Source organism: Drosophila biarmipes, chromosome X (genome assembly GCF_025231255.1).
Source record: "Drosophila biarmipes strain raj3 chromosome X, RU_DBia_V1.1, whole genome shotgun sequence".
Lineage (NCBI taxonomy): Eukaryota > Metazoa > Arthropoda > Insecta > Diptera > Drosophilidae > Drosophila > Drosophila biarmipes.
The window spans coordinates 1107100-1236594 of record NC_066611.1 but is presented as its reverse complement, the minus strand read 5'-3'; the positions used below and the strand labels follow the sequence as shown (position 1 = coordinate 1236594).

The window sequence follows — 129495 nt, the reverse complement described above, 5'->3', positions numbered from 1 at the left end:
TTAATTTACTAAAATCGGACTAGTCTAACATGAAAAGAATGAAATAATTTTTTTTAATATCACTGAATCCCCATAAATTGCCTATAAAAGTTGATTATTTCTTATTACTGCAAGGGTATACAAACTTCGGCTTGCCGAAGTTAACTTCTTTTCTTGTTTTTTATATTTTTAAGAATTTCGAATTCAATTTAATAAAAATCGGACGACTCTTTAATATGGCTGTCAAAGAAACTGGCAGATAAATAATGAAATAATTTTTTAATATCTCTAAAGCTAGCAACAATCCTTAAAAATGTCACATGATGTTACTTACGTTGATTATTTCATAAAGCTGCAAGGGTAAACAAACTGAAGCTAACTTCTTTTGTTGTTTCTAGTTATAATATAAATTATTAAAAACAAATTTGTTTTTGGTTGGAGCACAAATTTTTTAAGCTACAAAGGGAATGCCAAAAGCGGTTAATGACCTTGCTGCACATATGTACATATGTTATATGCCTAATCCTTGTGATTTTTCTTGAGACTTCGTTATTTTTGTGCTTTGTTAGGGTCAATATTAAGGATATTAGGTAAAAAGTAAAAAAAAACATCAGGTTAAACAAAGTACAAATCGACTAAAGTGTGCTGAACTCGTGTTCAAACTAAATTGGGGGTATTGTACATTAAAATTAAAATTTTAGGCATTAAAGAATCAAGCACATAAATTGGAAACAAATATGAGAGATGATTAGGACTATCGATATATGTGCTACAGTAGATACTCAGATACGGACGGACTGACCGATGGACAGACAGATGGCATAGCTATTTTGATAAAAATTATATATGGGACGTTCTATACTAACTCGGCCACTCCATTTGATTTAGGTTTACAGTACCACCTTGAACTCAAAACATTTTGCAACATTTATCCTCACACCTATTTCGACAATATTACCACTCTTTCGCCAAATATCCTCTTAAGAATCTAAATATCTTTTTATCAATAATTCGAATCCTAAAGTATAGGTTTTTTGGGTTTTACGCCCTTAAAAATTTGGTCAACATTTTACGTCTCGCATGACCTGTATTGATAAGTATATCAAATTTACTTTTTAGAAAAGAAAAAAAATGGATTGTGTTTTGGGCAGGATTCGAACCCCGAGAACAAAATAGGTTCGGTATTGTATTGTAACACAGAGACAAGTCCATATAGTCCATAGCTCCAGATTAGATTTTACCTAAGTTCTTGGCAATTTTTTGACAGTTTATGTTTTTTTCTTCTGGGATTAGACCGGTTAAAAGGAATTCATAGGGCACCACACAAAAAAAATAAAAAAAAGCTAATTCAGCTTTGATATTGCCCACTTTTGCACCAAAAAAAGAAAACTTTAAGTAAATTTGTGAATATGTGATTTATATCCTTTTGTTACACGTTTGAATTAAATACAAAATCAGTAAAAATCATACTAAGCTAATTGTCAATTTAAAATTTAATTTAAAATAATAGAATGAAGTCCGAAAACATTATATATGACAGGCCTCAAAAGGGACCTCTCAGATGCTGATTTGCCCTTCTGCGCTTTCTCCCCTTCCTTCTGGTGCTTCGCCGAAATTTTATCAAATTACTGCTGCGTACTTAGAGGCGCCAGCTTGGAATTTGCATTAAAATAAGGCTGCGCAATACCGGCGTCCTCTTTGCTAATAAGCTTGCCTCTGTTTCTTCTTTACCGCTGTTTCCTTATCTTTTTTGGCTGTCTTTTTATATCCTTGCAAAGTGTACAATGATTTCAGTCAGAAGTTTGTAACGCAGTGAAGGCCCCATTAAATTAAGTATTCTTGATCAGCATCACTAGACGAGTCAATCTAGCCATGTCCGTCTGCCTCTCTGTCCGTCTGTCCGTCCGTCCGTCCGTTCGTCCGTCCGTTTCTACGCAAACTAGTCTCTCAGTTTTAAAGCTATCGGTCTGAAACTTTCCCAAAAGTCCTTTTTCTATTGCAGGTAGTATATACATAAGTCGGAACCAGCCGGATCGGAGAACTATATCTTATAGCTGTTGTTTTTTAATATATAACCTCCTACGCTTGGAAATAACATTTTAAATTGTTCTGAATATTTAATTTAATTTAATTTAGTCATACAGTGCCATACGAACGATTGGAAAATTGGTGGGTAAATAATATAAAGCAAATTATAGCTTCGGTGTTCTTTGATATATCATCTTATAATATTGGGAATATAATTTTTCATATTTTTAATATTAAAAAAAATATTTTTTTTATGATTCCGAATTAAATTTCATAAGAATCGGACGACTCTAATATATAGCTGTCAAAGAAACGGCAAGAGAAATAATGCAATAATTGCTTTTTAATATCACTGAAGCTAGCAACAATCCTTAAAAATGAAGCATGGTGTTACTAACGTCGATTATTTCTTATAACTGCAAGGGTATCCAAACTTCGGCTTGCCGAAGCTAACGTCCCTTCTTGTTTTTTTGTTAATTTTTTTATCATTTTTGTTGTTTTTCCCGGGACTTCCTTTGGGCAAAACAATTGATTTGACTTGACACTTTTCCCGCTATACCTCTGGTTTTCGTCTAATTAACATAATGTTGCTCGTTTTTAATAAGTTGAGAATTTTGGGAACTTGAGGGCTTTCGGTTTTCGGGAGATTACTTGGGAGGCTTACTAGTGGAAGCAGGTGCTGAAAATTTATTTGACTGGTCGATGTTATGCTTGCTTCGTAGGCAAGCCTCCAGTTCGACGCCTGGTTTTTTCCAACCCCCTTTACCTTCTCTGCTTTGTACCGATTTCCCAAAAAAAACTCTGCTGTGACTTAATCTCGCGGCTCACATCTCGCAGTGACAATCTATTTAAAACAAGGCGTTTTTGGGCCGCTGGTGAATAAGTTTCAGTGTCTTGTCTCAGTAAATATGCACTACGGCGGTCCAAAAAATATGTAATCCTGTTACACTGGTTTCAAACCGGTTGAGAAAAGTGTGGAAGGCATGTATTTAAAACCTTCTTTTTTGGTGATAATTAGAGCCTACTTTTGAGTGATTTTTTGCGAAACGTAAAATCTATACGTTTTATGGTCTCCAAAAAATTTATTTTTATCCTACACCATTTATAAAAGAATTTTAAAAATTAAAAAAAAGCCATTTGGCAGAAGCAAAGATTTGGCGGTGCTTTATTTCAGTTAAATTTATTTACACCTAAAAAATATTAAAAATGTATCGGAAAACGTTATGGTTTGTCTTACGCTGGACAGTAATAATAATGGCTTTATGAAAAAATTAGTCGGGAGAGCGCTTAGCAACAGCGGAGAAGGCTCTTGATCTCGAAAACTATAAAAGCTAGAACAGTCAAACTTGCGGATTAAACGCTCAAATATGTCTGCCGCCCACATAAAATCTACTGAAATATCCGGTAGTTTGTGCCATGAAATAGCGCTTTGCTGTTTATCCCAATTCTCCTTTTGCTCCCTTAAGTTGAGTACCGGGTATCTGATAGTCGAGGCACTCGAATGTTTTCACGTCCTTGTGTTTTATTCAATTTTTAGATGTCGAGATTCCAATCTGAGATCTCCCTCATCAATTCCGTTTTGGCAGCTAGGTACAAAGTTTCGTCGAAATCTAGTAGGGCCACTCTTCACTTTTTTTTGGTCTTTAACAGGAGCCTCCAAGATTTTATCGAGTTTTAAACGCTTCGTCCTGGAATTGGTATTTTTGGCACATAGTTTCCCAGCAGGATTTTCTTTGCCACTGCGAGGAATGAAAAAGAAATCCTGGAAATACATTTGGAATGGTGAAAAATTATTATTGAAATATTCTAGAAGTAACAAATATGTTGCAATTAGTCTTTGTCAATAAACATAATGACATAAATACATTACATAATACATACAAATTATCTTAATAACAATATTAACAATAAGATAAAAATATTATCATACCAAATCCGCCAAAGCAGACTGGATACTTGACCCTATTGACGTCTGTTCTTTTAACCAACTACTTACTTTCGAATCCACAAAAATGATTTTGTGATAAATATTAAACTTGAAATTGAATTTGGTCTTCTAATATGTATTTTTTGTTCACTTCTGACTTACGCCGAAAGAAACATTTGAAATAGCATCGCGTATGACGTCATTATTTATGTATTTCAGAGAACGATAGGTAATCCCCCATGCCATAATAAGATTATAATATTTAAATAACAAAAACCTTATAAAACTCACATTTTGAATTTTTGGTTATTGCCTCCAACTTAAAGGTTTTAAGTACAGTTTCTAAGTGTGCTGTGTCTTTCATTTCTTTAATTCCTTTCTCAGTTTCCATTTTTAATACAGCGAAAACTAAAAAGGAATGGTAATATTAATATCTAATATGGGACCGAACGCCTTTTTTTTCCTGTTAATTAATTCAGCCAAAACACTGGCTGAGCCTGTACGTTGTGAACATACTTGGAAAGACTTCGGAACTAAGAATTTCCGGTTTTAACCAAGTTTCCGTGAACACAATAACATGGGAAGACAAGGAAAAACGATCAGTATACAATTTGGTCAATTCACTTTGTAAGCCCCTTGTATTCTGATAGGAAAGCAGAAGGAAAGAATCTAGTCTTTTGAGACAGACGAAGACGTGGATAGCTCTTTAAAGGGATTTCCTACTTCCTTTGAACGAATTTTCTTTTTTCTAGCTTCGTACTCCTTAACGAAAATGCCTGCAGGCCAAAAATTGGCTGAGCCCATCGTTGCAAAATGAGCACGGAGAACACCGATCTTAAATGATGATACTTCCCTAGCATATGTAAAATTAAATTGTTCAACCTTTAGATCATCAATCTGAACTTTGTTACGGATATAGGCCGTAATGGCTTGGGATAAAAGGTCAGGATACAGCCGAGAAATACAAATTGGTTTCCACTGCGGTACACATTTGACTGTTTTATGAACCACGCATGTGAGCGGATTTGGTATTACAGCACTTGTGGCTGCACTAACAGTTCCAGTCGGTACTCCAGACGTTAAGTCAACATGCGGCGTTGGAATCATTTTTTTGTATTTTTTTTCAACAGAAAAATCTCACGTATATTACTTTCGGAAACCGAATCTTTTTTAGCTTTCGACCTCAGTACCATTTGTGCGGCAGCTGAGATCGACTGCTATGCTGCAGAGCCCGGATCGCCAGAGGGAGTTTCTTCCGTGGGTGGTCTATCGACCGCGATCTTTTTACGCTTAGGAGAATCGGGCTCAGACAGCATACGGCTAGTGAGCTGCGACTTATTACCTACAATACAAAGTCTAAGAAGAAACGAAAGAGTGATTTGTTAATTTTGGTAAAGTACACAGAGAGAGAATTGTAACTTTCACAGTTGAAAATATTCTAAAATAGAGTGATATTAAGGACGTTAAAAACACTTTCATTGTGCTTGAATCAAGTTGAAGTGGCGGCATTTACGTTGCTTATCTCAATAAATAAACTATTAGTCCAGTCATTAGTATATAAATTTAAAAGAATTTGTTTTTAAAAAAACCTGACCTTTATTCGTTCTTATGTTGAGAGCATTTATATATATTTAATGACCATTGACAACCATCAAACCGCAATAGTCGAGTGCCTCGACCACCACATACTCATCACTCAGCTAAAGGGAGCAAAGGAAAACGGAAGGCACTTGTTTCTTTTAAAATCCTGAAATATGTTAATTAAATAAGTACCAGAACTTCTAGGTTTTTCGCGGATGCGTAGGCTTGTAGCCCCCAACCACGTGCCAATTGAAGTGCCAATATCGCAATTCAAAGAAAAATTTGCAAATACTGTAGCCTTGCCGAAAAAATGGCACAGTTTTCCTTGTTTGTAGTTGCTTTTAGCTGGTGTTATCTGGTCGTAGTTGCGACAAAAAACACTGCAGCAAAATGAAGGGGGGAGAGATGGAAGCGTAGGAAATTCGCTGCGTGCATATGCAGAGATTACGATTATGTATTCAGGAATGCATGGAGTTTTAAAAGTTCCAAGCCCATAAGCCACAGTGCCACGTCTCATCCAGCTTGACATTTATTATCTGGCGCTGCGTCTTGTCCCCTTCCACAGCGTTTACCCCTTTCTCATTGGGTATATTTTTGAAAATGTTTATTTAATATTTCTCAAAACTATTTTTTATATAACAAAAGCGGAACGTAAAGTACAATTGGAGTGTGCGCATGTTCTTCTGATGGTCAAAATTAAACAATATGTGGAACAACAAAAAGGTTGCACTTGACTCCAGTAAAGATTAAAAAACGTTTCTATTTATATATTTCCGTCCCTGTGTGTATTTGTAAAGTCCTTCTTGCAGGTCATTTAGGGCACACCATTGCGAACTGCGAACTGAGAACCAACTCCTATGCACATTTCCTCTTTGGGTGAGGAAGAGATGTGTGAGTCCGGGCAGGAAGAAGAACGAGACCCTCAGCTCGTTTGTGGTCTATGGCCGTCGACGGTCGCAAGACGGAGACATTTACATGGGCGGTTGGTCAACCAACCTACGTGTCGTTGGCGGGAAAGATATGCGGTACCAGCAGCCGACATAGTCTTTAAAATCGGGCCATGCTCGCACATTACCCAGTCCGCACACGTTTCTGGGAAATATATATGCTTAGCTAAATGTTTTGTAAATGCTTCCGTTCACAACTTTATAATTAGCTGACGCTGCGACAACGCTGGCGGAAGCGGAAGCCCAGAAAGCCCAGCGGAAATTACGCAAGTTGAGCGGATTGCCCGGGGCGATTCGGCAGTGTAACTCCGATTGGGCGCCAGAAACAGGGACTCACGCAGATCACCCAATCCAGAGAGGCAGCCAGCTGGCTTAATCCAAGCACAGTCTAGCTGATTTGGCTTTTAGAGGGTTGTTTTCTAGAGAAGAATTATAAATTATTCAGTCAAGCTCGAACAGATTTTAATGTTCTCAACAGTCATCGCTATTCTATGTATCTACATCGATGTAAAAGGGAATTTTCAAACGATCCGAAACAGGCCAACAAACCGTCATCGGCTTTCGGTACGTCTAAACTCAATGGGGGCATCGGCGGATTTTGAAATTGCTGCTTTATTTGCTGAGTTTTTCCAAACTACTTATAGTTCGACAGCTTGGTCAAATTCTAACTACCCTAATCCCTTAAATAGGGCAAATTGTATTTTTTCCCCCGTAATCACCGAAAGCAACATGTTCTCCCGGTCCAGACGGACTTCCTGGATGTGTGCTTAAGTTTTGTGCGTCAACCATTTGTAAACCGATTCTTAAACTTTTTAATTTGTCTATTTCATCATCAGTTTTTCCTTCTATCTGGAAGGACTCTTTTATTATTCCACTATTCCATAAAAAAGGTGCGAAGGCAGATGCCCAAAATTATAGAGGTATTCTAAATTGTCGGCAATTCCTAAAGCATTTGAACGTATTATCACTTCTCATTTGAAACATTTATGTTCCTCGCTTATATCACCGTGTCAGCATGGTTTTGTTAAGCGAAGATCGACAACCACCAACCTTCTTAAATTGTCATCTATTGTAATAAATGGGTTTATGAAAAAAATGCAGACTGACATACAGATTTTAGTAAGGCCTTTGACTCAGTTAACCACTTACTTCTTTTATTGAAATTATATCAGCTTGGGTTTCCTGGTAATCTATTATCTTGGATTTCATGGTAGGACTCAGAGGGTTATATTCAAGAATGCTGTTTCAAAATTGATCTACGTGACATCTGGAGTGCCTCAGGGTAGTCACTTGGGCCCTTTGCTGTTTACTTTACTTTATTCAGTTAACGATTTAGGTGTTCTTCTTGACCCTAAACTTAAATTTGACTGCCACATTATGTCCACTGTTAACAAAGCCATGAGTGTTCTTGGGTTTATAAAGCGTTGGTCAAAAGAATTTGATGACCCTTATACGAACAAATTACTTGTCCGTCCTTTTTGGAATACTGTTCGTCGGTTTGGAGTCCACAATATCAAGTGCACATCGACCGTATTGAGTCGGTACAAAAACAATTTCTCTTATTTGCCCTGCGTAGTTTGAACTGGGATCAAAACGTAGGGCTTCCTTCCTGCGAGAGTAGATTACAATTGCTTAATTTACCTACACTTGTAAATCGTAGAACAATGCTTGGTACTATTTTTATACAAAATCCTATAAGAGGTGGCATTGATTCTGCAGATCTTTTAAACCGCCTAACATTCAACGTTCCGGTTAGACTAACACGAAATTATTATCCTCTAAATTTGCCACGATGTAGTTATGCCTTTTATTTTCATTTGTGTTCCGTCTCTTTTTGTTTTATTTTCATTTTCATTTTTTGCCCAAATTGATAAAAGGGCACCGCGCGTAACAAGCACGTGCTTGGTGTCGTTGGGCCACTTGTTTGTACTGTTCGAAGTATTAAGAAGAATTATATCAAATTATATTATATTATATTATATCATATTACATTATATTATATTATATTACATTATATTACATTATATTATATTATATTACAATATATTATATTATATTATATTATATTATATTATATTATATTATATTATATTACATTATATTATATTATATCATATCATATTATATTATATTATTTTATATTATATTATAATATAATTTATTATATAATATCATATTATATTATAGTATATTATAATATATTATATATATTTGAATGTGCAAATTTCAAAAATCTTTAATCAACATTTAACGTATGACATCCAACTAACAATGTATGAATGTTGAATGTTTGATATTGTAAGAAATAATAATTATGTCATATTTATGTAATTTATACTTGGCCACGTCATTGGTAACGTTAATTACAAATAAAATTCTTCTGTGGGCGCTTATAATTCCCAATTAGTTCTAGCTCAAAATGCATGACCTTTGGACTATGGTCACTCCAAAAAGCAGTTGACCGGAAGTTCCGGCGAGTGATTGTGTGTGTGTTGGTGCCTCTGGACAGATCACTGGATGTATATGGAGGTGGACCTGGACTCCAGGGTGCAGTGCATCACCAGGTATGAACCTTATTTAGATGTTAATTAAATACGTATAGTCACTACTTAAGGTGTATTTAAGCGACTTTCAATGTGCAGAACCTATAATTTTATAATCAACATTAACATGTAACATAAAACATCCAACTATTAGGTTAAGACATGTTTAATGTTTTGTGTTGTATAAATAATCTTATGCATGAAATTCTTATGTAATATTTATGATATTACAATTGTCCACGTCCATAGTAATACTAATAACAAATTTATCTCTTCTTCGTCTAGTTCTACCTAAAAGTGGATACTATGGTCACTCGAGAAATCAGTTGACCGGAAGTTCCACCAAATGACAGAAAATGGACAGAACACTGGATATGTACGGATAGATATGGAGATTTTGAAATGAGTACTGGATTTATATTAATGGAAATGTCATCGTTCAAGGCTCCAGAGCATTGAAATCTTCTTCAGGTATGTACCTTAGTGATTTAAATATTTTTAGTTAACCCTTAAGCTAAGCCAAGTATTTTAAACAGCCTTAAGTCAGAACAGAATTAGTTGAAAATCATTATATATTTTCTCTTTTTTTTGTGAAATAGACGTTTTCTTTACAGCTGAAAAAAAACTGATCATATTTTTTTGAAATTGCGATTCCAAAACTGATCATTTTTATGTGGTTTTTTTTTCTTAACTTAGCCAAATCAAGTCGTACATTAAAAAGATCGACTGTTTTGAGCAGCTGGCTACGCCTTCAATCAATCCCAATCACTTTTAGGAAAACTTATTTTTTGAAACATTTTTTTATTTTTTTTAAGGGGGTACATTAAATTTTTGGAAATTCCGATTTCGGATAAAAGTGATCATTTTGGTGTGGTTTTTTGTTCGTATCTTAGCCAAATCAAGGCGTACAGTGAAAAGACCGACAGCTGGCGACCCCTTCTTACGATCCCCATCACTTAAAGAATAATTTAATTTTTGATATTGTTTTTTATTTTTTGTTAGGGGGTGCATCAGAATTTTTTTGGATTTAGATTTTGGCGAAAACTTCTCCTTTATTATATTATATTATTTTATATTGTATTATATTGTTTTTTTTTATTTTTTTAAGGGGGTTCTTTATATTTTTTTAAATTCCGATTTCGGCCAAAAGTGATCATTTTTGTGTGGTTTTTTTTTCTTAGCTTAGCCAAATCAAGTCGTACATTAAAAAGACCGACTGTTTTGAGCAGCTGGCTACGCCTTCAATCAATCCCAATCACTTTTAGGAAAACTTATTTTTTGAAACATTTTTTTATTTTTTTTTTAAGGGGGTACATTTTATTTTTTTAAATTCCGATTTCGGCCAAAAGTGATCATTTTGGTGTGGTTTTTTGTTCGTATCTTAGCCGAATCAAGGCGTACAGTGAAAAGACCGACAGCTGGCGACCCCTTCTTACGATCCCCATCACTTAAAGAATAATTTAATTTTTGATATTGTTTTTTATTTTTTGTTAGGGGGTGCATCAGAATTTTTTTGGATTTAGATTTTGGCGAAAACTTCTCCTTTTTTATATTATATTATTTTATATTGTATTATATTGCTTTTTTTTGTTTTTTTAAGGGGGTACTTTATATTTTTTTAAATTCCGATTTCGGCCAAAAGTGATCATTTTTGTATGGTTTTTTTTTCTTAGCTTAGCCAAATCAAGTCGTACATTAAAAAGACCGACTGTTTTGAGCAGCTGGCTACGCCTTCAATCAATCCCAATCACTTTTAGGAAAACTTATTTTTTGAAACATTTTTTTATTTTTTTTTTAAGGGGGTACATTTTATTTTTTTAAATTCCGATTTCGGCCAAAAGTGATCATTTTGGTGTGGTTTTTTGTTCGTATCTTAGCCAAATCAAGACGTACAGTGAAAAGACCGACAGCTGGCGACCCCTTCTTACGATCCCCATCACTTAAAGAAAAATTAATTTTTGATATTGTTTTTTATTTTTTGTTAGGGGGTGCATCAGAATTTTTTTGGATTTAGATTTTGGCGAAATCTCTCCTTTTTTATATTATATTATATTATATTATTTTATATTATATTATATTGCATTTTTTTTATTTTTTTAAGGGGGTACATTATTCGGATTTCGTCCAAAAGTGATCATTTTTGTATGTTTTTTTTTTTCTTAGCTTAGCCAAATCAAGTCGTACATTAAAAAGACCGACTGTTTTGAGCAGCTGGCTACGCCTTCAATCAATCCCAATCACTTTTAGGAAAACTTATTTTTTGAAACATTTTTTTATTTTTTTTTAGAGGGGTACATTATATTTTTTTAAATTCCGATTTCGGATAAAAGTGATCATTTTGGTGTGGTTTTTTGTTCGTATCTTAGCCAAATCAAGGCATACAGTGAAAAGACCGATAGCTGGCGACCCCTTCTTACGATCCCCATTACTTAAAGAAAAATTAATTTTTGATATTTTTTTATTTTTTGTTCGGGGGTGCATCAGAATTTTTTTGGATTTAGATTTTGGCGAAATCTCTCCTTTTTTTATATTATATTATTTTATATTATATTATATTGCATTTTTTTTATTTTTTTAAGGGGGTACATTATTCCGATTTCATCCAAAAGTGATCATTTTTGTATGTTTTTTTTTTCTTAGCTTAGCCAAATCAAGTCGTACATTAAAAAGACCGACTGTTTTGAGCAGCTGGCTACGCCTTCAATCAATCCCAATCACTTTTAGGAAAACTTATTTTTTGAAACATTTTTTTATTTTTTTTTAGGGGGGTACATTATATTTTTTTAAATTCCGATTTCGGATAAAAGTGATCATTTTGGTGTGGTTTTTTGTTCGTATCTTAGCCGAATCAAGGCGTACAGTGAAAAGACCGACAGCTGGCGACCCCTTCTTACGATCCCCATCACTTAAAGAATAATTTAATTTTTGATATTGTTTTTTATTTTTTGTTAGGGGGTGCATCAGAATTTTTTTGGATTTAGATTTTGGCGAAAACTTCTCCTTTTTTATATTATATTATTTTATATTGTATTATATTGCTTTTTTTTGTTTTTTTAAGGGGGTACTTTATATTTTTTTAAATTCCGATTTCGGCCAAAAGTGATCATTTTTGTATGGTTTTTTTTTCTTAGCTTAGCCAAATCAAGTCGTACATTAAAAAGACCGACTGTTTTGAGCAGCTGGCTACGCCTTCAATCAATCCCAATCACTTTTAGGAAAACTTATTTTTTGAAACATTTTTTTATTTTTTTTTTAAGGGGGTACATTTTATTTTTTTAAATTCCGATTTCGGCCAAAAGTGATCATTTTGGTGTGGTTTTTTGTTCGTATCTTAGCCAAATCAAGGCGTACAGTGAAAAGACCGACAGCTGGCGACCCCTTCTTACGATCCCCATCACTTAAAGAAAAATTAATTTTTGATATTGTTTTTTATTTTTTGTTAGGGGGTGCATCAGAATTTTTTTGGATTTAGATTTTGGCGAAATCTCTCCTTTTTTATATTATATTATATTATATTATTTTATATTATATTATATTGCATTTTTTTTATTTTTTTAAGGGGGTACATTATTCGGATTTCGTCCAAAAGTGATCATTTTTGTATGTTTTTTTTTTCTTAGCTTAGCCAAATCAAGTCGTACATTAAAAAGACCGACTGTTTTGAGCAGCTGGCTACGCCTTCAATCAATCCCAATCACTTTTAGGAAAACTTATTTTTTGAAACATTTTTTTATTTTTTTTTAGGGGGGTACATTATATTTTTTTAAATTCCGATTTCGGATAAAAGTGATCATTTTGGTGTGGTTTTTTGTTCGTATCTTAGCCAAATCAAGGCATACAGTGAAAAGACCGATAGCTGGCGACCCCTTCTTACGATCCCCATTACTTAAAGAAAAATTAATTTTTGATATTTTTTTATTTTTTGTTCGGGGGTGCATCAGAATTTTTTTGGATTTAGATTTTGGCGAAATCTCTCCTTTTTTATATTATATTATATTATATTATTTTATATTATATTATATTGCTTTTTTTTATTTTTTTAAGGGGGTACATTATATTTTTTTTTAAATTCCGATTTCGTCCAAAAGTGATCATTTTTGTATGGTTTTTTTTCTTAGTTTAGCCAAATCAAGTCGTACATTAAAAAGACCGACTGTTTTGAGCAGCTGGCTACGCCTTCAATCAATCCCAATCACTTTTAGGAAAACTTATTTTTTGAAACATTTTTTTATTGTTTTTTAGGGGGGTACATTATATTTTTTTAAATTCCGATTTCGGATAAAAGTGATCATTTTGGTGTGGTTTTTTGTTCGTATCTTAGCCAAATCAAGGCGTACAGTGAAAAGACCGACAGCTGGCGACCCCTTCTTACGATCCCCATCACTTAAAGAATAATTTAATTTTTTTTATTTTTTGTTAGGGGGTGCATCAGAATTTTTTTGGATTTAGGTTTTGGCGAAAACTTCTCCTTTTTTATATTATATTATATTATATTATTTTATATTATATTATATTGTATTTTTTTATTTTTTTAAGGGGGTACATTATTCCGATTTCGTCCAAAAGTGATCATTTTTGTATGTTTTTTTTTTTCTTAGCTTAGCCAACTCAAGTCGTACATTAAAAAGACCGACTGTTTTGAGCAGCTGGCTACGCCTTCAATCAATCCCAATCACTTTTAGGAAAACTTATTTTTTGAAACATTTTTTTATTTTTTTTTTAAGGGGGTACATTAAATTTTTTTAAATTCCGATTTCGGCCAAAAGTGATCATTTTGGTGTGGTTTTTTGTTCGTATCTTAGCCAAATCAAGGCGTACAGTGAACAGACCGACAGCTGGCGACCCCTTCTTACGATCCCCATCACTTAACAAAAAATTAATTTTTGATATTGTTTTTTATTTTTTGTTCGGGGGTGCATCAGAATTTTTTTGGATTTAGATTTTGGCGAAATCTCTCCTTTTTTATATTATATTATATTATATTATTTTATATTATATTATATTGCATTTTTTTATTTTTTTAAGGGGGTACATTATATTTTTTTTTAAATTCCGATTTCGGCCAAAAGTGATCATTTTGGTGTGGTTTTTTGTTCGTATCTTAGCCAAATCAAGGCGTACAGTGAACAGACCGACAGCTGGCGACCCCTTCTTACGATCCCCATCACTTAAAGAAAAATTAATTTTTGATATTGTTTTTTATTTTTTGTTCGGGGGTGCATCAGAATTTTTTTGGATTTAGATTTTGGCGAAATCTCTCCTTTTTTATATTATATTATATTATATTATTTTATATTATATTATATTGCATTTTTTTATTTTTTTAAGGGGGTACATTATATTTTTTTTTAAATTCCGATTTCGTCCAAAAGTGATCATTTTTGTATGTTTTTTTTTTTCTTAGCTTAGCCAAATCAAGTCGTACATTAAAAAGACCGACTGTTTTGAGCAGCTGGCTACGCCTTCAATCAATCCCAATCACTTTTAGGAAAACTTATTTTTTGAAACATTTTTTTATTTTTTTTTTAAGGGGGTACATTAAATTTTTTTAAATTCCGATTTCGGCCAAAAGTGATCATTTTGGTGTGGTTTTTTGTTCGTATCTTAGCCAAATCAAGGCGTACAGTGAACAGACCGACAGCTGGCGACCCCTTCTTACGATCCCCATCACTTAAAGAAAAATTAATTTTTGATATTGTTTTTTATTTTTTGTTCGGGGGTGCATAAGAATTTTTTTGGATTTAGATTTTGGCGAAATTTCTCCTTTTTTATATTATATTATATTATATTATTTTATATTATATTATATTGCATTTTTTTATTTTTTTAAGGGGGTACATTATTCCGATTTCGTCCAAAAGTGATCATTTTTGTATGTTTTTTTTTTCTTAGCTTAGCCAAATCAAGTCGTACATTAAAAAGACCGACTGTTTTGAGCAGCTGGCTACGCCTTCAATCAATCCCAATCACTTTTGGGAAAACTTATTTTTTGAAACATTTTTTAATTTTTTTTAGGGGGGTACATTATATTTTTTTAAACTCCGATTTCGGATAAAAGTGATCATTTTGGTGTGGTTTTTTGTTCGTATCTTAGCCAAATCAAGGCGTACAGTGAAAAGACCGACAGCTGGCGACCCCTTCTTACGATCCCCATCACTTAAAGAATAATTTAATTTTTTATATTTTTTTTATTTTTTGTTAGGGGGTGCATCAGAATTTTTTTGGATTTAGATTTTGGCGAAAACTTCTCCTTTTTTATATTATATTATATTATATTATTTTATATTATATTATATTGCATTTTTTTATTTTTTTAAGGGGGTACATTATTCCGATTTCGTCCAAAAGTGATCATTTTTGTATGTTTTTTTTTTTCTTAGCTTAGCCAAATCAAGTCGTACATTAAAAAGACCGACTGTTTTGAGCAGCTGGCTACGCCTTCAATCAATCCCAATCACTTTTAGGAAAACTTATTTTTTGAAACATTTTTTATTTTTTTTTTAAGGGGGTACATTAAATTTTTTTAAATTCCGATTTCGGCCAAAAGTGATCATTTTGGTGTGGTTTTTTGTTCGTATCTTAGCCAAATCAAGGCATGCAGTGAAAAGACCGATAGCTGGCGACCCCTTCTTACGATCCCCATCACTTAAAGAAAAATCAATTTTTGATATTGTTTTTTATTTTTTGTTCGGGGGTGCATCAGAATTTTTTTGGACTTAGATTTTGGCGAAATCTCTCCTTTTTTATATTATATTATATTATATTATTTTATATTATATTATATTGCATTTTTTTATTTTTTTAAGGGGGTACATTATATTTTTTTTTAAATTCCGATTTCGTCCAAAAGTGATCATTTTTGTATGTTTTTTTTTTTTCTTAGCTTAGCCAAATCAAGTCGTACATTAAAAAGACCGACTGTTTTGAGCAGCTGGCTACGCCTTCAATCAATCCCAATCACTTTTAGGAAAACTTATTTTTTGAAACATTTTTTTATTTTTTTTTTTAAGGGGGTACATTAAATTTTTTTAAATTCCGATTTCGGCCAAAAGTGATCATTTTGGTGTGGTTTTTTGTTCGTATCTTAGCCAAATCAAGGCGTACAGTGAAAAGACCGACAGCTGGCGACCCCTTCTTACGATAAAGAATAATTTAATTTTTTATATTTTTTTTATTTTTTGTTAGGGGGTGCATCAGAATTTTTTTGGATTTAGATTTTGGCGAAAACTTCTCCTTTTTTATATTATATTATATTATATTATTTTATATTATATTATATTGCATTTTTTTATTTTTTTAAGGGGGTACATTATTCCGATTTCGTCCAAAAGTGATCATTTTTGTATGTTTTTTTTTTTTCTTAGCTTAGCCAAATCAAGTCGTACATTAAAAAGACCGACTGTTTTGAGCAGCTGGCTACGCCTTCAATCAATCCCAATCACTTTTAGGAAAACTTATTTTTTGAAACATTTTTTTATTTTTTTTTTTAAGGGGTACATTATATTTTTTTAAATTCCGATTTCGGCCAAATGTGATAATTTTGGTGTGGTTTTTTGTTCGTATCTTAGCCAAATCAAGGCATGCAGTGAAAAGACCGATAGCTGGCGACCCCTTCTTACGATCCCCATTACTTAAAGAAAAATTAATTTTTGATTTTTTTTTATTTTTTGTTCGGGGGTGCATCAAAATTTTTTTGGATTTAGATTTTGGCGAAATCTCTCCTTTTTTATATTATATTATATTATTTTATATTATATTATATTATATTATTTTATATTATATTATATTATATTATATTATATTATATTATATTATATTATATTATATTGCATTTTTTTATTTTTTTAAGGGGGTACATTATATTTTTTTTTAAATTCCGATTTCGTCCAAAAGTGATCATTTTTGTATGGTTTTTTTTTTTTCTTAGTTTAGCCAAATCAAGTCGTACATTAAAAAGACCAACTGTTTTGAGCAGCTGGCTACGCCTTCAATCAATCCCAATCACTTTTAGGAAAACTTATTTTTTGAAACATTTTTTTATTTTTTTTTAGGGGGGTACATTATATTTTTTTAAATTCCGATTTCGGATAAAAGTGATCATTTTGGTGTGGTTTTTTGTTCGTATCTTAGCCAAATCAAGGCATACAGTGAAAAGACCGATAGCTGGCGACCCCTTCTTACGATCCCCATTACTTAAAGAAAAATTAATTTTTGATATTTTTTTATTTTTTGTTCGGGGGTGCATCAGAATTTTTTTGGATTTAGATTTTGGCGAAATCTCTCCTTTTTTATATTATATTATATTATATTATTTTATATTATATTATATTGCTTTTTTTTATTTTTTTAAGGGGGTACATTATATTTTTTTTTTAATTCCGATTTCGTCCAAAAGTGATCATTTTTGTATGGTTTTTTTTCTTAGTTTAGCCAAATCAAGTCGTACATTAAAAAGACCGACTGTTTTGAGCAGCTGGCTACGCCTTCAATCAATCCCAATCACTTTTAGGAAAACTTATTTTTTGAAACATTTTTTTATTGTTTTTTAGGGGGGTACATTATATTTTTTTAAACTCCGATTTCAAATAAAAGTGATCATTTTGGTGTGGTTTTTTGTTCGTATCTTAGCCAAATCAAGGCGTACAGTGAAAAGACCGACAGCTGGCGACCCCTTCTTACGATCCCCATCACTTAAAGAAAAATTAATTTTTGATATTGTTTTTTATTTTTTGTTCGGGGGTGCATCAGAATTTTTTTGGATTTAGATTTTGGCGAAATCTCTCCTTTTTTATATTATATTATATTATATTATTTTATATTATATTATATTGCATTTTTTTATTTTTTTAAGGGGGTACATTATTCCGATTTCGTCCAAAAGTGATCATTTTTGTATGTTTTTTTTTTCTTAGCTTAGCCAAATCAAGTCGTACATTAAAAAGACCGACTGTTTTGAGCAGCTGGCTACGCCTTCAATCAATCCCAATCACTTTTGGGAAAACTTATTTTTTGAAACATTTTTTAATTTTTTTTAAGGGGTACATTATATTTTTTTAAATTCCGATTTCGGCCAAATGTGATAATTTTGGTGTGGTTTTTTGTTCGTATCTTAGCCAAATCAAGGCATACAGTGAAAAGACCGATAGCTGGCGACCCCTTCTTACGATCCCCATTACTTAAAGAAAAATTAATTTTTGATATTTTTTTATTTTTTGTTCGGGGGTGCATCAGAATTTTTTTGGATTTAGATTTTGGCGAAATCTCTCCTTTTTTATATTATATTATATTATATTATTTTATATTATATTATATTGCTTTTTTTTATTTTTTTAAGGGGGTACATTATATTTTTTTTTTAATTCCGATTTCGTCCAAAAGTGATCATTTTTGTATGGTTTTTTTTCTTAGTTTAGCCAAATCAAGTCGTACATTAAAAAGACCGACTGTTTTGAGCAGCTGGCTACGCCTTCAATCAATCCCAATCACTTTTAGGAAAACTTATTTTTTGAAACATTTTTTTATTGTTTTTTAGGGGGTACATTATATTTTTTTAAACTCCGATTTCGGATAAAAGTGATCATTTTGGTGTGGTTTTTTGTTCGTATCTTAGCCAAATCAAGGCGTACAGTGAAAAGACCGACAGCTGGCGACCCCTTCTTACGATCCCCATCACTTAAAGAAAAATTAATTTTTGATATTGTTTTTTATTTTTTGTTCGGGGGTGCATCAGAATTTTTTTGGATTTAGATTTTGGCGAAATCTCTCCTTTTTTATATTATATTATATTATATTATTTTATATTATATTATATTGCATTTTTTTATTTTTTTAAGGGGGTACATTATATTTTTTTTTAAATTCCGATTTCGTCCAAAAGTGATCATTTTTGTATGTTTTTTTTTGTTTTTAGCTTAGCCAAATCAAGTCGTACATTAAAAAGACCGACTGTTTTGAGCAGCTGGCTACGCCTTCAATCAATCCCAATCACTTTTAGGAAAACTTATTTTTTGAAACATTTTTTTATTTTTTTTTTTAAGGGGGTACATTAAATTTTTTTAAATTCCGATTTCGGCCAAAAGTGATCATTTTGGTGTGGTTTTTTGTTCGTATCTTAGCCAAATCAAGGCGTACAGTGAACAGACCGACAGCTGGCGACCCCTTCTTACGATCCCCATCACTTAAAGAAAAATTAATTTTTGATATTGTTTTTTATTTTTTGTTCGGGGGTGCATAAGAATTTTTTTGGATTTAGATTTTGGCGAAATTTCTCCTTTTTTATATTATATTATATTATATTATTTTATATTATATTATATTGCATTTTTTTATTTTTTTAAGGGGGTACATTATTCCGATTTCGTCCAAAAGTGATCATTTTTGTATGTTTTTTTTTTCTTAGCTTAGCCAAATCAAGTCGTACATTAAAAAGACCGACTGTTTTGAGCAGCTGGCTACGCCTTCAATCAATCCCAATCACTTTTGGGAAAACTTATTTTTTGAAACATTTTTTAATTTTTTTTAGGGGGGTACATTATATTTTTTTAAACTCCGATTTCGGATAAAAGTGATCATTTTGGTGTGGTTTTTTGTTCGTATCTTAGCCAAATCAAGGCGTACAGTGAAAAGACCGACAGCTGGCGACCCCTTCTTACGATCCCCATCACTTAAAGAATAATTTAATTTTTTATATTTTTTTTATTTTTTGTTAGGGGGTGCATCAGAATTTTTTTGGATTTAGATTTTGGCGAAAACTTCTCCTTTTTTATATTATATTATATTATATTATTTTATATTATATTATATTGCATTTTTTTATTTTTTTAAGGGGGTACATTATTCCGATTTCGTCCAAAAGTGATCATTTTTGTATGTTTTTTTTTTTCTTAGCTTAGCCAAATCAAGTCGTACATTAAAAAGACCGACTGTTTTGAGCAGCTGGCTACGCCTTCAATCAATCCCAATCACTTTTAGGAAAACTTATTTTTTGAAACATTTTTTATTTTTTTTTTAAGGGGGTACATTAAATTTTTTTAAATTCCGATTTCGGCCAAAAGTGATCATTTTGGTGTGGTTTTTTGTTCGTATCTTAGCCAAATCAAGGCATGCAGTGAAAAGACCGATAGCTGGCGACCCCTTCTTACGATCCCCATCACTTAAAGAAAAATCAATTTTTGATATTGTTTTTTATTTTTTGTTCGGGGGTGCATCAGAATTTTTTTGGACTTAGATTTTGGCGAAATCTCTCCTTTTTTATATTATATTATATTATATTATTTTATATTATATTATATTGCATTTTTTTATTTTTTTAAGGGGGTACATTATATTTTTTTTTAAATTCCGATTTCGTCCAAAAGTGATCATTTTTGTATGTTTTTTTTTTTCTTAGCTTAGCCAAATCAAGTCGTACATTAAAAAGACCGACTGTTTTGAGCAGCTGGCTACGCCTTCAATCAATCCCAATCACTTTTAGGAAAACTTATTTTTTGAAACATTTTTTTATTTTTTTTTTTAAGGGGGTACATTAAATTTTTTTAAATTCCGATTTCGGCCAAAAGTGATCATTTTGGTGTGGTTTTTTGTTCGTATCTTAGCCAAATCAAGGCGTACAGTGAAAAGACCGACAGCTGGCGACCCCTTCTTACGATAAAGAATAATTTAATTTTTTATATTTTTTTTATTTTTTGTTAGGGGGTGCATCAGAATTTTTTTGGATTTAGATTTTGGCGAAAACTTCTCCTTTTTTATATTATATTATATTATATTATTTTATATTATATTATATTGCATTTTTTTATTTTTTTAAGGGGGTACATTATTCCGATTTCGTCCAAAAGTGATCATTTTTGTATGTTTTTTTTTTTTCTTAGCTTAGCCAAATCAAGTCGTACATTAAAAAGACCGACTGTTTTGAGCAGCTGGCTACGCCTTCAATCAATCCCAATCACTTTTAGGAAAACTTATTTTTTGAAACATTTTTTTATTTTTTTTTTTAAGGGGTACATTATATTTTTTTAAATTCCGATTTCGGCCAAATGTGATAATTTTGGTGTGGTTTTTTGTTCGTATCTTAGCCAAATCAAGGCATGCAGTGAAAAGACCGATAGCTGGCGACCCCTTCTTACGATCCCCATTACTTAAAGAAAAATTAATTTTTGATTTTTTTTTATTTTTTGTTCGGGGGTGCATCAAAATTTTTTTGGATTTAGATTTTGGCGAAATCTTTCCTTTTTTATATTATATTATATTATTTTATATTATATTATATTATATTATTTTATATTATATTATATTATATTATATTATATTATATTATATTATATTATATTATATTGCATTTTTTTATTTTTTTAAGGGGGTACATTATATTTTTTTTTAAATTCCGATTTCGTCCAAAAGTGATCATTTTTGTATGTTTTTTTTTTTCTTAGCTTAGCCAAATCAAGTCGTACATTAAAAAGACCGACTGTTTTGAGCAGCTGGCTACGCCTTCAATCAATCCCAATCACTTTTAGGAAAACTTATTTTTTGAAACATTTTTTTATTTTTTTTTTAAGGGGGTACATTAAATTTTTTTAAATTCCGATTTCGGCCAAAAGTGATCATTTTGGTGTGGTTTTTTGTTCGTATCTTAGCCAAATCAAGGCGTACAGTGAACAGACCGACAGCTGGCGACCCCTTCTTACGATCCCCATCACTTAAAGAAAAATTAATTTTTGATATTGTTTTTTATTTTTTGTTCGGGGGTGCATAAGAATTTTTTTGGATTTAGATTTTGGCGAAATTTCTCCTTTTTTATATTATATTATATTATATTATTTTATATTATATTATATTGCATTTTTTTATTTTTTTAAGGGGGTACATTATTCCGATTTCGTCCAAAAGTGATCATTTTTGTATGTTTTTTTTTTCTTAGCTTAGCCAAATCAAGTCGTACATTAAAAAGACCGACTGTTTTGAGCAGCTGGCTACGCCTTCAATCAATCCCAATCACTTTTGGGAAAACTTATTTTTTGAAACATTTTTTAATTTTTTTTAGGGGGGTACATTATATTTTTTTAAACTCCGATTTCGGATAAAAGTGATCATTTTGGTGTGGTTTTTTGTTCGTATCTTAGCCAAATCAAGGCGTACAGTGAAAAGACCGACAGCTGGCGACCCCTTCTTACGATCCCCATCACTTAAAGAATAATTTAATTTTTTATATTTTTTTTATTTTTTGTTAGGGGGTGCATCAGAATTTTTTTGGATTTAGATTTTGGCGAAAACTTCTCCTTTTTTATATTATATTATATTATATTATTTTATATTATATTATATTGCATTTTTTTATTTTTTTAAGGGGGTACATTATTCCGATTTCGTCCAAAAGTGATCATTTTTGTATGTTTTTTTTTTCTTAGCTTAGCCAAATCAAGTCGTACATTAAAAAGACCGACTGTTTTGAGCAGCTGGCTACGCCTTCAATCAATCCCAATCACTTTTGGGAAAACTTATTTTTTGAAACATTTTTTAATTTTTTTTAAGGGGTACATTATATTTTTTTAAATTCCGATTTCGGCCAAATGTGATAATTTTGGTGTGGTTTTTTGTTCGTATCTTAGCCAAATCAAGGCATACAGTGAAAAGACCGATAGCTGGCGACCCCTTCTTACGATCCCCATTACTTAAAGAAAAATTAATTTTTGATATTTTTTTATTTTTTGTTCGGGGGTGCATCAGAATTTTTTTGGATTTAGATTTTGGCGAAATCTCTCCTTTTTTATATTATATTATATTATATTATTTTATATTATATTATATTGCTTTTTTTTATTTTTTTAAGGGGGTACATTATATTTTTTTTTTAATTCCGATTTCGTCCAAAAGTGATCATTTTTGTATGGTTTTTTTTCTTAGTTTAGCCAAATCAAGTCGTACATTAAAAAGACCGACTGTTTTGAGCAGCTGGCTACGCCTTCAATCAATCCCAATCACTTTTAGGAAAACTTATTTTTTGAAACATTTTTTTATTGTTTTTTAGGGGGTACATTATATTTTTTTAAACTCCGATTTCGGATAAAAGTGATCATTTTGGTGTGGTTTTTTGTTCGTATCTTAGCCAAATCAAGGCGTACAGTGAAAAGACCGACAGCTGGCGACCCCTTCTTACGATCCCCATCACTTAAAGAAAAATTAATTTTTGATATTGTTTTTTATTTTTTGTTCGGGGGTGCATCAGAATTTTTTTGGATTTAGATTTTGGCGAAATCTCTCCTTTTTTATATTATATTATATTATATTATTTTATATTATATTATATTGCATTTTTTTATTTTTTTAAGGGGGTACATTATATTTTTTTTTAAATTCCGATTTCGTCCAAAAGTGATCATTTTTGTATGTTTTTTTTTGTTTTTAGCTTAGCCAAATCAAGTCGTACATTAAAAAGACCGACTGTTTTGAGCAGCTGGCTACGCCTTCAATCAATCCCAATCACTTTTAGGAAAACTTATTTTTTGAAACATTTTTTTATTTTTTTTTTTAAGGGGGTACATTAAATTTTTTTAAATTCCGATTTCGGCCAAAAGTGATCATTTTGGTGTGGTTTTTTGTTCGTATCTTAGCCAAATCAAGGCGTACAGTGAAAAGACCGACAGCTGGCGACCCCTTCTTACGATCCCCATTACTTAAAGAAAAATTAATTTTTGATATTTTTTTATTTTTTGTTCGGGGGTGCATCAGAATTTTTTTGGATTTAGATTTTGGCGAAATCTCTCCTTTTTTATATTATATTATATTATATTATTTTATATTATATTATATTGCATTTTTTTATTTTTTTAAGGGGGTACATTATTCCGATTTCGTCCAAAAGTGATCATTTTTGTATGTTTTTTTTTTCTTAGCTTAGCCAAATCAAGTCGTACATTAAAAAGACCGACTGTTTTGAGCAGCTGGCTACGCCTTCAATCAATCCCAATCACTTTTGGGAAAACTTATTTTTTGAAACATTTTTTAATTTTTTTTAAGGGGTACATTATATTTTTTTAAATTCCGATTTCGGCCAAATGTGATAATTTTGGTGTGGTTTTTTGTTCGTATCTTAGCCAAATCAAGGCATACAGTGAAAAGACCAATAGCTGGCGACCCCTTCTTACGATCCCCATTACTTAAAGAAGAATTAATTTTTGATATTTTTTTATTTTTTGTTCGGGGGTGCATCAGAATTTTTTTGGATTTAGATTTTGGCGAAATCTCTCCTTTTTTATATTATATTATATTATATTATATTATTTTATATTATATTATATTATTTTATTTTATATTATGTTATATTATATTATATTATATTATATTGCATTTTTTTATTTTTTTAAGGGGGTACATTATATTTTTTTTTATATTCGGATTTCGTCCAAAAGTGATCATTTTTGTATGGTTTTTTTTCTTAGTTTAGCCAAATCAAGTCGTACATTAAAAAGACCGACTGTTTTGAGCAGCTGGCTACGCCTTCAATCAATCCCAATCACTTTTAGGAAAACTTATTTTTTGAAACATTTTTTTATTTTTTTTTTTAAGGGGGTACATTAAATTTTTTTAAATTCCGATTTCGGCCAAAAGTGATCATTTTGGTGTGGTTTTTTGTTCGTATCTTAGCCAAATCAAGGCGTACAGTGAAAAGACCGACAGCTGGCGACCCCTTCTTACGATCCCCATCACTTAAAGAATAATTTAATTTTTTATATTTTTTTTATTTTTTGTTAGGGGGTGCATAAGAATTTTTTTGGATTTAGATTTTGGCGAAAACTTCTCCTTTTTTATATTATATTATATTATATTATTTTATATTATATTATATTGCATTTTTTTATTTTTTTAAGGGGGTACATTATTCCGATTTCGTCCAAAAGTGATCATTTTTGTATGTTTTTTTTTTCTTAGCTTAGCCAAATCAAGTCGTACATTAAAAAGACCGACTGTTTTGAGCAGCTGGCTACGCCTTCAATCAATCCCAATCACTTTTGGGAAAACTTATTTTTTGAAACATTTTTTAATTTTTTTTAAGGGGTACATTATATTTTTTTAAATTCCGATTTCGGCCAAAAGTGATCATTTTGGTGTGGTTTTTTGTTCGTATCTTAGCCAAATCAAGGCATAAAGTGAAAAGACCGATAGCTGGCGACCCCTTCTTACGATCCCCATTACTTAAAGAAAAATTAATTTTTGATATTTTTTTATTTTTTGTTCGGGGGTGCATCAGAATTTTTTTGGATTTAGATTTTGGCGAAATCTCTCCTTTTTTATATTATATTATATTATATTATATTATATTATATTATATTATTTTATATTATATTATATTATATTATTTTATATTATATTATATTATATTATATTATATTATATTATATTGCATTTTTTTATTTTTTTAAGGGGGTACATTATTTTTTTTTTTAAATTCCGATTTCGTCCAAAAGTGATCATTTTTGTATGGTTTTTTTTTTTCTTAGTTTAGCCAAATCAAGTCGTACATTAAAAAGACCGACTGTTTTGAGCAGCTGGCTACGCCTTCAATCAATCCCAATCACTTTTAGGAAAACTTATTTTTTGAAACATTTTTTTATTTTTTTTTAGGGGGGTACATTATATTTTTTTAAATTCCGATTTCGGATAAAAGTGATCATTTTGGTGTGGTTTTTTGTTCGTATCTTAGCCAAATCAAGGCATACAGTGAAAAGACCGATAGCTGGCGACCCCTTCTTACGATCCCCATTACTTAAAGAAAAATTAATTTTTGATATTTTTTTATTTTTTGTTCGGGGGTGCATCAGAATTTTTTTGGATTTAGATTTTGGCGAAATCTCTCCTTTTTTATATTATATTATATTATATTATATTATATTATATTATATTATTTTATATTATATTATATTATATTATTTTATATTATATTATATTATATTATATTATATTATATTATATTATATTATATTGCATTTTTTTATTTTTTTAAGGGGGTACATTATATTTTTTTTTAAATTCCGATTTCGTCCAAAAGTGATCATTTTTGTATGGTTTTTTTTTTTCTTAGTTTAGCCAAATCAAGTCGTACATTAAAAAGACCGACTGTTTTGAGCAGCTGGCTACGCCTTCAATCAATCCCAATCACTTTTAGGAAAACTTATTTTTTGAAACATTTTTTTATTTTTTTTTAGGGGGGTACATTATATTTTTTTAAATTCCGATTTCGGCCAAAAGTGATCATTTTGGTGTGGTTTTTTGTTCGTATCTTAGCCAAATCAAGGCGTACAGTGAAAAGACCGACAGCTGGCGACCCCTTCTTACGATCCCCATCACTTAAAGAATAATTTAATTTTTTATATTTTTTTTATTTTTTGTTAGGGGGTGCATAAGAATTTTTTTGGATTTAGATTTTGGCGAAAACTTCTCCTTTTTTATATTATATTATATTATATTATTTTATATTATATTATATTGCATTTTTTTATTTTTTTAAGGGGGTACATTATTCCGATTTCGTCCAAAAGTGATCATTTTTGTATGTTTTTTTTTTCTTAGCTTAGCCAAATCAAGTCGTACATTAAAAAGACCGACTGTTTTGAGCAGCTGGCTACGCCTTCAATCAATCCCAATCACTTTTGGGAAAACTTATTTTTTGAAACATTTTTTAATTTTTTTTAAGGGGTACATTATATTTTTTTAAATTCCGATTTCGGCCAAATGTGATAATTTTGGTGTGGTTTTTTGTTCGTATCTTAGCCAAATCAAGGCATGCAGTGAAAAGACCGATAGCTGGCGACCCCTTCTTACGATCCCCATTACTTAAAGAAAAATTAATTTTTGATATTTTTTTATTTTTTGTTCGGGGGTGCATCAGAATTTTTTTGGATTTAGATTTTGGCGAAATCTCTCCTTTTTTATATTATATTATATTATATTATTTTATATTATATTATATTGCTTTTTTTTATTTTTTTAAGGGGGTACATTATATTTTTTTTTAAATTCCGATTTCGTCCAAAAGTGATCATTTTTGTATGGTTTTTTTCTTAGTTTAGCCAAATCAAGTCGTACATTAAAAAGACCGACTGTTTTGAGCAGCTGGCTACGCCTTCAATCAATCCCAATCACTTTTAGGAAAACTTATTTTTTGAAACATTTTTTTATTTTTTTTTTTAAGGGAGTACATTAAATTTTTTTAAATTCCGATTTCGGCCAAAAGTGATCATTTTGGTGTGGTTTTTTGTTCGTATCTTAGCCAAATCAAGGCGTACAGTGAAAAGACAGACAGCTGGCGACGGCTTCTTACGATCCCCATCACTTAAAGAATAATTTAATTTTTGATATCTTTTGTTAGGGGGTGCATCAGAATATTTTTGGATTTAGATTTTAGCGAAAACTTCTCCTTTTTTATATTTTATTTTTTTATATTATATTATATTGCATTTTTTTATTTTTTTTAAGGGTGTATATTATATTTTTTTAAATTTCGATTTCAAATTTCAAAAATGTTTAATCAACATGAAACATTTAACGTACGACATTCAACTAACAATGTAAGAATGTTGAATGTTTGATATTGTAAGAAATAATAATTATGTCCTATTCATGTAATTTATACTTGGCCACGTCATTGGTAACGTTAATAACAAATTAAATTCTTCTGTGGGCGCTTATAATTCCCAATTAGTTCTAGCTCAAAATGCATGACCTATGGACTATGGTCACTCCAAAAATCAGTTGACCGGAAGTTCCGGCGAGTGATTGTGTGTGTGTTGGTGCCTCTGGACTGATCACTGGATGTATATGGAGGTGGACCTGGACTCCAGGATGCAGTGCATCACCAGGTATGATCCTTATTTAGATGTTAATTAAATACGTATAGTCACTACTTAAGGTGTATTTAAGCGACTTTTAATGTGCAAAACCTATAATTTTATAATCAACATTCAACATGTAACATAAAACATCCAACTATTAGATTAAGACATGTTTAATGTTTTGTGTTGTATAAATAATCTAATGCATGAAATTCTTATGTAATATTTATGATATTACAATTGTCCACGTCATTAGTAATACTAATAACAAATTTATCTCTTCTTCGTCTAGTTCTACCTAAAAGTGGATACTATGGTCACTCGAGAAATCAGTTGACCGGAAGTTCCACCAAATGACAGAAAATGGACAGAACACTGGATATGTACGGATAGATATGGAGATTTTGAAATGAGTACTGGATTTATATTAATGGAAATGTCATCGTCCAAGACTCCAGAGCATCGAAATCTTCTTCAGGTATGTACCTTAGTGATTTAAATATTTTTAGTTACCCCTTAAGCTAAGCCAAGTATTTTAAACAACCTTAAGTCAGAACAGAATTAGTTGAAAATCATTATATATATTTCCTCTTTTTTTGTGAAATAGACGTTTTCTTTGCAGCTGCAAAATAACTGATCATATTTTTCTGAAATTGCGATTCCAAAACTGATCATTTTTGTGTGGTTTTTTTCTTAGTTTAGCCAAATTAAGTCGTACATTAAAAAGACCGACTGTTTTGAGCAGCTGGCTACGCCTTCAATCAATCCCAATCACTTTTAGGAAAACTTATTTTGTGAAACATTTTTTAATATATATATATATATATATACATATTTTTTATTTTTTGTTAGGGGGTGCATCAGAATTTTTTTGGATTTAGATTTTTGCGAAAACTTCTCCTTTTTTTTATTATATTATATATTATATATTATATATTATATTATATATTATATATTATATATTATATATTATATATTATATATTATATATTATATATTATATATTATATATTATATATTATATATTATATATTATATATTATATACTATATATTATATATTATATATTATATATTATATATTATATATTATATATTATATATTATATATTATATATTATATATTATATATTATATATTATATATTATATATTATATATTATATATTATATATTAAATGGTCACTGTCTCGATATGTTTCACTATTCTGAAGTCTATTTAATGGTTCAATATTCACTATTTTCAATGGTTCACTATCCTTAAATAAATTCAATTCTACAATTTCTTTTACCTTGTCCTTAAAAATCAATTTTATTCCAAATTTCTCAAAAAACTTACGGCCTTACAGAACATTAGTTGAAACATAATTATTGGGTACAACAAAAAATGAAATTTCGTCTTCTATGTTTTGAAAAAAATGTTCCCAAATGTTTTAATTTTAAGTCCATTAACTCCATAGTAATTCGTCGGGACCAATATATCGCTAAAGTTTCTATAAGGAATCGCAGAGTGCTGAATTAAATTAATGGAGCTTCCAGTATCGAACATCGCAGACAGAAGAGTAACGTTAGGCTTATGTTGACAATCAGTGTAAAAATATACTCCTACCTGGTTAAAAATCGTAATAAACATATTATGCTCCTCTTCGTCATCTCGTATCGGCTGGTTGCTGGATGCTCCCACCACTCTCGGATCACTCGCTGGCTTCTGTTGACAATCCTTTAGCATATGTTGGAGGGATCCACAACGGAAACAAGATCCCTTCTCGCGTTTCGGCGCAGTGCACGACGAAGCGTAGTGCCCATAAGCAGAGCATTGTAGCACCGGATTGTTTTCCGATCTCCTCCAGTATTTTCCCAGCGCTGAGGAAAATTTTGTGACTTCTTCCTTAGATTGCCATACTTCCAAGCCAATCCCTTCAATTGTGCGATTGTTGTTGCTGTGTACAACAGAGCGATATTGGCTGAACGATCGCGCAAACCATCAATGACGAACTGCACTGTCAATTTTTCGTCAATGTTTGCACGCATAGCACCTCCATCAGAAGTATGTATCCCATAACGGTGTTCTTCGCGGGGTTGAACATGGTTTCCTTAAGCAGCAATACAATATCAGCAGTTGAGCTGCCACGACCGAATGTTTTTATGAAGTTTTCCTTAAATTCGTCGTAAGTATTCGATCGGTCAACACGCACAAATAAGTCGGCAGCTGTACCCGATTTCATCAGCATTCGTACGCAGCGCAGTTGAAACTTTGTACATGTGTTGATATCTCTGCAGACTCTCTCGAACTTTAAAATCCACTCCAGGGGTTCCTCTTTTTCAGTTGCAGAAAACGGTCTCACGAGGTGCTTCGTCTTCTTCCAATGTATGGATGCCTTCGGTAGCGGCTCCTTGGCTTAATACTTCCATTTTGGAGTTCTCCTCCTCCAATATGCTTTCTGGGATTTCAGCCACCTCTTGGTAACCGGCATCCAAAGCAAGCTTACGCAATTGCCTTAAAGTTGCACTTGCAGGGAACTCGATTTCGCCAATTGTGTCTTGTTCATTTCAGAATGGCGTCGTAATTATAAAGGAGAAAAAAAAGTGTGCTCTCAGGTATGGCTATGTAGGCGAATGTATAAATGGGACGATCCCACTTCTGAAGTTGTTGACGCAGGTTTTATATTTTATTTCTATTCGTAAGTTTTATTTCAATTCAATTTTGTTCTGAGCTCAGCTTTTACACGTGTGTTTCCAATCGTCTATCTTAATCAAGTGTCCCTACTCTGATCTTTACACAGTCCTCAGCTCCTACTTATTTCTAAGCGCGGAATATTATTATCATTAAATAGTCATATCTTATATACAGCTTCTAATATACTGCTAACAATATATATATATATATATAAATATAAATATATATAAATATAAATTTATATAAATATAAATATATATAAATATATATAAATATAAATATATATATGAATATAAATATATATATGAATATAAATATATTAAAATATAAATATATAAAAATATAAATATATATAAATATATATATAAATATAAATATAAATATATATAAATATAATTATATATAAATATAATTATATATAAATATAAATATATATAAATATAAATATATATAAATATAAATATATATAAATATAAATATATATAACGCAGACGCAACAGTGCACAGTGCACAAGAAGACAATCAAAACTATATTTCTATTACCGGGAAACCATTCAATCATTTTTCTCGACAGATTGAATTGATTAAAGGAAACGAAGATTTGACAGAAGTGACACACTATTTTCAAAAATTAAAAATTAAAATTATTTATAAAGAAATGTCAGAAACTTCAGCGAAAGAAATAATTAAAGAGTAAGGTACATAATACCAAAAAGAGTCCATTTTATTTCCATGACGACTCAGATTTGGTTATATTCCAAAAAGCTTATGAAGAAATTATAAGTGCAAATCATTTAACGAAATTAGTGAGATGTACAACAAATCTTGAGGATATTCTGACGTACACAGACTTTAAAGAAAAAATTTTAAAACGACACAAAGATCTTTTACACCCAGGAATTGAGAAAACTTCCAAATGGTTCAGGAAAAATATTATTTCCCTGACTATCAAAAATTAATTCAAAATATAATAAATGAATGTGAAATTTTTAATATTGCCAAAACAACATAGAAATACTAAAATGACATTTGAAATTACCCCAGAAATTTAGAATTCAGGGAAAATTTGTTATGGATTTTTATATGGTAGGCAACCAACAGTTTTTATCATGAATAGATGTATATTCTAAACTTGCTACTTTAGTGGAAGTAACAGGTAGAGATTGGTTAGAAGCCAAAAGAGCAATTATGAAAGTATTCAATGAAATGGGAGAACCCCAAGAAATTAAAGCAGACAAAGATTCAGCATTTATGTGCGTAGCTTAACATAATTGGTTAAACTCAGAAGGAGTTCAAATTCAAATAACAACTAGTAAAAATGGTATTTCAGATATAGAAAGATTCCATAAAACAGTAAATGAAAAGTTAAGAATCATAGGAAGTGAATCAGATATTGAGAATAGATATACCGAATTCGAAGTAATCCTTTATATTTACAATCATAAAACCAAACATAATGCCACAAATCAGACACCAGCTGATATTTTTATGTATGCAGGAACACCAGATTACGACACACAAATGAAGAAACCAACAGGGGAAGAAATATAGTACATTATAAAACAAAATTTAAAAAGAAAAAGAAAATTTATAAAAGCAAATATGATAATAATTCCAGGCCAACGGAAGGAAACGAACGGACCAATGAAACCAATAATTTTTTCTATTATATTAGCAACTGACAATCGGACAAAGTATTGAGATAAAGGCTCAGAATGGATACCTCATATTTAAAACAGGATCAGTAGAAATCCCAACTAATTACGAATACCATTATTTAAGTGTAAATATAACGAAAACCGAACCAACATTTGAAAACCTTTTGAAACAAGCCGAAGAATTCAATGATGTCATTCAAATCCGATATTTAGTAGAAAAACTTAGAAGAAAAATTAATGAAATTAAAATAGCTAAGCGCAGTAAAAGAGGTTTATTTAACAGTGTAGATGAAATGGAACAGAAAATTAATAATTTAATAGACACTAGTGCTCAGAATACTGTTTAAATATGATCATAGATGTTATAAACAATGGAATTGAAATAATTTACAACCTTAAGGAAAAAGGAGAAAGAGATCAACAGGTCAGCGTATTAATATTCAATTTGCAACATTTCACCGAATATGTAGAAGACATAGAACTAGGAATGCAAATGACAAGGTTAGGGTTATTCAATCCAAAATTGCTAAAACATGATTATTTGAAAAATATTAACCCTGAAAAATTGTTAAAATCAAAACTTCTAATTGGCTCAAAACTGACACAAATGAAATTTTGATTATTTCCCATACCCTTCTGAGATAATCAAATCTCCTGTTTTTGAAATTATTCCTTATTCCGACGAAATCAATAATATTCTAACAGAAAATATATTTGAAAAATATTTCCTTTATCAAGATAAAGTATTTAATAAAGAAACAGAGAAATTAGTATCTGACGAATGCATAATTAGACAAGAAAATGCACTAAAACTTATAAAAATTTCCAAATTAATTATGTTGAACCCAATATTTTATTGACATGGAACATCCCTAAAACATTGCTAAATCAAAATTGCATTAATAAGGAAATTTCTATTGTCGGAAGTAATATCGTTAAAATCCTTAATTGTTCACTTAATCTTTCAAACTCAATGTTAGATTACACACAGAGCGTTTATATAAGTAATAATATAACCAAATTGGAACCATTGTCATATGTCCAAACAAAAGAAATAATTGAAGCACATACAAGATATTATAATGCATTTCAAACAATTACTTTAACAACTTTTGTAATCATTATTATAAGCATTTTATTGTATTTATGGTATACATTTAAGAACATACCAAGAAAACTTATTGTAAAATATGTAAAATCAAATGAAGAACCACCACAGAATACAGAAGTTGTAAACGATCTACCTAAAAAGGTAGAGAAAAACATTATGTTATATCCAAGATTATCCGCCTGAGGACAGGCTAAATTCAACGGATGGGGGAGTGACATATCCATAGTTCGACGTACTCCTATGCACATGTCTACACACCCACACATACACACATTCACCCTCGAGACACCCTTTAAGAAATAATAATCAAGTCACCCTCTAAGCAATAAGAATGCAAATTTAATTGTAAACAAGCCAATGGAAATTTACCAAGCTATAAACAAGCCACAGGAAAATTACCATGAATTATTACCAGCTTGTAGACTAAACAATTAGAACGAGCCGCTGTTCAGACTATCGGCACGTTCCCACAATTCAGGATACTCAGATTTCGGGACCCAAGTCTGGAATCTAACGTCCAAAGTTAGGGAGTCACTCAATAGCAACAAAAGCCACTCACAAAAAGCTCTAAATGAAGTAGGAGTTAGGGAGCGATTTCAGTTTGAGATTTGTCAATAGCAAGTCGGTGTTCTCAAATATAAAAATTGTAACCAGCTTAAGAATAAGAAATTAAATATATATAACACATATATATATATATATATATATATTTATTTATATATATATTTATTTATATATATATTTATATTTTAGGATGATTATGTTGGGAGAAAACTATTACCCTTTTCCAGGTGGCCCAGAGACTCAGTCAGGATAGAAAATGATAAGATTTCTAACGGTGGTTGCCGTAGTTCTTTTGCGCAGAACTTGTGTTCCTTATTCGCTGAATGACAAAACTGAACTGGCCTAAGGCTAACAAAAATTGGATATCATAGCGGCCACGCAAATATGCTGTGTTAGCCGGCTATGCACGGGCATAATAAACAAGGAAGAACGTAATAGTCGAGTGCCTCGACTACCAGATACCCGTTAGCCAGCTTAAGGGAGCAAAACAGCTATAAGCAGCAGTATATGTTATGTGGGCGGCAGACAGATTTAAGCGGTTTGGCCGTTTGTGGGCACGCTGAAACAAACTTGCGCTGCGTAGGAAGCCCAGGAATCAGCATGCCAAGTATAAATATTCTAGCTCTTATAGTTTCCGAGATCTCAGCGTTCATACGGACGGACATGGCTAGATCGACTCGGCTAGTGATCCCGATCAAGAATATATATACTTTATGGGGACGGAAACGCTTTCTTTTACCTGATACATACATTCCGACGAATCTAGTATACCCTTTTACTCTACGAGTAACGGGTAGAAAAATTTTGGAAATTTAACCACCTAGGGATTCGAATATTTTCAAAATATAGTACACTTTCTTTGTAAGAATTCCAGTCTTTATTATCTTCCATAGATAACTCCTAATCCCAATCGCTTTTATTTATCCAAAGTTTTTTTAATAAAAAGTTTTCCTATAATAGTCACCAGAGCCATCTAGAGATCATATATTTTGGATAGTGTCGATATTACAAACCTTCAATTTGTTAGTTAACACTTTCACTTTCCATAATATTAATTACCTCATTGTCACCATTGTCTTCCACCGTTTTTTTTACTTCCGAATTGTTGGAAATCCATTTTTTCAAGTTAAATACAAATTTTAGTAGTTCGTTAGATATTCATGTAATTAAACTTTGTGCATACTTCATAGAATGCGCTCCAAACATTAGGTCATCCATATAGAAATCATTCCGTATTACCTCACTAATTTCTCTGTTTTGGCATTTATCTGCTATATTCACCAGGACTCTGGTGTCCAAATATTGTAAGTTTGGTTTATTAGCTAGTTTTGTAGAATTTCTTCATAAAATATAGCTATTTTTATTTTTATTTGGTAATACATTTTTTCGTTATCCGCAGAGACAACATATTCCCAGTTTCACCACATCTTAATGATATTCAAACTATCTCTTTGAACTCGTAAGTCAATCTAATCTATATCGGTCAAGCTTTTCTGATAAGTAGTTTTGGCCGAATAATAAGAACTACTCTGGTAAGGCTGGAATCTCATAGAACTGCCTGATGTGGTTAAAAATATTTGCCTTAATTTTTTCCCGCTTCTTAGACCGCGTTTGATTTGTCAAAAATACCTCTCTATATAAAAATTGTAGTATAAGTAAATGATGGCTAGTGAGCGTGCGGTATAAGTGTTTTCCTTTAATGTTGCCAAGCGCACCAATTTGCTTAAACTGTAATAACGTTAAGCTGTATAAAAAATGTATTTTATTTGTATGTCATTCGCGTAATTCGAAAATAAAATTCCAGGACAAAATAAAAATTAAGACAAAACGCTATAGTCGATGCCATCGACTGGTTGTTCAACACCCCCAACGGCATCCTTTCTTAATAACTTTTGGAATTTTGGACGGTCCGATTTCAACTTTTTGCTTTGAAGATAGATATTGATAGTCAAATCAAAATTATATTTACACTTTTAAAAAATGTTCAATAACACAGGTATGCATTCAAAAAGTCATTTTTAGTGTCCCACGATATTTTGATCCTCCATCCCCTACAGGTTCCGCGGTAAAGCGAAGAATACAAATAGCAATGATTGACCACATATGAAGATATGTTTTAGAAACTTGATGTACACTTTCTCTGTTGAAAGAAGGTCTTTCACTAAATACTCTTATTTCCTTATCTGCTGCCATGTTTTGTCAAATTTAAAAATTTAAATGGCGCTTTCAAATATAACAAATATTACAGACTAATGTCCCCACAAAAAATATTCAAATAAATTTTGTTATGTTGTGGATTTTTAATTTTGTTATCCCGAAGACGATATAAATGAAAATAAAACAACGAAGAATGCTATAGTCGAGTGCCCCGACTATCAGATACCCGTTACTCAGCTTAAGGGAGCAAATGGGAAATGGAGATATATAACCAGCAAAGCGATATTTTAGGGCGCCACCTAACAGCTATTTCTGTAGATGTTATGTGGGCGACAGACAAATTTAGGCGCTTAAGCCGTTTGTGGGCGTTAGAGTGGGCGTGGCACATTCTTTTAGGTCAGTTAAAATCGTAATCCTATCATAATAACTGAAGGCGCTACAGATTTTCGCGGATTGTAGGCGTTAGAGTGGGCGTGGCTCTAACAAACTTGCGCTGCGCATGAAGCCCAAGAATACGCATGACAAGTATGAATATTCTAGCTCCTACAGTTTCCGAGGTCTCAGCGTTCATACGGACAGACGGCCATGGCTAGATCGACTCGGCTAGTGATCCTGATCAAGAATATATATACTTAATGGGGCACCTGTTACATACTTTCCGACGAATCTAGTATTCCCTTTTACTCTACGAGTAACGGGTATAAAAAGGAGGTTCCGTGACGTAGGAGGGAGACCAGTGCGGAGGAGCAAGATCGTGCTCTCTATAATTCGGTGGTCAGTAGAGCTGGGTTCTTCGCCCCTGCAGTTTAGTTCTAGCTCAACCGTATGTTTTTACTTCGACTTGACCTTTTTTCTGTTTGCCCTTGTTGTGTAGAGTGGTGTTGAGGAAAAGATTAAAAATTAAAAAAGAGAAAAGGAAAAAAAGCAAAAAAAGCAAAGCAAAGAATACCGGCATTCAATGCTAACTTATTCGTCTATTTTTTGGACTTTTGGCTCCTGCACGTGACGTATCGCGCTAACCTCCTCATATTTTGAAATAAAAAGAACGCATTTTGAGGGGTCGGTATATTTAAACGATCACCTTATCATCATAATAGTATGCTGAAGGAATTCAGAAGGGCTCTCCCAACGGCTTAATGGTCAGCTCGTGCACTTGGACATGTGGGGGAGTGGCCAGGGCGTACATAATGCCCGCGGCGATGTCGTCCGGCTTCAGCATCGGCAACGTATCGTAGCCAGCGGGCAGAATCTCCGTGTCGGTCACACCTGGAGTGATGCTCTGAAAAACAAAAGAACAATTGAGAGCTCATTGCTTGAATATATTCGTAAAGGCGTTTTTCTGTACAGAATTTGTAAACTTAACTCAAAGACTTAAAAATTAAATTGGTATTTGCTACACGTAGTACTCTTCCTCGTACGCCTTCCAAAATACCTTACTTCCCTTACTATACACTACCACTTTCAGTCTTAGCCACCATATTCACGTCCTAGCTGGGTCTGTATTCAAAGGTAATGCAAATTTCGTTCTTCTATAAATATCGAGAGTGCCACCAAAAGTTCGTTATATGGTAACTTAACCGAAAGATATTAAAAACACGCATCAATTCGATTGTTACAGTGGCATATAGTCGTCCGATTAATATACTCGTACATGTTTCCACCAAAAAAATTATTTTTCTAAATTGGTAAATTGAATTGGAAATTCTTAAATTAAAATACTCGTCCTAAATATTGAATAAATTGTCATAGAAAATATTTTTAGCGTTTAATTTTTCTAAAATGCCAAATTTTTCTGTTATTAAAGTCGAATTATTGCGAAAATACGCTATTAATATTTTCTCATACTTAGGGCAAAAACGTTATTTTATAGAACAAATAGTTATTTAAAGTCTTTAAATTAGAAAATTGGTGACCAAGCTGTCGAGTGCGTTGAACTTTCGAAATCATCCAAATGGCGCGAGTTCAAGCCCACGAAGAGCCGTTTATTTTAAAGTTGTCCGATGTTTATTAAATTGAAGTCGAAATTCATGAAAATTAAAAAAAAAATGTTATTTCCAATTTTAGAAGGTTGTATGTTTAAAATTTCACCAAAGATATAATTTTTTTATATTTTCCACCTAATTTTCCGAACGTTTCTATGGCAGCTATATGATCGGAAAACTATATCGTATAGCTCCGTTCCTATGGGAGCTATCGGGGAAAAAATTTTTAAAAAATTATAATTTCGGTGTTTTTTGACATAAAAATTTCTAGGCTTGGAAAGAACATTTTTTAAATAGTTCTGCCTTTCGAATTAAATTTTATCAAAATTGGACGACTATATCATATATCTGTCATAGGAACGATCGGATAATTGGTGGGAAATAATATGAAACAATTTATAAATTTTTGTATTTTTAAGAATTTCGAATTCAATTTAATAAAATTATCAAATATTTTTAACAACTGCAAGAGTATACAAACTTCGGCTTGCCGAAGTTAAATTCCTTTCTGGTTTTATCTAATGGGTGAATAAAACCATATTTTGTTTTTCAGTGAGAATATATCTTACACCCTTTCAAATTGAGATATGAGCCGTTGCAGCTGTAGTGCTCTCGACTGCGAACACATCGGTCGTGAGTTCGATTGTCGCAGTTACCACGGTAAGTAAGTTTTTTGATTCCTTACATGTGTTTATTTTTCTGATTCTGTTTATTGACTACTTTCAGTTCTTTTAACTCTAATTAGCAGTTTACCAAAATGCGTTGAGCGAACGAGAATAATAACGCTTGCGCTCTACCCACTCAAATTATATTAAGAAAAGGGCACTAAGTTAAGTAATGAAAAAGTAATGGTGCACAAACCGAACAGAACTGTGGCACCCCCGGTTTTGAGTCTAGAACACAAGATTTAACTGAGACGGATAGGTGTTGTCAATACCTATCGATCGGACAAGCCCACTCTAACGCCAACAAGCCGCTGTTCTCCCTTTACCTTACCTAAATTCTGAATACCTTGTGATTTGTACTGACCGTGACCTTGATCTTGGTCTTGAATCCGCGCAGCTCCTGTCGCAGAACCTCTAGCATGGCCGTAATCCCGTGCTTGGTGATCGGATACATGTTGAGCAACTGCAACTCGTCCCCTGGTGGATTGATAATGGTCCGTCCCGTCAGGCTGTTGATGAGAACCACATGACCAGCCACCTCGCGGTGCTTCATCGAGCGGAAGGCGAGCCGGGTGCAGACGATCACGCCCATTAGGTTTACGTTTAGGACCTGCTGCAGTTGTTCCAGCTCTAGGGTGAGCAGCTGTCCAGGGTTCAGACAGCCGGCATTGTTCACAAGAATGTCACAGCCGCCGAGCTGCTCCTCGACCCAGTTGAAGGCGGCCGCAACCGAGTCCAGATCTCCAACATCACAGTGAATGGCATGCAGGCGGGGCTGCAGCTCCGGGGGCAGCTGCTCCTTAATGGCCTCCATGCGGTCCACCCGCCTGGCCAGACCGACTACGATAACCCCTGCACTTACCAGCTGACGGGCCACGGCAGCTCCGATCCCGGAACTAGCACCTGTGACCACCGCAACGCGATCCTGCCAACGTTCCATCGCAGTTCCCGCTACTGGAACTTTGAAAACCAAGATCGCCTTGGGTGCTGTTTTTCTAAGTATATTCTGTTCAACACTTATCCGCCAAGCTGCTCTCCTCCAAACTGATTCGGAACTTGGCCCACACAGGCCCTATATATACCCCAAGTCATCGGCCAAATTTGGCCGTGCAAATAAAATATTTAGAATCGACCGCCCCAGCGCGCATTTCACATGTGATCTGAATAATTGAGTAGAGTGTTGAATCTATGGCGCAAGCCTTGGGGTAATTAAGACGGTAGAAGCCTGGGAAACTTCCGTATAATAAATCAGTTGAACGGGGAAACGTGGTTAAAAGAAAAGGTACGTATCACTTTGTATGTCTCAAAACTATGAATAAGTGCAAACGTGTACACATTTATTCCACAATATCTTTAAGATACGTACTATTTATTACTTTTTACTGAATCATCGTATTTAAGATGTATATTTCTTAAGTGTCAAATAATAAATGATTAAGAGCTTTAAAGAACGAAGAATAAAAATGTTCTTAATTAGAATATAATTATATAATGCAAACTACATTAATCAAAATGTATTTATATTTATGTTGTTTTTTTTTTTCCACTTTTCACCCAAAACATAAACAAATTCAAAGTGCAAATATGGGAACTTCTTTAATTTTCTGATGAGTTGTGGAAATCTAGTTGGTGCATTGCCAAATTATTCATTCTGAAAACTAGTACAAGGTTATTACACAATGCTCTGAAATATTAAGTGGGCGAAGTGGAGCACTGCAGCGTCGTCCTAAAAGGGTTCGCCCATCGGCTTGATGGTCAGCTCGTGCACCTGGACGTGTGGGGGCGTGTCCAGAACATACATGATGGCATTGGCCACATCCTCCGCCCGCAGCATGGGCAGTCTTTTGTAAGCCAGAGGTACCAGCTCTGTGTCCACCAGTCCCGGACTAATGCTCTGTAAAAGAGTGTAGTTTAGTCAGCCTGTTAAGTCAGCTTGGCTCACTCTAAACGTCTTAAGTACCAGAGCCATAAACATACCCACACGGCAAGCCCATAAAATAGGCGGACATTTTAATGTAGTAATAAATCGCTTATTCAATAGTTTACAAGGGAAAGGCTCAAAGCCGCCCGATTATAGTTGCCGATAGAGTTGGATGCCTAGATTACAAGCAGGTGGACTTGAAGCCAAAAAAATTGACTTAATTTGATGGAATATGAACTAGGTGGTGGCCTGAGAAATCACAGACTTATTTTATGTCCATTATGACCAAGGTCATATAGTCTAACATATAGTCCATAATGTGAAACATTTTAACATTTAGATTTTCATCAACGGAAATGTGTCAGCTCGCGGTTATTTGATTCTGGAGAATTACTTACAATTTGACGCCCACAAACCGCCCAAAACTGTTGCTCGCGGATATGTCTTGCTTATCTTCTTGTGTATCCACATCTTTCTTTTGTTCCTTGAGCTACTAACGAGTATCTAATAGTCGAGGCACTCGACTATAGCGTTCTTCCTGTTTAAAATTAAATTGTCCTTGTCTCTCAGTGTTTTTATTTAAGTATCGAGTTGTGGCCAGCCAATACAGCTAATGAGTTTTAATACACAACTATGGTATTACCCTATAGCTACATTGAGATATAAAAATGTATTTAAAAAAATTATAGTTTTTAAAATTTCTATGTGAGCTATACGATATAGTTGTCCGGTCCTCCTTGTTCCGACTGAGAGACGGAAAAACAGACAGATGGACATAGGTAGATCAACTTGTCTAGTGATTCTGATCAAGAATATATTTAATTCTTACCGAAGTCATTATATCCCCTTCAGGGGTGTAATAATAATAAACAAGAAAGGAAGTTAACTTCGGAAAGCCGAAGTTTGTATACCCTTGCAGTTATAAAAAATAATCAATAATTTTATTAAATTGAATTCGAAATTCTTAAAAATATAAAAATTTATATTCCCAATATTATAAGATAACAAGTCAAAAAGCCACAAAGCTATAATTTGTTTTAAATTATTTTCCACCAATTATCCGATCGTTCCTATAACAGCTATATGATATAGTCGTCAGATTTTAACAAAATTTAATTCGAAATTCAGAAATAATGTTATTTTCAAGCTTATAAGGTTATATGTTAGAAAACACCAAAGATATAGATTTGATTTCATGTTATTTCCAAGCGTAGGTTATAAATTAAAAAACACCGAAGATATAATTTTTCAATATTATTTTACCACTAATTTTCCGATTGTTCCTATGGGAGCTATATGATATAGTCGTCCGATTTTGATAAAATTCGAAATTCAGAGCTAATTTAAAAATGTTATATCCTAGCTTATAAAGGTATATGTTAAAAAACACCAAAGATATAATTTCTTTTTAATTTTTTCCCCGATAGTTCCTATGGGAGCTATAAGATATAGTTGTCCGATCCGGCTGGTTTCGACTTATAAGTGAAAGTTTCAGCCCGACAGCTTTAAAACTGAGAGACTAGTTTGCGTAGAAACGGACGGACAGACGGACATCCTTCACTGCGTTGCAAACTATTAAAATAAAAATAATATGCAACGTTAAAACTACATAATAACTACAAAGATTAAGCTTTTCAAATTTGCTATATGTTAGACACTCGCTAGACAGCCCCAGGCGCAAAGAAAACAGTAGTGTATTGTGTAGCTACCCTGCAATCGATACGCCTTTCAACTAGTTTGATATTCTAGCAAAAGAACTGCTGCCTGGCTGGCGTCTATGAAGTGCCTGCTCTTCCCGGGTTGATTTTGCACGAGATCAAGAGGGGTCAGCGATCAACGTACTGACAGACGACCGATCAAGAATAAGGTAAGGTAAGCTATGGTTCGGTCTTTTCAAGCGGCTTGTTAACACCGTTTTTTGTTATCTGACTCACAAAGGCATTACTTTGCCTTATAGTACATCGATGACGTCGATGGTCTGAGGGAGGTTATTGACACCTGTGCAGAATACGGTTTCGAACTGAATGTAAAAAACGCATTTTTATACCGAAAATCGTAATACCTATTGACCACATATGAATACTGACACTGGGTCCAATTCAAAAATGTTCCTTTTAAATTTAAATTAAATTAAATTAAATTTTTAATTTCCTTATTTGGAAGTAGATTCTGTAAAAAAATCGTCACCCATATGCCCTTAATTAGGTGTCCATGTGACCCTAATGAATGTCATTAATCTATGATACGAAATTCATGAAATTGACCCTAATATACCCTTTAGCACTTGGAAAAAATTTCAGATGATTTTACACAAAAGAATTTAAGTCAATCGGATGACTACAACTATACTACTACTACTATACTATACAACTATATATGACTATACATTGCAAACAGAGGGTACTTTTTTAATTCGGACTTGTTATTTCGGGGGTCAGAAGATAACTCTCCCGCTCAGGTAGACCTCTGGTTAGGATAAGACCAGAATAAGATTTTATGTTAGTTCCCAGGGAAAAAGGCAATCTTCTCATCAATACCGCGATTGACTTAAAAAAATGTGTGGGCGTGACACGCCCACAACCTTAAAAAACCGTAGATATTACGGCTTATAACTTTTAAACCATCAGAGCTAGAATTGGGATTTAAGACTTAGATTCCTTAGTTTCACACGCAGCGCAACCACAAACCGGTGGTAGTTTGTCACGCCCAGCCTTACAGCCCGGAACGGTAGCGCCAACAGTTTTCATGATTAAAAAAAATCAACAAAGTAGAGGTATTGCTCTCGCCAATACCTACCGATTGACCTGATAAAAGGGTACCACTGCCTCACTAACGCCCATTTTTCTGCCTTCCACATTGCCGTATATTGAAATCGCGGATAGGTGGCGCTTTACTAACTCGCTCTGCTGCTCGTATATCTCCATCTCTCTTGCTACCTTTGGCAGAGTAACGGGTATCTGATAGTCGGCACTCGACTGAAGCGTTCTTCATTGTTTTTTTTTGTCAAAAGATTAAGCTTTCGAATGCAAGCAAACACGTTCATTTTTTGAGCTAATGACGAAGTGGCAGCGCGGAAATAAATAAAAGATATTTTTTTATGTACCCACCGTGACCTTGACCTGCGTCTTAAAGTCCCGCATCTCCTGGCGCAAGATCTCGGTGAGGGCGGTAACCGCGTGCTTCGTTGCCGGGTACATGTTGAGCTCCTGTTGGCTTCCAGGCAGCGGGTTGAAGATGTAGTGGCCCACGATGCTGTTAACGAGCACCACATGACCGGGGCTGTGCCGCTTCTTTATCGATTCGAAAGCCCGCTGAGTGCAGTGGACCACGCCCATGACATTCGTCTGCAGCACCTGCTGCACAGTGTCCAACGGCATGGTCAACAGCTGTCCGCCGGACAGCTTTCCGGCGTTATTAATCAGAATGTCCACGCCGCCCAGTTCCCGCTGCACTGCGTCGAAAGCGTCATTCACGGATACAGTGTCCGTGACATCGCATTGTCGGATGTGCAGCTGCGATCGCCGGTCCTCAGGCACTTCCTGTTGCAGTTGCCTTAAACGATCCAGGCGCCGGGCCAGGGCCACTACCACCACGCCGGCCGAGATCAGTTTTCGAGCGACCTCCGCACCAATCCCGGAACTGGCGCCGGTCACCACTGCCACTCGATTTTGCCAACGTTCCATGACGACGACTCAAAGCCTAGTGAAATCTTCGACGCCGCCAAGTCCATCGAAAGCTTCGGATGATGGGTGGCCGGGTTTTGTTTCCACACAGGCCGAAAATCTCATTAAAAGCTAATATATTTTTATTTTTCCTATTTTGTCTCAAAAAGTAATTACAAAAACATAGTAATAGCGTATTACAATTAAAAGTTGTAGTTTGATCAAAACATTATATTTCTTCGCAACAATGTGAGAATTCTTACGTCCTCATCTGAGTTCAAATTGTTAAAAAATAAATAATGACAACGTTAAATCAGTTTATCGTAGTTGGAAGGTAAGTAAAAGTTTTTAGCCCCTTCCGTGTCGATCTAGCCACTCCCAGATAAAAATGGGTCTAGACCCAAAAAATAATTTAATTTTGTAAAATTTCTACTACTGATTCCTTAAATGGTATGGTCTTAATAACTTAAAAAGCGAGCTTGCTTCTAGCTCGATTATATAAAATCGTCTCGATACCAAGAAGAACAAGCGAGAAGACTAAGAAGAACCGTCCATTGTACAACTGGAAACAAAAAGTTAAATTGTAATGCTTATCTCAACAATCTAGTTTCAAGAACGATTAAAATAATTGTCATTTACATGTTGTCATTTATGGGTATGCATTTAATTGAACCCAAATTGTAAATTAAGAACAAACCAAAAAAGGAGGCCGTCTGTTACTAATGTGTAACAAGTAAAATGATACGCTATACTACAGAGTATACATATCAGTATTCGAGATCAGGATCACTAGGCGAGTAGAACTAGCCCTGTCCGTCTGTCCGTCCGCAGATTCTTGAGGTTCCTGCGCGGCGCACTTACTCGTAAGTTCAAGTAACTGGTAAGCGATTTTTAAGAATGCTGTAAGCTATTTTCTTTCCCTGAATCCTCCATTGCTTGGTCATTGATATCATATAGGACAGGTATTTTAAGGATAGTTACAGGGTCAATGCCTAAAACTACTTTATTTTTAATAAGCCATCACTTGTATAATATTTTCTTACGTGCATAAACATATCGAATAGCGATTTCACGAGGCCAAACCCGCCAAACCGCAAATCGAAACTGTCCGAATACATATAGACTAAACCGCACATCAATCTCAGGCGTTCGCACCGGTAAGAGATTTTCCAGTTTAAAATCTGATAAGAAGGAATTGAAAAACGGGTTTGAAGTTTTGTTTACCCATTTACATTTTAAAAACGCCCTTATAAGTAAATTAAAAGAAGCAAGCCAGGCACTACCATTAAATAAATTTGCAATGGCCAGACATGGATGTTTAATTATTAATCCGTCCTCCACGGACTTGCGATAACGCGAGGACTCTTCAGAGCTATTATGCATTTTGATAACTAAATTAAAGTCATGTGAAGAGGTGTCCGTAATAAAACATTGACGGGACGTATTCGCAAGTGCGTCGCAGCTGCAAGCCGGCCGACAAAGCAAAATGGAAAGCACAAGAAAAACAACAGACTCGACAGCTGCACAAAAGTTTTCCTTTGAAATATAAATAAAATTCGATTTGAGGCGCATTTCACAGCCCGAAACTCAAACAAGGCGGGCTTTGAAAAAGGGACCAGGGACGGGATGGTGAAAATGTTCGGGGGTGTTTCCGGGCTGTGTGCCACATACGCAAGTAAATGTCGGCATTAGTTAACAAATGCCATAGGGAAACTGGCGGGCACTTCGCCTTAGTCGAGTGCTTCGTGCACCTCAAAAATTTGGAAACAAAATTAAAAAAATGCCCTTCCCAATTATATTTGTACACACACTTCACAATTTATATTTATATTGAAGCGGCCTAAAAGATGGCGGTGGTAATTTATTACCCTTAGATAAAATATTGTTTTTACTTTCACAAAACTCGCACGAAAAATGTGAACTATGCCCCACCGAGAGTTATACATACATATGTGATTTTTTGCTGTGAAATGATTTCTGGTGCTGCGATTCCCAGCCAGCTCTGTCCCATGGGCACACGTGCTATTTGCTCACGTGTTTATGGAAATTGATTTCGAGGAGGAGGAGCGTCAGCCCAGGCGACGTTTATTTGCAGACCCAGGACGAGCGTAGGAAAGGCAAGAAAAATGCGCATGAAAATTTCCCTGATTACGTATTTGCGAAGTAGCAGGCATCAAACAAGACGAAGAGGGTCTCAAACTTTTCGGCAAACAAGAACCTATTAGTCGTATTAGACGCGGCAGACTTCTCCCTCAGCCGGAGTCTGGAATCTGGCGACTCCCCTCACTGGCTCCGTACCAGAGGTCAGAGTTCAGTGCTAAGCACCTGCATAGCACGTGGAAACTGGAGGTGTGGATCGGGATTTCATCCCAGTCAGGCATGCCACTATGGAGAGCTGTCCGAACTAAGCAAACAATCGCTAAGGCCGGAAATTTTGAAATTTTGCTATACAATTCCGTATCCATTTATACTATTATAAGTGTTTTCCATAATTACGAATTGCCCTTAACGATTAGCTGTAGGCAAATGCAGACTTCTCGTTCGCTGTCAAAATGAAAAGATTTCTAAAAAAATCCTATATATCTTAGTAATTGTAATTTTAATGGTAGAATTAAACTTTTACCTTCATTTTGTACATTCGTCACGCTTTAATATTAAAATGTACAGCTAAACACATACATATTGAATAGCAGCGTGCGTTAAAAAATTAAGGCATTTTACTCATTCAGTAGGTCGTATAATCGCATTATCGTCGTGGATATCAGAACTTTTGTGTGCTGTAGGTGCGATCATCATCACCTATCGATCGGTGTATCGATCGTTGTGATCAATGTGGACGGAAGTCCACGTAGTGGCGAATGAGCACCAGGGAGAAAAGGAGGTGTGCCGCAGCTGTTGGGGCAGGTGGGGACGACACCAGTTATTAGCCTAGTTTTATTCTTATCAAGAACACGCGTCAATTGACTACTTTCCTGTTTTAACCCTTGTTGAATCTATTTTTGATTTTAGGGTGTTGGGGACTTTACGGGTGCATCTTTGTTTTACGGTTTTTGGAAAACCTCGCTAGTTTGGCAAGAAATTAAGCAACCAATGCTAGAGAGTAGTGTTTTAAGTCCCTGTAAAAAAGTTTAACTTTGATCACGCTGCGTTTACAGAAATTACCCAAATATAATAAATTTAAAGGTATAGTTAAACGTTTTTTAAACCACAGTTCGACTATTTTCTCAAATCTGTTTCAACCTATTGACTCTTAATTTCAACTTGATCGACTTTTGATTTTTGAAAAAATTACGGTTTTGTAGATTTTAAGCGATAATCATTATACCCTCTGCAAGGGTATATCCAGTACACAGAGAAAAGAGGGTTTTTAAAAAAGGCATTCGTTTGAAAAAGGCATTCTAAAATAAAGAGTTTAAAAAAACTGCTGTCGAATACTTCGAATTTTAAAGTACTTTGTGAGTACAAATATTTTCAAAAGTCATACAAATAATTTTACAATGCCTCAGTAAAATGTATCTTAAATCAAACTTTTCGCCTATATTTTGTAGAATTACTCGTTTCGAACTTTAATAATAAAATTGGGAAATTTAAACACAAAAATATTTTTTAATTTATTGTTTTCTGGAACTTCGAATTTCGAGAGCATTGACGACAATGCTAATGGCCGTAAGGGAAATCGTCTATAATAAAAATGTTTTTAGCCTTCACACCTACAGGAGTCAGACATATAATTGCACAAATTAATTAAATTAAATTAAGCCAAATGATAGAACAAGAAGCCCTATTATATATTTGTTTCCCTTTTCCCTCTAGTTCTGCCGTTTACCTTCGCGAAGTTTCGGTAGTCATGCAAAAGTATCCGTTAGTAAGCATGCGGCCTGAAGGTAGTGTTGTGTATTTTTAAAACCTGTCTTGATAAATACTCCACACATTTTTTTATTACAGAGATTTAATATGGAAAAGGCTTCAAACGTTTCGGTTGATAACTTAAGTAAACTCCTTTAAAGGGATAAAGAATATTGAATTTAATTAATTTGTGCTTGAAGAGATTGCAGAAGACGCCCGAGAAAATCGCCCTGCCGTAATTGCCGGGCACTTAAACGCCTGGGCTACGGAGTGGGGCTCCCCCAAACAAATGCGAGAGGAAGGGCGCTACTGGAGAGCTTCGCCGCACTTGAGCTAGTACTGCTGAACTCTGGAACAAACCCGACTTCTTCCAGAGCCGGCACAAGTTCCATCATTGAGCTCACATTTGTGAGTGCTGGTTTGGCCTCGGGCTCCAGCTGGGAGGTTAGTGACGCCAATATGGGAAGTGATCCTCAATTGTTTCAATCTCTTTGCTAAAAATATTATTTTAAAAATTAAAAATAAAAATTTTACCTGTTTTAATGAATATATACTTTTTTAAATCAAAAACGAATGTTTTTAAAACTTTAATGCAAAACATTTTAAAATTAAAGACAAAACATTTTCTCTCTGTGTATGAAAAACACCTCGTGCTTACTTTAATGCCAAATACCTTGCAACACTAATTTTATTATAAAATTTCTTATTAAATATTTTTTAAGGAGAACATTTGGAAGTTGGGCATGCAAAACAAAAAATTTTTTGTAATAAATTAATTTTTAAAAATAAAAACAAGTGGTGGGTCGATCTTCCGATATCTTACTAAACATACTTTATTTCTATTCCTAGAATAAATGTTTTTATAATTAGATACGGGATACAGAAACCGAGTGGGCGTGGCCTTGCCAACGGAAATATACATTATGATTTAAATGCTATTTCAAATGATCATATGAGTATTACAGCAACAGTGAATAGATTCTTCCCTCTTAATGGATGTTTAGAACAAAAACATCTGACCATCGTACCACCAAAAAGCAAAAGCTGTGATATCGACTTTATCAACTTAAAGATTACTTTTGTGTTTGTCCTTACTACACAGAGAAAATAAAATACCAAAACTGTTCACCAATCGGGTATTTTTGCTTATCATTATTGCTCCCTCATGTTCCCATATCATATTCATATTTTCGAACATGACAAATCGATATTTTCGAACATATCAACACGGTATTCTTCGTGCCAGATTTGAATGCGCACATATAAATATAAAATGGTATTTTTAGTACTGATATGCTTTCTTAACCAACGAATATGATTTCATGTAAAACTAGTATTTAGATTAACATTTTTGGAAAGTCAATATTATTCAGTTTCGTTTTTTATACCCTTGCAGAGGTTTCAGCCAGAAGTTTGCAACGCAGTGAAGGAAACGTTTCCGCCACCCCATAAAGTATATATATTCTTGATCAGCGTCACAAGACGAGTCGATCTAGCCATGTCCGTCTATCCGTCCGTCTGTCCGTCCGTCTGTCCGTCCGTCTGTCCGTTTCTACGCAAACTAGTCTTTCAGTTTTAAAGTATCGGGCTGAAACTTTCCCAAAGGTCTTCTTTCTATTGCGCGTAGTATATAAGTCGGAACCAGCCGGATCGGACAACTATATCTTATAGCTCCCATAGGAACTATCGGGGAAAAAATTTTAAAAAAATTATATCTTTGGTGTTTTTTAACATATACCTTTCTAAGCTTGTATATAACACTTTTAAATTAGCTCTGAATTTGGAATTAAATTTTATCAAAATCGGACGACTATATCATATAGCCCCCATAGAAACAATCGGAAAAATAGTGGTAAAATAATATTGAAAAATGTTATCTTCGGTTTTTTTTTAACTTATAACCTCCTACGCTTGGAAACAACAATTTTTATTTGGTTTTAAATTTCGAATTAAATTTTATCAAAATCGGACGACTCATCATATAGCTGTCATAGGAACGATCGGATAATTGGTCGGAAATAATTAGAAACAAACTATAGCTTTGGGGCTTTTTGAGATATCTTCTTATAATATTGGGAATATACATTTTTATATTTTTAAGAATTTCGAATTCAAGTTAATAAAATTATTGCTTATTTTTTATAACTTTCTTCTTGTTTTTATTAAAATTTTACTTTAATCATATTCCGGATTAAATTTAAAAACAAGAAAGGAAGTTAACAGCTATACGTCAGAGCCGTCCGATTTTTATTAAATTGAATTCGAAATTCTTAAGAATATATAAAATGAAATTCCCAATATTAAAAGATAATATGTCAAAAAACACAGACGCTCTAATTTGTTTTCAGTTTGAGTCCTTCTCGGCATAGTGGCCATAGTTTGGCGAGCGCAGTGTGTAGTCCAGCCACTAAGAAGTGTCCAAGTAATAAGTGAATGAGAATCGGAACAAAATCAAGCGAATACAAGTGAACATGAGATACTAACCATTTGCAAAACGATGAACAACACAAGTGTTTGACTTCTTTATAAAAACTTTTCGACGGATGTCGGAGTGACCGCGGCAATTCAACCGAAAAATATATTTGATGCTGCACTTACCATAAGTACACAAAAACGACAAGGGCCCTGTCATGCTTTTTTCAAACACTTCGGTGTTACGTTTGATATAAAACACATATCAAATTGATGGCAGTTCATTGCAATATCAACACTTTTAATTGATTTGCATATGTTTCGTAACATGTTAACATGAAATAACTGACATGATTATTTTGCCTCTTTCCTTCTCGAAACACCTTAAAGATTTGAAAGAGTCTCTCGGCTTTGTTGCATACCAACAGCCCCTTTCCCAGCTACTTTGATTTCGTAATGCATTCGTTTGGCCTCTTCAATAGAGGCGACAGAAACAGCTGCTCCTGGAGCTCCTGCTCCCGATCCGTGGGTGCCTGCTGCCCTGCTGCCATGCTGCCCTGCTGCCCTGTGCATGCTGTTGCGTCTTCTGCTGCTGCTCCTGCTGCCGCTGGCTGTAATTCAAATTTGCAGTTTTCTATGCTAATTCGCCTTATATCGCCGGGAAGATGGCGGTGCCCTCGGATCTGGCCGCAGAAAGTGTGCTGGTAATTTATGCGGCCCCTGCATATGTGTAGTCCCTCGAAGAGGGGTGTGCGCAATTCAAATTCGAATAAGGAATAAGGAATACAGAACGGGGAAAGCGAAGTTCTGAGTCCAAGGGACCAACAGGCGACAATGTGCCGGAAAACACGAGACATTTGCATTTTGCCTGACCCTTGAAGGCGGCGCCAGCTGCCTCCATTATGCCAATTTGTCTTGGCCATCCCCCTCCCAGCCACCCCCTGGCATAATTATGTAAGCAACCGGCGGGGACTCCCCTCGCCTCTCTCCGGCTGTTGCTTTCGGCGTTTAAGCCGCTTCCGTTTTATGGTCGGGAAGGTGGGCTTCAGGTGGGCTTCAGGTGGGCTTCAGGTGGGCTTCAGGTGGGCTTCAGGTGGTGTGTGTGGCGAGCCCTCCGCTGAAGGGGCCACCGCTTGGTGAGCCGGCCGGTATGACCAACCTTAAAAGTGCATTGTTGTCCTGACGGACGTCGAGCGGCATGGAACTTCGTGATTGATTAGATTTTAATGCGTATTGAAATTTATTATTTTGTTGGCTAGCTCCGTGATTAGCCGTGTCCGCGGCTGCCAACTGGGAGACCGGACATCCTCTTTCAGTTTCAGTTTACCATGGCTCTTTTCGCAGACTCGACTTGGCCAGGGTCCAGCGCTGCGCCGAATGCGATCACAAACAACGCTACGATGGGTTACAACATATTCTTTTACATTTGCACAAGGCTGTGTAAATTGTGGCGCTGTGATAAATTATCAAATTTGGTTCAAATGGTATATATAATTAGACAACTTTATTAAGCAACAAAGCGATTTATGCCAATTTTACCAACTTCTTAAGCTTTGTCGCGCTAGAAAAGTTGGGGAGCCAGTGCCATGTATCTTTAATGACCCAGCCGCGCTCATCACAGCTCGCTAGAAATAGTATTGGGCCCGAACACAATTTATTCACTTAAAACACATTTTTGGAAAGGAAGCTAGGCTGTAGCGGAAGTCCAAGAATGCCTCCGTGTAAGCTACACCGATAATCATAATAGCATTAAAACTAATTTATTTACCTTTGCGTTGAGAAAAAACGGAAAGGGGTTATTCAATTTGAAAATCTGCCCTCCGTCGATAGTCGAGTTGCATAGAGTGCAAGCCGAAGGATTTTATTTGCACTTCCTTGGCAGATTGCAGTCAATCCTTGAGACTTGCCAGCTCCGATTTTTACACATTTTATTCGAAATTCCGAAATATTAAAAGAACGATATTAAGTTTACTTCCTGCACAACAGGTGAGTTATTAAGCTTCTTCAAATTGGCATACATATGCATTTCAACGCTTCGAAGTTACTGGCTTACTATCACTTTGCTGTCGGCGAATTTTCCCCACGTGTCTGAGGGCTGAATCAATTGAGTCGGAAGTTCACTTGCTAGGCTGAAACAGGAGCTAGCAAGGAAAAGGTGGGAGCGTGTACTCCGTTTGAATGACTCAGAAGCAGTTGGTCAGCACTCAAAAACTAGTCACGTCAGCCATCTCCACCGAAGATTCCCAAAAAGAAGCAGCTCCCAGCACACAACACAGCGAAGAAGTTGAACACAATATTTTATGAGGACTTCTTGGCCCAGTCTCGTCCTGCACATGTGTGCACTGATTGCAGCAGTCTGGATTTGGTATTCCGGATCCCTCACCCTAAATCCATGATAAATGACCCCAACGTGCGGCCAAAAACTGCAGGCAGTCGGGGGATGGTGTATCAAATTATGAAGAAATAATAATACAATTTTGCAAAAAGACATCCTACAACTGTTGATGATAAATGAAGCAAAGGGCAGGCGTACATCGGGTCGCCGAGCTTGTAAACTTCTCTTCATACCCGTTGCTCGTACAGTAAGTGGATACCCTAGATTCGTCGGAAAGTCTGTAACAGGTGGAAGGATCGTTTCCGACCCTTTAAAGTATTTATATTCTTAACCGGGATCATTTCGGAATCGATATACACTCATAAAATTAAATTCAAATCGTCCTAAAATGAATACAAACATTTTTTTATATTTTTGGCAAAATCGTCATACTTCTAAACCAGAAAGTGAAATAGCCGTTGAAACCATCAATAGAAAATCGCCCTTAAATGTCGTGAGTTCGATCCCACGAAGAGTAAACAAACTTCCGAGCAAAAGTAAAACAGAAAGGAAGTTAACTTCGGCAAGCCGAAGTTTGTATACTCTTGCAGTTATAAAAAATAATCAATTATTTTATTAAATTGAATTCGAAATTCTTAAAAATTATAAAAATGTATATTCCCAATATTATAAGAAGGTATCTCAAAAAGCCCCAAAGCTATAATTTGTTTCACATTATTTCCTACTAATTATCCGATCGTTCCTATGACAGCTTTATGATATAGTTGTCCGATTTTAATAAAATGTAATTCGAAATTCAGAACTAATTAAGAAATGTTATTTTCAAGCTTATAAGGTTATATGCTAAAAAGCACCAAAGCTATAATTTGTTATATATTATTTTCCCACCAATTTTCCGATCGTTCCTATGACAGCTGTATGATATAGTCGTCCGATTTTGATAAAATTAAAAAATGTTATTTCCAAGCGTAGGAGGTTATATGTTAGAGAACACCTAAGATATAATTTTTCGTATTATTTTACCACTAATTTTCCTATCGTTCATATGGCAGCTATATGATATAGTCGTCCGATTTTGATAAAATTTAATACAAAATTCAGAAATTTAATAGAAATTCAGAATTTAAAAATGTTATATCCAAGCTTCGAAAGGTATATATTAAAAAACACGAAGGATATAATTTTTTTAAATTTTTTCCCCGATAGTTCCTATGGGAGCTATAAGATATAGTTGTCCGATCCGACTTATATACTACCTGCAATACAAAGAAGACTTTTGGGAAAGTTTCAGCCCGATAGCTTTAAAACTGAAAGACTAGTTTGCGTAGAAACGGACGGACAGACGGACATGGCTAGATCGACTATATATACTTTATGGGGTCGGAAACGTCTCCTTCACTGCGTTGCAAGCTTCTGACTGAAATCATTATACCCTCTGCAAGGGTATTAACACTTTCTATATTTTTTACATTCGGCACGCTTCATTAAAATCAAACAATTAAGCAATTGCATATTGAATTTCAGCGCATGTTGAATTTCAGAAAAAAGTTTTTTTTCGAACTAAAAAAAAACGGTAGACAATAATTTTGTTTTAAAGGCGTACATAGTATTTAAATAAAAGCTTTCTAACGACGTATATCTTAAGCCTGTAGCTTCACAAGTTACGGGTGTACAAAATAAATGTATTTATAGCTGTTTTTCTCCAAACGAGCTAGTTTTTATACCCGTTACCCGTAGGTAACAGGTAGAAGGAAGCGTCTCCGACCCCATAGAAAATATATATTATTGATCAGGATCGATAGCCGAGTCTATCTAGCCATGTCCGTCTGTCCGTCCGTCCGTATGAACGAATGAAACTATAAAAGCTAGAACAGTCAAACTTGGCATGCAGATTCCTGAGCTTCCTGCGCAGCGCAAGTTTGTTTCAACGGGGTGCCACGCCCACAATCCAAGAAAATATGTAGCGCCTACATTATGATAAAAACAAAACTTTAACCGAAATGTGCCACGCCCACCCGAACGCCCAAAAACGGTTAAAACGTTCAAATCGATCTGCCGCACACATAACATTTACTGAAATAGCGGGAGGTGGCGCCCAAAAATTTCGTTTGCTGCTTATAAAAATGTGACACGCCCACTCTAACTCCCACAAACGGTTTAAACACTTAAATCTATCTGCCGCCCACCTAACATCTACTGAAATAGCCGATAGGTGGCGCCCTAAATAGCGCTTTGCTGCCTATATATTTATCTTCATTCCCCTTTTGCTCACTAAGCTGAGTAACTGGTATCTGATAGTCGACGCACTCAACTATAGCGTTCTTCCTTGTTACATTTGAAGACCTCGAAATCGGATCATCCTCTGATAATATATAAATATATATAACTAGACCATAATTTTGTTTTAAAGGCGTACATAGTATTTAAATAATAGCTTTCTAACGACGTATATTTTTTTTATATATATTTATATATAAATATATAAAGGTATAAATATATATAAATATATATATATATATATATAAATGTTTATATATAAATATATATATATAAATATATATATATAAATATATATATAAATAAATATATATATATAAATAAATATATATAAATAAATAAATATATATAAATAAATATATATAAATAAATATATATAAATAAATATATATAAATATATATATAAATAAATATATATATAAATAAATATATATATAAATAAATATATATATAAATAAATATATATATAAATAAATATATATATAAATAAATATATATATAAATAAATATATATATAAATAAATATATATATAAATAAATATATATATATATATAAATATGTAAATAAATATATATATAAATAAATATATAAATAAATATATAAATAAATAAATGTATAAATAAATATATAAATAAATATATAAATAAATATATATATAAATATATATATAAATAAATATATATATAAATAAATATATATATATATATATATAAATATATAATAATCGTGTATCAGCGAAGATTTACTCAAAAGGGTCATAACTGGTGACGAATCATGGGTATATGGTTATGATATCGAAACCAAAGCCCAATCGTCACAATGGAAGAGCCCAAGTGAGCCAAGACCGAAAAAAGCACGCCAAGACCGATCAAATGTCAAAGTTTTGATCACTGTATTCTTCGATTACCATGGCGTGGTGCATCAGGAGTTCTTACCATATGGTCGTACGGTCAATAAACAGTATTATCTGGAAGTTATGCGCCGTTTGCGAGAAGCAATACGAAAGAAACGTCCAGAATTGTGGAAAAACAATTCATAGCTTTTGCATCACGATAATGCCCCTGCTCACTCATCTTTGCTTGTGAGAAATTTTTTGGCTAAAAACAACACCACAATAATGCCTCAGCCACTATATTCACCGGATTTGGCCCCATATGACTTTTTCTTGTTCCCAAAACTAAAGAGACCTATGAAAGGACGGAGATCTGCATCGATTGAAGAGATAAAGACTGCATCGCTGAAAGAGCTCAAGGCTATACCGAAAAGTGCTTATGGGAAGTGCTTTGAGGATTGGAAAAACCGTTGGCATAAGTGTATTGTATCTGAGGGGTATTACTTTGAAGGGGACAACATTAATATTGATAAATAAATTAATAGTTTTTCTTGCAAATACAAAGTCACCTTACTTTTTGAACACACCTCGTATTCTTGATCCGTCTATCCGTCTGTCCGTCCGGTTCTACGCAAACTAGTCTCTCAGTTTTAAAGTATCGGGCTGAAACTTTCCCTAACGTCTTCTTTCTATTGCAGGTAGTATACAAGTCGGTACCAGCCGGATCGGACAACTATATCTTAAAGCTCCCAAAGGAACTATCGGGGAAACAATTTTAAAAAAATTATATAATCTTCTAAGCTTGGAAAAAACATTTTTTAATTAGTTCTGAATGTCGAATTAAATTTTATCAAAATCGGAAGACTATATCATACAGCTGTCTTAGCAACGATCGGAAAATTGGCAAGAAAATAATATGAAACAAATTATAGCTTCAGTGTTTTTTGTCATTTTATACTATAGTATTGGGAATAAATTTTTTAGTATTTTAAACAATTTTGAATTAAATTTAATAAAATCGGACTACTCCAACAAGTCAAGGAAACGGTCACAGAAATACTATAAGTTTTTTTTTTATTACTAAAGCTACCAACAGTCCTTACAAATTGCATATGGTGTTACTAACGTTGATTATTTCTTATAACTGCAAGGGTATACAAACTTCAACTTGCCGAAATTAACTTTCTTTTTCGTTTACAATAATATACAATATTTCAAGACTGTTGTTTTGAAATTTTATGTCAATCAGTCGAAAATTGTAAAAAAAATTACCATTTGAGCGAGGGACAGTCCAGCTTGGTTCTCTAGCCTCCAAAACTTAAATCGTTGCCCTGAAAAGTGTCTTTTTGTAAGTCGGTGAACACTGTTCTTCAAAATGTAATGTACCGATCCTTCTGAAATTTTTCACTTCGATTTTTTTAACGATTATTTGTAATTTACTGCATATCTCGATTAAAGTTGCTAACTATTGATTGACATAGACTCGGTAAGTGGTCCTGATTAATAATGTACATATATACTTTGTGGGATCGCAAACGCTTCGTTCTACCTGTGATACACATGTACTCCAATACAAATTACCGTTTAACCTAACGATTAGCGAGTAAACCAACGTGTATAATATTATACCCGATACTCAACTAAAAGGAGTGCGATTTCCTCCAGGAAATCTGTTTTTCACTAACACACCTAACGCACCCTGCTGAAACGAACTTGCGCTGTGCAGGAAGCCCAGAACCCTGCATGGCAAGTCCCACTCCTCTAGCTTTTATAGTTTCCAAGATCTCGGCGCTCATATGGACAGACGGACGGACGGACAGACGCACAGATGGACAGAGGGGTATGGCCAGATCGACTCGGCTAGTGATACTTCATGGTCGGAAACGCTTCCTTCTACCTGTTGCATACTTTCCGATGAATCTAGTATACCCTTTTACTCGAAGAGTCATGGGTAAAACCAGCCCCAATACCCAGTTAAAAGCGAGGAGACAGTTGGCATTGCTTCATATTTGTTGTCTCAATATTTATTTTCTCATTTGACAAGATACTATTCCACCATAATGCATTTTCTTCTGTCAGGTTTATAATAATTTATTATATTGTATTTAGTTTATTTGTTAATACCATTAGCTTGCGCCGCATATTTGTATAATAACGACCGATCCCAGTGCAGTACATGTCGTCAATCCGACACGAATCGAAAGCACACAGCGTAGGGAACGTCGATTGTTGTATAATTAATATATAAATATAACATGTTAGAGTGTTTGTCACCCGATCGGTTTGTTTACATGGGGTTCCTTCTTTTTTATTGTACATACAATCAAATGTTTTAGACGATAAAAGGAAATAAACGTAGGTCCATATGGCAACGTACGTAATACAAGAATGAAGATTCATTTCTTAAGGGTACAATATACACGTTCTCCATTAATATTTATTTGTTGTTTCATTGCGAGTCGTTTTGTCTTCGTAGGATTGGGGTCTGACATGGAATATGGATTTGCAGTTATGGAGGGGAGAAGAAGTCGTAATAGGCAAATTTTGAGGATGTGGTTAGGCTGGGTGTATAATATATTCTTTTAACACGTAATTAACAAATCTAATTTTAAGCAATCTTCCTATTAAACTCAATAAATCAATCAGTTATCAATCAATATGTATGGCATATAGTTATATTCATAACGTTATGTTTAACTTTTACTTTTAGTGTCCTCGTTCACTTTAATTTACTTTTTTTTAACAAATATGATTTGCCTATACTGTTTTCCTTTACTGTAGTTTAGTTTGAATATAATTTAATTTGATTCACAACAATAACATTTGAATATGCATTTCCATTTAGGTTTTTGCTTTCGCTTGGAGTTCTGAATTCATCTCTAAATATATCGTTAAATCAGTTGGTATACATAGGGCTTAAAGTGTATCTGATGGCTATGGATAGTTTTAAGTTTCACATCCAACATACATATGTAATCTGACCAGGGTTGGTTACGTCGTCTACAACTGGCATATTGCTCCTGTTTTAATTATCCTATTCGAAGCCGGTGTCTTGTACCAGAACTCAACAGTTGGTTAACATTATGCGATATTGGCTGCTGGGACTGATTACGCAGCGCTGATTACTCCTATGTGAGGCTGGCAGCTCGTTTAAATAGTGGCCACCCATATGTGCACTTGAGCCCTTGCTTTTCGAATGCTGAATGTGAAATTGCTTTTTATTACCCTGGCTTCATGCTTCTTTCAGATTACATCAGTTATCGAATATATGCTTCGCGTGAGTATGATTGTGTCTTGAGATTATAACAATTATCCCTTTGCATATGTATGGGTTGTTTTACGTACGATTGTGGTCTGATATCAATTAACTTTAACAGGTTAGTTCATAATGGTGTGGCTGTGGCTTTGTGGTTTGTAGGATATAGGGTACCAAAGACGCTTCAGCTGTCTTTCCCTCCGTTGACATGTCCACAGATCCATCAGCTCTTCTCGGTCTTCGATCATTTGGCTTTTTACACAGTGTTCCTTTATTCGCCTGCTTCGTAATCTTCAAACACTTCTCTTGCTGCACTTAACCTTATTGTCAACTAATCTTTACCTAAACCGAACGCGATGAACCCGCTGCAAAAGCTAGAGGGAAAAATTGCGGCAGAAGCACACAAAAATATATATATTAGGGGCCAGATATATCTAGTGTATTGTAAAATAAGTATATAACAAGAACGATTGGGAAAACCATGAACGTGGAATATCTACAGAAAGCTGACTGGGTGAACTGCCGTTCAATTCACTTCGGAATTTGGATTTCCATTTCAGTAGCTCAGCAGTTCCAGCTTAGTTAGAATCGGTGTCCGAATCGCTGGGCGGAACCGGGGATGCAGTCGACTTGATGGCCGTACTTGGTGGCTCCTCGCGAATTGGACGAGTTGCCGCCAGATACGCGTTCGTGGACTCGCCGTGCGTGGTCTCGATGCCAACCCTAGAAGGGAAATTTTTATTTGAATTATTAATTGCACCGTTTGTTGCTCAAATAACTTTTTACACCTCAGAAAAAATGTTTGAAATTATTTTTTATATTTTATTAGTGTTTACATTTCCGGTTTTTACTATGGGAAATAGGATTGCCTGCCCTGACAAATTCGTTCGTAAATTTGAAGCAAGCAAGAAGAAACCCTTTTAAAATAACAATGAGATTGGTACGATTCTCAGCATTTATAAAGTAAAAATTAATAACTCCGATTTCAGTTTACGCTTTGACAAAATCTTCAAAAATGTAGACGCCAGGAAGATTTTAAGTAGCGTGAAAGTAAGCGGGGCACCCTGAATACCAACTTGGTAGCTGTTAAAGTTTCCGAGATCTAAGAGTTCATTCGGGCAAAAGGATGGACAGACAGACAAGGCTAGGCCGACTCGGCAAGTCAATGTACTTTATATGAAGAATAAGAATATGAAGAACAAGAATAAATGTACTTTATAGGGTAGGCAACGCTTCCTTCTACCTACTACATACTTTCCGACGAATATACCCGTTTCTCTACAGTTAATGGGTATAAACAATTGTTGTATTCTTCTACAATGGCTGATGAGTATTCAGAGGATAAAATGCATCATTATTTGCCTAAGGGACTCGCGTTCCCTACTAATCTTATTTTACCCGATTCCAATGACCTTTCTTCCTAAACGATACCTGACTAAAGCCAAAATGCTCATCCTTCTTACAAATATTCCACAGCGCCGGGTACCATACAGAAATCATCATTACTCACTTGTACTCGTGCCGTGCCAAGTAGCGGACGTACTTCTCCGGCGGCTCATCGGCATCCGAATCCTGGACACTCACGGAGCGCACGGTGGTATGCGAGACCTGCGTGGCGGGCATAGTAAACTCCACGAATGCGTATGGCGCCAGTTCGCTTGGAATCTGGTCATATGAAGTAAGGGCCATACGGCAGACTAGCTGATGCGTGGTATAAGCGCCTAACGGGGAAAAAATTAAAGATTTATAATCAGGTGTGTACTTCTACTTTTCATTGAGTAACTGATTTTAACTATTACGAGGGAAAGAAGACAACCACGAAAAGCCGACAAGAAGTTTAAATACCCTTTCACAAGCTAACCTTATACCAGTTAATACCAAATCCTGAAAATAAAATCACACGTATATAGTGCAAATTACATAGACTGAAAAAAAAGTATAAAGTTTGTCAAGTAATTATTTGCAATAGTGAAAATGATTCAAAAATTCCTTAGTAAGTCATGTAATGTACAGGAAAATACTAGATTTTAAATTTTCATATTTTCGAAAAGACTTATTTCTATTGCAGGTAATGTATAAGTCAAAACAGACGGAATCGCACAACTATTTCCTACATATGTCTTCCAAAAAAGGAAGCGAAGTATTTTATGCCCCTATCACTACGTTGAACAGCGCTGACCTAAATTTGATACCCCCTATTAAGATTAAGATTCATAGTTAGATATGTAAATATGGAACATTTCAATATATGAATTTGAGTTTCAACTCACCCTGACCCTCCTTGGGCAAACGCGGACAACGCCACACAATGGCCCGATGATGATGCTCATACTTGGCCTGTCCCGAGGTCACCTCGATCAGCGACTCCTGCAGCGTGTCTACAGCACCCAGTATCCGCTCGATTCCCTTGATCTTGCCAGTTCGCCGATGTGCGGACTTGACCGAACCGTATCTGTTTTAATGATGCCGAAGCAAATGTAAATTATTAAGTACCAGAAAACCCGTTGACCGTTCCCAGAAATACCCACCGAAAGTGCTTCTCTACGCGGAACAAATAGATCCAGCATTCGGGAATGGGGAAGCGCACCGAGACATCCTCACAGGGTATTTGTCCCAGCTTGCGGGACGTGAATCCCGGCACCAGGATGTCAGCTCGCAACTCCACCTTGTTGCCCGTGACACACCAGGTGGCCTTCAGCTGCAGCGGAAGTTCACGATTCTTGGGCGGACGCACACGGAAGCGCAGCAATTCAATATAGTTGGCATCGGGCGGTTGGAATCTGGATTAAATTTGGGTTTAATTAAAAAAAACAATAAATGAAACTCAAAAACACTAAATATACCTAAAATTTTGCCGGCCGGCCCAATCCCACTCTGATTTCTACTTACTTGATGGTGCGCGTTCTCTCGTACTCCTGCTGATTGACCACACTGTGAAACTCAACGGCCTCCAGCCGGATCCACTCCTCGGTGGCCACCGGGATGATGTCGTGCCGGCCGACGACCTCCTTCCCCTGCCGCCACATGTCATTCACGCCTAACTCTATGGTTGGCATGCCGGTGAGGAAGGCGAGGAAGAAGAGTCGCACCCGGGCAATCTGCTTGAGAATCTTTCCCTCGAAGTCCTGCTCCACAGTGATCTCATCCACGGCGGTCACCTGGACCTCTTCCATTTTGTAGGTTAACGCTCGTTCCCGCAGCGCAGGCAGCTTAAACAGCGCTTCCTCGATGCAAATGGAGAACTGCTTCATATCTTCGTAGTTCATCGACCCGATTTTGAAGAGCTGGGAAGACTGGGGCGCATGCTCAACGGGCAGACCCAGTTTCTTTAGATCGCTTCCAAACTCCTTGACGCCCTCGTAGTCACCAGCTATGGCGTATTGTGCGAACTTCGTCAGCTTGTTGGTGATCCGCTCCGCCTTGGTCACCTGGCCGGGTCTTACGCCGGGTCGCTCCTTGTAAAAAATGTACTGGAGCTTCATCGTGAATATCTTGCCGAACTGGTCGTACTGCTGGGCCCCAATCTCCGACACAGAATACGAGGGCTGTAATGGCAGTTCCTGGAAGGGCTGTTTGTCGCCTGCCTGGTTGAGCAACTGGACCACCGGAACGTCGTTCTGTACCACCAGGCGGACGAAGATCTTTTTCCAGAATCGTTGTCCGGTGATCTTCTTCTTGTTGGGCTGACGTAACTGCATCTCCCAGCCGGGGCCCACATAATGAAGTCGTGGGAACTCCTCCAGTGGCTGCGATACATCCTCGTCATACAGTGGTGTCTGTGGCGTATCTTGCGAGTCCGAACGTTTCATGGCGGTTCCATCGGTTGGTGGTGGGCCTGGAGCCGGAAAGCCACTGACATCTTCAAAAGGATTTACAGTTTGTGCCTGGTTGGCAACACGCGCCGGCGGTGGTGGTGGCGCCAGTTGGGGAGCCACAACTTCAGTTCCCTCCGCCTTCGGGCGGATGACCACGCTAAACTCCTTGTCCACCGATTCCACGGAATCCGCGCGAGCGGGCGCCTGCATCGCATAGAAATCGTCGTCCTCATTGCCGAATCCATCGTCTGCTGAGTTGGTGTCGCCAAACGCATTCGCTGAGATCGTAGCCGAGCCAAAAGCACTGTCCCCCCAAGCTGAAAAGTGGAATACGTCAGCTCTCACATACATAAACAAGGGAAAACGGAATGGTCGATGGCCTTGACTATCGGGCACCCGGTCCTCAGCTAAAGGGAGTGCGAAAAGGATGGAGATACGCATTCAACAAATTGGATGTTTTGCCAAACAAGACACCTGTCTTCTACACAAAGAAAGGAGGAATTACGAGTCTTTACACTATGACACTGCAAATACTACTACTACTACTATCTTGTAAGAACGGCAGGTCGATGAATTTAAGTCTGCATCGATAAGATGGCAATAAGCTACCAGAAGCCTCATTACGCAATGCAAAGATCAGAAATTGCTTTTGTACAGACTAAATTAAGGCTTGAGGGTCTTGATGCTGTAGACTCCGCACACAGGAACAAGATTCCATTATCAGACGTACTAGATCTAAATACAATGTTTTGGTAGTTAAAGGTCATCAAATTCTTTTATCATGTCTTTATAAAAGAATTCTTAGGTCATTCAAAGTGCTAGGGCGATCAAGGTCGACCGAGTCGATAGGAAATAAGATGCAGGGAGGGGCGGTAAAATCTTTACAGAATTCTTTTCTGAGTGTAGTAGTCACCTTCACGTTTATCATTTTAACTTAATGTTAGAACTTATTTCTTTCCTACATTAATCAACCATAGCAATTAGTAAATTGTTCTTTTCAAATTCGCTTATCAATTGTATCCCGATTCAGTGTGATAAAACTTACCATCTCCGCCCGTGGGCGTTATCGCTCCTGATCCCCCAAAACCATCAAGTATGCTGATGTTGTCCTTCTTCACCGAGTCAAACTTGGCCGAGAAGGCGTCGAATTCGTCTGGCTCGGCTGCAAAGATATTTGCAGTATAACTGGGAGAAACTTCCGTCTGCGGAAGCTCCACTTCCGGCTCCACATAGTCGACGGCAAAAATATTGGCCACTGCCACGGGAACGGGGGCGAAGCTCGGTTCTTCTTCTTCTTCAGGGCTGGCGAAGGGGTTAGCGGACAACTGACCACTAGCCAGGTCACTGGTGGCCAACGGAAAGTCCAGACCGGTGTCCATTTGCTCCGGCTCGGGTTCACTAGCCACTGGATCGTCATCGGGCAAAGCGGCCTGGGTAGTAATTAGTGATTCCGTTGGCGGGCTGTAATCAGAGATAATCCCGGCTTCTGTTTCCTGCTCAATTTTAGGTTCTGCTTCCGCGTCCGGAGCCTGCTTAACATCCACTTCATCCTCATCATCGGAACGCGGAAGATCCTCTACCGTAGTGATCTCGATATCTGGCGTGGGCGCCCTCTGTCTGCTGGCCGTTTCCGGCGGCGCCGCCATGTGATTCGCATGCCGTTCCAAGCCCGTAGCCGCCTGCGGTTGGGATGTTATGTCATGGGTACTCTCATCTGGTCGTATAAGAAGGGAAGTGAATACCGGCTCATCCCGTGAGGTAGTCCCATCCCTTTGGTCCTCGTCGGGCTCCACCTGTTCCGGCGGCACATCCTGCGCCTTCGTCTCGGGTAGATCGTCATGAAGTAAATCCGGTTTGGGCGCTGGCGGTGCTTGTGGTTGTTCGAAGAGACTCAGTATATCTTCCTTAGACTTGGGTGGCGGCGGCTTGACCGGCTTGCTCGACGTAGTGCCAAACATGTCTAGAAGATCATCCGCTTCCGCAGCGTCTGGCCCTGGAGTAGCTGCAGTTACCGGTGGCGGAGGTCTTTGGGGCGCCATCTGACCTGGGGGCGCCGGACGTGGCGGAGCGGGCCGTGGGGGTGGTGGGCGTGGAGGTTGTTTTACTGGCGTGGCTGGCAGTGGCGCTGCCGCCTGTATATTAGGCACCGCCGTCGGCACTGCAAAGGGATTATCCAAGGGAACACCTCCTGCAACTACCCCAATCAAATCCACATCCATGCCTTGAGTATGGGCACTCGATCCGCTATCCACGGATACATCCAGCAGATCAGCGAGGCCAGAGTCCGGAGTGGGACTCGGCGAGTGCAGGTCTCGCATCGAAACCGGACTAGGAGATCGGGTGGCGGGAATGCGACCTAGTAGCTCGGAACTGGTCTCCTCTAACTGATTGGAAACCGTGCTAATTAGATCTTGGGTACTCTGGGGAGGAGCCTGGGGGCGTGGAGGAGGCGGGTGCACATGTGCCTGCGATTGGGGTAGTTTCTTGACGCCCTCGTCCTCCTCCTCGGCACCTGACTTCAAACTCAACGCATCGTCCTCCGCCTCAATCGTGGTCCCAAAGAAACTCATTGCAGGGTCAAGATCATTACCGTGAGCTGCATCGGCCTCCGGTTCCGCCCCCGTTTCGAGATCATCGCCACCAAAGGCAAAGGGATTTGAAACACCAGTAGCTAAAAAAAATATTTAAATGTTTAAGTAAAGAAGTTAGAAGTGCATTTAAATAGACATATTCAATCTTATAAATTATATAATAAAATACATAATATATATTTGATCTCGAAAAGTAATGGGGTTTTTTTTTTGCGTTAGAGTGAACGTGGCAAACTGATAAAAAATAATTCCAACAGTACCTTGTAGGGTATTCTGACAAACATTTTGGGTATGAAGTTTTACTTTTCTCTCGGTATTTCTTTAAAATTATTATTGGTTTTTTTACGACCGAAAACTAAAAAATTGTTTATTGCTTTTTGTGAACTAGATATTAAAAACATCCTCTGTTCAGTTTAAGGCCAGAAACTAGAGAAAATTAAAAGGACTTTTTACGTCTAAACTTAAATTTATAATTTATTAATTAAATTAACAACTGAAAAAGGTTTATAAAATAACTATATAGCAACTATAAAAAGTGGACTAATATTGGTTTGCGGAAAAAGCTATAGTACTAAGTTCGCTGAAAATAGCCATCGAACGTTTACAGGAATATGCCTAATAAAATGTTGCATATTAAAAACGAATCGTTCGTCACAATACCCTACACCTACATGCCTTATAGGGTCGGAAACGCTTTCTTCTACCTGTTACATACTTTTCGAGACAATATTGCTTAAAATTGGATAAATAAATACATTTTGCCTTTACGATTTAAAGACCACCAAATCGACCCCCCTAGTAAATGTCAAATTTATTTATTTCCCTTTTTTTTCCTAAAATCATAAGGCAATTAAAAAATAAAGTTTGTCATTATTTTCTGAAACGATTTTGTAAGGAGGACCTTTAACATTTCTGGTGCGCCAAACATACAAAGTTTGTACTTCTGCAACGCAACTAAATATCTTGGTACATACCTGCTCCAAAGGGATTATCTGAGCTCGATTCCGGATCAGATTGCATGAGAAATGGATTGGCGGCCATGTCACCTCCATCCAGGTCGTCGTCCATCAAAAAAGGATTGGCCATAATTTAGTCTGTTGTTTGTCTGTGGTTGAATACTATCTAGGCCTAGCGCTCAATCAGTTCACTTTCGAGCAGTTTGATCTCCGTCTCGCCGGGCACAAGATTCTCCGCAATGGAAGTGTCAAACGGATCAAGATTCTGGGCCGGTCTCGAGTGCGTCGAAGGCGTGAGAACCTTGTCGCCAAAACCCAACTCCTGCGCGTCACTCTGAACGTCTAGAACGTCGGTCACCAAAGTCGCTGTCGCAGGCAAAAGTTCGCTTTCCAAGAGCTTCAACTCCGTTTGACCTGGTCGGAGATTAGCCGCAATGGAGGTGTCAAAGGGATCGATGTCTTCTTTCGAATCCCCAAATCCGACGGAATTAGTTAACTTTTTTCGCTCCTGGGCGGGTGTCAAGACCTTGATGTTGATATTCTCCTCGACGGCCAGCAATACTTCAGCGGAAACCGGGGTGGGTGGAGCCCGGGGATCGAAATCAGGGTCAGAGAGGCTGTGCCGCAGATTGGAGGGTTCTGAGATCAGATCCTTTTCTATATGTTTTAACTCTATGTCGCTTAGCCTCGCTTCAGGCACGTAAGATGTGTCGAAGGGATCAACGTCTTCGGCTTCACGCTCTCGCTCTTGTAGAGGATTGCCAGTTGGTGCGTAATACGGCGTTAGTGGCTTCTTATTGGCCCCCAACTCATTACCCACTCCAAGGAGATCCGGTGCTGGCACCAGAAAGCCCACACTTTTGGCCTGGATGTTCAGACTCAAGGAGGACTTTCGGCGGGCTGTGTCGAAATCCGCCTGTATGTGCTCTACTTTCGCCTGCGGCTTCGCTGGTGTTTCCTGATCCGCTCGTGGATCAAAGTCTGGGTCGCTCAAAGAGTGCTTAAGAGTGCCTCCCACTCCACTGGACTCGTTGAGAAGCTCGCGCTCCAGAAACCGCAACTCAGTGGCCTTGGGCTGCACTAATGCAGATATGGCCGAGGTGTCGAAGGGATCAAAGTCCTCCGGATCCTGGTCGACACTTAAAGTGGGAGCCAAGGGCGCGGGAACCACCTGACTGAGATCGGTAGCACTTCCAGCGAGAAGATCGTGGGTTGGAGCCGCTAGGGAGGATGGCCCAGTGGCTGGTTCCTCGGCACGCGGATCGAAGTCGGCGTCTTCCTCGAGTACGGTGGTCTTCTTGATCACCTGTTCCGCGAAGTTTGTGTTAAATGGATCGTCGTCCGGATTCTCCTCTTCGTCGTCCGAAACAAAAATGGCACCGGGTACGATGTGGGGTCCTGTCGGCGGTCGAACTGGGGGTGGCGGACGCTTTGGCTTTCCTAGGTATGGAAAAAAAAGATTGGTTAGAAAAGTAGATAAGGTTGCAGGTTTTAAAATAGAATCAAGCGTTCTCCAGATAGATTAAACTATTACATCAGAGCCGGTCGCCAAAAAATGTAATTACAAAAGGAATTATTACGAAGCTGAGAAATAATATCACCCTGAAACTGTGCGATATGTGTTTCTCAGTTCAAATTCGCTAAACAGAACATTAAGTTCAAATTGAATATTTATACACTTGCACAGGGTATATTGAATTCAGTCAGAAGTTTGTAACGCAGTGAAGGAGACGTTTCCGACCCCATAAAGTATATATATTCTTGATCAGCGTCACTAGACGAGTCGATCTAGCAATGTTTCTACGCAAACTAGTCTCTTAGTTTTAAAGCTATCGGGCTGAAACTTTCCCAAAAGTCTTCTTTCTAGTGCAGGTAGTATATAAGTCGGAACCAGCCGAATCGGACAACTACATCTTATAGCTCCCATAGGAGTAAATTCAAAAAATATATATCATTTGTATTTTTTAACATAAACCCTCTTACGATTGGAAATAACATTTTTTATTAGTTTTGAATTTCGAATTAAATGCCATCAAAATCGGACGACTATATCATATAGCTGCCATAAAAACGATCGGAAAATTAGTCGGAAAATATGAAAAAATTATATCTTAGGTGTTTCTTAACTTATAACCTTTTAAGCTTGGAAATATCAATTTTTAAGTGGTTTAAGTAGTTCTGAATTTCGAATTAAATTTTATCAAAATCGGACGACTTTATCATATAGCTGTCATAGGAACGATCGGAAAATTAGTGGGAAAATAATATAAAAAAATTCCTTGAAGCGCTACGAAACATGGTAACATTATGCCTACTCCATCCGTTTAAAGCAGTGGTGCCCACGGCCTGACCCGCGAGTCTTGGGGCTCAATGAGAAAAGATATATGAAATAAGTAAAACATAAACTTTAGTCTATTTGTTTTAGCCTTTTTACTTCAACTGGTGACCTACGAAATGAAAGTCATTCAAAACACTTCACGTTTTTGGGCAAACAAAGGATTTACAATACTAACGCGGTATAAGCCCAAGCAAATTTTTATATAAAAAACCCAAGCAGCCAGTTCAAATGGGTGGCAACTAAAAAAGTTGGGATTTGGTTTCAATTCAAAGTTCAGTAATGATAGTTTTCGACCACTTTCCTGCATTTACACTTCGGGTTAGAGAAGCCTTCTGTTGAAGTTGCGAATACCTTTTCGCCGTGATGCAGATCATAGAAGGCAGTAAATCGGTAGGAACTCTCACCTGTATCTGGTTCCGGTACCGCTTCAAACTCAGCCCAGCTCCCTTCTCCAAAGGCTTCTGTTGGCAGCTCCGCGCCGGGCAAAATAACCTGGGTGACTATAGTAACCTCTTCCTTTTTGGCCAGCGACTCGGCTGCTAGTTCGGCAAACTCGTCGTCATCATCGTCTTTAAGGGCATCGAACTCGGAAAGGTCCGGGTTGAGCAGCTGATCTTCCTGATCCTGCTCCTCCTCGTTCTCGGCAGGCTTGTTTTGAATTAGGTGCAAATGCAGCGAGACACTGAGATCAATGGGGGCCGAGGACTCGGGCAATTCCTCGTCGAGATCGTCAAGAAGATTATGCTGCGGCTCGGCGTTCGCGGCGGCGGCAAGAAGATCCGCTTCCGGATCAGCTAGCTCAACGCTCTCGCTGAGCAGGAGGTTCTGGATTCCCTTCCTTAACTTACGCTTTGGGTTTGCTAAGGCAACGGCGTGCTCGCGGTCTACGCGACCGGAGAGCACCTCAACGGCCGCCCCAAGGCTTACTAGCTTCTTGTTGCCCTTTGCGCGATCAGCGCCAACAATGACCTTCTCCGCGTAGGCAGTGTCAAAGGGATCCGGCCCGTCGTCGGCGAGGACTGGGGAATCCGGGACAACAGCTAGTTGGAGCTCACCGCTGGTGATGGCCTCGATGTAGTCGGTAGCAAAGATGTCATCGGCCTCATAGTCGCCGGCCTCCTCCTCCGATTCCGATAGCTGGACAACCGCCTCGGCTAGCTTGTCCCGCTGAGCTTCGATCTGCCTCAGACGCAGCCGTTCCTGCTCCTGTCGCTCGGCCTCAAGGCGCGCGGCCTCCTCTTCCTCTTGCTTCTTTTTTTCGGCGGCAGAGGGCAGGCGCTGGTAGAAGGACTCCTTCTTGATACGGTCGAGCTCGTCCTGGGTCTTATGAAGGATACTATCGACGCCGGAGGTGAGTGCCTTAAACTTGGCCCACTCCTCGTCGCCGCCGGCAGCTCCCTGAGTTTGATCTCCCGGCTGTTGGTGTGAGTTGCTCGACGATAGTGCCGGTGCCTGGAGGCCCGATGCAGATCCCGATCCCAGTCCTGAATTGGAGGCAACTGGCTCGTGGTGGGCTTCAACGTCTGATGCCGCTCCGTCGGATTCGCCGGCGTCCGATTTGGTGGCCGCCGCCTCCTGTTTGGCCTTTAGGTCGCGCTTGTACTGCTCGAGCTCCTCCTCGGTGAAGAGCTCTAGGTCCTTTTTCGACTTCTTCTTTTTCTTTTTTAGGCCCTTTGGTAGCTTAAGCATTATCTAATTGCGGAGACATCGAGATCGGTCTGCAAATAGGTCGTGAAACTTACTGACTCCGGGTCGAAATCGAAATCGAGCTGGGGTGGAGGTGGTGGAGGTGGTGGAGGTGTTGTAGATGTCGGAGGTGGTTTCGACGGCTACGTAGGACTTAGTTTAGTTCTAGTTAGATGGGGTCTTGGAACTGCGGGTGGGAGGAACAGACGAGGCATTATGTAAGCTAAGCAGGTCCCACGAAATCGATCCTGTGCCGGAACCAGGATGTCTAAAATCTAATGGTCTGGGGGAGTTTGAGGCGATGCAGCGACTTGGCCGCCCACTCACCGCCGCCTTTTCCAACGATTTTCGGCTCTTCCAGTTGTTGTCGCTGAGGCCCAAAGGAAAATCTGGCAAGACCCCGATTGTGGAAAAGTTGGTACACATTTATTTGCGTATATATAGAGCGCCCATTGTGTACCTACTAGCGAACTTGCCGAAAGGTTAAAGCTTTTCACCACCCAACTCTTCATGCGAAACGCAGCCACAGCAATGGAGTTAGCCAAAGCTCAGAGCCCCACGCGCACCCACCCACAGCCACCCGCACTCACTTTCAAGGCGAAAAGGTTTTGTTGCCCCGAAAACAGGAAACATCTACCATTTCCTGTTCGACTTTCCTTAAAAAGTATTTTGAAGTAGCGTTTTTGTTTAAACCCGGTTTTTTGGCTCAGTAAAATACATTTTAAAACGGTTTAATCCAGTTACTTAAGCAATCCGTGCGGCAGCTTATCTGCCTGTTTGGGTGTTTTGTATCGACAAGAGGTGAACTTTGAACTTTGACACGGCACATCAGCGCAACGGCGCAACAACAATTGAAAAGAGCCTGCGAGTCTGCATTTTTTATGCCAGTTAACACTGAAATCAACCCAGGGACAACAGCTCAAAATCAATGATTCACTCCACTGAAAATAACACGAGTTACTTTTTTGCCAGGGAATCTACGATTTCGAATTGCGAGAAAAGCATTTTCATGGCAGAACTCTGAGTTCAACGGGAATTGACGCACATTCGAAAGCTTGGACAGCTTTAAGTCCCGTTTGTGTCGCAGGCAACACTGTCCGCGGAAAAGAAGTTTGATCCCGGTATTCAATCGCTACTTTGCTAGAGCTAGGAAGTTAGTTGTTAGGAAGCCACTATACTGTTCTGCGGTCTCAGCCCCATAGAGTTGATCTGTGCTGCCACCGCGAAAGCTTAGAGGGAGAAGGCCGAGTGCCGAGTGCCGAGTGCCGAGTGCCGCTATCTCTCTCGCCATCTCTGTCTGAAAAAGAGGGCAGTAGTAACGTTCTTATTCTTCTTTTCTACCTCTGGGCTTCTCTTTCCGCCTCCTCTCTCCTGCGTTGTTGGGAAAAATCGATGATTCGCAGACTCGCAGTGCTGGGCAGTGCGAGCTAGGCGACGTTTTCGTGCGAGAGAGACGGCACCCACGCACTCCACTCACACACGCACTGGCGCACACACGCGCGTTCGCATACAAGTACAAAAGTGTATAACTTTCAGTGTGAAATGGGCCCACATACAGTTATTTTCGTAGGCCTGACTTTACGCTTTGAATTTTATAAATTGCATTTCGGCATTTTCGAGAGGACTTGGGAAATTATGCAACTCACGTCTCACTCTTGTACACTTTGTCCCAATATAAAACTGTGTTCGGTCGAAAAAAAAACACTATTTCACTCGGGCTTTCCACTTTATCCTTTCCTTCTGGACCCAACGCTTCCGGAAGTATATTAAAATGAATAAAAGGCAGTGACTAACAACACTGCGCGTGGCAGCCTGGGTTTTGCGGATTTTAGGTATTCTTCTTTCGGTTGCTCGGTGGCTTTACCTCTGGTTTGAACTATCGGGAAATCTAGCACAGAATGAGTAGAACGTCGTTGAGTTCCATAGGAAGTGCTTTCGCCAGCAGCGACGTCGGCAGCGGTGCGGCAGCGCCAGTGGTGAATCCTTCCAAAGCTTGAGTAAGCTCAAAAAGCTCTGTGCTCGAGGTTGTTGCTATCCTGTTTCTCCTGCGGGACTCCCGCTCTCTCAGAGGCCCAAAGCTCAACGGAAGGGAGACCAAGGAGAGAGAGAGCTGTCACTTACGTCACTGCCGCTGACACTTGACATTTCACTTGGTCCAGATTTTCAGCGCACGCGCATCAACGCTGTTCGCCAGCCCTGAAGGAAGTCAAATTCGAGTAAAATTGATATAAACGTGTAAAGGCATGAAACAACGTGGGCTTCGTGTCAAGCCCGGTTTTCTGTTCAACAAACTTTGAAACCTTCTTAAAGTATAACAAATACGCGGCCTTATGCATATTCTTGCACCGAAACCGTGACCTTTTAGTAAAGATTAAAGAAAAATTACTGCGTATATGTACGACATACGTACATGTAGGAGATCCAGGGTCGGGTTTGTCGGCCAGTATCAGACCGCTTTCCCTGTGTACATCAAGCGAGTGGGGTAGTCGAATTTTTTAAAAATATCCTGTCGGTGATATTTGGTTTTTGAACAAATGTCACAACTATATTTGTCCATATCACTGTTTCAAAATATCATTTACAAATAATATTGATTTTCAATATTAGCTGGCAATATTTTTTCAAAAATATCATTGATAAATCGATATTTTATATACTTTGACATAGTTACCACACACGTTCATCTTTTCTCTTTGCAATCTCTTTTTACGCTCCTTTTATCCGCAGTCCACTCTCTGAGAGACTTACAAGTAATAATTAAAACTTATATTTCAAAATATCCTCCGGCATTGGCTGATTGAATTGATATGAATTTTACTAATTTGAAGAAAATAGGTTAAATGTACATTGAGGTTGCGTTTAAAGCTTAAATTTCTCCTCTCGGTTAAACAAGGAAGGAAGATAGCTTCGCCAATCCGAAGCTCAAAGCCCCTTGCGGCTCGTCCCTGTGGAAGCAATAAACATGTACACATGGTTCTTCAGCTTTCAGAAAACTAAAACAAATCACAAACATTTTAAGATAACATTGCTTTACTACGGTATACGAAATGTATGTATGTTCATGTATTTTTAAAATTCATATTTCATCAAAAAAATTATTATTCATGCATACAATGATTTTCCGTGTGTGTGTGCCTACCGCTGTTTCACACTGTTCGTGTGGCGGCAAGGGACAAGCAGAGCTCCTTAGGGAAGATACGGCAATGCGTTAGGAAATTATTTTTTCTTAGAATAATTAAAGGATGCAAGACGTAGTTCAATAACTTGGGTACGTTTCGAGCTTGTAGTTTGGACGTTAGGAAAGAAATTTTTATTGAACTAATATGAAGACTTAAAATGAATAAATAGATAAGAGACGCCAGAGTTCCGACCTGGGAGTTAAGAGCAAGTTCATGTTGATGTGCTACCAAGAAGCAGGCACGGCGAGCGTTCCTTTCTCCATGGGCGAACGCCAGTGAAAGCACATGTTCTTGTGACACACTGCTATCTACCCTCCACTGGCAACCGATGGCGGTCGCAGGTGAATTGGTGGGCAGGTGTTGGGTGAGTCACAGCCCGTCATGGGCCGCTCTTGGGCTCGCGCCACTATCCGATCGAAAGCTTGTGTATCTTATCGCCCAGGGAGTGCACTTAGCACGCGTTTTGGAACGGCTGGCAAATTACTAGTGTTGCTTTGGGCCCGGAGCACTAGGGGTGGGAAGGTCAGCCCATAGCGTCCCACTCTCTTCCGTGCACCACGCCGCAGCCGTCCTGCTCTGTTCCACGCACAGCCTAGAGGCGGATGCGGCTCTCCAGGCGGCAGCTGTCGAACCACCAGGACTGGATGTCGCCGTAGAACTGCGTCCTGTGGCCAAAGCCGGGGCCGTGGAGCAGGGCGCACAGCTGGCAGAACGGGGATGGGGGAGCCAGGCGGTAGTGACTGCGCCACCAGAAGTAGCTGACGTACTCCTCTGGGTCCCCGCCCACGAAGCTTAGGTGCTGAGCCAGCGCCTCCACGGTCTCGAAGCGGCTCGCGTCGATGTACGAGTGCGGCGGAAGAATCCGGGAGTAGTCCGCTCCTCCGAACACCACGGGTATTACCTTCCGGCGCAGGGCGTCGAAGAGCTTCTCCGTCACGTAGTCGTCGCACAACGAGTTCTCAAACGCCAGGTAGAACAAGTAGTCCGTGTCCAGCATGCTGTCGCAGCGCGGGTCCCCTCGGGCGCACCTGAATCGATTCGTAATTAATATCAGTTTGGGGCACTCAGAGCTCAGACCTAGGTCGGTTCAGTTCAAACTCAAGCTGTTAGTGTGAGTCACAAGTGGGCCCTTCCCCCACCTCAAGGACCCTGCGCTGCGCCACGACTCTCCCTGAGCTGTAATCAGGACATTATAATTCGACTAGGCCCTAAGTGTATGGCTAATTACTTGAGACTAACTGGGAACGCACTCTACTACATGAAGAGGAGATTGTTCCACTGTGTTTCTGCTGAGTGTGAAAACTAAACTATCCCTCGAAAATCGTACTATCTGCCATTGTGGCAGCATCCTCTCATAAGGAAATATTTATTATAAAATCAGTGCTGAGCTTGCACTCAAGTTGTGTCATTTTTATGCCCTTGCAGAGGGTATAATGATTTCAGGCAGAAGTGTGCAACGCAGCGAAGGCCTATATATATTCTTGATTAGCGTCACTAGACGAGTCGATCTAGCCATGTCCGTCTGTCCGTCCGTCTGTCCGTCCGTCTGTCCGTCCGTCCGTCTGTCCGTCTGTCCGTCGTCCGTCCGTTTCTGCGCAAACTAGTCTCTCGGTTTGAAAGCTATCGGGCTGAAACTTTCCGAAAAGTCTTCTTTCTATTGCGAATTTGACAAAAATCGGACGACTATATCATATGGCTGCCATAGAAACAATCCGAAAATTAGTGGTAAAATAATATGAAAAAATGATATCTTCAGTGTTTTTTAACATATAACCCCCTACGCTTGGAAATAACACTTTTTAATTGGTTTTGAATTTCGAATTAAATTTTATCAAAATCGGACGCCTAAGTCACAAAGCTGTCATGGGAACGATCGGAAAATTGGTGGGAAAATAATATGAAACATATGGATGTCTAAAAAATGGTCTGAAAAAAGAATGAAATAATTTTTTTTAATATCAGCAGCAATCCTTAAAAATTTCACATTACTAAAGTTGATCATTTCCTATTTCTGCAAGGGTATACAAACTTCGGCTTGCCGAAGTTAACTTCCTTGCTCGTTTACACCCGTTTATAGCCGTTCCTCGGAGAGATAGCGATTTATTTCGGCTTTGAATTTCCGAGAACATGTTTTCGCTGTACCGAAACCAATAGTCTGGAGCGCAAGTGGAACAAGTACAACATCACAGAGCAGCACCGACAGAACCCGCTCTCACCTGAGGGTTCCGCACTTCCCGTAGATATCCACGTCGAAGAATTCCTGCAGCCTATTGGCCAAGATCTCTCTTCTGGACAGCGTTTCGCAGTGGGACACGAACCAAGCGGCCATTTTCGTTTTTCCGGACCAGAGATCCCAGACCACGGAGTCGTTGAAGTGCGCCGGGGCTTGCCTCCAATGCGGACTCACGCTGGGCGCCACCACGGCGTCCGTTTCGGCATCAACGAGCTGCCCGTAGGGCCAGACGACATCCGAGTCGAGGCGATAGGTCATCGTGAGGTTGTAGAACCCCCGCTCGTCGTCCAGGCGGTGCTTGGTCTCTGCGGGCGGTTCCATCAGGGCAAAAACGTACGCCTGGTGGGGACTCCTCTGCGAAGGCACCGGTCGCAGGAGCGGAAACATCTCCGCCGCATGGAAGACAATGGCGTCGTAGAGCTCCACGGCGGGCAAGAACTCGTGTTGGTTGCTGATTTCGCACTGGTAGACCGGGCACCGAAGCTCCTCCCGCAGCTCCTGCGGCCCCAGAGTGTCCCAAGACAGCTTCCACCGCGGGTCCCCGAAGAAATCGGTCCACAGGAGAATGGTGCGCGTGGACCGGCTCCTCGGGCTCCTCAGGCTCTGCTGGCGCTCGAGGTGGCTGCTCAGGATTTCGTACTGGTTGAGGAGCGGCGACCGCACGATCGTGCGCAGGATCACCAAGGTGCCGACCAGGACCACGACGAACAGCAGCAGGGCGCCGCGCGACCCGCAAATCAACCGACCCGATCGAACAGCCATGGACGTGTGCCCGACCTGGTCAGATAACAACCGGCAGGTACTCCGGAGGTACAGTGAAATCTGCCTATACTCCACAGTAGCGGGCTGGCCACCGTCACATCCATACAACCCTTGCGCCGCGAAAAGTGAGTCGGAAGCTCAGGCCCCGTATTGCTCTAAAACCCCCTCTTGAGTCATACACAAGTCGGGAAAAATTGCAATCTAAGGTCGCTAACAAAATCCGACCGAGGAGAACTCGCAGCGAACTCCACTGTAGCAACAGTCGTAGCACCCTGGCAAAGGTGCGAGTCCGATAAGGCCGTCCATTATTGATTGTCGGGCCGATAAGTTCGGGAAACTCACACTCCCACCTGGCTGGACAAACATTGGGCTAGATTAGTGATATCGGGACCCGCAGCCCAGCCTTCTGGAACCCCAACTCCACGTACTCCACGTACTCCACTCCCTTCTGGCCAGCCACTGACTGAGCTCCGGACAGCGCTTCTGGAGGTCTTCGAACAAATCTGTTTCCTAGGAGACCCGCCATAGCGGCACTGTCCGCCAGCCACTGCAAACTGAGTGCTCCGACTCAGCCGGCGTGTCATGCCGAATCTGAAGGCGAGGTGGTGTGGCCAGTGAGCTTTCCTGGTAATTGTCCTAGTGTCATGAGCACAAATTACAACGACCGACCGGATTCGAGGATACACACATGTTTTATTTACCTGGCGGTAGTACCTCCGGTACCTTGGGTGTATCAAGAACATTAGCAAGCTAAGTGGCCCTATGAAGAGGGCCATGGAGGGAATTTCCGAATTCATAACAGTGCACTGTTATTTAGTCATTTATTTTTAATTTGTGTATTTGTGTATATAAAATCGTTAATTGCTTGTTTTTATTATAGTTATTAAATTGGAAGCTTTCTGGAAGGAGTAGAAAACACTATTTTCACTTTTGAGGCGACAGGTGGAACTTTAGTTTTTTGCCAAAAATTTGAATACAAATTTTGTGTAAACGCTTTTGTTTTCTTTCCTTTTACAAATTGTAAGCCCTTGTACTTACTAATGACAAAATTAATTGGTGAAATAGTTAGTATTAGTAGCTTTTGACTTCACTCTCTTACACCAAAGGGATATGGGGGAAAGTGGGTAGGGATAGAAAGACAATTTTGGTTTGGCACAGGAGACTTAAAAACGTCGTCATCATAAAGGTCTCAGCAGGGGGTGAGAGTAGTTATGAACCTACTTCTTCTGTAAATGGTACAAAGTAAAAACCAAACTTTTATCCGAATCCAAATGTTACTTTCAACTATCCAGCGCCTCAGGGAGGGACTTGCGATTCTTAAAAAACTTGAAACTTATCACAGAAGTATTGAGATACCGTCCTCTTACTTTAGTTTATTGTCTTCATTTATCGTCTCGGTTAATATATAAGCAAATAAATTAAAATGGAACACTAACTTCGTGTTTCTGTAATCAGTTTTAGTTTTATAAATTAGAACGGTGCTCCGAAGCTACCTTACTTTCTTATCAAGCACGTTCCCCCTTGTTCATGAAAGACACTTCCCAAAAACAAGTGTTTAAAGTTTTAAGTATACATCAAACATATGTACGGTGGTTCCTTAAAGAATTCTAGGATGCAAAATTCTTACAATCGTATAGGCTTGGATAAACTTGGTCAAGGTAGTTTTTTCGCTTATAACTAGGTAACAATGTATAATAGTGGATGTAAATTAATGTTATTCTAGTTATCTCGATAAAATTCATCATTTAAGGAGAACTATCTAACAGAGATATTCTTTACTATGGAACAATCTGTTTAGAGCGCCATCGCATGGCAATCACTGGTGACTTTTCTCAGTGTCGGTTGCGATTAGGCATTCTCCTATTAGCTCTTGGGCCGAAAGGCGCATTCGGTCCGTTCTCCCGACGAATGACCGCCCCAAAAAAAGATAGGTGCAATTAAAAAATAATTTATTGCTTGGCGCACTGAAAGAGTGAGAAGACTCGAATGTCGGGAATGGACAAATACTACAATTCGTGCATAAACTAGGTGCCAAAATCGAAACAAAAATGCCTGGGCAGTTTGGAAAACATTACTGAGGATCAAGAGAACTGGAGTTATTTGATAACAGAAACACACGCACTATAAGTAAATATACAATATACATATACACAAAATAAACATCGGCTACAGGGTACTAGCACATAATTATGATACTATCACAATGGAGGCGGCTAAATGCCGCAGCAGGATCGCTGGCCCGCAGGGTCGCCGCCATCCAGGACCTCTGAGCCGTCAGAGTTGCAAGGGCCATCCGAGTCCGCGTGCTCGAGGCGCAGTGGACTCGCGTCGGGCTCCCGCTGGCTGATCTGCTCCAGCATCAGATGGGTCAACAGATCAAATAGATCGGACACACCCTCGTTCTCCTTAGCTGAGGTCTCCACATACTGGGCGCCAACCGTGCGCGCATATTGGAGGGCCTCCTCATGCGCCACCGCCCTATGTTCACTCAAATCAGTCTTGTTGCCTACGATTATCAAGGCAATCTTCGTGCCGCGCATTTGCCGGAGCTCCCGCACCCAGGACTTGACCTTCTGGAACGAGTCCTGGTCTGTTATGTCGTAGACTAACAGGGCACCATCGGATCCTCGGTAGTAAATGGGTCCCAGGGCGTGGAATCGCTCCTGTCCAGCCGTGTCCCAGATATTCAACTGAGCCCTTCTCCCGTCCTCCAGCGACACCTTGCGAGTCACAAAGGAGGCCTGTAGGGTGCTTAAGTGCTGAGCATTGAACCGGTCCTCCATGTAGCGCAGCACAAGCGACGTTTTGCCCACACAACCTGCAAATAAGGCGTGTTATCCCACACAGCGCATTGGATAAGGTTATCAGGCCACCAGAACGCACCTTCACCCAGAAGCACCGCCTTGAAATTAAGCGTTGGACTGCTCTTTGTTCTGCGCGTGCTCATTGTGGGTTTCCGATTTCAAGGTTTCCTGTCTGGATGCACATCGGTTTTCAAAGGGGACACGGAAAAACAAAACAAAAAACAAGAAAATGCCAAATTTTGATTATATACGTCCGCCAGTGTGGCTGCCGTACAGCACTAATGGAATGGCACTTGGTGTTACTTTATTAGATGAGCCAACACCTCGCATAATCTGGCCACACTGCGGTGCCTTTAATTGTCAACTTTACAATTTAGGTATTTTAAAATTGTTAAGTTTCATTTTTTTTTAATATATTAATAATTTTCCTTTCTTTAGTGTTATGTTTCCAAATTGTTGAAAATTGAACAGCAAATTGCCAACAAAACGACCCCAAACCCTTCCTGTTCAAGTTTAATACAGCTCTGACCAGTTATCACAAACGAACATTATAACGAACATTATAAATAAAATTATAGCTTTGGGGCTTTTTGACATATTATTTTATAATAATAGGAATATAATTTGTTATATTTTTAAGAATTTCGAATTAAATTTAATAAAAATTACTCTAACATATGGATGTAAAAAAAAAAACAAAAACGAGTTTGAGAAGAAAATGGGCCAAGTAAGCAACAAGAAGCAAAGACGCTATAACGCTTTCATCGTGTTTCGAAATACCAGAATTAATATTACTCAGATAGGCAAAGAGTTTCACTAGTCGAAGAATCTTATTCTTTATAGTGTGTGGTCTTACTGTCAAGCAGCGATTTAAAAAATACAAAAATACGAATAAAAATAAATGGAATGTATGGAATACTCTCCAAGACCTTTGCAGTATCTATCCGGTGCCCAATATACTAACGTGGGCCCTGGGAATAGAGTTGTACCGCTGATACCGCTTGAAGGCACCCAGCACGGTTGGTAATGGCTACCCAAGCTGGCCCTTAGCGAGCGTCCTTAGTTCTTCCTCCCTTAAGCAGCAAACGCGTCCTTCAGCTCCACATCAGCTGATGGTTGTAGCTGTGCTATAGTACTTAGATCGGCCTAGAGTTATACTAGTCGAAAAATCGTACTCTTTGCAGTGTTTCCAAAGATTTGAAAGTTCACCCGCAATGCCGCGTGTGACGGCGATATTCGAAAGTCACTCTCTGAACTTGGTATTTTTTCTGGTATGGCCTTATCTTATCTAAATACCACGCTGAAAAAACGCGACGAAAAGCCTTAGCCGTCTATTTGCCTCTCGCTTACGCTTATATCGATGTGAATAAGCCTGGTGCTTATTAAATTCCCTGTTACTGTGTAACAGGTTGAAGGAAGCGATTCCTACTCTATAGAGTATGTATATTCTTGATCAGGATCACTAGACAAAAAGAGCCAGAATTTACCATTGTCCAGACCAGAGGGACTTCAATTTTTACGATAGCAAATACCATTTGTCGCAAATTAAATTCAAAACAAGAAAGAACGCTATGTTTGCGTGCCCTGACTATCAGATCATTTACCCCGCTAAGAGAAGCAAAAGAGAGAGAGATGGAGTTATACAAGCAGCAAGGCGAGATTGCAAAGCGCCACTTAACCGCGATTTCGATATACATAGGGCATTGTGAGCTTTAGAGTAGTGTATATCAATGAATAGGTATTGATAAAAACTATATATATTAGTTAACATTTTTTTTCTAGTACCTAAACTAGATGATCCCCTGTATAATTTGAACATTCGATTAGAAATTAGTCGATGATTTTCGAAAAATATCGATTTAGGTACGTTTGCAAGCTCGATCCAATTATTTGGGGACTCATTTCAAAATGACGGTCAGTTTTTTTTTTTCTCACGGACTATCAGGCAAAGATCTTAATTAACATAAAGTAAAAACTTGTTTTTTTTTTTGTAAATGTAAATACAAGTCAAAAACATTTTGTTTTAAGAAATCGTTCTCGTCGCTAATTGTGTTCATGATCAAGACCCCGAAATAAAAGTATTACTTAATTAAAGTATTAATTAATTACTTAAAAATAGACAAAAAATTGGATTGACGGATTCAAAAAATATTTGCCTTCAAAACCGAAAGGCCTGTCCGCGATGTAAAAATTGGAACACATGTTATTTGATTTTTCGACAACGTCCTTTCGTTGGACTAGTTTGTATTTTGCATATATCAACAGAATGGCCGCGTTGAGCAGAAAAACGCACATGATAATTAATGGTGAAGAAAAAATTCTTATGCTTAAGTGACTGTCAAAAACCTAGGATAATTGTCTGATGCAGCTTTTAAAGTAATATATTCTACTTTTTTTGACGTCGCAATGTACCATGAGCGTTTAACATAATTAACTTGATCACTGTTTACCTTTACTGATTCAACAGAGATTAGTGATCATGTTATTCTGCTGAAAACAGCCAAAGCTTTAGGGGTTTTTCATTTGTTTCTCGATAACTTTAACAATTAAAACTATAAACTTCTCTTCGTTTCGCCTTTTCTATCTCACTCCGCCGCATGTAAATTTCGGCTATGTACACGGAAATCACAAACACAAGATAGTTAGTTTAACCACTAATGTAAGACCGACAGAAAAGGGGCAAATAGAAACCTGACAAAGATACACGTGAATACAAAACATGAACATTGGACTAGGCGAAGGTGAGAAGCACCAGTTTATGGAAGCAGGAATCAACCAGAATCTAAATCAATTGGGCATTCCCACGCCCTGTTGGAAGCCTAGCGTCTCCTGCTGCTTCTTCACCTCGTCCTGCATCTCCAGGGCCAGCTTCTTGTACTTTTCCGCTTCCTTTTCATTTTTCTCAATCCCATCGCCACGGGCGTACATCTGGCTGAGATTGGCGCAGGCATACATGTTGCGAAGTTCACATGCCTTATGGGCAAACTGGAACGCCTTCTTCATGTCTTTTAGCACAATGTAGTCCGAGTCCTTTAACAGTGTTTTTCCGGCGGGCGGAGATGGCCCACTTCCGGCGGATACAGTCGCCGTGCTTTGGTCCGGCTTCTTTTGCACGCCCGATATGTGCATACCGGAAAGGTAAAAGCAGGCGGTTGCGTTGTTCATGTCGCAGCTCTTGGTCAGGAATTCCAAGCCCTGTGGGATATAAAAAAGTTAATACTTGCAGTATAAACATATATTTGGGTCTAACTATTTGAACCCTAAGTATTGCTCGTTTCGACGGCGATACGAGTAGCAGCGACAATGTGGTACGCACGCATTGATAACCATTATTTTGAACACAAAAAGTTGGTACCTTGATATGGTAGGAAGTTAATGTAAAAGGCCGCGAAAGGAATGTGAGGGCACTAATAACATATGCGTTGTGTGCCGATGAGACACGGATTCTCCCGGTTATTGTGATGGGTACGTTTGTATTTGCCTATAAGCCTGATAAACCGGGATCACCGTGGGACCTTTACCTTGGGCACATTCCTGTCGATCTCCTTGGGCATGGACCTCGAGACGAGCAGCAGCCCAGAGTGGAGGCAGGCGTCCGAGTCGTTCAAGTTGCAGCCCTTCTCGTAATACTCGTAGGCCACCCGAGGATCCCCCTTGCTTCCGCTCTTTCCCTTGCCAAGGAAGCAGTAGTTGCCGTATTTGTAGCAGGACTTTGCGTAACCGTAGTCGTCGCACGTCGATTTATACACCTTCGACGCCTTCTCGAAGTCCTTCTTGATACCCTCCAGGTAGTCGCCCAGCAGGTGGCAGGCTGCAAAGCGAAGCGGAAGTTAGCTTGTTTTGTAATATTCCATTTCCTTTCCGCGAAACCTAGGTTATAGATCGCAGACGTTTTTGCCGCTGCCGGCGTCGTCGCCGACTGCGTACCCACCTTCCGGCTTCTTCTCGGAATAACACCCAAAGCGGTACTCCACGCCCAACTTGTCCACGTACTCCTTCACGTCCGACTCCTTCTTCAGGTCGTAGGCCATGCTCAGCGATTTTTAATAGATAACAACCAAAAATTATTATGTTATGTTATGCTCCTGCGTGCTACAGTGTTACCGGATAGTGAAATGACTTTCAAGAGCAATTTTTGCGATACTAATCGCCTGATGGTATTTCTGCGATGGTTTTTAAAGTGTCATTTATACCTCCTTCCCAGGGAGTGCATCCGTTGAAAACGGCCGGGATTTTCACAAATTGAAACATCGATTCCAACAGAGCACATCCACCGTCTGCCTTTCGATAACAACCAATCAGAAGATATGTGGGCCTGATGCTTCTGCACCCCCCATTTTTAAATGTTCCCTGCCATCAGTGTTAGCGTTTTCGAAGTAAATCTTTCAATTTTCATGTCCACCAGTCTTACATGCGGAACTAACTGCGAAATGTTTGTTTTCCGAAATGAAACCTTTGTAGATGGTGAAGGGATCTCCGTGAAAAGAGGGTGTTAAAGCCATCACATCGACGAAAACTGCGAGTAAGCATAGGAGTGAGCGAGAGGAAAATAGGCTTCAAAGCTTTTTGTCGGGTCTGTTTTTCAGTGCAGTACTCAGATGCGCTAGGAAATACCAGAAAAATACCAGATTTAGCAAAAGAGTTTCAATGAGCGCCGATAGCCGTGCCCCAAAGAATAAGACATTTATGGAGAAGGAAAAACACAAAAACCACCATCGGTAGCTATTGCCATGATACTGGGCGCCCTCCTGCAGTATCAGCGGTACAACTCCTCCAAGTCCCATGTTATACTTCAATGCACAAGCCCTAAACTACATAAAATTCTTTATATTTTTACTTCTCCGTGCTCCATTAGGTTCGTCATTTTAAAATGCGTTAATTTTTCGCGGCTTGACAGAAAGACAATGCTACATGGATTGCGGGTGAACTGTCACACTGCAAAGAATAAAATTTTTCGACTAGTAAAACTTTTAGCCAATCTGAGTACTAGGCTTTAGGTTCAAATGTTGATAGCCGATACTAAAGCACAGTAAGAAATTTAAGCAATCGAAAATGTTTTTATCGGTATGGAAGCAACCACGTATTGTCAAAATGACACTATTTAAGGTCAAAGAGGTTTTTTTAAACAAGATAGTACCTTTGTATGGGGTATTTGGGATCGAATTGATTCCAAAATTGTATCCTAGATGTGGTGTAATTTTCACCCGCACTTATTAAACTGGCACTAGAATATTGCTTGGCAGAAGTCTAGTAGAATTCAAAATGTCATTTTTTTACAAAATTATTAAAAAAAATTCGTAATTATAAAAATGTGTCGAGTTATAGTTCAAAATATGCTTCCGGTACCCTGTTCATTTATTCGCCAAAATTAAAGAGTAATATTATAGTTATAATCTAAAACAAATATTACTAAAATTGGTATGGCGAAACTTAAGATATAATTAAAAATACACAGATAAAGGGGTATACGTCCCCCAGGAATTACCATCCCTACCAGTTTTAAATATTTTTTTTGTAACTTAACAACAAAGCTTAAGATCGTATAAGAGATGTTATTCACAGTAATGTCAAGATAAGAGTTGGTCATAGTTTTAGATACGTTTGATTGCTTAAATTTTACATTAAAGGGGTGTGTAAGATATTAAAATATTTTTTATTTTTCAAATTGAATACATAATATCTGAAAAATAAATTGTGTTTTCTCACTTCAAAGTCTTCAAAACTCAAAAACTGGAATTTCAACAAAAAAACTCGACAGCGTTACTTGGGACAAACTATCATCTAACGAATGAACTTGGATTATCCGGCACCGAGCTATAAGGGACACCGCAATTCCAGTTTTTTCGAGACGCGTCCGGACAATTGCTACCATAGCGATATTTAAAAATATCTCTTTCTAAACAATTTTATTATGTTGTCTGGTTTAGCTTTTTTAAGGAGTTGCAGTTTTTGGTAAGTCCCACTCGGAATGCTTCATGCAAATTGGTTTACTTGTTGATTTCCTAACTTTTCGAATCTAAAAAGGCAAGTTAAACTTATTTTGGACTTTAAAATTGTATTCCTCCTTAGGCACGAAGCAACCACCAACAATTGCACTCTCCATAATAGTGGTTGTTTGACAGTTACCCAATGAGGAATTAATATTTCCAAAATGTTTCTAAAACGTGGATGAACTTGTTGCTCTAATGGCACTGCCTTTATTGTGTCTGTTTGATGTTTAGTGCTTTGGTCTGGTCTGCCTATTTTAATAAACGACCGCTTAATTAAAAGCGCTCTTGTTCAATTAGTAATGGCGGGTTCCACCCGCTCTATAGAATCATCGTTTCAATCTACTTAACCACGTATTTGAGCTTTGTGGCTTGTTCTTGCGGATCCACTTGTATCTAAAAGGAATCTCAACAAAAATACGCTCTTCGGATTTGGTCTGGGCTTATCAGATAAAATAGTGCGACTAATATCCACTCATTAACGTACTGGCTAGCGTTGGGGTAAAGGTTATTAATGTTTGAGGTGTGGTTTCCCAATGAATTCAACCATGTAAACGACCATTCCTTTTTTTCGGTGTAGCTCCAGGAAAATGTGGAGAAATGCGTGGGCTAGGTACCAAGCTCCGAAGCAATGGCACGAGTCTGTGCTTAACCCTAATTAGTTGATCGCTCTACCATGACTTGACCTTTGCCGATCGTCAATGCCCCGAAATAAAACCGACTAAATGAAACTGAAAAATGGAAAACTGAGTAACTGAAACACTGACAACAAAGCACCCCACAACCAGCACATACGATCTCCGAAAAATAAAGTACAGACACGCACACCAGACAGCAAATCGCCTTTGAATACTGCTGCCATTAGTCTATAGTCAGTTAAACTGTATTATAGTGGTACACATAGTACACATATAGACACACACGCTCGGATCCAGAGCCAAATCAAGCTCGGCAAAAAACATAAAATAAGAAAGGCAAGCCAAAGTTTATATACCCTTGCAGCTGAAAGAACTCAATGCTTTTGAGTCCAACTCCGGAAAGTGTAGGTTATATGTAAGGGTTCCTACGACGGCTGTATGATTGGTTCGATCTGTTTTTTAATTTCTTATTTTTTAAATGTTAAAAGGCTTATGTCTAACATTTAATTGCGATCAAAAATGTAGTTCTTAAGTTTGTACCTGTCAACTCAGCAAACTATGTAGGATATGTTTCCTTGATGCTTCACGTTCCGAATTTAGTGATTCCTGCTTTATTCGATTGTTTTGAGTTTAATGCACAGGTAACTTAAAATTAAAAAAAAGTTCGTGGCCATATCAACTCGTAAAGGGACGCTGATCAAGCACTTACATTTGAAGGGTCGTTGCAAAATTATGATGCTTTTTGTAAGGGTATACAAATAGTGAGCTCGGCTTGGACTAAAACGCTTCAAGCACTGATTCAGAATCAGTTTAACGTCAACGTCGGCGGCATCAAGACAATATACACACAACAACACAGGTCAAACCATATTAAAAATTAAAAAACACAAATATAGAAAAGGAGGAGCAGATATATGTACCAATCTAAAATTTTCGACAGCAATAAAGGAACGAGAACGGAAACGATTGCGAAAAGATCGAGACTAAATGTCAGCGAGTATAAAAACGCCAGTGAACGTTGAATCTAGCTAACAAAACGGAACAAATCGGGAAGAAACGGAAAAGCGCCTCGTAACGGGAACCGCATTAGTGTTTTTGTTGATGTGCCATAACCTTTAAGTGAGAGTGTCAAGAGCAAGGTCCAGAAACAACAGATAGATACCTCAGTCGCACGTTGCGGATCGGTACTTCCAATACCAGACCTAATTAGAGGGCGTTACGACGCACTCTGAGTTGAATATTTGAGTTGAACAAGTTAGACTGCGCCTGCCTCATTCCATTCCATACACTTTTTCTTTTCCCATTTACACTCATAAAAATGAAATATTCACGATCTGGTTGCATTCGTTTTCCTCAAATATTTTGTTAAAACAAACATTGTGTAATAATTTTCTTCAATGCATATATGCACATTGCCGTAAGAATATGATATGTGGAGTATTTTGGTATAGTTTAGGTGCTTTTAAATTATGTTTGAACAACACTAGCACTGTTTTTGAAGAATCGTTTAAAAAAGTAGTTTCTTGTGTTCAGAATGGGAAGCACAGGACCTGAGAAACGCATTTTAAAATTCAGATAAAATATAATAACCAAGCCCCGGGCAACATCTTCAAAGTTAAAGGTCCATTCAAGTAATAACAACCATTTTCAGTAGCAAAAAAGGGTCTGTTGAAAGAGAGTCAAAGATTCCGACAAATAAAGCCTACCTAAATAGACTTATAACTTGCATTATAAAACATAATATTCTTCGGCTGTACATATTCTAAGCATTTGGTACATTAATAAACTGCCCGTTTAAAGATTTGCTTTGATTTAAAGCATATTTGAAAGAACTAAAGATACACCGCTATTTTTGAAATTAAGGGACGAACTGGTAGATATTGTAGTTCTTGATAGTTCCTAATATTCCTTACAAAATAGTCACTATCTGTTACTAAACTTTTTTGCTTCCGTTACTCGTAGAGCTACATATAGGGGATTTTGTACTCCTTTCAGAAGTATTGAACGGGTAGATAACAGCGTTTTCAATCCTATTCAGCATATACATACAGACATTTCTGCCAGAAAAGCATATATGGCAAAAACCTTTAGACTTGAATAAAACACGTTTCCTATGACTGCGACGATATTACTTTCTAAAAAGATTGACGTAAAGAGTTTGCCACGCCCACTCCAATCGCTTAGCCGATATCGGAGTATCTTGATCATCAAGAAAAAGTATTGGAGTTTATACATGATTTTAGTTATACATTTTTGTAGTTGAGCTTAACTAATTTAGTTGATATGTGGTTCAGTTAACAACTTTAATTTTGTATAATTTTAAAAACACAGTATAGGTTACATAGTTGATCCTGAGACTTAAACGAAGGAGGTTAATGTTATTTCAGTGTTGTGAACATTTGTATTTAAGAAATATTGGTAAAACTTTTTCAAGCGATTAAAGATATAAAAGTTTCAAATACTCACTTTTTACACCATTTTCGTTATTTTAATATGTTAATAATTATATTGCTTTAATTAAAACACATTTGTTTCAATAGCTTATAAGGATTACCGAAAATCCTCGATTGTCGATTTTAATAAAGTCAAAAGCAACAACACTGTCAACCTCTTTACGTTGGTCAATATTCAAATATTCATATTGTAATATTGTTTTTTTGTTTTTTTTTTTTGTGGATACTAGTTTAAAGGTAAAGAAACAGAATCCAAACAAGCATATTCGGAAAAAAAATCAGTAAAAAAAACTTGTGTGCAATTTCGGAAACGGGACTTCCTTGCACTCCCTTTATATAAGTAATAGGTATTTGGCAGTCAAGATACTTTTGTTTTACTCGTTACTGGTAGGACAATGCAAGTTTACGATGATTGTAGTCAGAGGTTAATAAAGCAGTGAAGTAGTTTTTAATCCTATAAAGTAAGGTAAGGGTAAGGTGACGAGTAAGGTTTAGCAATACGAAAAATATCATGTTTTTGTGATTTTTTTCCCGACGACAGAGTCAAAATTTATTTATTAATCGAAAGGTACATTAAAGTATGAGATTCGAAGAATGTCTTATACAATTTTTACAAAAGAAATAAACTATGGCAATGGTAGCAATTGACCGGACTTGTCTCGAAAAAAAGTTGAATTTCGGTGACCCTCATAACTCGGTGCTGGATCATCAGAAGTCCGAAAATCCAAGTTCATTCGTTTTTTTCCTTTAAATTCCAATTTTTGAATTTGTTTTAAGATTTTGAAGTGAAAACACGCAATTTTTTTGGGAAAAAATCGCCTAACTTGTCATTGTAAAATCAAAATTACGAATAAAAAAATTGTATGTATGTGTATATGTTACCTTGTAAAATATGTAAAGAAATAGTGTTTATGTTATGTTATGATGGGCACCGACTTTAAAAACGTGAGTTAAGGGAAAAATGCTTTAAAGTTTTTAAAACAAAAAAAAAAAATCAGTGTAAAATAATAATATTTTTTAGTCATTAAATTTAACATATACAAGTCTTAATAAGATCTTTAGCAACAGTTCTTGGTACTTTGTGTTATTTGTTTTGCGTCTTACGAAAGTGGCACCATTATATTTTCAACAGTACCTTGTACTGTATCGTTACGAACATGGTAGGGTATACAAATTTAATTTATAATACTTTTTTGTTAATTTTTGTAAACAGTAAATTGAACAACTTAATTTGATGCCTAGAACTGAGAACAAATTTTTTTTAATATGTATATAGTTCACTTTGTGTGCCATTATTGTGCATTGGTTTTTTACTCCTGTGGAATTTAACCATCGAACTTTTACAGGATTATGCTCAAAAGACTTCAGCAACTTTCTGTTTTTAGACGTTTGAAAAATATTAATATTGGTAAAGTGACATTAAAACAAGAAAGGAAGTTAGCTTCGGCAAGCCGAAGTTTGTATACCCTTGCAATTATAAGAAATAATTAACGTTAGTAACACCATGTGAAATTTTGAAGGATTGTTGCTGACTTCAGTGATATTAAAAAAATTTATTTCACTCTTTTTTTTAGACTATTTTTTGACATCTATATGTTAGAGTGGTAGTAGAATTCGAAATTCTTAAAAATATAAAAAAAAATATATTCCCAATATTATAAGAAAATATGTCAAAAAGCCCCAAAGCTATCATTTCTTTCATATTATTTTCCCACCAATGTTTCGATCGTTCCTATAACAGCTATGTATATAATATAGTCGTCGATTTTGATAAAATTTAATACGAAATTCAGAACTAATTAAAAAAAGTTATTTCCAAGCGTAGAACGTTATATTTCAAAAAGCACCAAAGCTATAATTTGTTTCATATTATTTTTCCACCCATTTTCCGATCGTTCCTATGACAGCTATATGATATAGTCGTCCGATTTTGATAAAATTAAATACGAAATTCAGAAATAATTCAAACATGTTATTTCCAAGCTTAAAGGGTTATATGCTAAAAAACACCAAAGATATAATTTTTTTTTAATTTTTCCCCCGATAGTTCCTATGGGAGCTATAAGATACAGTTGTCCGATCCGGCTGGTTCCGACTTATATACTACCTGCAATAGAAAGAAGACGTTAGGGAAAGTTTCAGCCCGATACTTTAAAACTGAGAGACTAGTTTGCGTAGAACCGGACGGACAGACGGATAGACGGATCAAGAATACGAGGTGTGTTCAAAAAGTAAGGTGACTTTGTATTTGCAAGAAAAACTATTAATTTATTTATCAATATTAATGTTGTCCCCTTCAAAGTAATACCCCTCAGATACAATACACTTATGCCAACGGTTTTTCCAATTTAAGGATTGTTGCTGACTTCAGTGATATTAAAAAAAATTATTTCATTCTTTTTTTCAGACCATTTTTTTTACATCTATATGTTATAGTCAGATTTTTATTAAATTGAAATCGAAATTCTTAAAAATATAAAAAATTATATTTCAAATATTATAAGATAGTATGTCAAAAAGCCCCAAAGCTATAATTTGCTTCATATTAATATCCCACCAATTTTCCGATTTTGATAAAATTTAATTCAAAACTAATGAAAAATGTTATTTCCAAGCGTAGGAGGTTATATGTTAAAAACACCAAATATATATATTATTTTAAATATTTTCCGCGATCGTTCCTATGGGAGCTATAAGATATAGTTGTCCGATCCAGCTGGTTCCTGCAATAGAAAGAAGACTTTTGGGAAAGTTTCAGCCCAATAGCTTTAAAACTGAGAGACTATTTTGCGTAGAAACGGACAGAAAGACGGACAGACGGACTCGTCTAGTGACGCTGATCAAGAATATATATACTTTATGGGGTCGGAAACGTCTCCTTCACTGCGTTGCAAACTTCTGACTGAAATTATTATACCCTCTGCAAGGTTATAAAAACGAATAGCCTACACTCCCTAACCATCAATGCCTCGACTATTATATTGCTGCTACCAGCTTACCAATTTTACCAAATAACTAGTGGTTCGATTAGATAAACTTTTGACACGTCAATGTATATTGAAGTATGTTGTTTACTGTTAGCTTATAGATTTCGAGAAGTATATGGCGTCCTTCTACCTGTTACGTACTTTTCCGAAGTACTCTTTAACTCGACATCCAAAAAGAAATAAAATAAATTAAATAAAGAAAGGTCCCGAGTTCGCATCCTCGTTGCGGTTCTTTCTGGGTTTACTCTTATTCAAGAGGTTTTGCAATCATTTCTTTACAACAAGTAAGGTTACATGCTTTGTTTGTATTTATTTTTAAAAATGTTTATGTTTTCACTGAGTGAACGAGTGCACTACCTGCCGCATAATTTCTCTACATTTTTGATCGATTTATCTAAGTTGCAAAAAGCGTCCGCATTTTTGGCGTAACTACCTACTTTTGTTGCTACTTAGCCCCACCTTCTCTTAAAACCAGAATAAAACAAGGAAGAAACAAGGAGTGCCTCGACTAACAGATACCCATTACTCAAAGGGATATGGGGATATACATGCAGCCAAGCATTATTGTAACTACCCCTGATTCCAATAAAATGTAGTGTGGGCGGCAGACTGATTAAGGCATTATGGGCGCTGAAGTGGGCGTGGCAAACTTTAGGTCGATCGATAGGTATTAACGAGCCTCTGAACCGTAGGAGCCAAAGTTATGGGCGGTTCATGGGCATGTTCGCGTAATAACCTTGGGCTGCGTACTAAGATAATCTCTCTACTCTACGAGTAACAGGTATAATTATTAAAGAAAATGGCCATTTTATAGAATTGAATACACATTGGTACTTTTTTGCCGCATAGACACATAAATGATAAAACAAAATTGTTATAGCAATTTTAGTTTTTTAGGTGTGCGTATTTGATAAAAACGAAAGCGAACCAGATACATAAGTCATATAATTTGTCCATTTACTATACGTGAGGATAATTTTGGGGCGTTGACCGAGGGAATCAAACACGTTGCATCGAACTTCGGGTCTCCATTGAGCAAATTTTACTACCCAAAACCTATGTCATTTTGTGTTCCCATTTTTAACGAAAAAACTAAAGCAATCAGTTAGCAATCACCATTCAAATTATCGGGAGGGCAGCAAAAAATGGAACTCTTATTAGCGCTAGAAGTTGGGATTAGGACACGGATTCAAGATCACTCGACCGTCCACTCGCCGCACAAAGCTTTAGCTCCTACTGTTTAGTGGCAAAAAGAAAGTAAGGCCCAGAAAAAGAGAAAGTGTTCAGTGTAAATATTATTACATTTGTCAATTTGGAAAGTGGTTTCTATCGGACCGTTGTAAAACAAGTTCAATTGGTTGGCTGACTACGGGTATAGAAAGGTCGGGACCCTGGACCATAGCGTTTCCTCTCGTTATAGCTAGAATTTTATACCTTTAGTTCTGACGGTCATTTTGTGTGAGTGTTCTAAAAGCTTTATACTAAAGAAATGCATAAAAGTGCCATTTTTAGCCGGTTAAAGTTCCTGGCCACCAGGGACTGTTGTCTGATGCCTTCACTTTAAAATAAAATTGTTAGGTTTTTATAAAACCCGGCCATATTCAATCGGCTTCTTGTGCAAAGGAGCTAGAAGGTGCAGTACAAATTGTCTCGACTGCAATAGAAATTATTATGCCATTTCTTAGGATACCTAGTTGAACCGAAAACAGCAAAACGGCAGCCCGAGGGGTTCCTTAAAAACGAATACAACATGTGTTGTGGTGCATGAGCTACCCCCTCATTCCCTCCCCCGAAATTATCCTTTCATTAGGCAAAATAAAAAGAACTAGTTCACAAAATGAACGCTGCTCTCTAACCTCAAAGGTAGGAGCGATTATTTCAATTCAGAACTCAGTCTAACGTGCCTCGCGTGGACCAGCCCTTTGCATCGCAAACGACAATTTAAAAGATCGAAACTGCAATCGCAAGCTGTGGTACTTACAGATGCTTTGAGCAACACAAACATCGCCAGATCCCCCGACTTTCCAGCGGAACGAGATGCAGCAGCGTCTTGCCGAGGTGTAACGTGTACGTGTGTGTGCGGTGTCCGAGCTTGGCAGTGTGTGTCGCTCCTCAATTGCCTCCGTTTTGTCATCCGCCGTTCGCCGTTCGCCGTCCGCCATCCACGTTTCCCACTCCCAGGGGATTCTACGGCCATTGTGGATCTGGATCTCTAGCGCAAATTGAGACAACTCTCGCCGTCTCACTCGGCCAGCTGGAAAGAGACTGGGCGAAGAAAGGAAAGGAGATAGGAGATAGGAGAAGAGCAAAAATCAGAGTGGAGAAGGGCGCGGGAGGCGAGAGAAGCGCGAAAATATAACGGCAAGGAGGAACGAGAAAGAGAAATCAACACCATTGAAGTGGGGATCGAGATTGCGCTTCATACGACGGCGCATCGCAGTTTACGAGTGTCCATCACCACTACAACACCGTGCAGCAATGGAAGACTATTGGGGTCTTAGCAGCACTACGGGTACTTAACCACTAACCTATCTAGCCAAGGGCTAGGCTAGCAGTAAGCAAACCGGGACAATCCGCACAGAGGTGTGTCCTCCCGCCAGCAGCCAGTGGGGGCGAGGCCAGGAGGACCGCGGCGATGGGAGGGCGGAGGTCCAGAACCGTGGACACGGTAGAGCTACAGAGTGTCCAGTGTCCTCCTGCCTGTTAAGGAGGGCAGAGATCCGTCGCAACTATGCGTATTTTTTTCTGTTGTTTTTATGTTTTGTGTGACGGCTGTGCGGCTGTACGGCTGTACTGCTGTACGGCGGCGACAAGAAAGAGAGAAACAAATTTAATAAATCAATTAAGTCTCGGATGAAGTGGAATAAGTTTAACGCAGTGCAACTACGCGTGTGTGTGTGCGAATAATAACGTCATGGGTCCCATACTTGCACAGGGCTAAGCCGACGAAAACGGTTCTTCTGCACGATCTCACCCACACTCGTGTGTGGTGTATGGTGTATGTATGCACACAAGTGCCCGCTTTGGCTTACACATGTACGTGCGGTTTTTATGACCCCGCGATTACATGTGTGTGTTCCTGAGTGTGTGCGCGTAACTAAGGCATATGGATCAATTGTCTAAATTGGCTCATTAAGTGATTCTTAATGACATTTACTATTCGCAGTGACAACTACTGTGTCTCGCTTGCTGGTTTTCCCTCTTTCGCTTTTTCAGAGCTCTCCTTCGGCACGTTTCAGGCGTGTTTATTGGCGAGTTAGTTTCGGTTTATGTATGTTTGATATCCCTCCTCTAAGTGGCATGCTAGGGGAGCATGCGCAGTGTTGAATGCAGCTGAAAGCTCGCGTGCACCATGAGGCGTATGCGCAATATCCCCCGGCCGGTAATCCGGAATGCTATAGTCCAGGGCATCCGTGACCCAGGTAACAAAATGGTTGTCCGACTTAACAAACATTGGGTAAGTCGTAGGAAGTAGCAACACAAATAGTATAATACCTGCCGATGTTGGCTAATTTTAAAATGTGTTCGATTCCAAAATTATAGGTTTTTCTAGAATCCGGGTAACCTAACATAACCAAGGCAGCAAACTTTATTACTATTCTTGGGACTTGCAGAATCTCTTCTTCATTGGGTGATTATGAAAAAAGTCAACCATTTCCGGTGATTGAAGGTCTTGAAAAATACATAGTTGTAGGAAGTATTACCCTCGTGGACGGAGGCACACGTAGTGGCGAAGCGCACAATACGAGTGTAGGAATGTGAATACAACACATGCATAGGGAAATGAGATTCTGCCGTGATCGATACACTAATCGAAAGGTATCGCACGAATTGAAAGGATTGTGTACCAAGGCTGAAATTGTAACTTGTAAGTGGTTTTGGAGAAAGAGCAATAACCTTCGGACACCCAGCAAAAAGAAGAAAAACATTTTGGGCTCCACGTGACATAAAATTTTAAAAAATTTAGAGTCACGAACAGCTCAATGTTATAGGATAATGTGGGCGTTAAAACGAGTGCATTTTACCAAAATGGTTTGACAGCTAAATTCCTTTTAAGGTACACATTTTTGATATATATTGATGTTGAGCACAACCAAATAATAATTGTATTGTTATTAATTTAGGGTACCATTTCAATAAAAACTAACTGAGCAGTATTTTTAGGCCATATATGCCCTAAAAATGGGGTATAAAAAATGTTACTCATAATAGTAATACAAATTAAATATTTTAATTTTGTATACCCTTGCAGAGGGTATAATGAATTCAGTCAGAAGTTTGCAAGACGTTCCCACCCCATAAAGTATATATATTCCTGGTTTGTTGTTCCGTCTGTCCGTTCGTTTCCACGCAAACTAGTCTCTCAGTTTTAAAGCTATCGGGCTGAAAGTTTCCCAAAAGTCTTCTTTCTATTGCAGGTAGTGTATAAGTCGGAACCAACCGGATCGGACAACTATATCTGAGCAATAAGATAGGAGTGATCGGAGCAAACAATTTTATAAAAATGATATATTTGGTGTTTTTTAACTTATAACCCCTATGCTTGGAAATAACAAAATCGGACGACTATATCATATAGCAAGAGAGCGTGCGAAGACAACTACTATACATATATAACCGCAGAATTGAAAATCTGCTATGATGGTCCGATCGTAACGAGTGATACACCAATTGAAAGGTATCGCAAAGACAAATAAGTTTGCATACTAAGACTTTGGAAATATTAATTTGTTTTGAAGAAAAGCGGTGAAAGTAAAAATTTATAAAATTTGATCTGCTGGATACGATGGGGTTTTAAACTTTGTTTTATTCTAACGAAGAATACGCCCCAATTTTTGAAATCTGATGCCCCGTTCAAAATTAATTTCAAAAACAAAATTTCTTCTTTTGTCCCTTTGTTTGTGGGTTTGTATGCATCGTATCTTAGTTTTCGAGTTTTTTGGAACTTTATGGGTGTATAAAGTAGCTCGAGATAGAACACCTTTGTTTTACGATTTTTAAAAAACCTAGATTTAGATGCTAATAATTCCTAAACAACTAATGCTGCGAAGACGTGAAATATGTCTCCGAAAAGATAAATTCATTTGCAAAATACTCTTTCTGTAGTGATATCTTAATCTAAATCTAATAAAACTAGAGTTATGATAAAAAGTTCTTTAAATTATTATATATAATATATCTTATATCTTATATCTTATAGCCCTTGAGATTACTCAAGTTTTGATTAATAATACTTTTTGTCATAAAAATTAAAGTTTGGAAGATATTAAGAGATAAAAAAAGCAACCCACTTCTCTTAGCATGAAAATTAGTTGCTGACTTCAGTGATATTAAGAAAATTATTTTATTTTTTTTTAGACCATTTTTTTGACATCTACATGTTAGAGTAGTCCGATTTTATTCCCAATAATTTAAGATAATACTTCAAAAAGCCCCAAAGCTATAATTTGTTTAATATTATTTTCCCACCAATTTTCAGATCGTTTCTACGACAGCTATATGATATAGTTGTCCGATTTTGATAAAATTTAATTCGAAATTCAGAACTAATTAAAAAATGTTATCTTCAAGGTTAGATGTTTATATGTTATAAAACACCAAAGATATAATTTTTTTTCATGTTGTCCGACTAATTTTCCGATCGTTCTTATTTTGATAAAATTTAATTCGAAATTCAAAACCAATTAAAAAATGTTATTTCCAAGCGAAGGAGGTTACATGTTAAAAAACAACAAAGATATACTTTTCTTTTCAATTTTTCCCCGATAGTTCCTATGGGAGCTGGTTCCGACTTATACACTACCTGCAATTGAAAGAAGACTTTTAAGAAAGTTTCAGCCCGATAGCTTTAACACTGAGAGACCCTCTGCAAGGGTATAAAAACAGATATAGCACCAACAAAGCGATATTGAAATGTAATGTGGGCGTCGAAAAGTTTTTAGCGTTTTGGACATTTATAGGTGGTAGAATGGCCGTGACAAATTTTTTTTTGGTATGAGTAATACATTTCAGTTTACAATTTTTTTCTAGCATGAACGGTTATGCTTAAATTGCAGGCGTCAGATTGGGCGTTACAAAAATAAGAGCCATACATTTAATTTAAAACTTGTTCGAACATAAAAGCTGCTAAGGGAATATTTAATATATTTCCTTAAAAACTTTTGACTTTCTCTGGCCCGCTTTAGCGGGTCCTTTTACATCAGCGGCAGACGCCTTACCAATTGTGCAAGCATATAAGTTAAAGTCATATTTACCGCATTCCCACCGCGGACAAAAACATATTAAATTGAAATTTTAACTAACAAATTCGAATACACTTTAAATAGATATTTAAATAAATAATGTCTATTACTATCATTATTAAACATTAAAACATTTAATGTTAAGAAAATTAAGCATAATAAGTGCACATGTGCACATTCGACATCTTTATTGTTGAAAGTGGATGCAAAACGCAAAACAAAGTTTTATGGGGACTTCTCAAAATGAAAATTTTATTTTGTTTGTCAGTTTGTCCCAAAAAGTTTTTGATTATTGCAGCAAACAAAAAGTTTCATATACGATCTACTAAAAAAGACATTTTCCTAATTTTTTACATGCGTAACGCTTTAACCAAATCGTACAGATAAACAAAGGATATTGAATAGCAGAGTTTGTTAGATAAATAGACACAAGTAAGTCATTTATAAGTTTACTTGTAAAAAAAAACACATTTATGCCAATATTCTAATTTTATTCATGCTAAAAAAAAAAGATTTTACATACGACCAAGCAAAAAAACACGAAAATTAAGCTCGTATACTGAAAAACGCTTATTATTTTGCGACATTTTTTGCCGATATTGTCCTCACTAAGGAAAGGATGTTTTTAAAATCATTGCCAACTTTTTCTTTCTTTCAATATTTCTTGTTGGTATTTTATGATTGCTCATTTGTCACCTTGTTTTTTATTCCTTTTCTCAAAACACGTTAACTATAATGTAACACACTTCTAGTTTTAAATTGGAACTGAAATAAAAACTTAAAAATTAATTCTAAATTACAAATTATAAAAATATGAATGATAATAATAATAATTCATGATAATTAATTAATAATTAATTAGTTAGCCTTAATCTATTCTCACTTAATACTTAATACGCGTCGAATGCCACCTCAACTGTCAAAATCGGATGCTCTGTTCCGTTAATACCCAAAACAAGATTTTGGGGTTGCTTCTCAAAATAAAAATTTTATTTTGATTGCCAGTTTGTCCCAAACGTTATTTTGAAGTCCTGAAAATTCTAGACGATGTTAAACAGATCGATTCAAAAAACATTACTTCTACCACTTTTGAAAAAAAAGGAAGAGCGCTGTAATCGAGTGTCTCGACTATCAGATACCCGTTACTCAGCTTAAGCAAGCTAAAGGGAAATGGAGATTTATAAGCAGAAAAACGATATTTACCGCGCCACCTACCGGCTATTTAGGTGAAGGCAGACAGATTTAAGCGTTTAAGCCGTTTGTGAGCTGTGAGTGGACGTGGCACATTTTTTGTAGGTCAGTCAGATAGGTATTTATGAGACAAACACATTTCAGTTAAAATTTTGTTCCTATCATATGAGGGCGTGGCACCCTGCTCCTTTTTAAGTTGTTCCATTGATTTGTGCTGGTGAAGATTTATTGATTTATATAAATAACATAGTAACAATATATATTTCTGTTAAGAAGTCCTTTAAAGTTAAATAAAAATGTTTATCAAAACAAAAATATTAAAAAGTTAGGATAGAAAGACAACTTTGAAAACAGATGTTTTTACCCTTGCGCCCGTTGCCATTGGAGCATTGTATATACAAAGCTTTATGATTTTTGTAAAACTAAAAAATATTTACTGAAATATAAAGATAATGTTTAATTTAAGTTTTCGACCCCATAAAGTATATATATTCTTGATCAGCGTCACTAGACGAGTCAATCTATCCATGCCCGTCTGTCCATCCGTCAGTCCGTCTGTCCGTCCGTTTCTACGCAAACTAGTCTCTCAGTTTTAAAGCTATCGGACTAAAACTTTTTTAAAAGTCTTCTTTCTATTGCAGGTAGTATATAAGTCGGAACCAACCGGATCGGACAACTATATCTTATATATATCTCCCATAGGAACTATCTTAGGTGTTTTTAAACATATAACCTTCTAAGCTTGGAAATAACATTTTTTAATAAGTTCTGAATTTCGTATAAATTTTTTTCAAAATCGGACGACTATATCATAAAGCTGCCATAGGAACGATCGGAAAATTAGTGATAAAATAATGTATCTTTGGTGTTTCTTAACATATAACCTCCTGCGCTTGGAAATAAAATTTTTAAATTGGTATAGAATTTCGAATTAAATTTTATCAAAATCGTACGACTATATCAAATAGCTGCCATAGGAACGATCGGAAAATTAGTGGTAAAATAATATAAAAAATTATATCTTTGGTGTTTTTCACATATAACCTTCTAAGTTTGGGAGTAACATTTTTAAAAAAGTTCTGAATTTCGAATTAAATTTTATCAAAATCGGAGGATTATATCATATAGCTGTCATAGGAAAAAAGAATAAAATAATTTTTTTTTAATATCACTGAAGCCAGCACCAACCCTTAAAAATTTCACATGGTGTTACTAAAGTTGATTATTTCTTATAACTGCAAGGGTATACAAACTTCGGTTTGCCGAAGTTAACATCCTTTCTCGTTTTTTTATACCCTTGCAGAGCGTATAATGATTTCAGTCAGAAGTTTGCAACGCAGTGAAGGAGACGTTTCCGACCCCATAAAATATATATTTTCTTGATCAGCGTCACAAGACGAGTCGATCTAGCCATGTCCGTCTGTCCGCCCGTCTGTCCGTCCGTCTGTCCGTCAGTCCGTCCGTCTGTCCGTCAGTCCGTCCGTTTCTACGCAAACTAGTCTCTCAGTTTAAAAGCTATCGGGCTGAAAATTTCCCAAAAGTCTTCTTTCCATTGCAGGTAGTATATAAGTCGGAACCAGCCGGATCGGACAACTATATCTTATAGCTCCCATAGGAAATATCGGGGAAAAAATTTTAAAAAAATGATGTCTTTGGTGCTTTTCAACATATAACCTTCTAAGCTTGGAAATAAAATTTATAAATAAGTTCTAAATTTCGAATTAAATTTTATCAACATCGGATGACTATATCATATAGCTGCCATAGGAACGATCGGAAAATTAGTGCTAGACTCCTCTAGTGACGGTGATCAAGAATATATATACTATATGGGGTCGGAAACGTCTCTTTCACTGCGTTGCAAACTTCTGACTGAAATCATTATACCCTCTACAAGGGTATAAAAATTATATCTTCGGTGTTTTTTTTTACATATATATAAATCTCCTACGCTTGGAAATAACATTTTTTAATTAGTTTTGAATTTCGAATTCAAATTAATAAAAATCGGACATATAGATGTAAAAAAATGGTCTAAAAATAAGAATGAAATCATTTTTTTTTATATCTCTGAAGTCAGCAACAATCCTCAAAAATTTCACATGGTGTTTCTAAAGTTGCTTATATTTCGGCTTGCCGAAGTTAACTTCCTTTCTTGGTTTATTTAATATCGCTGCACTAACTTCGGCTTGCCGAAGTTAATTTATTTCTTGTTGTGTTTGTTTTTCCACTCAATTTATTTTTATGTTAAGAGTTTGTTAGTTTTGATGTTGTTTGATGACTTTCGTTTGTTGTTTGTTCACTTTTTATTATTTCATTGTTTTTATTAAGCTTTAAATTATGGTACCCCTACAGACATATTGATTGTATTCAAAAGTTTGCAACGCCGTAAAGAAAATGTTTCCGTGCCCATATAATATATATTCTAGATCAGTATCACTAGGTAAGTCGATCTAGCCATGCCAGTCAATTGTTTCTACGTAAATTAGTCTCTCAGCCATCAAGCTATTTTCCTAAAATCCGGAAAGAGTCAGATCGGACAACTATATAATGTAGAAATAATCATAAAAATATTTCAAAACAAGGAAGAACGCTACAGCCTGCCTCGAGTATCAGATACCCGTAAATCAGCTTCAGGGAGCAGAAGGAAATTGGAGATGTGTAAGCAACAAGCTAGGAAGAACAAGCTAGGCTAGTGATTCCGACCATGGATATGTATATATACTTTATATGGTCAGAGACGCTTTCTTCTGCCTGTTACATACAAGAAGAAAAGAATATCAGAGTGGATGCGACAACGAAAATTAAGAACCCAAAATTTAATTACGATTTCTTGGAAATGCAGAGTGTTGTGAGCGGGAGTGAGAGAAAGATGCAAAGCCACGGCACTAGTTATCTATTATCTATTTAAAATAGATTCCCATACGTTAAAGACTTGTTTGCAAAATGAAGCCACCTATGTACACTTTCCTAGTCATGGTTAATCATGTGCGGTAAACGGTGTTTGAAGTACCACATTCAACAACACCGTAGAAATATTTTTTTGGTATTTTGAATCATTTTACAACACTGTGAATGCATTAAAAATTAATTTTATTTGCAATTATTTCTGCCTGAAATCTAAGCTTAGGTGCAGGTAAACCCACATTTACAATATACGTGGACAGCACCAAGTAAGACCAACTAACTACAAATGGGGATATGCACACAAAAGCCTGAGCGCTGGGTTCGTTCTAAAAATGTTTCTTTAAACGAAACACAAAAGACGTATTAAAACGCATTGTCACACTGATTTTTCTTACTTATGGTCAGAAATGAACTTACATATGAGTACACACATGAATTGTACCGATGTCTTCGTGTATGTATGTCAAATGGTGATGAGCTTCAAGTCATTCTCTAAAACAATTGTCACAACAATGCAGATACCTATTTAGCATGTTTCACGTTCTTGATCTTCTTTTTTTCATAAATACGACAAGGATATTTTATTGCAAAATGACCTGACATTTATTATTTCTAAAAGAAAGTGAACTTTAAAATTTTTTAAATTAGATAATAAATTGTATTTTTTCCGAAGTCAAGAATTTTGTTGCATAAAACATGTTTAAAGACTATAAAAGCAAACAATAAACCTCGTAACGAAGTAAAAATCTAGTGACGATCGCACCTTTTACAAAATAGTTTCTCGTTCGGCACGCTTCATCAAAGTCGAGCAGGCATATTGAATTGCAGCACAACGAATGTAAAAAGGTAGAAAGTGTTATCGTCACTAGATTTGCAACCCGTTAAGAGGTGTTTTTGCATGATATCACAAGTTTTTGTTTTAAACATGAATCATATATTTTATATATTTTTCAAAAGTTGTCGATGTCAATTCTCTTTTAAGGAACTGTTTATACAAATTTAAAAGATTCCAAGAGTATAGATACGCGCAAAAAAAGTTAAATGTTCAGGTAAAAAACTTTTAGTTTTTATATGGAAAGCCGTTGTATGCGATCCGTTTAAATCAATATTGCGAAAAACCTTTGTCCAGTCCTCTATTTTTATACCCTTCCAGAGGGTATAATGATTTCAGTCAGAAGTTTGCATCACAGTGAGGGAGACGTTTCCGACCCCATAAAGTATATATATTCTTGATTAGCGTCACAAGACGAATTGATCTAGCTGTCTGTCTGTCCGTCCGCAAACTAGTCTCTCAGTCTTAAAGCTATCGGGCTGAAACATTCCCAAACGTCTTCTTTCTATTGCAGGTAGTATATAAGTCGGAACCAGCCGAATCGGACAACTATATCTTATTGCTCCCATAGGAACTATCGGGAAAAAAAATTTTAAAAAATATATTTTTGGTGTTTTTTAACATATACCTTTCTAGTTTTGGATATAACATTTTTAAATTAGTTCTGAATTTCGAATTAAATTTTATCAAAATTGAACGACTATATCATAAAGCTCCCATAGGAACAGCCGGAAAATTAGTGGTAAATAATATTGAAAAATTATATCTTCGGTGTTTTTTAACTTATAACCTCCCACGCTTGGAAATAACATTTTTTATTTGGTTTTGAATTTCGAATTAAATTTTATCAAAATCGGATAATTGGTGGGAAATAATGTGAACATATTGACATAAAAAAGTAAAAAAATATGATATAGTCGTCCGATTTAAATAAAATTTAATTTGAAATTCAAAACCAATTAAAAAATGTTATTTCCAAGCGCAACACCGAAGATCTTTTCTATGGCAGCTATATTATTTAGTCGTCCGATTTTTAAAAAATTTAATACGAAATTCAGAATTAATTAAAAAAATTTATTTTCAAGCTTAAAAGATTATAGTTTTGGAAAAACTCGCTAGTTTGGCAGGAAAACACCTGCTACATGTCGTTAGAAAGGTATTTTGAAATACTTTGTAAGCTTTCTTAACATAATTTGTCTCAATTCCATTGTTTAAAAATTATGGCCGATATTTTTAAACTTTTTTTTCTATTTCTTAAAAGCGACAATAACGATTATCCTAATGGCTTATCTTTAAAGTGCTTACACATTAACATTTTTGAACGTTTACCATGCAACACATTATTGTAAGAAGTCACGTTTTAAAATCTGTATTCAACAAAAATCGACACATGTACTAGTTCACAACCTATAACACTGCCCGGCGATAAATTGTTTTGTGTGTATCCATTTATATAGGGACTTAAAATCATTTAAATTGTCTTTATCAGTTCCACATGGGTAATTAAAATTCTATGATTTTTGAGAAAGTAATAAATGTTATTGTTTATTTTAAAAACCAAAACTTATGATTTCGAACAAAAACCCCTTTTAACACGGTACAAATTTAGTGACGATCGCACCTACAGCTAACAAAAGTTTTGATCCGGCACTCTGTTCTTCAATATGCTTGGGGCTTAGCTGTACGATTTTGATAAAGCGTGCCGAATATACCGAAAAGAAATTATAAATTTAGTCTACAGTTTTTATGCTAGAAAAAAATGTTACTAAAATGTATTTGTCTTATCAATACCTACCGATTGCCCTAAAAGTTTGCCACGCCCACTCCAACGCCCCCAAAAGCCCAATTAACAATTTAAGGAATTTTTCTGTTTCGTCACTCCTATTATCTCTCCAATACTTCTCAGTACCAATATTAGTAATCTAATATCAATTAGGGTAATGTTAGCTTTAAATTGGTAATAAACCATCGTAGGGGCGCGGGATGTCCACTCACATTGGAGAGAAAGAGGAGCAAGATCGTTTATCCAGTGCTTAAAAGCACTACAAGGCAGTGAAAAGACCGAAAGTTCGTACCCGTAATATTGACGGGCAATAACTGTAAACTGCGCTATAAATTATTCAGTTTACCCATTAGTCTATGAATAATAATAATATAAAAGCGTCTGATACAGAAAATATCTTTAGCAAGGTAAGGGGTCGTGGGATTTGTGGGAAAGTATGTAACAGAATAAGAAAGCGTCTCCGACCCCATAAAATGTATAAAATCCTGATCAGAATCACTAGCCGAGTCGATATATTTTACATTTTAGATTTTAAATTTCTTAGCTTCGTTTGCAGAGCAAGCGAATATGCCTCGCCACTCTTACGCTCACAAACTGTAGTTCCAAAAGGTAGCAAAAACCCGAAATTAATTACTTTCGTAAATACCTATCGGTTGGACTAAAATTATCATGCCACGCCGAATTTAGCGCCCATGCAGAATAATTTGCCGCTCACAGTTTTATATCTAGAAAAAATGTAAACTAACTCGCTTGAATATGTCGCTTACCACATATTGAAATCATGGGCTGGTAGCGCTTTAATATGCATATATCTTTTTAATGAATAGTCCGAATTGAACAATTTTTAGCGGTAGATGGGCATTGAGATGCAGGCCTGTCGATATAAAAATGTGTGCAATGTCTCCTAACGTGTTGGGACTGTGAAAAGGCGGTTTAAAAAAATAACGACATTTAATGCTTTGAATAAAGATATCTTCGAGGGCTTCTACATATATGCATTGAAGGTATCGTCATATCTTTAGTCGATCACAACTTGTGCACATTAAAGCAATCTGATCCCCTCTAATCACAAAAAATATGATGCGGTGAACCGATTTTAGTAAATTTTTAAGACTCTAACCACCAAAACAAGAAATAGACGGCGTTGCCGGTGTGCAATTGTGAACAATCGCTTCACTGCATAACTCCATATCCATTCAATCTTAGCCGAGTAACGGGAAGTCGATGGCGTCCACTCTTGTTTAATTTCGGGTGCCGGCGAAGCCATCAATGAATCCCCTGTTAAGAAATTGCCCGAAGTTAGCAGCACTAAAACTGTGGAAACCCCCTCGAAAGTGAACACACGTATATTAATACATCCCTTTAAATAATAATTAATAGATTTAAGCCCCGCCCATCACAGTTCTCTGAAATGTGGCGCTCAGGAAGGGTATTGAAGGGTATAATTCCCGACACAGAATCAATTAATTTGAGCTCTGCATTTTTTGTTAAGTCTGCGACAGCCTCTGAATGAATAGTCCTTTTTTATTCTGAATATAGCTCTATTTATACTTTTCATTTCATTACTAACCATCGTCGTTGATAGATGATCAGTGTTCACTTGTGGTCAATCAGCTTCCAATCGTCGCAACCGCTTTGGTCCGTGCTACCACAAAGCAAATGGTTTTTATACCTTTGCAGAGGGTATAATGATTTCAGTCAGAAGTTTGCAACGCAGTGAAGGAGACGTTTCCGACCCCATAAAGTATATATATTCTTGATCAGCATCACTACACGAGTCGATCTAGCTATGTCCGTCTGTCCGTCCGTTTCTACGCGCATTAGTTTCGCAGTTTTAAAGCTATCGGGCTGAAACTTTCCCAAAAGTCTTATTTGGGAAAATAATATGAAACAAATTATAGCACCGAAGTGTTCTTTGACATATAATTCTATAATATTGGGAATTTAATTCTTTATATTTTAAAGAATTTCGAATTAAAATTAATACAAATCGGACGACTCTGACATATAGCTTTTAAAGAAAAGGCCAGAGAAATATTGATATTAATATCACTGAAGCCAGCAACAATCCTTAAAAATTTCCCATGGTGCTACTAACGTTAACTATTTCTTATAACTGCAAGGGTATATAAACTTCAGCTTGCCGAAGTTAGCTTCCTTTCTTAATAAATTTAAACTTAATGAATTTTAAATCTCTAATGGGTATTTCAGTTAAAATGTCAGACTAAAACTGTACCACTATATTTTCCCCAAAAAGCTTTCACTTCAGCGCATTTCATTTACTAGTTTAGTTAGTTAGTTTTAGTTTACTATAAATTAGTTAAAATTCGTATACGCCTTACTTTTAGAGTAAAAGGCTAAACTATATTTGTCAGAAAGCATGTAACAAGTCGAAGGAAGCGACGAAAATAACTAGCCAAGTCGATCTATAATATATAATGGTCTTTTTTCGTTTGGCCTTTTTCGGTGTCTCGACTATCAGATACCCGTTACTCAGCTGTGGAGAGTAAGTAAGTAAGTGAGTAAGTAACTCAGAAATGGAGAAATACATGCAGCAAAGCGATGCTGAATTGTCGCTAATAACTGTATTGTACGAGTATTGTCGCTATATTGTAAAGCGCCACCTACCCACTATTTTAACATATTGACCAAACCGATTTAAGCGTTTTGGCCGGGGGCGTGTAAAATTTTTATTTAAGTCAATCGATAGATATTGATGAGATCAATATATTTCAGTTAACATTTTTTTCTAGCATAATAACAGTAGGCGCTACAGTGAGCGTTAAAGGGGGCGTGGCACCATGCGCTGCGCAGGAAGCCCAGGAATTTGCATGCCAAGTCGCACTCGTCTAGCTCTTATAGCTTCCGAGATCTCGGCGATCATACGGATGGACGGAAAGACGGAAATGAGTACATCGACTCGGCTTGTGATACTGATCAAGAACTTTATGGGGTCGGAAACGCTCTGTTACTCTACGAGTTGATAGGGAACTTCCTTATACGATTTGTTATAAACACAGGTGTGCTTTGGCTATTGTAAGTTGAGGCTTAATGGTCATAACCGAAATGCACATGAATTCGAAAATCGTTCTCAAACGGGCTGCAACCAGAACAAGTGTATGGCCCCGTTTTACAGAAACAGCATCAGACCTACCTTGATGGGTAGCTTCTCTAACAGCTGCGGAGTATTACTTGTAATACATTTGAATTATTTCATTTTGCAGGGCATCGGCCCCATCTAAGCTGTTTGCATCTGACAATATATCATCAACATACATATGAGTTCCCGTTACGGAAACTTTTTGTTTTATCTAGGGCCAGTTGCTGCAAAAGCATTCCTCCATATTATCGCTGCCTTCCGGTTTCCATAATACTCGCTAAAATTGAGAATTTTCTTCGATGAAGTCTATGCAGCGATGCATGTATTCAACGTCGGCTACAAAAACGTACTTCGAAGCTCGTGCTGAAGAGCTATCACTCGAGGTAAATCCACACGGAACTTATTCCGGTTGCCATTACTTCATTCAGGGTGATCGCACAAAGTGTCATGGTAGGAGACTAAAATAATGAATAGATATGTCTTTACGCCAAATACCAGCTCAAATTCCCATTTGCACGCCTAGTAGGACGTCTATAGTTTCCATATTTCAACGCTATGCGATGCTATTGACAGGTCCTTGATACATTTCGGCCAACTGTAACTTATCGTAAATTTCACTGTCTAGCAGCATATCTACAAATTGTGACACAAAATAAATCGGATAGATTTTAAGACCTTGGAAACTTAAAATAAGATAAAATGCTTTAAGGCAATTTCTTGGCAATACACAGGTATCTAACAGTGATCTTAATCACACATTGTCATGATACACAATGATCCGTTTTCTCTTGTTTGTTTTTCAATTTCTTCGAAGACTTTAGGCAAAACAAATTGTTGTGTACCACTCACATCGTCGGATCGTCTAACGTTTTTCAAGCAGAACAGGCGCCACATGACCACCTTTACCGAAGAAACAGGCGACCATTTTGTTCGAAGTGATTTTTCCATAAGCAACTTTTGTTGGATTTGTCTCGTCTTTTTGTTTCGGGATCATAAGCATAGATCCACAATTAGTTACCTGTGACGATCTTTTAAGTGTCTTCTAAAACACCGTGATTGTATTTTTTTTATGATTTTGCACCAATCCACACGAACTTTATTGAGCGATTGTCAAATTTTGCGGGATTCGATTAACAAAAAATCATTTTTACAGCCACGTGTTTATGCAATATTGATGCTTTCGCCTTCTGCTTCCGATTAAACCAGCTTGACATCGACATTACTGTGGTCGGCAGTGGTGAACGCGCAACAGGAAAGTGTGCGAAGGTGACTACTTAATATAGCCGCATAGTTGAAAATCTACAGTAATGGAGAGAAAAAATTATTTTTAGATATTTTTAGCCTTGCAGAGGGTATATTAATTACAGTCGAAACAAATTTAATTCGAAATAAAATTTTCTAATAACATTTTGTGAGCGACTAATGTAAAAAAAATGTCAAAAACAGAATAAAACAAGAAGGGAAGTTAACTTTGGCAAGCCGAAGTTGGTGTACCCTTGCAGTTATAAGAAATAATCAACTTAGGTCACGGCTTGTGTAATTTTTAAGGAAGGTTTCTGGCTTCAGTGTTATTAAAAAAAAAATTATTTCAATTGTTTTTAGACCATTTTTTGACATCTATATGTTAGAGTAATTTTTATTAAATTGAATTCGAAATTCTTAAAAATATTATTATTATAATATGTTAAAAAGCCACAAAGCTGTAGTTTTTTTTTCATATTATTTTCCCACAAATTTTCCGACCGATCCTATGACAGTTATATGATATAGTCGTCCGATTTTAATAAAATTTACTTCGAAATTCAGAATTTATAAAAATATTTTATTTATAAGCTTTGAATGTTATTTGTCAAAAAACACCAAAGCTATAATTTGTTTCATGTTATTTAGTCGTTCGATTTTGATAAAATTTAATTCAAAATGCAGAACTAATTAAAAAATATTATATTCAAGCTTAAATGGCTATATGTTAAAAAACACCGAAGATATAATTTTTTTATATTATTTTACCACTAATTTTCCGATCGTTCCTATGGCAGCTATATGATATAGTCATCGTATATTACGAACTAATTAAAAAGTGTTATTTCCAAGCTTAGAAGGTTAAATGTTTTAAAACACCGAAGATATAATTTTTTTAAAAATTTTTTCCCCGATAGTTCCGGCTGGTTCCGACTTATATACTACCTACAATAGAAATAAGACTTTTAGGAAAGTTTCAGACCGATAGCTTAAAAACTGAGACACTAGTTTGCGTAGAAACGGACGGACAGACGGACTGACGGACGGACAGACGGACATGACTAGATCGACTCGTCTAGTGACGCATATCAAGAATATATATACTTTATGGGGTTGGAAACGTCTCCTTCACTGCGTTGCAAACTTCTGATGGAAATCATTATTCCCTCTGCAAGGGTATAAATATTTTTTAAATTCATAATTTCTTCATTGAAGGAGACGTAACCTCTATTAAGCATATATATATGCTTGATCAGCATCACTAGACGACGTTGATTTAACCATGTCCGCCGTTCTGTTTCTGATCCAATTAGTCCACGTGCTTTTAAGCTATCAGGATTAAACCTTTCCAAAAGTCTTATTTCTATTGTAGGTAGTGTAAAACAACTAGGCTCTATGGCTCCCCTAGTAATAATCAAAATCAATTTTTTTTAAATATACAAAATTTATTGCTTCGGTGTTTTTGTAACATATTACCTTCTACCATTGCTTATATAATTCTTTTAATATTTCAGAACTTCAAATAAAATTAAAAAAACCCATCGGATGGCTTTATAATAGAGCTGTCATATTTATTTAATTTATATTTAATGTACACAGGCCATTCTGACGTTCTAATCTGAGTTGGAAATTTTCTTCAAAATAAAAAAGATATATATTTAAACGAAATAATCTTAAAATGTTATTAAGGTAAGAGAAGGGAAAAGGATTAGAAAAAGAACAAAATGTGAGATGCATATCGACTTGATGGTTTTTGTGGATATTTTAGACAGCGTTTGTATCGTTTCGTTAGACCCCTTTTCTGTGCTCTTCTTATTCCGAACCCTTCGGCTTACACTTTTTATTAGATTGAGAGTGACTTAATCTAAATGAAAAAGTAATGTTGTATGTGAAGTGTGATGAAAAATAAATGTAATGAGCAATTGCTAGGGTCCTTGAAGGAAATTCAATTGGAGTGTGAAAGGTGGTACCTTGAAGGTTGGTATGAAATCCCTATTACCTCAAGCCTTTAAATAAAATACACTTTTACAGCTCTTTCTTTCTTTGCAGTAAAAACTGTGGTTGTGTATACATGTAAATTGTTTTCAAGGAATCCAAAAAGGACAAATTCGTGTCTACGTGTGTTACTCGTAATGTATTTAAATAATTACAAGTTCCATCGAAATTCCGAAGTGGCGTATCCAACTACTTATGTATATTTGAGTGTATATGTATATGTATGAAAGTACAAACACACATATAAAAAAAAAAATTTAATTTTTACTTTCACATTTACTCTTGTATTTTTAGCGCATCCTTACTTAATTACATTATTTTAAATTTAAATAGTTAAAGTACTTATATGCCTGTTAATAATAAATTATTAAATATCAATCACATTTTAAATATATATTCCAGTTTAACAAATAAAAGAAACTATGCCAAAATTTGAGTTCATTTACCTTTTTATTATAAGCTTTAAATGTTCATCTTATGATCCCATATTCAGATGAATGTTATTTTATTGAGACCAAAGTGTTCTAAAAAAGCAAAACAAATAACTTATTTTTATACTAATTGATCCAAATATGTTCTTAAATTAGGACCAAAATCAACTTGAAAATGGTATAGAATCAACTCATTTTACTTTTGCAGGTCTAACCATTTCGTTCTTGAATTAAGAACGAGTCTTCCCAATTCAAATAAACATTTGTACATACAATACTCTATCGGGAACGACATGCAAGGGTAAAAAAAGCATCGGGTTGCAGAAGTAAGCTTGCCTTCTTATTTTTAAGTAGAAGGAAAACAACTAGAAGGTTATATCAAAATAAAGGCAAATTGTTATACCCGTCAATATTCGTGGGCAAATATGTAGCAGGTAGAAGAACCCGTTTCCGATCCTATAAATGCATTCCAGAACAGCAGATCAGCAACGTTTCCAACAAACGCATCTCTAGCGCCCACATTATTGAAAAAATCCTAATGCAATTTTATTTTGGTTGTTAATATATTTCTTCATGCCGAAAGTGGAAAAGTTGAGCATTCGACGGCCGGTGACACCGTTGCGGGTGTGCGACTGTTAACAGTCGCTGTATATAGTAATAAAATACAAGCATTTGCATATAAAAAACTATGTTTCTAAAAAACTATGTTTTTAAAACTATTTAAATTGACAAACAAACTTAAGATTTAATAATGGGGCCACTTTTTGAAGACTATCTTCATTTCTTATTTCTTGTATGTTTAAAGTTTCAAAATACCAGAAATGTCGATTAGGTGATACCGTTTATGCGTCGGTCAATCAATTGAAATAAACTTAATTGACAGTGATTCAATGTGTTGCTGATTGTTATCCACGATAAATTGATAATCATTAACGCTCCTCTTTTTCTTCTGCTCCCACCCTGTTGCTGGTTCATTATCTATAACTAGGGAACGCTGTAAATGTTTATTAAGCATCATTGTAATATGCGGGTTGACGGTTACAAAATGAGTTTGTCTCAATTGACCCCGGACTCTCACTTTCTGCATCCCTCAATCTTCGTCCGAATATGCGTTTTCAATCTTTTTATAACTATATTTTGCACTCAACATAAAATTAGGTCTCAAAAAATTTGTTTTGAAATCGAGTAATTTTTTTTTAAATAAAACGCTATAGAAGAACGCCATGGTCAATTGCAGGAAAGCTATATTTTAGCGCGACCCCTATCGGCTATTTCAGTAGATGTTATGTGGGCGGCAGAAAGATTTAAGCGTTTTGGCCATTAGTGGGCGTTAGAGTGGGCGTGGCACTTTGGTGAGTCGATAGGTATTGATGAAACATACATTTCTGTTAAAATTCTGTTTTTTTTTTATAAAAACTGTAGCCGCTAAAGATTTTTGCGGATTGTGTGCGTTAGAGTGGGCGTGGCACCCCGCTTGCGCTGCGTAGGAAGTTCAGGAATCTGCATGCCAAGTATGAATATTCTAGCTCTTAAAGTTTCCAAAATCTCATACGGACGGACGGACCCGCGGACATGGCTAGAGTGACTCGGCTAGTGATCCTGATCAAGAATATATATACTTTATGGGGTCGGAAATGCTTCCTTTTACCTGAATCTAGTATACCTTTTACTCAACGAGTAACGGGTATAAAAATAGCAGGAGAATAAAACAAGAGTCGATACCATTAACCATTCAGACCATTCGTGAAAAAGATAAATAATTGTGAAAAACGATTTGCGTAAACTTGTGAACAGAAGCTGGGCTACTTGTATATTTCTACCTCTTGGCTAAGTAACAGGTATCTGATAGTCGATAGCATCGACTTTAGCGTTCTCTCTAGTTTTTATACCCTTGCAGAGGGTATTATGATTTCAGTCAGAAGTTTGCAGTGAAGGAGACGTTTTCTCCCATTATATATGATAAAGTCCCCTGATTTGTTCACATTTGCTACTCTTGGGAATATAATTTTATTTTTATCATTATTTTAATATTTTCGAATTTTTAATAACAATTTAACAAATATTTTAATTTAATTCAATTTATAACTGCCTTAGGAACAATCGGATAATAAATATCAAAATAATACAAATATCAAATAAACCGAAAAGCTCAATACATACAATTCTCCATGGGAAACCACCTGCAAGGGTATGGAAATTTCGGCATGCTGATGTTGGATTCCTTTCTCGTTCTTTCTTTGTCAGCTTTTATTTCTTAGTGATGCCACGGTGAATTCACCTCTTGACGAGAACTGGATGACGAAAGAATATGTCAAGGGGTCCAAACTCCGACTAATTTTTGGGAGATAGTGGTATTTTGTAGATCAATACAGAAAAAAAATTGATTTATACAAGCTATAGCAGCAATCCAAAAGACAGAGACTCACTGGCCACGTTTCTTCGACTCTTTTTCTTTTAGTCCAGGGTTACTTAAATGTTATGTGGGCGACAGACTGATTTAAGCGTTCAAACTGTTTGTGGGCGTTATGTGGGCGTGGCACAGTCGATAGGTATTGATGAGACAAGCACATTTCAGTTCAAATTTTGTTTCTACCAAAAGAATGTAATGTCGATTGCACATTTTAATGAACTAGTGTTATCAGAAAGTATGTACGTTTTGACAAGTAAACTCATTTTCAGTTTATACTTTAATAAACTTTTGTCAAGATTGAGGCGCTAAACAGGCTTAGAGTGGTGTACAATTTGCGTCACTAATCCAAACATTCTAAAACAAATTTTGAATTATTTTGCTAATCGCGTATCCCCAGTGTAAATCGATGGGCTGAAAAATCACAATCTGATGATTTTTAATGAACAAAACAGAAAACACAGTTTTTTGATCAGGTCAGACGTACAAAAGCGTTTCATATGCTTGACTGATCACTGGCTTGGGCCAACTAATTACACTGTGCTACGTATGTATAGTACTTGATACAATAGACTTAATTTAATGTGGATTCGACGTGGGTTCTGGAAGAACCTATAATGGTTTCTACTACATAGGTTCGAATTATGTTATTACTGTATCAATAAAATCAAAAAATAAAATGCTTTATGAATGCTTTTGGCAAAAACTAAAATATATATTTGAGACTGCCTTTCTGCATAAAAACCTTTTGTTATACAAGTTGCAATTCGTTTTCAAATGTTTTTTTTGCTGCACTGTGCCCTACGGTCAACTCAGTATCCATGTATGTCCGTATCTTGCTCGACCTATCTGCTATGATGTCTATGTCTCTATCAACTTATGCCGCTCAATCGATTGCTATTATGGGTGTTATTGTGGCTGCCTTTTCCCGCTGGGTATGGTCAGCGTTTATTATTTCAATTTGTGACTTTAAGTCGGTCCATCCCATCATGTTTTTGCATGGGGGCCAACTCAGGTGCTCTACACAAGTGCTTGCACTCGTAAAAAACGAAACTGTGGTGCAAATTTAAATTATTATTTATGAGTTTTCTTTCCGTATAATTACTTAAATTAGACTGTTTTATCAAAAATAACATAAACGAACGTATTGTTCATAATAATTTAACAAGTGCGTGAAATACTGATCATAATTTTTCTTTCCGGTTAATGCAATTCTTATATTTTAACATTGTTGTATTACTATGCGTTTTCCCTATTTTATAATATTTACTTTTCTATGGGTATTTCTAAAATTGTGTGGGCATCAAATAGAAAGATCTGGTGATGCTGATCAAGGATTTCTTTATATGTACATTGCTACTTTAAATGGAATACATTATTTTAAGGTAATTATTTATATGGTAACTAAATGATCCAGCCGTCCGATTTTGAAACCCGTTGATTATATCATTTATCAATACCCCTGTGTCCTGAATTGGAATTTAACCGTCGATTTTTTTCTGTGTGGAGGTTCTTTTTGCTTTCGCTAGAGGATCTGTTCCTAGCACTTGACATAATTTTTCAATTTCATTGCTTCAATTTCTGCTTCAGATGAGGTTCCAAGCGTGCGCCTCCGGTTTTGTTGTTTTGCAATTAAATTTGATGACATCAAAGGCGTATTATCGTTTCCGCTGCCGATCGCATACTTGATAGCTGATCAAGCACATCGTAACTCAAAGATAATAAGAAAGCGAGGCTTCGGCTTCTGTTTCGGTTCTAATTCGGTATTTGTATCTGTCGCCTGCTGCTCTGGTTGCAACTGTATGAGTATCTCGTGTAATTGTGCCTGTATCTCGTGCAGTTTCCATTACGGTTTGTGTTTTGATTCGACTCCTGGGGTGAAGGGTGCGGGGTAGTGGGTGCCAGGTTCTGGGTTCAAATCGACAGTCTTGTGGTCTTTCTTGCAGCTCTGCTGGTTTAGTTCATTACCGACGCTTGAGACTCCGACTTGTGATACACAAAGAAAAGAAAGTCGAGGCTCTCGGGAAAATTCGGTGACTTGGAGTCTCTGGTTTCCCATCGATTTAATACACTTTTTGTTAAATACTGTGGGCGTAAGCATGAAATGTGCGCAAAACAAGTGAATTTTTTACCATTTCAAAGATTAATTATAAATTAAAAATGTATTTTTATCAATCAGTGTGTATGATCAGTAATACAATACAGATCGTTAGCAAAAAGCCCATAAAACTTATTTTTTTAATTGAGAATGCACGCGAACTTATTTGGTTGACTCAAGTTTGGCTGAGGAAACATTAAAAAAATCAATTCGGGCTTATTTAATAACAGATATATAAATAACATAATTATAAATAATATATAAAAAATAAAAATATGTATACTTTTCTATTGCCAATTTTCGAACTGAAGTTACATTAAAATCAACGCCGAACTTTCTATACCCTGCTGGTCGTGGAAGCTAATTGTACAGCGCTAATTCCGACTCTTAGAAAACTAAAAACAAACAAAAAAACATATTACGATAATGTTCCACTTCAATTTCTGACCGTATGTGTTTTCGGAAAACGGTCTTTGTGTTATTTTACATTACTTATCCGATCGCCCGTAAAAAGAAGGGCATTCCCAAGAGTAGGTGTTAATATGGGACGTTATCTGTAATTAGATTTTAGTTGTCTAAAAATCGGAATGTTACAGTGCTCCCCGTGGTCGACTTGCAAGTTCCGTTCAGCAAGCCGAAGTTAGATTCCTTTCTTGTTTTTAATCATTTCTATGGAAACTATTCGATATAGTTGTCCAATCCGAATCGATACGGCGGACATAGCTAGATCGGGGTCAGTAACGTCTCTTCTCTGCGCTGCCAAATTCTGACTTACATTATTATACCCTCTATAGAGGTATACAAACTATTTATAATTATATGACCTACATCGTAAGAGGACTAGACTTAAGGAAATAACTAGGAAACTTAAAGGACGTACACACTTATAGGTATACTATGAGAATTAAGAGTTAGCTGGTTATAATATAAAATTAACAAAAACAAAACAACCTTAAAATTGTAATTGCGATCAAATTATCCATCCATAACATTCATCTTATCTTGAATTATCTCGTAGATATCAATTGCACTCAACCCGCCATCGATGACTTCCCCAGAGATTTGTTCTCGGAGACGCAAAGGCAGTCCGGTGCTGTTGTACTTCATGTTATAGCCAGTTTATATTTATTCGTAGCCTTAGCCGTAGTGTGTGATGAGTACTTTGTGCCAGCAGTTGAGAAAATATGTGCAGGTGGGTCAGCCTGGTTCTTTAGAACCACTAAAAATATTTATTAAATAATTATCTATATCAACCAAATAACTAGCACTCAACATGTCCAATGATGTGGCGGGGGCCACGTTCATGGCTGCGGCCACTTCCGCCCCTGAGCTGTTTGTTAACGTGATAGGTACCTTCATCACGGAGGGCGATATCGGAGTAGGCACTATCGTCGGATCGGCGGTATTTAACATCCTGGCGGTGGCCGCCTGTTGCGGCATTGGAGCTGGAATGGTAAGTGTAGTCCTCTTTGGGTGGCCAATACCTCTAATCGCCTAATCCTCTAATTCATTGTACACATCCAGACCATACCCCTGGACTGGTGGCCGCTGACACGGGACAGCATTGCCTACGGAGTCACAGTGGCCATTCTCATCTGTGTTATGCACGACGAGCGCGTCGAGTGGTACGAGGCACTCATTCTGGTTTCCCTTTACGCCGTCTACCTGGCGGTCATGTATTTCGACAAAACATTCCAAAAGTGCGCCAAAGGTAAGTGTTTTTTCTGAAGATGCCCAAACCCTTGAACACAATCGTCAGCCTCCCCCTTAGCAATATTGGATTATTAAACAAGAAAGAAGTTAACTTCGGCAAGCCGAAGTTTGTAGTTATAAGAAATAATCAACTTTAGTAACACAATGAGAAATTTTTAAGGATTGTTGCTGACTTCAGTGTTATTAAAAAAAAAATTATTTCATTTTTTGTTTTCAGACCATTTTTTTGGCATCTATTGTTAGAAATTCGAAATTCTTAAAAATATAAAAAATTATATTCCCAATATTATAGAGTGATATATAAAAAAACACCGAAGCTATAATTTGTTACATATATTTTTCCACCCCTTTTCGGATCTTTCGTATGACAGCAAGATGATATAGTCGTCCGATTTTTTTAAAAAAAGTATATCTTCGGTGGTTTTTAACATATAACCATCTAAGCTTGGAAATAAAATTTTTTTTTAGTTCTGAATTTCGAATTAAATTTTATCAAAATCGGACGACTATATCATATAGCTGTCATAGGAACAGTCGGAAAATTAGTGGGAAAATAATATGAAAAAAATATTTACTAAAGTTGATTATTTCTTATAACTGCAAGGGTATACAAACTTCGGCTTGCCGAAGTTAAGTTCCTTTCTTGTTTAACATATAACCTATTGCGCTTGGAAATTATGAAAAAATTGTATCTTCTTTTTTTTTGTAACATATAACCTTTCAAGCTTGGAAATAATATTTTTAAATCAGTTCTGAATTTCGAATTAAATTTTATTAAAATCGAACGACTGTATCTTATAGCTGTATATGAAAAAATAGCTATAATAATATATATTAAGCAATAATAATATTAAGCATTTAATTTTTTATATTTTTAAGAATTTCGAATTAAATTTAATAAAAATCGGATTACTTTAACATATAGATGTAAAAAAATGGTCTAAAAAAAGAATGAAATAATTTTTTTTAATATCACTGAAGCCAGGAAAAATCCTTAAAAATTTCACATGGTGTTACTAAAGGTTCTTATTTTTTTATAACTGCAAGGGTATACAAGTTTTGGCTTGATGTCGAAGTTAACTTCCTTTCTTGTTTTTAGACTATTTTTTGACGTCTATATGTCCGATTTTGATAAAATTTTATTAAAAATTCAGAACTAATTAAAAAATTGTATTTCCAAGCTTAGAAGATTATTTTTCAAAAAGCACCAAAGTTATAATTTGTTTCATATTATTTTCCCACCCATTTTTTGATCGATCCTATGACAGCTGTATGATATAGTCGTCCGATTTTGATAAAATTGAATTCGAAATTCAGAATTAAATAAAAAATGTTATTTCCTAGCTTAGAAAGTTATATGTTAAAAAACACCGAAGTTATAATTTTTTAAAATTTTGTCCACCGATAGTTCCTATGGGAGCTTTGAGATATAGTCCGATTCGGCTGGTTCCGACCTGCGATAGAAAGAAGACTTTTGTGAAAGTTTCAGCCCGATAGCTTTAAAACTGAGAAACTAGTTTGTGTAAAAAAGGAAGTACAGATGGACAAACGGCCAGACGCACAGACAGACGGACATGGCTAGATCGACTCGTCTAGTGACGGTGATCAAGATTATATATACTTTATGGGGTCGAAAACGTCTCCTTCACTGCGTTGCAAACTTCAGACTGAAATCATTATACCATTTGCAGAGCAAAGGTATAAAATTAACAATTTATAGTGTCGATGGGATTGTAAAAATACCATATTGTAAGTATTCGTTGGATTACCTCGAAAAATAGCTCGATTTGTAGGATTCCTTTTATAAACAAGGAAGAACGCTATAGTCGAGTGCCTCGACTATCAGATACCCTTTGCTCAGCTTGAGAGGGAAAAATAAAAATTGAGATATATAAGCAGCAAAGAAATACTCTAAAGCACCACCTACCGGATATTTTGGTATATGTTATGTGGGCGGCAGACAGTTTTAAGCGTTTTAGCCGTTTGGGGGCGTTAGAGTGGGCGTGGCAAATATTGTTTTAGGTGAATGGATTCTGGTTTTAATGAGACAAATACGTTTTAGCAAAAAACAAGAAAGGAAGTTAACTTAGGCAAGCCGAAGTTTGTGTACCCTTGCAGTTATAAGAAATAATAACTTTAGTAACACCATGTACAATTTTTAAGGACTGTTACTGATTTCAGTGATATTAAAACACAATTATTTCGTTCGTTTTTAAGACCATTTTTTTGACATCTATGTGTTAGATTTTTATTAAATTGAAATCAAAATTCTTAAAAATATAAAATATTCCCAATATTATAACATAATATGTCAAAAAGCCCTAAAGTTATAATTTCTTTAAAATTATTTTTCCACTTATTTTCCAATCGTTCGATCTTGATAAAATTTCATTCGAAATTTAGAACTATTTAAAAATGTTATTTCCTAGCTAAGAAGATTATATGTCATAAATCACCAAAGCAATAATGTGTTTCATATTATTTTCCCAGCCATTTTCCAATTCTTCCTATGATATCTATATGATATAGTCGCCGATTTTGATAAATTTTATTTCGAAATTTTAGACTAATTTAAAAATTTTATTTCCAAGCGTAGGAATTTTTATGCTAAGAAACACCGAAGATATACTTTTTTTTTTAATTTTTTCCCCGATACTTTTTATGGGAGCTATAAGATATAGTTGTCCGAACGGCTGGTTCCGTTTTATATTCTACCTGTAAAAGAACGAAGACTTATGGGAACGTTTTAGCCCGATAGCCTTAAACTAAGAGACTAGTTTGCGCAGAAACGGACAGATAGACGGACAGACGGACATGGCTAGATCGTCTAGTGATGCTGATCAAAAATATATGTATACTTTAAGGGGCCGGAAACGTCTCTTTCCCTGCGTTTCACACTTCTGACTGAAATCAATATATCCTCTGCAAGGGTAAATTTAAATTTCTGAACGAGAAGGCTATTGCAATTATTTGGAATATGTGAAATTTAACGAGTTCGTCCCCTACTCAACCCGTCACCCTACACTCCCCTTGTCGATCCGCATTATTAAACAATATTTGCTTTAATTTTTTTGTATATTAAGATTCTTATATACATATTTGAAGACAGATTATTATTTGCTCGACTTAAACATATTTTAATCGCGCCAGAAATAGCATTTATATTGGTTATATCTTACTCTCACAATACTACACAGGTGGCGTTAAGCAGGCTCGTTCGCGCAGCAGGTCCTCCAATTGCAGCATACACACAAAGAACAGCAATGAGAAGGAACCAGGTACACAAGAAACTATCATATCCATCTTGACACCAGTCAACACATAACACCTATTACATTTTACGCCTGACCACAGACCCATGGTTTCGTTGCTGTTTGAATGTATTAATAGCTATTTTCGATATTCTTGAAACCCCACTCTCGCAGAGCTCGTGGAAAATCGCATTTGCCAAAACATGGCCAACATTCAGCTGAATGGAGGACTCAACAATGACCAGGCAAAGGCTACAGGTGCTTCCAGTGAAGGCACTACCACGATTTCATTTACCACCTCAACCATGACCACTACGATGGGAACGACGGCCCATAGTGTCGGAGCTAGCGGAGGAGGAGGTGCGACAGGGGATGTGCCGTCAGGACCAGGGGCCATTGCCCAGTTGGCAACACTTGACGGTGGGGAGGCAGAACAACAGCAAACTGACACAGCCGTCGGTGAGGATCGCGAGGAAGAGGGCTATTCCCTGCTCACTTACCCGAAGGACAAGAGCTGTTTCGCCCAGTTTACCTGGCTCATTATCTGGCCGATTCACCTGCTATTTCGCGTGGCCATCCCTGACTGCAAAAAGGCCAAAAACAACAAGATTTTCCCGCTTACCTTCATCATGTGCATCGTCTGGATCGGATCGCTGTCCTATGTGGTTGCGTGGATGATAACCATTATCGGTGAGACGTCATATATTAATCCTGAAAAAATACAACAATTTCATGACTTATACCAGCGATCGATTATAGTTGCTATATTAGGGCCAAACACGTTTTTAAGGTCCACATTTCATTATATTGTAACTTTTGTTTAGTTTTTATACAAAAAAAAAAAAAAAATTAGATATTTCAGAGGTTTTTATACAAAAGAAATTAAGTCAATAAGATAAAGATTTCCCCGACTACAAGCGGTTGAAAAAACAATTTTTCATTACTTTTGTCGGGCACATCCTATGGGTTACAGTTTTCCGATTGGCTTTTCCGACTTATATACTGCAATTGAAGTAATACTTTTGGGAAGGTTTCATCCTAAAATGACTGATCAACTGGTCTAGTGATGCTGATCAAGAACATATATTCATTGAGGGGTCGCAAACGTCTCCTTCACTGGGTTGCAAAGAATATACAAATCCTTATTATATTAAGAGAAACATGAGCAAACTAAAAAAAATGCCTTCGTATTTTTAGTGACTGACTTGTGCACACGAACCAGTAACAAATATTTGAATGTCTGTCTATAATTTTCATTCTACGTAGGTGACACACTTAAAATACCTGATTCGGTGATGGGGATTACTTTCCTGGCGGCTGGAACCAGTGTTCCCGAAGCGGTGTCTAGTGTGATCGTGGCGAAGCGCGGTGAGTGAATAAAAATTGATGTCAGAAAATTTGTGGTCATCTGAGAATCTGCCGCAGGCCACGGATCGATGGGAATCTGCAACTCTATTGGGTCGAACACCTTCGACATCCTGCTCTGCTTGGGGGTACCTTGGCTGATCAAGGCGGTCTTCTTTCCAATTCAGCCGGGCCAGAACTACGTAGCCATAAATTCTGCCGGATTGGAGTACTCGGCGATTACTTTGCTGTCGACGCTGTTCCTGCTTTACCTAACATTCTCTACGAACAAGTTCAAGCTGGATAAAAAGGTGGGAACCGCCTGCCTAGTGATGTATCTGGTCTTTATGGTTTTCGCCTCCCTCATCGAACTCAATGTGTTCTTTCGCGTCAACCTGCCCACCTGCGGTCGATCATGAGATGGATTCGCTTCCGATAATTGCGCGACATACGAAGGCCGAATTGTGGAGTATGATGTGTGGGTGAACCCCAGTCATTTAGTGTTGGTTCGTTTTCCATTTCAGAGTCCGGCAGCTGGCTGGAAAACCCTGAGTGCAGTCGTTTAATTAATTAATATGTATTTTCTGTTCTATTCTATCTACCACGATAGTTGAGTTACGGTATACGTTATGCTGTTATTGTAATAATACTTTTTTTTTATTATTATTATTATTAAAGTAGACTCGTTCACGAACTTCGGTTAGAAACCAAACGAAAAATTCAAAACAGATCAGAAGAAATGAAAAGAGTAACGAAGTGAAGCGAAGAGAAAACAAAATCAAAACAAAAAAATTTAATAATGTATTTTTATGATTAAAATATATGAGATTTAACAAAGAGTGGAATGGAATTATTGACAGATATTATTTATGGAATTACTATAGTTTGTCGTAGGATGGTTATCCAATAAGTTTACCTTTATCTTTTATTTTTATACCCGTTACTCGTAAAGTAAAAGGGTATAGAAGATTCGTCTGAAAGTATGTTATAGGAAGAAGGAAGCGTTTCCGATCCCATAAAGTAAATATATAATTGATCACTAGTCGAGTCGATCTAGCCATGTCCGTCTGTCCGTCCGTTCGTATGAACCATGAGATCTCGGACACTATAAGAAATAGAACAGTCGAACTTGGCATGCAGATTCCTTGGCTTCCTACGCAGCGCAAGTTTGTTTTAGCGGGGTGCCACGCCCACTCTAACGCCTACCGTTTTTATGATAAAAAAAAAATTTTAACAGAAATGTATTTGTCTCATCAATACCTATCCGTTTAACCAAAAAAAATGTCACGCCCACTACAACACCCACAAGCCGACCAAATCTGTGGTGGCCACAGTTGTCATTCTAGACATTATTTTTGCTAAACTGAATTTGTCTCATTAAAACCTTTCGATTGGCCTACAAAAATGTCTGCCACGCCCACTCTAACGCCCCCAAACGGCTAAAACGGTTAAAACTGTCTGCCGCCCACATAACATATACCCAAATATCAGGTAGGTGACGCTATACAATATTTATTTGCTGGTTATATACCTCAATTTCTATTTTGCTCCCTCAAACTGAGTAACTGGTATCTGATAGTCGAGGCACTCGACTATAGCGTTCTTCCTTGTTACATTTGTAATTGTAAATTACTGTTTTCGTTTTCGCTAGTACAAGCCGCTATAATTTAGGAAGATTAAAACAGCCGCACTTACAACCCCTCCTATCGCCCCAAAAGGACGTGATTGAGTGCTGGGCACTCTTAGTGCAATGGTGTTTCCAATGCTGTGTCCTTGCAGCTTTTGCACCAAATGCTCTAAGGAAGTCCCTTATTACTGGCTTGTCTGCCTATGGGCCCTCGGCTCGTTACTCAATTAATGCTACTGGTGTTTGTGATGATATTCCTGTTTGCGTATTCCTGCAAGTTACAGGTTTGTCCTAAACCTGCCTAAAAAACAAGATTGATATCTGTATTACGTAGTCTCTTTCGACAGAGTCTCTTTCGTCCGTTTATATATGTTATTGATTTGATTTGATTTTTCTCAAAAGTTCGAAACGCAGTACGTACCATTTACTTTTTGTCGCGCTTGCTTATCAAGCAACATCATTTATTAGGTCAAAGTGACCAATTCGAAACTTTGTATAACAATTTTAATTATACTTTATTATTTTGTTGCTTGGCTAACAAGTATGTTAGTATGATACCCAAAGAGTATAAGGATATACTAGATTCGTCGAAAAGTAACAGGTAGAAGGAAGCGTTTAAAGTATAAGTTCACTGGCCGAGTCAAAACGTCTATACGTTTGTCTGTCCGCCCGTAAAAACGATGTGAACTCGGAATCTATAAGGCCAGACATTTATTGAGCTTCTTGTGCAGCGCAGGTTTATTGTGCCACTACCACTCTAACGCCCACATAACACCAAAACACGACTAACCCACGCATTAAATATTTTTGAAAAATTAAAAGAGTTTTTCTTTTCATAATCAATATCCATCTGAAAAAACTAGTTTGGACTATTCATTAAAAAGTTATACAAAATAAAGTGTGGAAACTTGGGAACAGACGCTTTCCTACTTATATAAATCCTTCGCACTCTCGAACCAACATTTTTTTATTTAAAAGGGACTATATTCAAACAAGTAAAAGTACAACTTTAAATGATGTATAAATTGTACACGGGCAATAAATTACCAAATGAATGAAGATAATTGTCTTTAAAATTTGACTAAGCTGCTTATCCGAAATCAAATTCTAAATCGAAAGCCGACTTCTTATGGTTATTCCAATTATAAATATATATTTTAAATTTAGAAACAATAATATATATGTACATATATAAGCACAAAAGCGTGCACACGCATTTTGCATTCATCCCTGCAAGCATTTTCTATCGCGGAAGACACTTCTAAGTAACTTCTAGAAGATGAAAACTATCGTTCGCGATATCGCATTCGGATCGCGGAAGTCACTCCCGTCGGGAGCTACTTCGGCGACACTTCCAGAAGTCACTTTGGCGGTATCGCATTCGGATCGCGGAAGTCGATCAAGAAGAGTCTCCGAAGTGACTTCCCGAAGTGTCGCCGAAGTGACTCCAAGAAGTGCCGCCGAAGTGGCACATTTCTTCCCGACGGGAGTGACTAAAAAAAAAAATTAAAAGAGTTTTTCTTTTCATAATCAATATCCATCTGAAAAAACTAGTTTGGACTATTCATTAAAAAGTTATACAAAATAAAGTGTGGAAACTTGGGAACAGACGCTTTCCTACTTATATAAATCCTTCGCACTCTCGAACCAACATTTTTTTATTTAAAAGGGACTATATTCAAACAAGTAAAAGTACAACTTTAAATGATGTATAAATTGTACACGGGCAATAAATTACCAAATGAATGAAGATAATTGTCTTTAAAATTTGACTAAGCTGCTTATCCGAAATCAAATTCTAAATCGAAAGCCGACTTCTTATGGTTATTCCAATTATAAATATATATTTTAAATTTAGAAACAATAATATATATGTACATATATAAGCACAAAAGCGTGCACACGCATTTTGCATTCATCCCTGCAAGCATTTTCTATCGCGGAAGACACTTCTAAGTAACTTCTAGAAGATGAAAACTATCGTTCGCGATATCGCATTCGGATCGCGGAAGTCACTCCCGTCGGGAGCTACTTCGGCGACACTTCCAGAAGTCACTTTGGCGGTATCGCATTCGGATCGCGGAAGTCGATCAAGAAGAGTCTCCGAAGTGACTTCCCGAAGTGTCGCCGAAGTGACTCCAAGAAGTGCCGCCGAAGTGGCACATTTCTTCCCGACGGGAGTGACTACCGCGATCCGAATGCGATATCGCCGAAATCACTTCTGGAAGTTACATAGAAGTGACTTAACAGACGCTTGTAGAAGATACTAGAAGGGCCTTTCATCATTGGAAATCTTGGAAAACTTGAATAAAAAACTTGTTTTGTACATGTTAGGCAATATTTTGCATTTATTTTTTCGATAAAGTCTTTGAGCACTTGTAGACACGGATATCGGAAATGCTGCTTAATAATATTATTTATGCCCAGCTCCGTTCACATGAGAAATTTAGCAATAACCATTTCTAAAATAAACAAAAGCAACATTTTTTTATATTTAAAATAAAAATAAATTTGGAGGAAATACCTTTTGTACCTAATTAGAGAGAATCTTTGAATGCTTATTTCTCTGCAATCGAGCCAGGTAATGTAAAAATATCTTGAAGTAATTGTACAGCTTCACGTGAATTCGCACTCTTCGTTGAGTTGGACATTTTTATGTGTTACATAATTTTAAAAATTCCGAAAAACAAAGCAACACACAAATTATATACAAAACTGGACTGATCACAAGCAAATTGCGCAATAAACTGACGCTCGGTCGAAAAAGAACAGCGTAGGTAAAAAGGAAGAGGAAATTTCAGAAATAAAGGGTAACGGCACTTATCGTGTCCTCCTTTTTCCCAGTAACTTTGTTTTTGTATCGTCTAACTATCGTCCAGAAGTGTCTCAGAAGTTACTTCTTTGCGATCGAAATGTGTGCTATCGCCTTTTTATCTTCCAGAAGTGACTTAGAAGTTACTTCTACGCGATATATGTATATTTTGTTTTTATAAAATGTGTACTATAGTCTTTCTATCTGACTTATATATATGACTTAGAAGTGACTTGCTTGCAGGGATTTTGTATATTATCTAAAAGGTATTAGTGTGTAGGTGCTATATGAAATCCGACAAGTAGTGGTTCTTTCGGTTCTTAGGATATTTAAATTTTATTTGCAGGTTCAACTAAGTTTTTAAATTAATCTTTTTAGTTTTTTTTTTAATTTAAAAATAATTTCTGTTGGATGTTTAATATTAATAATTATTTTACATTTTTACTATTAATATTATAACTTAATGGTTCGATCCTAACGAGTGATACACAAGTCGAAAGGTATACCAAAACTAAGAAGATTGCATACCAAGACTGTAGAAATTTAAATTAGTTTGAGAGAAAGAGATATGAAAGTGCTATAGTGAAAATTTATAAAACTGGAGGTGCTTGAGCCAGTGGGGACAAATGCCCCTGGTTATTAACAATGTTTTATTCTTCCAGAGAGTACGTATCGAAGGACAAGTTATTCCAAAGAAGATTTTGGGGGACTTTCGAAAATAAAAATTGTTGTCCCTTTGATTTTTGGGGGTGTATGAATTTATTTTTTATTTTAGGGTCCTGTGGACTTTATAGGTGTTTCTACTTACTGCAGATAGAAAACTTTTGTTCTAAGACTTGTGGAAACACCCAGTAGCTTGGCGCGAAGTCATTTTCTAACATGTCCTCATTGGACACGCTGCAATGAAATATACGACTAATGCGACTTGTATTGTAAGGAATTATTACACCCAGAGCCCTGTTGACCGTTTTTTAGACTTTTTACGTTAAAAACAAGCCCCAGATCTCTTATTGCTTTTTGTCTGACTTCAACATTCAGACAACAGCGATGTTTTCTTTTTTACCGCACTTGTGACATACGGCATCGCAGAACTTGCATTTCTCTCTGGGATGATTGTGTCCACAGCCAAATCAAGATTTAAGCGCACTTTTGTTGGATGTGACATTACTTTCACCACCACCAAGTAAGGGTTCCATTGTATAGGTGTGGATCGCATTTATTGGGTCTTGCTTGGACACGGTTTCTTTAATGACTTAAATGGTTTTTTTTTTAGTTGTCTCATAGGTTTCTGCAACCATATTCCAGAGTTGGCTGGCATTTCTGAAGAGTCGATGCTCGAACGCCATCGAATGTACTATGATCTGATTCCCGCATCGGATCGTAAGCCGGCATAGCCATAACCATCGTTACCGTAGTCGCGACGTGATCGTCCTGCCATCAAAGCGTCCTCGTGCCTGCGACAAGTGTTCACTGACATCTCGTCCTGCGGCGTGCTGTTAACACTATATCCACCCGCATTGGGAACCATAGCTCATCCATCTTCACATTAGACTCAGCTTTAGCCAGTTTCAGAGGATACTTTGCTTCAGCCAACTTCACAAGAGCGATCACGCAAGTTGAGAATCATAGCTTCACAGGATCGATCCCTAAAGTTAAGAATCAAAGCTCAGCTTCGTCCAGCGGTTTAGGTCTTACAGCTGCATCCGGCTTAACATTATTCTGCGTCTTCCAAACCTGAGTTTATAACTTCAAGCACTATTCCATATTAATTTAAAAAAGAAAAAAGAAATGAATCGATGAAAATGCATGAATCGATTTACACAATCGACAACTAACCTAACGAGCTATAAGTATAAATTCAACAGCTCATAAAGAATTATAGCAAGGATTCCGTCGAGCGACGCTACCAAGACGGCTTTTATTCACATGTGCTCAGCCAGTTAAACAATCTTCAGCAGCAGCTTTGTGACCTAGATGAAAAAGTGCAGCAAGCGACATTATCCACTGGAGGTGAGTATGCCTCAAGACTAAAACAAGAAGCTATTAAGAAGTATCAACGCATATTTAAAGACATCAGGCGTCAGAAACCGGCGCTTAGGTACCTCGGCAAATCCAGAACAATCCAAAGTCAAGGATATCAAGATACATCAATACATCTATTCGTAAGCTGCAGAGCCGATGTAACGAATTAGAATCATATCTTACTCTCGAGTCCAATGTGGCATCTATCTTTCAAGCACTACAACAACACCTGGAGGTCCAATGGGAATTTTTGAGGCAGGCCCATGATGATCTCGATAGCACGCCTCTCGATAAGAGGCAGCCGCCAGAAGTCATTCGATTCCAGACCTTATATTAAGAATATACTATGACTTTGCTTCGAGAAAACGACGCTCAAGTGAGCCTAAATCTATCTCTACCGTCAAAGTTTCCGAGTTAATGGCGAATTTCTAGATTGTCCCCGGTTTCACGTCTTATTTATGAAATAAGTTCATAATAAGCAGTACGCAGCCAGCGAGAACCTGCATGTTCTATAAAGCTTCGAGCGCTGCATGATATAGCGCTAAAAACCTTGATATAAACACAAAATCATGGGATCTAATCCTTTGCTTTATTGTCAGGAGAAAACTTGATGAAGAATCCTTGGCTGCACTGGAAAACAGCAACGCAAATTCAAGTCTTAAGGAGTGTATTATTGTTATTTAGCGCTGCACTTGCGTGTTTAAAATAAAAATTTCGCAACCTACAACAACACTCCGCAATCTATCAATCCACAACAAAGAAAGCTATGAGATTTGTCAGCTAGGACCACACCATCTAAGGCCCTGTCGACGGTTTCATGAAATGTATCCCAAAACGCGGCGCCGTGTAAGAGCTCACACAAATTGTTTTACCTCATCTTTAG

The 129495-nt window shown here is 36.8% G+C and overlaps 8 protein-coding genes across 16 annotated transcripts; 1 reads left to right on the top strand and 7 right to left on the bottom strand.

The window, feature by feature from the left end:
• Nucleotides 1-37047: 37047 nt before the first annotated feature.
• LOC108027135 (farnesol dehydrogenase) lies at nt 37048-39680 on the bottom strand. The gene is made up of 2 exons (XM_017098356.3): nt 39009-39680; nt 37048-37276 (listed from the first exon to the last, which is right to left on the bottom strand). Exons 1-2 carry the CDS (start codon nt 39582-39584, stop codon nt 37109-37111), a joined length of 744 nt encoding a protein of 247 aa, XP_016953845.1. The 5' UTR covers nt 39585-39680; the 3' UTR covers nt 37048-37108.
• A 541-nt stretch (nt 39681-40221) lies between these two features.
• Nucleotides 40222-44251, bottom strand: LOC108027124 (farnesol dehydrogenase). The gene is made up of 2 exons (XM_017098345.3): nt 43673-44251; nt 40222-40538 (listed from the first exon to the last, which is right to left on the bottom strand). The coding sequence occupies exons 1-2, from the start codon at nt 44246-44248 to the stop codon at nt 40371-40373; spliced, it is 744 nt and encodes a 247-aa protein (XP_016953834.1). The 5' UTR covers nt 44249-44251; the 3' UTR covers nt 40222-40370.
• A 13677-nt stretch (nt 44252-57928) lies between these two features.
• LOC108027144 (protein stoned-B) lies at nt 57929-66713 on the bottom strand. Of its 3 annotated transcripts, none has more exons than XR_001768311.3 (8): nt 66567-66713; nt 64047-65672; nt 62076-63318; nt 61715-61966; nt 61457-61638; nt 60697-60907; nt 59687-59909; nt 57929-59560 (listed from the first exon to the last, which is right to left on the bottom strand). XR_001768311.3 is itself a non-coding variant. In XM_017098380.3 (8 exons), exons 1-8 carry the CDS (start codon nt 66676-66678, stop codon nt 59765-59767), a joined length of 3708 nt encoding a protein of 1235 aa, XP_016953869.1. In that variant the 5' UTR covers nt 66679-66713; the 3' UTR covers nt 57929-59764. The 3 variants fall into 3 exon arrangements, 2 of the variants coding, with proteins under 2 accessions (XP_016953869.1, XP_016953857.1); XM_017098380.3 differs by having other exon boundaries at nt 57929-59909; nt 64047-64680; nt 64744-65672; XM_017098368.3 differs by having other exon boundaries at nt 57929-59909.
• Nucleotides 66714-66720: 7 nt separating this feature from the next.
• LOC108027158 (protein stoned-A) lies at nt 66721-72582 on the bottom strand. 2 transcript variants are annotated; one of them, XM_017098416.3, is made up of 3 exons: nt 72437-72582; nt 69291-70604; nt 66721-67988 (listed from the first exon to the last, which is right to left on the bottom strand). In XM_017098416.3, the coding sequence occupies exons 2-3, from the start codon at nt 70573-70575 to the stop codon at nt 66721-66723; spliced, it is 2553 nt and encodes an 850-aa protein (XP_016953905.1). In that variant the 5' UTR covers nt 70576-70604; nt 72437-72582. The 2 variants fall into 2 exon arrangements, with proteins under 2 accessions (XP_016953905.1, XP_016953894.1); XM_017098405.3 differs by lacking the exon at nt 72437-72582 and adding an exon at nt 70900-71123.
• A 1271-nt stretch (nt 72583-73853) lies between these two features.
• On the bottom strand, nt 73854-77268 carry LOC108027181 (alpha-(1,3)-fucosyltransferase C). The gene is given in 3 exon segments (XM_017098476.3): nt 73854-74779; nt 75968-76776; nt 76779-77268. Coding segments are annotated over 3 exon segments (1317 nt in total). The 5' UTR covers nt 76851-77268; the 3' UTR covers nt 73854-74343.
• Nucleotides 77269-78678: 1410 nt separating this feature from the next.
• LOC108027168 (ras-related protein Rab-21) lies at nt 78679-79848 on the bottom strand. The gene is made up of 2 exons (XM_017098450.3): nt 79630-79848; nt 78679-79564 (listed from the first exon to the last, which is right to left on the bottom strand). The coding sequence occupies exons 1-2, from the start codon at nt 79691-79693 to the stop codon at nt 78960-78962; spliced, it is 669 nt and encodes a 222-aa protein (XP_016953939.1). The 5' UTR covers nt 79694-79848; the 3' UTR covers nt 78679-78959.
• A 1905-nt stretch (nt 79849-81753) lies between these two features.
• On the bottom strand, nt 81754-83667 carry LOC108027174 (cytochrome c oxidase assembly factor 7 homolog). Its single transcript, XM_017098463.3, has 3 exons — nt 83482-83667; nt 83072-83361; nt 81754-82745 (listed from the first exon to the last, which is right to left on the bottom strand). Exons 1-3 carry the CDS (start codon nt 83579-83581, stop codon nt 82338-82340), a joined length of 798 nt encoding a protein of 265 aa, XP_016953952.1. The 5' UTR covers nt 83582-83667; the 3' UTR covers nt 81754-82337.
• Nucleotides 83668-87013: 3346 nt separating this feature from the next.
• Nucleotides 87014-122990, top strand: LOC108036171 (sodium/potassium/calcium exchanger 3). Of its 6 annotated transcripts, XM_050890428.1 has the most exons (9): nt 87014-87034; nt 93599-94127; nt 116862-117035; nt 117109-117296; nt 117368-117554; nt 120754-120834; nt 120982-121497; nt 122074-122175; nt 122233-122990. In XM_050890428.1, exons 2-9 carry the CDS (start codon nt 94094-94096, stop codon nt 122568-122570), a joined length of 1620 nt encoding a protein of 539 aa, XP_050746385.1. In that variant the 5' UTR covers nt 87014-87034; nt 93599-94093; the 3' UTR covers nt 122571-122990. The 6 variants fall into 6 exon arrangements, with proteins under 6 accessions (XP_050746385.1, XP_016967649.1, XP_050746383.1 ...); XM_017112160.3 differs by lacking the exon at nt 87014-87034 and having other exon boundaries at nt 93426-94127; XM_050890426.1 differs by lacking the exons at nt 87014-87034; nt 93599-94127 and adding an exon at nt 94941-95037.
• Nucleotides 122991-129495: the final 6505 nt, after the last annotated feature.

Coding starts and splice junctions, on each gene's coding strand:
- LOC108027174 (XM_017098463.3), bottom strand. CDS start 83,581: ATGGCCTACGACCTGAAGAAGGAGTCGGACGTGAAGGAGTACGTGGAC. Junction 83,362..83,481: donor TTCCGAGAAGAAGCCGGAAG/GTGGGTACGCAG, acceptor TTCGCTTTGCAG/CCTGCCACCTGCTGGGCGAC. Junction 82,746..83,071: donor TCGACAGGAATGTGCCCAAG/GTAAAGGTCCCA, acceptor TATATCCCACAG/GGCTTGGAATTCCTGACCAA.
- LOC108027168 (XM_017098450.3), bottom strand. CDS start 79,693: ATGAGCACGCGCAGAACAAAGAGCAGTCCAACGCTTAATTTCAAGGCG. Junction 79,565..79,629: donor GGCGGTGCTTCTGGGTGAAG/GTGCGTTCTGGT, acceptor CCTTATTTGCAG/GTTGTGTGGGCAAAACGTCG.
- LOC108027124 (XM_017098345.3), bottom strand. CDS start 44,248: ATGGAACGTTGGCAAAATCGAGTGGCAGTGGTGACCGGCGCCAGTTCC. Junction 40,539..43,672: donor AGACGCAGGTCAAGGTCACG/GTGGGTACATAA, acceptor ACTCTTTTACAG/AGCATTAGTCCGGGACTGGT.
- LOC108027135 (XM_017098356.3), bottom strand. CDS start 39,584: ATGGAACGTTGGCAGGATCGCGTTGCGGTGGTCACAGGTGCTAGTTCC. Junction 37,277..39,008: donor AGACCAAGATCAAGGTCACG/GTCAGTACAAAT, acceptor TTTGTTTTTCAG/AGCATCACTCCAGGTGTGAC.
- LOC108036171 (XM_050890426.1), top strand. CDS start 94,968: ATGAGGCGTATGCGCAATATCCCCCGGCCGGTAATCCGGAATGCTATA. Junction 117,555..120,753: donor ATTCCAAAAGTGCGCCAAAG/GTAAGTGTTTTT, acceptor AATACTACACAG/GTGGCGTTAAGCAGGCTCGT. Junction 121,498..122,073: donor GTGGATGATAACCATTATCG/GTGAGACGTCAT, acceptor CATTCTACGTAG/GTGACACACTTAAAATACCT.
- LOC108027144 (XM_017098368.3), bottom strand. CDS start 66,678: ATGGCCAATCCTTTTTTGATGGACGACGACCTGGATGGAGGTGACATG. Junction 63,319..64,046: donor AACGCCCACGGGCGGAGATG/GTAAGTTTTATC, acceptor TCCACTTTTCAG/CTTGGGGGGACAGTGCTTTT. Junction 60,908..61,456: donor TTTGCCCAAGGAGGGTCAGG/GTGAGTTGAAAC, acceptor TTTCCCCGTTAG/GCGCTTATACCACGCATCAG.
- LOC108027158 (XM_017098416.3), bottom strand. CDS start 70,575: ATGCTTAAGCTACCAAAGGGCCTAAAAAAGAAAAAGAAGAAGTCGAAA. Junction 67,989..69,290: donor GGTACCGGAACCAGATACAG/GTGAGAGTTCCT, acceptor TTCCATACCTAG/GAAAGCCAAAGCGTCCGCCA.